The 144,179-nt window shown below is 38.5% G+C and overlaps 1 protein-coding gene across 1 annotated transcript; it reads right to left on the reverse strand.

The window, feature by feature from the left end:
* Positions 1 to 15,346: 15,346 nt before the first annotated feature.
* On the reverse strand, positions 15,347 to 117,861 carry LOC129249234 (prolyl endopeptidase FAP). The gene is made up of 14 exons (XM_054888924.1): positions 117,216 to 117,861; positions 73,833 to 73,928; positions 70,248 to 70,362; positions 66,378 to 66,472; positions 56,703 to 56,830; positions 51,758 to 52,008; positions 51,265 to 51,433; positions 34,853 to 34,966; positions 34,411 to 34,534; positions 29,334 to 29,448; positions 29,076 to 29,190; positions 28,003 to 28,994; positions 24,379 to 24,683; positions 15,347 to 15,460 (listed from the first exon to the last, which is right to left on the reverse strand). The coding sequence occupies exons 1-14, from the start codon at positions 117,243 to 117,245 to the stop codon at positions 15,398 to 15,400; spliced, it is 2,712 nt and encodes a 903-aa protein (XP_054744899.1). The 5' UTR covers positions 117,246 to 117,861; the 3' UTR covers positions 15,347 to 15,397.
* Positions 117,862 to 144,179: the final 26,318 nt, after the last annotated feature.

Below are 144,179 nucleotides of genomic sequence, written 5' to 3' on the forward strand. Positions count from 1 at the left end.
ATTGCAATATTTATAATCGTAATTTATTCAATAATAATTATCAATTATTTTTGTTTAGTAATCGAACTCTCAACATGCTCCACTAAATGTATATATATTTTTATATATTTTTTATATCTACATACTATATAAATCTTCAATAATTTAGTATGGTAGGCGACTTTTTATTCTTCCATTTATTTCACTTCATATTCGTCAATTCGTTTTCAGTTGTATTAAATTCACTAATTAGTCATATTCAGCATTGAAGTAACAAATTATTTTTATATTTACTACGAGTATTCATGTATTTATGTAGGTAACTAATTATCCTTTTCATGGAAGAGAAAAAATTTTTGGATCACAAGGTTTGAGTTTTTCTTTTAGTTTAGTCTAATATAAGAACTAGAACTATTCAATTTCAATTAATTTCAGTTAAAACTTTTCAAATCGAGCTTAGTCGATTCGCTTGTTTTAAAGGTAACAATTTGACAATAACAAAAATTAGAAATAGTCAATAATAACTTTAACTTTATTCTCATTCACATTGACTACTTATTTTATATTGCATTTAAAAACATTTGCTATCCAATTCACTGGCAAATATCCTCAATAAAGCTTTTGCGCAAACAAAACATATTATATTAACTTTACTCGCTTTCACTTGAAAGCTTACACTAAAGCTGCCCATTTTTGTTTTTCCTACATTTCAAATACTTCGCATAAATATTCAGAATTATTTCTAATTGTTAAAAGTTACAAATATGAAATGACAGTGAAGGTAATATAGAAAGTTATATGGCGGCCCAAAGTGCCTAAGTTTTGTGAAAAGCTATTTTTGTTGAAGTGAAAGTGTTTTAAAAATGAATAACTAAGTTCTACACAAGGTTGTCCCCTGTCGCCTCTTCTCTTCGCCATCGTCCTAGACGGCGTGATGAGCCGATTGACTCTGCACAAAACAGGCATCATATGGAGTTTCAGCAGACATCTTGAGGATCTGGATTTCGCTAATGACATCTGCCTCCTCTGACATGCAAGCGAAGGCAGACAGACTAGTCACGCTGGCAGGCATTGTCGAGCTGGAGGTCAACATCGCTAAGACGAAGGCTATGAGAGTCAACCACAATAAAGCAAGACATATAATGATTGACCGATGCCCGGTGGAATTTGTCGAAAGCTTCTGCTATCTCGGCTGCACTATCACGACAGACGACGGAGCAGATGAAGATCTCAACTGCAGGCTAAACAAAGCAAGAGCGGCATTCGGGTGAATGCATACAGTATGAGCGAGTTCACAAATCTCCAGGCCCTCTCAATTGCAAAGATTCAGCTGCCGTGTGAAGACAGTATTTTTGCACGGAAGCGAAACATTGCTGGTCTCTAACACCATCACACAGAGGCGAGAATCTTCCGTCAACAAATGCGGAAAAATCGTCTGTAAATTATTCTGGTCGAACAACAAATGAGGAGCAAATTTGATACATTTAGTTTTATTGAATCATGAAATTGTCTGTGCTTTGGTTCAAGCTTTATTTTTTAAAGAAACACAATTTGTTTTTATCTCTAAACTTTCGCAAGGAAGTGCTAAAACTGCAATTTTTTATTGCATTGCAAATACACAAAAGTATTTTGAGCTACTTAATTTGATGAAATCATAAAGTGAGCTTCAGCTTTCAGTTAAGCTTTTTCTTTGCTGAAGTGTACAAATTTCGTGAAAGCTAAATTAAGCTTTAGTCCAGAGCGATGCGTTTCACACATGCAACGAAGCGAACGCTTGGGGTATTTTGGAATGCCTGTTTTGCCACTGCCCTGCTCTTTGTAAGACTCAACAAATGTGCCTAGGAGCAACATACTCGTAGTTTTCATACTTGAAGAATACTGCTGACAAAAGATCGACTGGCTTGTTTAAACTCGCGAAGACGTGCATTAAGAATTACGTAAAATGATATCTTCACCTCCGGATATACAGTACTGGCAAGACAATGGACCCTAGGGGTCTAAGTGAGATCTTTTTACAGATCAGTCAGACCTACCTATACTAAATTAAGCTTTCAGCTTTAAAGCTAAGAAGCTTAAGCTTAATCAATTGCTCTGAGCTTTCATTGCTTCCCACTTTGTTTTCATGCATGTAAAACTTTCAATTCGATGCTTTTGAAACTTCACCAGTTACTGAATTACCATTGCTTTTTTTGTAATACTTTGGCCTTTAAAGCTTTGTTCTTCGCTTACATTTCGGAGGTATGCATAGTAGGTGCCTACTATACTTACTTTTCGTAAAAGCAACTTTTCGCAGAGGTAGTCCTCAGATGCTTTTATTGCTTCTTGAAATTTTCTCTAAAGCTGTAATGCATTTCATAAGATTCACTGCTTTGTGTAAATGCTTAAAGAATGTTTTCGCTCAGCTGCAGAGCTCTTATTTCAGTGTCTAAATTTGCTAAAATTTTCCATTGCTTATGGAATAGCAACCTATATACTATTGTATATAAACTTTTAGGATATAAAAAGTTCTCAGCGTGAAAGCTAAGAGTTTCTGCTTAGGTGAGGTTAGATTAAAACGGTTGTTCCTGTGGACCACACTCAGAATCCTAGCACATTGTGATGCCGTGTGGGGAACTTGTGCCTATCGCTCCTAAAAGCTTTTTAAATATTTTAGAATATCCCTAATTTATGCATGACTGAGATCTTCCAGTTCATTGTGTACCTAGTAACCATAGTAATCCTACGTCTGCATAGAGCAGGGCAATGACACAATAGGTACGCAGCTTTTATGCTTACTTTGAAAAAATTTATTATGAAAGTTCAGTTAAATATTTAGGCTGAGCTTTCATCGCTGAAAAGTTTATCGAGCTAGCACTATAGCACGTTTAAGCACCTTAGCTGCTGTGAAAGAGGTCTGGCTAGTGTGGTAAATTTTTTCCTGCGGTGAAAAACTCCTTGGTAGAGTATTTTTTATCTAGTGGATTTTCTATTTATGATAGAAGCTCTCAAGGGGCTTTGCCAATGCAGATTAGCTTTACTTTAAAAACTTCAATGGCCAATGACAAAAAGTGAACCGTTACGTGAAATTGAAATAACAGTAGCATTGAAACAAACTCAGTTAACCTCGGTGAGGACTGACTACATCGTCCTGATGCCACTTTCATTCCGTCTAAGAAAGAATGGAATAAAGGATTCTCTATAAACAACTTCGACAATACAGTCTATACAAATGGCAGTAAAATGGATTGTGGTGCTGGAGCTGGTATATATTCTCATAGACTTGGAATTGAGAAATCTGTGCGTCTCCCTAATACCAGCAGTGTCTTCCAGGCGGAAGTACTGGCAATTGGGGAAGCCTGAAGGCTAATAATCGCAGATTTCTCTTTTAAGAGCAATAACGCTATTCTTTCGGATAGCCAAGCTGCAATCCAGGCCCTGGGTTCGTCCCCAACAACCTCTAAAGTGGTGGAACACAGTGGGAATAGCATTATTACCTTGAGTGAAAACCATAAAGTTACCTTAATCTGGGTCCCGGGACAACGGAACATTGAAGGTAAGGAAAAAGTAGATGAACTGGCAAGAGGGGGATCTGCTATGAATAACGCGCTTGCAAAATCAGTATTCACACCATTAGATGTAGTCAAGAATATCATTTCCCTAAATTACCACCGAATAGCGGATTGTAGATGGAAAGACCAGACGAAATGCAAAATTAGCAGAACGTTATGGTCCACCTACAACCTCAAGCAATCATCGACATTGGTAAACATGAAACGACGGGACGCCTGGAGACTAACGGCAGTCATAACTGGCTTTTGGTCTGTCGGAGAACAAGCAGCCACAATACATACTGTCACAGTTGCAAACAACCGGAGAAAAAGGAAACAATCTTCCATTTCCTCTGTGAATGCCCTGCCCTAGGTAAGGACGAATTGTTAACCCTGGGCAAACCGCTGTTCGAGAGTCTCGAACAACTGTCTGGCTTAGATGTCAACAACCTAATAAGGTTCTTAAACCGCATAGACTGGATATAGTCATGCTGTAAATAACCGTTTAACAAGTTGGTAACGAGGTTGTTACAACAAAATGGTGCGCAAGCGCTTGCTGGATTCTGGAATCCAATCTCCACTTGAAATAAAGGTGCTAATTCTCATGCATTACATTACAATTTCTATTCTTTTTTGACAGTTGTTGGAGCAAGTCTAGAGGAATACCTCCTTGGCCAAACTTTCTACTTCACAGTTAGAAACCTAAGTTGTCTGTGAGATGAGCTTTCATTGTTCAAAAAACGTTATATCTTGCTTTAAGCTTCCGGGCAGTGAAAGCCCAAAGCATGCATAGCTTTCATAGTATTAATTTTCATATCGAAAAAAAGGTTTTTCAAACTGCAGCTTCCATAACTTTAACTTTTTTTCAACAAAATCGTTCTTTCTTATTTGAAACTAGACTCTTTAATGCAATATTTTAAATCTCAACCACTTTCTTTGCAAAGCTTTTAAGCTCTTTCTTTTCCGTTTATATTTACAAACATATTTCGGTATACATTTGTATGTAACTACACTAATAATTTTAAAGCAACAATTTTATCTTTGGGTCGAAAAAGTGAATAGAAATTTTTATCTATATGTACAGATTTTTAGGTTTTAGTTTGTTAGTTAAAGTTTGAGTTTAAGGCGTTTTAGTTAAGTTTTCCAATTTACGTACATTGTTTCGTATATTAACAATTAGGTAGGAAAATAAGTTATAACATTTTTTTTTGTCATAGTTACAGAGTAAATTTATAATTTCTTGTGTTTTTTCATTTTCTTACAAACTTCTACGAACTTCTAATCTCTCCGTTGGTACTCGTATAAAAGTATGCGGTGTATGATACAGTAACTACTTTGAACAAATGCTTAATTTACTATATAACTAGTTTTTTTTAAGTTTCTAAGTATGCAGGTATTTTAAACCTTCAGATTTCAAACCTTTTTAGTTCAGATTTTTAGTTTGCTATTTACGAGTTGTAGTCAATTATATGAATTGCATTAATTTTATTGAAGTCCGCGCTTCTACCTCATAACATTTCTTAGTGGCAAGCATTGTGGAGACTTTTTTATATGTGAGATTTAATTTTGTCATTACTCAAAATTTTAAGTTCATCTAAGATTTTTGAAGGTGACTGACATATTTTCTTTTTTTTGTTGCAATTTTCCATTCAGCTTGAGTTAAGTTTATTGCATTTAATTTGGTTTGGTAGGCCAACGCTAATCTTCTTATAAGAAAAATCAGGTGTAATTCGCTATATTCTCAAGTAATGTCATATTGAAAATTAACAAAAGTTCAAGCATTTGGGTTTTTATGCGATTTGGCTCAGGAGTGCTGAAAATACTGAAAACTGTTATTGAAAATTGATTACTGCATCGTCAAAAAATTAATGCAAAACTTTATTACATTTATTACAAAAAAATATCAAATCAAATTGAGACCAATTTTCAATCTTTTTGTTAATGTGAACTCAATTTTTTCATTAATGTGGAATCAATTTTTTTCGCCAGGTACATCGAAATGTACGTGACTATGCACGAAATTACATAGTAGTTTCTAATAATATCCATCTTTCTTAAATTTTAGGTAATTATCAATCCATCCTCGTAATAGCGATTCCGATTTGTTTGTTTTCAAAAACCATCTACTAGGGGCATTAATAAAAGATTTTTCTACATACCTATATATGGAATTGGCCTCGGTAGTCTAACGTAATTGCACTAGCCTGCCATCCCACGGTCCTCGCACTTTTCCAAATTTACCTATTTTCCCCGTGTCTAAAAAAAAATCTCATTTCTCAACCCCAAAAACTCAACCTTACTCTGGCACAATAGTCAATGCATTATTTACATTGTGGCTGCTAAAACAAGCAAAAACAAAGAAAAACACATAGTTACACATTCCATCAGTGGCGCCAGCAATAGGAAGCAGGCAACCGCGGTAATAGCGTAGACAGACCAAATTTAGCGAAATCCTCAACCATATGTGCGATCCTTCTGGCAGAAAAATGTGAGGCACAGATGGCGCTCCAAACAGTAAAAAGGCGTTATTCCTAAGCAACGACAGGTGGGCATTCCTACTATTTAGGACTGGTAGCGGCAGGCTAACCCCTACCCTGTCAGAAATCAAAATAGATTAAAGAAACCAACGCAAGACTGAGTCTGGTCGAGGCCCAATATTCCCGAGAGGAGTGAACAAGGAATAAAAAATATATGGAATTAAGTATACGAACTACAGTCCCGAAATCCCGTTTCCAATCCCGAAATATCCTTGCCTGATCGGTTTGAATGTCTTCAAAAACCTTGACAAACCTAAATTTAAGGTAGCAGTAAATAAAATAAAAATCACAGTCCCGAAACCCCGTTTTCAATCCCGAAATTACTGTGCAAGATTCGTTTGAATACCTTCACGTACCTTGTCAAATCTAAATTATAGGTAGCACTAAAAAAACTGTCTCGAAATCCCGTTTTCAGTCTCAGAACTTTCATGCTTGATCGGTTGCCTTTGCCTTCATTTACTTAGATAAACAAAAATTATGGGTAACAATAAATACTTTTTGTGGGAAGAGTGGGAAGTCCTAGAAGTCTATACATGAAGTGACCACCAATACATCCCCTTCCAGGTCACAATGAGAACTAACCCTGCCCCAACCCCAAAACTAAAGGACACTCACAAATGGAACATAGCCAAACTAAACATTGAAGTTTTCCTGGCTCACACTACATAGTAGTAACACGAACTCCCTTGAAAGCGCCCTGATGCCGTGTATTGCCCAAAGCTACGACGCATCGGCGCCCCGTGTAAGGCTACGCTCAAGAAGACAGCCTGCGTACTGGCGGACACCAGAAATCGCAGAGCTTAGACAAGCCTGTTTCCGCAATAGAAGAAGGTAAACCAGAGTCAGACGAAACAGAGAGACACAGCAGGAAGCCGACGATTTTAGACAATGGCGAAAGACGATGGAACAAGCAATCGCCACTACTAATGCCGCGGAACAGAGATGCCAAACCATGCATCGCTGGGAAAGCCAATGGGACACTGAATCGACTGACAGATGAACGGCGAAGCTGATTCCTACAATAGGTAAATGGGTTCAAAGGAACTTTAGCGAAGGGGGCTATATAAAGACTCAGTTGCTCTTGGGCCACGGATACTTCCGAAAATACCTATACCGCATGGGTAAGGTAAGTGACTACGGATGCATATAATGCGACGTACCGGGCGATGACGCCGAACACATGTTCTTTCATTGCGACAAATGGCTCGTGGAAAGAGATGCCCTGAGGCAGCAGATTGGTGACATTGCGCCGACTAATGTGATTGGTAAGATGCTTGAATGCGAGGATATCTGGAATGAGGTGAAAAGAATGTTTAAGGTGTATTACGGAGAAAAAAAAAAGATAGACCTTGACGCAGTATAAGACGAGCTTATAGCATGAAGCTGGCTACAAACATGGTGAACCCAGACGTGGGCGAACAGAAATGGTCCATTTCATGGGCATCGTTCTGGGCCCTACCAAAGTAATGTGGAAAGTAGTGCTGGTAAGGGAGTCTCCCTAGAAAAGGAGGGGGGGTTGTTGTAGTGGCCACATAACTCGACGATCGCTGTAAGTGCGTAGTTATTTTGAACCCTACCTCACCCAAAAAAACAAAAAACAGAACTAGCTGACATCGTACAAATATCAAAAGAACGAGTTGGCTTTATATTGCATAGGCATTTGAATATGTGTTTAAAGTGCGTGCCTCGTTTTTTTTTCGGGACAGACTATCAAGTATAGCACTTAGACACAATTAAGTCCATTGCACTGAACTCGGATTCTCTTTTTAATTTTCTTTAAATCTACTCGACCTCCGAAGAAATCTGAGTAGATCTTGTAGTGTCAGGGAGCCAAGGTGGTCTATCGCTTCTTAATACATCAGCGCCAAAGATTTCAAGCCTGATTCGAGCGAAGGTGGGCAGACGCACTTAAAGTGGCCCACCGTATCATCCTCTTCTCCATATGCTGGACAGAGTGCACTGCCTGAGATGCCCACCTTTTTCATGTACTTTGCCCATAGAAAGTGGCCCGTCATCAGTCCAATCAGCCTCCTAAAGTTTCCTTTCTTAGTGACAGGAGGAACTGCGACAGCGTTCGGACATGACAAGTAACATCAGTTTTGTCAATCTGCAACCTCTCTCAGGCTGCCAAGCTCGCTTGTGGGTTAGAGTAACCCATTAGCTAACCGTGGCTGTGAAGGCTGCAGAAGGGAGTGGCAAAACGGGCTCCGGGCCAAGGAAGTTGGCCTAAGAGCCTATTCTGGTTAAAGAGTCAGAGATCTCGTTACCTGCCATATTCACGTGTCCCGGGACCATGTTAGCATCAGGCTATTATGACTACCGATATAACTCAGCCTGGATTTACAGGACTCGACTACCCCTGATGTGATTGGGAGGCTGTCTAGGGCCATGAGCGCAGTTTGGCTGTCGCTGCAGACACATTTAGATTTGCCTCTCCATCTGTTTCCACAACAAGGTTCATCGCTTCTTGAACAGCATACACCTCAGCTTGAAACACAGATACATGCACTCCAAGAGCTAATAGCAGTTTTGTTCCGCTTGATTCCACGTAGACCCCAGAGTCGGAACCGTGCTCGGTCCTGGAGCCATCCGTGAAAATGCGAATGTTTGCCGTTGTATTTACCACAGTTGAGCCTCTGGCAGCACCACACTGTATCTCTTGTCAAGCACAACTCTGGATAGCGTGGAGTCAAGGGGCGTGGCGAGGATCATTGGATAGAAGTCCATGCCTACTCTGTTGTCCAATACTTCTGTGTTTCAGCCTGCAGATGACCTTCCCGGCCTCTCCTTGGATGAAAACAGAAAATAGTGGTAGACCAACCAGAGCATCTAGGTAATGCCGGACCCCAAGTAGTCGGAAAAGCTCCTGTGCAACAGGTGGCCACAGCGCGTTGTAGTCTCGATAAGGTCCTCCTGACTCCCACGAGGGGCAAACAGACAACGTCGTCCGCATATACCATGCGTAGACTCCCAAGTCGTTTAAGGTGGTGAGCAGATGATCGATCACCATGCACCAGAGCAATGGAGACAGCACACAGCCTTGGGGGCAACCTCTATTAACCCCGGATGACACCAGCAGATCTTTCTCTGCTCGCACCGAGACGATTCTTTGGGCTAGCATCGAACGAATTCAATTCACTAGCGTGCCGCGTTTGCTCACTGTTTTGTTTCATCAAGACAACGCACCGCGTCAAGTCAATAAAAACAATGCGAAATCTATACGAATTTAACTTCGATTTGATCCCACATCCACTGTATTCGAGAGATTTGGTTCTCAGTGACTACTGGCTGTTCACAGAATAAAAAAAACATGCTCGCCGGTAAGAAATTTCGCTCGAATGAAGGAGGTTATCGCTGAAACTGAGGCCTTTGAAGATTTTGAGGCAAAAGATAAATCATTGTACAAAAGTGGTATTGAAATGTCAGAGCTGAGCTGGAATGGTTGCATTGTTTTTGACGGAAATTACGTTGCTGAATAAAGCTAATTTTGAACAAAAAAACAAATGTGTTTTCTTTGTTAGGTCCGGGACTTTTCAGTCCATGTGTTATATATAATTCTTACAAGCTGTTAATTCTTTGTAGTCTGTAAGAAAAATTGTATTTCTAGCTTTACTAAATGAGTAAATAAATAAAAGTGTGGAAGAAGTAAAACCACATACAAATGAATATCTGTTACCTGCATTTTCCATGTGAATATGGGGGGTACCTATTTTAATGACCATGAGTGTACATATGCTTATTTGCATACAAGACCACGAGTACACACAAGTAGAAAAGGATTCATTTAATGCGAAATTTATTTGCGAATACGCATAATAAAAATGTCAAGCATAAATTTATTAATATTGCGGCTGTTGCCAAGCATAAAATATACAGATGCCTACACAGTGAAAAGTATCAGTGCGAGTGTTAACACTTTACCACACCTACATGAATGCCACATAAAAAAATTCCACGCCATTTCCTTGCACTTCCGCGCGTTTTCAACACCTTCCCTGTGCACTTTTCGCACGCCACTTTGGTATATTTCAAATTGTACGCCGGAAATCATAGCATACATACACATACCTACATACATATACAGGCACTAAAATTTATTAAATCCAAATGTAGGTATGCATCTGCGCGATAAAAGTTTCAGGCGCGCAAAAAACCAAATTAAAAAAAAAAATTGCATGTGCAAGTGTGAGAATTCGCATAATAATTGGCCTTTGTTTGTATATGTACGCAACATTTCCGTTAATGCGCGCCTAAAAGCAAGCTTCCGAAAATTTGTACTTTGTGTCTCACGTTTGGCCTTTTCCGTTTGCTGTTTTATGTGTTCTCATTTGGCTTTTGTTCATTCGCTCAAAAGAAAGTGTACTTCTTTTAATTAACTGTCATCACCGTTTTCAAATGCCGCCCCTTCTTTTCTTTTGTTCCCTTTGTTTGTTGGCTCGCAAAAACACTCACACATTAATCCAATTTTTCACGCTTTTGCATTTATGTTATGAACGCCAGGCGTAGGTGCATCTGGTGGAGGGCTACGCCTGGGCGAAACAGTGAGTGGCTTACATAATTACGGCACTGGGAGGTGGAGAGGAGTGGGCGCGGGTGCGCGTGCAGCTTTCATTAATTATTTTGAATTATTATTACGTTTATTACGCGGCATCAAAGGCTTTACTTTTCAACGTCACATCCATTGGGCGCGAGCGAGTTTAATTGTAATTGTAAATAATCCTCTGACAATGCCAACGAAAAGGTTAAATATATGGAAATTGTATGTGCAAGTCTCTTCTAAATGTGTTAGCAGCATTTAATAACGAAAATCAATTTTAATACGAAAAGGTTTCACTGTCACTGTAACATTGTAGATTCTGGCATATCTACTCGCGTCATGAAAGGTGTGACATTTTGAAGAGGAACGAATTGTTTTTATTAAATTTTCAACATTTTAAGGTTCATCTCGGCATGTGGCTGGTAAAAGGTGCCCTTATTTTTTGCTTTACAGCAGAGGTATGAAACGATTTATGCCGCAAAACACTTAAAAATTCTAAATTTATGGGAAACTACCTCCATACGTCTAGGCGCATTGCAATATTTTGATATATGTTTATTGTTATTTTTAAATTAAAAAAAAATAAAAATTTTTTAATCTTCATTAGTTTTTTATAAAAAGGTAGTTCATGCCACAACAAATACCATATAATTCAAAGTTTCAAACTTTGTACAGAATTTATAAGAACTTGAAAGATTTTCATTAAAAGTTGAAATATTTTAATCATTTTTATTAGGTGCGCAACTAATTTCTCGCTGTTTTTTTGATGAAAACACAATTTTATTCTGAAAAAATGTTTACCAGTGAATCATGGAAGGTATTGCCCATCGCTGGCTACTACTTTTACCTATCTTTCTGGTAGACCTCGTATACCGTCGCGGTAAAACTGTTCATCTTTTGAGGCTATCCACGGATCAAGCTATCTTTTGATGTCTTCATATGAATGGAACTGCTGGTCAGCTAGACCATCTGCCATCGATCGGAACAGGTGATAATCGGACGGCGCAATATCTGGAAAATATGGCGGGTGGGGTAGGATTTCCCATTTCAGTGTTTCCAGGTAGAGTTTGACGCGTTTGGCAACTTGAGGCCGAGTATTTTGACTCATAAGGAACCTAAGTCACCTGTTTCTGAATCATTCCCAAACCATGCAATCGCTTGGAAATGGATTGGCGGGCAACTCCTAATTAAACGCCAAAAAATTGGGACCAAAAAACGCCCCAAACAGTAGGCACCAAGGAAATATAACGCCAAAAAGTAGGCACCAAAATATATTTTCTACAAGTTTGTACCAACAAACAAGCGCCAAAAAGTAGGCAATGTTATTTCTCACTAGAAATTAGCAACCACAAGGAAAAACTCAGGAAAAATAGCCTAAAGTGTATCTAAGATATATATAAGCTATAGCTCTCTCTCTCCTTTTCCTCTACGTGATATCTTTTTTCTCGCTCGCGGAACGAAAATGCCCAAAACGTTTCATGGCCGTGAAATTTTACTCTCCATTCTCGCTCGTCCATCGACGCCTAAGAAGTTTCACTTCAAAAACTCATTCCTCAAACCCAAAAGCTTATCCTTTTCATCCTTACTCCCTCACAATAGTCAGCGCATTATTTGCATTGTAGCTGTTAAAACAAGCAAAAACAAAGCAAAACCCACAGTTACACATTGCAACAGTGGCGTCAGCAAGAGGAAGCGGGTAGCCGCGGAAATAGCGCAGATACACCAAATTTAGTGAAGTCCTCAACCATCGGTGTGATTTTTCTGGTAGAAAAATGTGACACACAGATGGCGCTCCAATCAGTAATAAGGCGTTGATCCGACAACGAAAGATGGACATTACCACTACATCTAACTGGTAGAGGCAGGCTATTCACCTACCCTGCCAGAAATCAAAATATGTATATTAAAGAAACCAACGCAAGACTGAGTCTTGTCGAGAGGAGTGAACAAGGAAAAAAATAGTTGCCAACACACTGGTCGGGCCTTATCAGTGCGGCTACAGACGTGGTAAGTTCGCCATCGACCAGATTTTCACATTACGCCAAATCCTGGAAAAGCCCCATTAAAAGCAAGTCGACACCCATCATCTCTTTGTCGACTATAAAGGATTGCCTGTACGCCACTATGTCTGAGTTCGGTATACCAGCGGCTTTGCAGAATGACGTTGAGCAACACAACCAGCTTCGTCAAGGTGGGAAATAACCTCTCCGAGCCATTCAATACCGTTCGAGGTTTCAGACAAGGCGATCCACTGTCATGCAATCCTTCAACTTCGTGATGGAAAAGCAGGTGAAAAGCAGGTGTTCATCGTAATGCCACTAATTTCTACAAATGTGTCCAGCTCCTTGCGTACGCCGATGACATTGAGATTATTGGCCGCTGTAAGCGAGATGTCACCGCTGCGTTTTCTGCTATCGAAAAGGACTCATCACGAGTGGGTCTGGCGGTGAACGAGGGTAAAACGAAGTATATACTGTCTACAATGCGGAACACACGGCGTGTAGGAACGCACGTCATTGCGGACAACTATATCTTCGAAGTTGTGCCAGAATTTATTTATCTTGGCACCGCCGTTAACAGCAACAACGATATCAGCCTGGAGATCAAATGGAGAATCACTTTTGCTAATAGGTGTTACTATGGACTAAGAAAGCAATTGAGTAGTCGAGCCCTCTCTCGCATGACCAAACTGACACTTTACAAAACGCTCATCATACCCGTGTTGCTTTATGGCGCAGAGGCATGGGTAGTGGGTTGTTCGTGAGAAAAGTTCTTCGTAAGATCTTCGGTCCTGTGCGCGTTGGCGAAGACTACCGTTCAAGAATGAACCACGAGCTGTATGAGCTCTACGCCGACATTGACGTAGTTCAACGCATCGCCATCCAACGCCTGCGTTGGCTAGGGCATGTCGTGCGTATGGATGAAGAAGCTCCAGCAAAGAAAGTGTTCGAGGGCGAAGTCCAAGAGAGCCGACGCAGAGGAAGACCGTAGAGATTAGTTATAAGTACCCAAATAAAAAATTGCATACTTTTTTGCGTAAAATTACAAAAAAAAAAGTTCTCTCACTAACCACAAGCTTTTGCTACAACTCGAAATAAATTTTGTAAAATTGAAAATTCAAATAATGAATTTCTAAAATATCTGAAATATTTAACAATACTAATATTTTGATAATTGCATACTTTTGGGCGTTACTTGCTTGTAAAGCACATAAGCTCCACTAATTAAATTCAAGCGCTAAATGCGACAGTAGAAAAAAGCGCGCTACCTACTTACACACACATAAATTCATGCGAAATTCCAAAACTCAAGCGCTTAATTCTCAACTAATGCCTTTTTATGTATTATTATTGTAGCTAAATTTATATAATATTTGTATGTATGTATGCATACATTGTATAGGTATCTATATACATACATGTATGTATGTATGTACATATGTATGTATGTATGTATATTTTCAATCTTAATATCGCAGCTAATTTTGAGCTTTCCTTTCGTGTAACTTAACTTTTTGAGTCAATTGCATTTGCTGAATTTTAATTTAAATAATTTTGCTTTAATAATTAATTTCTTTTAATAATTAATTTTTTTTTAAATAATTTTTTTTTATTTTCGCTATTTTAAATTTTATATGTTATTACTAAATATTATTTTTAAACCTCAGTTTTTCATTTAAAACTTTTAAATATCTAGTATTCAATATTTTCACTACTACTTTAGAAATGTACTTTTTATGCTATTTGCTCAATTTTTAAAATTTACACAATTCTTAATTCAACACTTAAAATAATTACTAATTATCTTCGAGTTTTTATTAAAAAATATTATTTCTTGCCTTATGCAAATTTTCTAAAATGAAAATTAAGGAAACGCGTTACTGCAATAATAAGCAAAAGAAATTTTTAATTGCCTTACTCAATACGAAGGAGTTTTTAGTAACCGAATTATGTATCTCGCATGCCAGTCACATTCGCGTGAGAATATAAAATAATTAGCCCTTGTGTGTAGCACATTAAAGGGGCGGCAATGAACAAGCGGCTAATTGTTGCTTTTGCATTAGCTCAACACTGGTGGGTAGTGGCAGAAAGTATGCAATCGTTAATTGTGTGCCATTTGCCATTCACACGAAAATGAGATTAGCATTCGCGATACATGATCGGGCGGTTTTCTATTTTCATTATTTCTACCTTTTAAAATGGGCTGCTATTTTATTCTCATTTTTGCTTATATTTCACTTTTGAATTTTAGCTTTCGCTTTCATTTTGTACGCGCTTTATTTGGTCTATTGCATTTGTGGTTTTGGGAATTTGTTTCGAATTCGGTGCTTCGAATCGAATTCGGCGAATTCTTTAGCTTAAGTCAGTGTCACTTGATTACGCTTTGATTTTCGGTTCTCTGCATGGACTTTGTTTGATTTTCTGATTGTACTTTTTTGTTTCAAAACTTTTATTTTTAATTATTTATTTATTTTTATTTTTTCTAACTTTGTTGCGTTCAAAAAATATATAAATTTTTGTCACAGCAAACAGTGTTGATTTTATTTATCTTTTTCGCTTCGGCACGAGTATAGACTACGTTTTGGCGCTCGGGTATTTAGTTGTTGTTGCTTTTGTGTTTAGTTCACAACCATTTAAAATTTGTAATTCTCGGCTTGTTTGTATTATTGCATGTAATTTTGATTTCAAATTTCTATTTATCAGAAAAATAGAAAAAAAATTGTATATTAATAATAAAAGATATTACGAATTTGAGCATAATTTCAGGCGTCACTGCATTCAATTTAAATTAACCAATATTAAAGCATATTCGTAACTTTATTGCTGTTGTATATCACTACCACCACCGTTTCCAAGGCCAGCTTTTGATTCGGGCGGTACCTGCGGTGAAGAGAGTAACAACGGAGATGTTATATAATTTAAATATAACTTAGAATTAATTTAAATGTAAATAAATACAAAAATGTAATTTTTCTTGAAATAGTACAATAAAAAATATTTATTCAAAAGAGCTTGTTTGAGTATAAAGCGCTTTCGTGTGCACAGGCAGCAAAAACATAAAATAAACAAGCATAAATTTAGGCGTACAAAAATTAGTATGACACTGAGAGTATTGCTGGTTAGTGGAACAGATAAAATAAGTTGTGGTCGTGGTTAGTAGACAAGGCAAGCTAAACTAAAAGCTTGTAGATATAAAAAAATGTTCATGATACAGGGTGTTTCAGCATGCCGTTTGTTTAGATGAGCTGCTTTTAAAAAGAGTTATCTTTTAGGCGAAAAACGTGCACGCTGGTGCTCAAAAAAGATTTCGTTAGCCCTACCCTTCTATGCCCTTAAGTCACGCCGCTCATTTGCTGATTCCACGCAGCGCTTCCGAAGAGGGTGTGTCTCAATAGTCCAGGTTATCGAATACTTCGCAATGAGGCGGTTGTTTCACCATTTATGACAAGTAGAAAAGGTGTAGTACCCACCCAAAGTACCCACTTCGCAGTAAAGCGTAGTAAACATTTCGGTCTACCAAAAAACAAAAAAAAAAAAACTGGGGCAAACTACCATCCGCTACATGTGGAGAGGGTGATCTGGTTGCAAGAGCCCCGAAAGTGACACTTTTGTTGTAGTGAATAAGAAGCGTCTTCTCGGGATGATATCCTAATCAAGCAACATGTTTATGGATGTAACTGGAATTGAGACGCACAAGCCAGATGGTCGACCATATCTTGCACCTGTGCAGATGACTTCACGGCCAATAGTGATTTATAAGAATGGATGTTGCTCAGGCCCGACGAGAGGGGGGGGGGGGGGGGGGTACTTTTTCCCCCGGGCCCGGAGTTTTCAGAGGGGCCCGCACTCGAGATTATACGTATTTATATGAATTAGACATCATTGGAAGGGGCCCGCATTTGCAATTTTCCCCCGGGGCCCGGATATGCTCTCTACGGCCCTGATGTTGCTGATTGATCTTAGAGACTTCCTACCTGGTCATCGGCTCCCCCTGACTGTTTTTAAAGGAGAGTTGCACAACTTATTTCTCAGAAGAGATGGAGCTCTATTTCTTCATGTGCTATTTCGAAAACCCTTTAGTGCCAGTACAAATAGACAGAGGACCATTCAATTACCAAACTCGGAGCTGTGTTTATCGGTCATTGGACGTAAAAGTTAGATCTACCATTTATTCCCCATTGCAGAAGCTGTGGTCACTTTTCAGAGAAGAAGACTGTTGAGCACTTTCTCTGTACATACTTGGGTTTGGCAACCAGACCATTAAGGGAATTATTTTCTTCGCCAGCCTGGGGCGATGTGCCAATCAAATCTTATCAATCTTCTCCATTCATCAACAGCCCTGGCTGGCTGAGATATCTGCCTGTTGGAAGTCTCATAATGCTATCAAAATGGCGCTTTAGTTCTACTTGGGGAGTGGTAGAGTGAAGAGCCACCTACCATGTGGCCAGTAGGGACTTTCATTTATACCATCCCACAATTTATTAAACTTTTTCTTCGCTTTCCCATGTTTTTATTTAGTTTTATATTTTTCCTTCGTTGGAAAGGGAGAAGTTACAGCAGCTTCGTTCGTTTACTCTAACAGCCTCCTTGGTACCGTTGATGCCTTAGTGAATAGGTATCCAGAGAAGCTGAAGCTGCTTATGCATATTTGTTGAGTTTAATCTCTCTAGGCTTACTGGGACTAATGAAGATTTCATCTCAAGTAATACTAAAGCCCTGAGGGCTGCTTGCGCTCTCCTTAAACTGGAGGAGGAGATCGCCCATCGACGTGACACCGAAATTTCCAAATTGAAAATATATATCAACTTAAAAGAAAATGCCTTTGCTGAAACACCCTGTATTATTTTTCTACTTCTTGGAAGTTTTTAATTATTTGTTATATAAAGCAAAATTTCAGTTTTAAATAGGAATGTGTATTTATGTTTGTATGTTTATATACCTTCAAAAAAAAAAAACGGAGCTTTTTTAAGGTCACATAGACCCTTATTGAATTCATAGTACGACATTAAACAACATTTAAGCATAGCTTAAGAAAAAACTAAGTTTAAAAAGGTTTATAAAAAAATATTCGAAAAAGTTCTCATAACATTCATTGGAAATAATCGCATGCCAATATTAGGTTTGCTATTCTAAATATTTAACGAAGAATTGGAATTTTGTAAGTCCCATCCGATCTGCAACCGATCTCGCCAATCGCTAGTACAGCCTAAGTTGTAGAGTTGAAAAGAGAGTTGTGCTGGCATTCGTATCTTTAATTGCTTTAATTTTTTTTTTATTTCTTTTGTATATCTTATCAGCTTTTATTTAAAAGTTTTCTTCGTCTGGGTTTCGTGAAAAAATTTTTTGATTTTTCAACCTGCACCATTTTTTCAAAAAAAAAAAAATAAATAAATAAATATATAAAAAAACCGCCTCGTACGAAGATAGCCATTGATGTATAGATTAAGAATTTGTTTGGCTTCTGCTTTCAGATGATTTTTCATCGCTGTATCGTGGCCACCAGGGTCATCAGTTTTTTATGACGTCATTGCATTAATATTAATAACAATTGTAATTTTGAATATTTTTTAATAAAAGTTTGTGTAAGTATAGTTGAATATATGTTAAATAAATTATAATTTGTCCGATCCTCAACTAATTATCCGTACTTATAAAAAAAATTCATGAAAATCACTTAATTTTCACGCGTTCACAGTGGTGTTGCCCCTTAATAAAAAAGTACCGTTTTTGGCAAAAAAAAAATTTTTTTTTGTTTACTAAATTTTATTTTTTTATAATTTTTAATTTTGTTCTGCTCATTATTTTAAATTTAATTTAAATTTTTTAATTCTATTTTAATTTTACTAAATTATAATTTATTCCACATGCTTCTACTTTTACTGCTCCTTAAAAATGCAGTTGATGCTTTCCATTTCAATTCAACCGGGCTATTCGGGTCATGTTCTTCGATTTCGATGTAACTTAAATATGTTGCTCTCTGGTCAAAATAATGAGACACGTATTTTTTTGTTCGCCCGAAAAAAAATTTTTTCAAAAGTTATCGGCAATTTTGTTTTTCGGCTCAAACTCGATTTTTTTTAATTATATAAGAAAAATTTTTTTAATGACTCATAACTTAGTCAACAATAAACCGATTTCAATAATTCTGGGTTCAAAATGATCGTAATTACTTACACGAACGACTTCATGTAATTAGAAACAATTGCAAAAAAGTAGTTGAAAATTTTTTATTTAGCAAAAAAGAAAAAAAATTGAAATTTTTTCGAAATTCAATATTTCAAAAAGTGTATTTTTATTTTTTTTATAACTTTTTCCAAATCAAAAGGACATCTCAAACTTTAATTGAGATGAATGCCTAGGAGCTAAAATGAGTTGTTTTTGAGTAATGAATTTTTGAGTAAAAACCCTTTTTCGCACTTTTTGTTTTTTGCAAAATAAAACATTTTCAACTATTTTTTTGCAATTGTTTCTGCATGAAGTCGTTCGTGTAAGTAATTACGATCATTTTGAACCCAGAATTATTCAAATCGGTTTATTGTTGACTAAGTTATGAGTAATTAAAAAAATTTTTCTTATATAGATTCTTTCCATTTCAATTCAAAACGGCTATTCGGGTCATGTTCTTCGATTTCGATGTAACTTAAATATGTTGCTCTCTGGTCAAAATAATGAGACACGTATTTTTTTGTTCGCCCGAAAAATTTTTTTTTCAAGAGTTATCGGCAATTTCGTTTTTCGGCTCAAACTCGATTTTTTTTAATTATATAAGAAACATTTTTTTTTAAATGCTCATAACTTAGTCAAAAATGACCCGATTTTAATAATTTTGGATTCAAAATGATCGCCATTACTTACACAAGCGATTTCATGTAGAAACAGTTGAAAAAAAGTAGTTAAAATTTTTTTATTTTGCAAAAAACAAAAAGTGCGAAACAGGTTTTTTACTCAAAAATTCATTACTCAAAAGCAACTCATTTTAGCTACTGGGCATTCATCTCAATTAAAGTTTGAGATGTCCTTTTGATTTGGAAAAAGTTATAAAAAAAATAAAAATACACTTTTTGAAATATTGAATTTCGAAAAAATTTCAATTTTTTTTCTTTTTTGCTAAATAAAAAATTTTCAACTACTTTTTTGCAATTGTTTCTACATGAAGTTGCTCGTGTAAGCAATTACGATCATTTTGAACCCAGAATTATTAAAATCGGTTCATTTTTGACTAAGTTATGAGCATTTAAAAAAAATTTTTTCTTATATAATTAAAAAAAATCGAGTTTGAGCCGAAAAACAAAATTGCCGATAACTCTTGAAAATATTTTTTTTCGGGCGAACAAAAAAATACGTGTCTCATTATTTTGACCAGAGAGCAACATATTGAAGTTACATCGAAATCGAAGAACATGACCCGAATAGCCCGGTTGAATTGAAATGGAAAGCATCAGTTATAGAAGTACTTCGTCTGGCCGCGAGGTGCTTAAAAAACGCTTCACTGGTCTCTTGCGATCTCTAATCACCTTCGCTAACACTCTTTTCCGCTTAACAAACTTGCCCTGCTTTCAATATTTATAAGTACAGCTATGCCCTTGAGTGCTAGGTAAATCACCATTACAATCTGATCTACTTAAATCGAGCACAATGTAGATTAGTATGAAGTCCATGGACACAGTACTATCTGAATTATTTTGCGATGAGAAGTGAAATCGCCTATTAAAGAAAAAACAAAAAATAATTGCCAACATTTCGACATTTTTAATCAAAAGTTTTTAAGTAAATTTGGCAAATTATTAAATTACACAAAAATTAGAAAAATTCTAAAAAATTTTTACAGCGCCATTCCGCGGTTTTTAGTTAGAATTCTATGAAAGATTTTCGGTATGCAGTTTTAAAGTTCACAAAGTTTTAGTCCAGGCTTGAAGTCGCTCAAAAAGTTTCTTTGATTTTTTATAACTTTCTTGCTGAGCTCAAGAAAAAAATTATAAAAAATTAGCGGGATTTTGTAGCAACTTGAAATTTGCACTTTTTTATACTAAAATTTAAGAAGCTATAAAATTGCGTACCAAGAATCTTTCTAGAAATTCTAGTAAATTGAAGTGGAACTGGGATGGAAAGCTTGTGGAATTTTTCTACTTTATTTCTAAAATTTGGAAATTTAATTTATATGTTTTTTATTAGGCAATGGGCTATACTTTTATAAAAAAAATAATAAAAAGTTAAAAAAAAATAAAAAAAAAACGAGAATAGTCAAAACTAGTCAAACATTGACGTACTAGGGCGTTCCTTCGCTTCAAAAAATTTGATGTGTTTTGCATTTTCTTAAAGTATGATATAGTATCTTAAAAATATTGTGTGAAAATTTGAAGTGAATCCGACAAATAGTTTTCGAGTTATGCAACAATTAACAAAGGGCGCTCGGGCGCTCCGGAGCAGATAGCAAAATCTTAAATGCGTTTTTTTTCAAAACTATGTTTTTTGAACTGGTGATCACTGTAACTTAAAAAACCACTTGGTAGGTAGGTAGGCAGGTAGGTAAAATGGCAAGAGTGCCACAGGCCACTTCAAGTAGCACTTACGTGCCGTTTTGATACCAAAATGTGGACCTGTGCAAAGAAAAATTATTGGGAAGAGAAAATATTTTACAGCCATCCAGTGGTGTTGATGTAGTGGAGCAGAGAAAAGGGATCTAGGCTGGAGAATTTTTTCAAGTCATCCCCAAAGGGCACGCTAAGGAATCTCAAGCGCCTAGCTGCCAGAGCCGGACATTTGCAGAGAAAGTGTTCAACAGTCTCTTTCTCTGCAGGATCCCCACAGCTTCTGCGATAGGGGTTGTACGGAATTCCAAGCTTCTCCGCATGAGTCCCGATCACCCAGTGGCCAGTAAACACCGCAATGAGTTTGGAAGTTGAATGGCGGGAGATTCCCATCACCTTAAGTGGTCTGTTTATATCGTATTGAGGCCATAGGGTTTTCGAAATAGTACACGATGACACAGACCTCCATCTGTCTTGCGCTTTTCTTAAAAAGAAATTGTGTAGTTTCCCTTTAGCAACGGTCAAAGGGACACCGATGTCTGAGAGGGGAACAGCTGAAACCGGTTCTGTCGACCCCTTCTTGGCAAGCTCGTCGGCAATTTCATTTCCCTCTATATTTCTGTGCCCAGGAACCCAGATAAGGGAGATGTTTCCTGCTCGATCGAGACGTTTGAGTTCCTCCTTACAGGAGTTCACCAGAAGAGAGCTGCAATACGGCGACGACAGTGCCTTGATCGCAACTTGGCTATCGGAAAAAATATTAATGTCTCCCGCCCAACAGCGATCTTGAAGCATTTTGCATGCCTGCAGGATCGCGAAGACCTCTGGTTGAAAAACGCTGCTCGTTTTCGGCTGTTTAAAGGAGACCGAAATGCTGGCTGATTTAGAGAAAACCCCCGCTCCCACTCCAGATTCCATTTTGGATCCGTCAGTGAAAGCAGAGGTATCTATATCCGTGCCAACTCTCCCCTCCTTCCAATCTTGCCTGCTCGGAAAGATAGCCCTAGCAAAACCCTCAAAACACAGTTTGCGGATGGAGAGATCAGTGTGAAGAATAGAGAAGGAAAGGAAGATCTCCTTCAAGATGCTACTATGTCCTACAGGAATTTGTCTCCAGAGGTCAATCTCCTTCAACCTGATAGCGCTCTGAGCAGCAATGGATTTAACCTGCAGATCCACAGGAAGTAAGTGCGAAATAACGTTGAGCGCAGCAGTGGGACATGTTCTACAAGCACCACTGATGCCCACACATGCAGTTCTCTGCACTCTCTCTAGTTTAGTGGTGTTGTAGCCCCTCTGAAGGGCTACGCACCAAACTAGGCACCCATATGTTAAAATTAGAAGAACCACTACGTTTTACATCCAAAGTACGAAACGTGGCTTGAGACCCCATTTTTGCCGAACATAAATTTAGAGGCGCAGAAGGCAATACTGGTCTTCTTAACTCGATTTTCTGTGTGCAGCTTCCAGTGGAGCTTGGGGTCAAGTATTACACCAAGATACCTGACTTCCGATGCGAGTGTAAGACACTGGTAGTTTAGTCTTGGAAGCTTAAAAGGAGGAGGCTTTTATTTCCTGGTGAATAGCATCAACTCCGTTTTGCCAGAGTTGACTCTGAGACCGCAACTGGCGGCCCAACTACTGAGTGTAGCCACTTGGTAGACTTCAATAAAATGTATACTGCTTTTAAAAAACATAAAAACTCGTGCCTGATCGAAGGATTTTTTTTTAATTTCCTGAGGCCCCCTATTGTTAATTTTGAAAAAAAAAGAAGCTTCGATCGGGCACAAAATTATCTATTGTTGTTGAGGTGGTTGAACATTTCTTAGCTGAAATGCTCCTAATTAGTGACCAGCACCGTTTTACTACCACTACCTCGTGAAATGATGAGATGTTTTTTTTTTTTTTTTTTTTTTTTTTGTTGTTTCGATCGGGCACAAAATTATCTATTAATAAAACTAATTTCTCTTGTCCGATTGATTTTAGATGAATCTCCAAGGACTTGTGATGATCACCGCAAGGGGCTTCTGGAGAAACGGGATCCATACAAACAGCGATGACTTTTACAATTATTCACTGCTTTGTTTTTGAAAGTCAAGCCGAAATATGATGTATTCATGCTCTGTTTTTATTTTTGTAAAATAAAGCAATTGACTAGCAGAAAAAAAAATTATTTAATACCACCATTTTTTCGGGCCTCTGACTACCACTAACCCCTTAAGATGATTTTCAACCACACACAAAATAAAACTCGGCGCGTCACTCTCAGACAAATTGTAGCTATCGTAAATTAAATTCATCTATTTTTCACTTATTTCCTTTCCTGCTTTCAATTTTCCCAAAATGCTCCATTAAAGTTTGCAAAACGCTCTGCGCTGGCTTAAAAAATGAAATTATTTAGACCTCACTTGGCAGCTGAAAAACACTTTGAAAACCATATTCTTGCCAAATGTGTACCAACAGCCATATGTGCGGACATTTAAGCGCAGCAAATCACATTTAAGCATACATATATAAGTATGTATAACATAAAAAAAAAACACACGCACACACACATAAATCGATTGACACCAAAAACATCAAGTACGAGACATTTATTAATAAATGAGCGCTGATTTAATTTTGAATACCTTAAATACTGAATTTTCACGAAGCCACTTGCATTTGCTGCGAAAGCATCTAGTGGAATGGAGTTATATATCCGAAATTTTGAACACGCTCGCATTCCCGAAGCTTCAATAAATTTACGCTTATATATTTACATAAAGACTGTGGAAGTCTAAGAAATCCGCGGAATCGGTTTGGTTGCTCAGTTGTTGCTCAAGCTGGGTTTGGTTGGTGTTGGTGGAACGATTGTTGAGGAGAAATAAATGTGAGTAGAGTTTATTTCAAAATAAATAAAAAAAAACATGAAAAAAAAAATTGTAAATAAACAACGTGCACCAATTGATTTTTGTGTATATAAAAATGTGAAAGGCAAGTAGATAAATTTAAAAACAAATACGGACGAAAAGACAAATTGAATGAAAGTAGTAGAGTGTTAAGAAAGAGGGAGAAAGAATATTAATTCAAAGTGTTAGAGAATAAGTATTTGCTCTTTAAGAAAATTCGCAATAAATTTGTGATATGTAAATTTGTGGAAAAGTTGCCAAAACCGAATTTATTTTTGTATGTATAAAAAAACTATTGGCGCATCATAACTAAAGCAAAGTTTGATGGAAAACTACAATATTTTACAACGATCCAAGAAAATTAGCACTTCCGACTTACCAGCTTTTTAAAGCAATCCTCGAAGAAACTCGTCATTGAGCGATAGAGATGCCTTTTAACGCCCGCCAGACTGTGTCCTTCATCAGGGTAAATTTGTTGCTTATAGAGTACACCTTTGTTGGTGAGCGCACGTGCCAACACCATAGATTGTTGCACGTGCACATTGTCATCGGCGGTGCCGTGCACCAATAGGAATTGACGATCGCGCAGATTATCGACATACTTCGAGAGATCCCCTTCCTCGTAGCCTTTGTAGTTATCAGTCACATTCGGGAAGCTCAAGTAGCGTTCAGCATAAGTGGAATCTATCGAAGGGAGAAGAATGAAAAGAAAAATAAAATAATTTTAAGGCATATCTGTAAAACATTGGTAGTTGGAGCTCTTGCTAATTTTGAGCAAAAATATAGGATCTTCAGAGCGCAACGCTCCTATATGAGGCGTGCTCTGCTAGAGCTCTCTGACAAGGTACGTGGATCGGATCTTGACAGAAAATAATTGTGGAAATTCAAAACTAAGTAGAGGATTAATAAAGCATCAGCTGCTTTGTACGGATGGAGGCAGCTCATTGGTAAAAGGTGATGTCTCGCGATAAGAGTACAGGGTTTGATTGAAAAGTAATGAGCCTTATTTTTTTTAAGCAGTTTTATTAAACCTTTTGGCTTATACAACTAATATTCTTCAAAATAGGACCCTTGAGCGTCAATAAACCGCTGGTAGCGATACTTCCACTGCACGAAACATTTTTGAAACTCATCCGCCGGAATCGCGTTCAATTCGGCTGTCACAGTTTTTTGTATCGCCTCGATGGAGTCGAAACGCCTCCCCTTTAGTTTTTTTTTCAGGCGCGGGAACACGAAGAAGTCCGGAGGGACAGGTCTGGGATGTAGGGAGGGTGGGGAAGCACCGGAACCCCCATCTTGGCCAATGCAGAGGTGCGCCGGCGCATTGTCGTGATGAAGGGTCCAATTGTTGACGAGGTCGGGCCGAAACCGAGCGACGCGGTTTTTCAGCCGAAGGAGCACTTCTTTGTAAAATGTCCTCCCGACCTTCCTTGAACGACTTGTGCCACCGTTTTACTTGAGCATTGGACAGAGATTGGTCCCCGTTTCGTTAGCTTTACGTACTCGTTTTGTTTAGCTTTACTCAAAATTTGATCGTGTAACGTTGCTCCAACGATTGCTGCATTTTCGCCAGTGCAAAATCCTAACACACTTTTAAAACAGCTTTCACGCGCGGAGCGATGTTGACTGCACCGCTGTTGCCAGCGAACTGGGACCGGTTTCTAGTGGAAGGGGAAGATCCAACGATCATTTTCCCCCACCAGCCGATTCGGTTGATCGCTTGGCAGACGCTCCGCGCGGGAAGGCTCATTACTTTTCAATCAAACCCTGTAATTTATGGGGTCTAAGTTGAGCTCTCTCCACCCAAAATGTCTCAAGAAAGAAAAGGATGTGGAGCAATTATCTCAAAACACGGCGTAGGAAACCTACGTGCGGATGTCTTCAAATTGGACAGAGAGGTTGGTAGAGATAAAGAAAGCGTTCAAGGAGATACACCAAAGTCTATTCTGATAGCTAGGCGGCTATCGAGGCTTACTCAAGCTGTGCCATATATTAGTAAGCGAATGCCTGACTATTTTTCGGTCAAGTCTGAATACTAACCTATCAATCTTATATGGTTAAGAAGCCAGAAGGACATTCTTCTTCTTCTTGATTGGCGTGATAACCGCTTACGCTATTTTGACCGAGTTTAACAAAGCGTGCCAGTCGTTTCTTTTTCGTGCTAACTGGCGTGAGTGGGACGCGCCAAATGGCACATTTTTGGGTCATCGTCAAGCACCTTGTCGGACCGCAATACAAAAATTGGTGAAAAAACTCAAGCGGTTTGGACAAGTTAGTGTAGTGAAGAACAAAACCCGTGCACGTCGCTCAAGCCGAACAGCCGAAAATATTGCTGTTGTAGCCGAAAGTGTTGAAGAAACCCAGGTTTGTTCATTCCTCGTCGTTCTTTGGAATTTGACATTCCACAAACGTCATTACACCGTATTTTGCATATAGATTTGGGTCTTAAGGCTTATAAAGTCCAGTTAACACAAGAACTCAAGCCGGCCGCTCATCAACAACGTCGTGTCTTTGCTGTTTGGGTCGTTGAAATGTATGAAAATAATCCGGAATTCCATCGAAAAATCATCTTGAGAGATGAGACCCACTTTCACCTCGGTGGCTTCGTCAAAAAGCAAACTTGTCGGATCTAGGGCTCAGAAAATCCGAGAGTTATTGTTGAAAAGTCTCTCTATCCTCAACGTGTGACTGTTTGGTGCGGTGTGTGGTCCGGCGAAGGCATTGGGCCTTACTTTTTCGACAATGAAGCTGGAGCAACAGTTACGGTGATAGCAACAGTTACGGTGCGGAATTGGATGGTATTTATCTAGACAACGTTTATTTTCAACAAGACGGCGCTACGTGCCACACAAGCAACGAAACCATTGATCAAAATAACACCTCTTATTGGAAAACCCTATATAGGTCTTACGATCAGTTAAGCAAGCTTTGGAATAGAATTCTATCATGCGAAGTTGGAAGGTCGATAGCCTCCTGGGGCTAGCAGTGCCAAACTCTCAATGGTGGTGCGTGTTTTAATCGGAAACTCCACATGCCCTAAGACTTAACATAACTTCGAGTGCTTTTGTGGTGACTAGGTGGCATCATCTCGTTACACAATTTTTGCCCAATTCGCCGTTTTAGTAAGACCATGACTCAAATATTTTCTCTCTTATTTTTATTTACTTTATCTTTGACGCCTGATGAGTCCTAAGGCTTGTGTATTAGGTTCCTAGAAAACTTTCTCATTCGTACAAAGCGTCTTTTGCATCTATTTCTATTCGTCCCCTTTTAAATATCTTCCCTATACCCATCTTTCACCCTCTTCCAACTTTGATGGTATTATTGTTTCACAGCTATCTTCATGCTAAATGCTAAGGAAAAGGCAGAGTTTTTGAAAAGGAATCCTTCTCTATGGAAATATATAAAGGAAAATACACGCAACAATGCCAAGCTCATCAATTTGCAACGGGAAACGTGGAGAAGTATTCAGATAATTTTGAGACAATTTAGTGCCTATGACAAACATCGAGTAGTCACAAGTATCTTATGCTCTCTACTCTACTCTGTACATGAACTTTTTATATTACAGTGATCTCTTACACCCTAAGACGCTAAAATAGGACAAATTATATTCACTACTCAATGGCGGAGTTTATCAGATGAAGTAAAGGTGCAGAGAAGTTTCCTTCCTAGATGCCTTTTTAGAACTGGGGTATAATTACCCTTATAATCTGATCTACGAAATCCATTTTGCGGTACAGAATTGTGGATTGAAATCGCTAGACTATTAAGTTGAAGATAAGCTCAAAGTTCTATCGCTAACTCTAAAAGGAGCTTTGGCCTCTTAGTTATCAAGAGTTTCCTTTGACTAGGTTTTCACAGTGTAAATCGAGTTACTTTAAAATAATACACTTAAATGCTCCGAAATCAGGTGGTAATAATACCCTAAAGAGTGTAAATACTCTGATCTCCTCTTTAGTCTGAATTAAACTTCCTTACTTTCCATATTAAAAGGTCTTACCATAAAGTTTCCAATTCGTCACCGGCGATACACTAATGCCGCACTGAAATATCGATTGTGTACCGGCAAGCGCGAGTGCGGCTGTATAACCGCCATAACTCCAACCCCAAACACCCATGCGACGTCCGTCGATGAAATGCAGATTATCACGCAGATATTCACTCACTTCCAACTGATCGGACACCTCAACGGAGCCGAGTCGCTTGTAGATCTCATGTAGCAATTGATAGCCCTGTCCCGATGAACCACGCCCATCGATTTCAATCACAATGTAATCCTTCGTCCCCGACAAATAAGTATTCCAATCGATGTGCCATTTCTCCGTCACCAATTGTGTGCCCGGACCGGAGTACACATGCAAAATCGTGGGATAACGCGTGATCTCATCCTCGCGTAACACTGGCGGCAGGTAGAGACGCACCTGCGCATGGTAACCACCCGATATCATGACTGGGAATGTTTTCACCTGCGGCAGAGCAGTGCGCAACATTTTCTCCTTCAGACGCGTGTTGTTTTGTATTGTCACGAGCAATTCCATTCCTACAGATTTCTCTGGCATGGATTTCTTATCGTTCATTTCGCCATAAACGCGAGCTAGCGCATAAACACTGGATGTGGGTATCACTGGACCCAGGCACTCAATGAGCACATAACGCGCTTCAAGTACCCATGGAAATTTGGCTGTATGGTAGAGACATTCATTGGCGTCGGTATGGTGTTGTGATGCCTTCGGACGTTTGTGTTCCGGTGTGAGCGTTGGTGGTGGCAAAGTTTGACGCTCCTCGGAATCCTCCCAGTCATCATCCCAGGCGGTCACTAATTTTGGTGGCGGTTTCGTATGCACCTCGGCGCCATGGCTGCTACTACGCAATTGCGTTGGGCACGTTAGACAATCGGGCAGCTGGAGCGGTGAGCCGTGACGCGGTGGCAAAGCGGACACGCGATACAGGTGCTGTTGTCCCGGCAGGCGTTCCGGTGTGCCAAGAAAGTAACTATCGAAAGAAGGATGCAGAGTTTGAGTAGCGTAAAAGTGAAGGTGGTAATTGAGCAGTTGAAATTGAGTAGGTACTTACATCCAATTATTCAGTTGGTCCCAATGTAGCAACTCATTCACCTCGTATTGTCCATGTGTTAGTGGTAGCACACGCTTTTTGGCCACGTGCACGTGTACAATGTGCCGGAAGTAGCCTTGTCGATGTAAATAAATCAAATTTTGGTCAATTTCTTTTAGTGAAAATAAATGTGGCGAAAATTGTGAGTGTGTTTTCATGTATGTGTGTGCGTATGAAAAAAAAGCAGCGCTCTTGTGCTGCTACATAGTTTCAACTTACCGGAAGTGCCGTCACGCAATGGCGATATGGCAACATAGGATGTTGCATTCGCTGCAAACAATGGCACCGAAATGGTATCCACCCAACCGCGTCCATCGCCGCTCACGCGATGCGTCTGCACAGTGGTCACGAGCATTGTCAAGCGTGCAAGATTAGTCGATTGGAATGCAGCAAAAATTCAAGTAATAAATAAAAGAAATCGCCAGGATAAGCAACGGTAGTAATATATTGTGATAAATTACACTGAAGATTGAGTGGTTCTAAAATTACTTAATGCACAAACTGGTACAGTAACTGTCCAACGAATTATGGACGATAAGAATTTCTTATGAAATTGGTCATTTGCGGATAAGCTTTAAGACCGAAACTAACAGTTTGTTATGACAAGGATACTAAATGTGAGTTCAACTGCGGAAAAACTTCGGTGCCGTGTGAAAATTTCGCCAGATTCAAATAGCTCGTGGTATACCACATCCTTGCAGGATCAAAGCCACACAACATTGGATGCCGTTTGCCCAGTTCAGTGGGCTTCATTATCATTTTTATTGCTGTTTACGGGGGTGGTAGGGTTTAGCGCTAAAAAAAAACACTTTTTTTTTGAATTTTTTACAGAAATATGGCTTAAGATACTTTAATAAAATCAGTTGCATGTTATTGTACATCTTTTCAATAAGTTTAAAAAAAAAATTAATAATAAAATATTGACAAATAAGCCCATGGCAGAGTTTTTTTGGAGATATGTTTTTCGAGAGGTGCTCTGCGGTGCCAATAGGCATTCGTCGTAGAATCATCTGAAACTAAAAAAGTCGAATTTTTCAGTTAAAGTATGACGTAATGCTCCCATGAATACAATTTTTTTTTTCATTTTTGTAGTTTAGTTTAAAAAAAAAAAATAAAAAAAACTGTGGGGGGGGGGGGAGGTATTTTTGATTTAGAAAACGTGTGCCAAATTTGAAAAGAATCGGTTGAATAGTTTCGGAGTTGTGATTGGCACCGACTTTTAAGAAGTCGTTTCGGGAAAAACGCGTTTGAAAAAATGACTCTGAAAAATTATCTATTCTCCGCATTCGAGGTAGAGTGTCTACAAAGGCTATAACTTTGAGAGTTCTGCTCCGATCCATTTAAAATTTTGACACAACATTTTTGAAATGATTTACTATAAGATGAGTGAAGAAAAAAAATTTCGATTTTGTGACCCTACCCCCCCCTTAACACTCATATTAGAATAAAATTACCTATCGACGTTGCGTTGCTTCAAATCATTTGGTAGCTGGTTTTGTATGACTTCTCGGCTTCTGGTGTGAGTCTTTACTGAGTTATGTCTTTAAACTTTCGCCTCCCGACTTTTGCCTTGATCAGAGTGTTCCTTGGCTTTGTGTAGAGACTCCAAGTTTGAGGAATGTTCGAAAGCATCTAACTATCGACTTTTTCGCTTTCAACTAAAACAGCTTCAGCGGCCGAAGCCGAATAGGTTGGTGTGTGACTACCATTCGTAAGTGCAGAGGTTTGAAATCCCGAACACGAAACGTCTATTGATAGAAACAGTATTCTAATAGCGGTCGACCCACGGCTGGCAATTGCAAACCTTCGAGTATATTTCTGCTTTTGAAAAGCTTCTCATTAAAAAACGGTTAGGTCCCTGCATTTGTGGAACAACGTCAAGACACACGCTTATTTACAGTTAGATAGCCAAAAAATGTGTTGCTTTTCGCTGGAGCAAATGGTCTGAAGAACGCATAGTTGAAGTGAAGCCTTCATACCATAAAACCATCTTTTCGGAGAAAGTTCATTTTCAAACAGAATTGTCGCTTTGGACGGTCGGCAAATCCACACGTCTTGCAGAATCTAATGCATCTAAAACGAGTGACTGAACGGCGTCATTGGACCATTTCATTTTTTTTCGAAAATGAGCAAGAAGGCACCGTTGGAGCCATTAGTGAACGTTCCCTGCATAGAAACTTTGAATTTACCGCCCTCTTGACTGATTGTCCGGTCCGAAACGTAAATTCTCCATTCACATTCCGTCAAAGGAAAAATGGAGGGAGTACAGATTATGCTTACAAAGCCTGGTGAACTTGTTTACGGACTACTCGAAGTTGGTTCGAAAGGTAGGTGTAGGAGAATTATGTAAGGAGCTCCCATCAAACTCAAGTTCAGGGTACTGAACCACTGTATTGTATTCCGAGCAGAGGTACCGGCAATCAAGAAGCAGAAAACTGGCTGCTGAGTTGTGCACTAATTGTCAGGGAAGTCAACATATGATCTGAGAATTTAGCGGCATTAAGAACCCTGCACTCAAAACTGGTTGATAAATGCGTAGCTTTTCTTTCGAATGCGTCCGAGTTCTTTAAAACTCAGCCCATTTGGATACTTGGCAACAGGAGTAACCGGGGCGTTGCGAGAAACTACTAGGCGGATGAACTAACTAGACTGGGTGTTTGTAAGGTGAATTAAAGGATTGGGATCTCCTTGACTATCTGTGGTGTACTTCTGGAAAGGTGGGCTATGTGAGCACTCAGGAAACGCTGGCGAAGTCCACAACTTACTTAATTGCGAGACACTTCTCGCCACGTGTGGACTCGAGGTTCCCAAACGAGCTTCTGATGCTAACAAAGCCTTAGCTCTCTTTAGGTACCCGTTAGACTGGCTCACAAAAATAGTAAGTTTGCAACTGCCCCATAGAGAAAAATGTAAGCCTATGCTTCAATTTGGAGCTCTAGAAATTGATGATGCTGATGGAGAAAAATATATAGTATTCAAAACTATCTTTATCTTTTATCGCACTTTGGAACCAATTAATAAATAAAAGAGTTATGACGATAACTCTATTTTGGCTGTTTTTAGGACTCAACAAGGATGAAAACTTGGATGACCCTAAAATCCTTTCAAAGTAAGCTTTCAAACTAGGGAGAGGATAATTGAAAAAAATTTTTCATCGTATGGGGACCGACTTGGTCCTAACTTATCCAGCGGTCCTAAACGGGCACTACGCGCTAGGTAAGCGTGTTTTAAGGATCGGAATTACATGAAGTTGTTTTTGCGTTAAATGTTTGGAGGATGAATCGGGAACTTTGAAGACGGTTTTGTCGCGAAATGAGAGGGTTGGGGTTCCCTTAAGAACTTGTGGTATGCTCCTGGAAAGATGGACCTCGAATCAACTCAGCGAGCGCTGGGCTAGTGCGCAAACGTGCAAGGTCGCGAGATCCTTCTGGCCACGGGTAGATCGGGGACGCTCGAGGGAATTCCTAAGGCTAACAAAGCCCCAGCTCTCGATTTTGGTGGGTACCCTTACCGGACATTGTCCGTTAGGTGTTCATGCGGTGAGACTTGGGATTGTCTCAAGTCCGTTCTGCAGCAGAAGCTGTCTTGAGCACGAGGTGGAATCATCTCAACACCTTCTTCGCAGCTGTCCTGTTCTCGTCTGGCAAAGATTTAGACATCTGGGCTCTCATTTTTTCGCTACGCCTCCGGATATAGCGGGTCTAAATATCACAAATTTGGTGAAATTCATCAGTAGCTTGTTGCGGCTAATTACGAACGCAAATCAGTCACCATCGTCTCTAATCCCAAGGCTCCTTCTTCCTTCCCTTCTCCTTTCTCCTCTCCCCTGCATGGCATCACAACGGACGAATTTTCAATATTTGTCCAAGTGTGCCCTAAGCTAGGGCAGCCATTTGACCTAACCTAACCTAACCTTGGAGGATGAATTGGAATCATTTCATTCACCTTCTTTTTAGCTATTCTGCTCTCGCGGGGCTAATATTTAGGTATCCTGGCTCTCTCTTCTTTGCTACGCCTACTGATATAACAGGCTCATCAGATGAATTTTATCAGCAGCTTGAGGCGGTTAATACAACCGGGACTAGCCATCTTCTGGTCTATCTATGTTTGTTTCTCACTACCGTAAAATCTCAGTTCCTCCCCCAATCCACTCTGTCATATTCTTTCCCTTCTTTTTCCAGTGCAATGGTATCACAAGGAACAATTTTGACTTCTCATCCAAGTGGGCCTTCTTACCGGGGACCATTTAACCAAACCAATTTGTCATTTTAACATTTTTTTTTAATTCCTAAATTAAAGAGAATATTGTAGACGGCATTTGGTTTACACTGGACGGCGATCCTTTGCGCGTAGTCTTCGCACACCAAATAACCGCACGAAACGGTGCCGTTAATAAGGTTCCTAGAAGTCGAATGGCTTGATGATGTATGATTATCAATCGGAAGTTCATGGGTTCAAAACTCCGAGCACGAAACATCAAAAACATCAGAAACATAACAAAAAAAAAAAAATTCTAAAACGGTCGCCCCTCGGCGAACCTCAAAGTTTGTTTGAAAAAGTTCTTCATACAAAACCAACTGCCATTTGGAGGCGGCATAAAACTGTAGGACTCTCCGTTTGTGGAAAATTATCAAGACGTAGACTAACTACAAACAAGAGGAGAAGCTCGAGCAAATACCCAATTAGATATAGAAGCTGAAATTTCACCACATTAGACTAATTTTTGTGGGACGTCGTTAAAGATGAATGGTACGGCAATTATCTAGAGACAATCCGAGTATTGAAACTTTAAGTCGAAGTTAATTTGTTTAGATAAAATCAATCCAATCATCCAATTCTGTTTTTGATTTTTTTTATATTTTTAACTAAATACCCAAAAAAAAGTATGATTTTAAGTGATTGAAATTTTCATTTTGACCTTAAGCGCAGCTCTCCAGTATCAAATATGATTGATTTACGAAACCGTTTGCAAAAATTATAGCATCTTCCGATAGGGTGATTAATTTTGCGCCACCTTATATAATATTATATATGGACTGTAATGCATAGAAAAGGCAAGACAATAAAGAACTAAGCTAAAAATTTGTTTCGAGTGACTTAAAGAATAGAATAAGCTCAGCTGGGCTAAAAACTATTTGATAACCCTTTACTTGCCTTTTTAGTCTAAATTAAAGTCTGTAATATTTTCTTATCGTTCGCAATTCCTGGTACAGATACTGCACTTATATTTTTGTTCGAACCTTTGCATGTCTGCATGCTTTTAGTGTACACTTCATTCTTTATCGATTATATTTACCTCAACGCACATAAACAATGGACTCTTACAGATGCTGACCACCGAAATGTTTTGTGGACGATTTAACCAAACTACACAGATTTCCGTTTCACTCACCCAGCCGGCGCTGCTGAAGTAGTGATCTCTGATAAAATCAGTCACAGTGTGAGATAAAAGCATGAAAAGAAAGAAATGAAGGAATATTTGTATTAGAAATAAGTGTGCAAGTGTTGGTTGGAGTAAGAGATATGAGGAAATGTCTAAGCAATTTATTTTGATTACTCCATACTTCTGCGCCCATACAAATCTAAGGACGATAAGTTAATGACGCATTTGCACATACTTGCAAGAGCATAAAATCACCCATGCACTTGACTAGATGAATGCGAATAGATAAGTTTGCATGGACATTTTTATTTAAATGTATTTGACTATATTCTATCGTATTTATCTCGAGACTTACTCGTTAAGCAGTATATGCGGCGGTTGTATGTCTCTTATTTGGATATCCTCCGGATTTTTAATGTCGGCCACGCGCAACTTTACTATAGGATTTTGTGTGCCTGGCTTGGGATATCTACAAGAAAATAAAGTAAATATATTTGTTAGAGAATAAAGGCAGAGAGTAATAGGCAGGAAAGCAGGCTAGATCAAAAAAAGGATTGATACCACGAATATCTTTCTTGAATGATACCTATAAACTACTGCCCTGTGCTCTACGGCAACTTTCTCTAAAAAAGTCTCAATTCAGTTTTTTATGCCTGTTAATACTGCATTGCGTCCTTAAACACGCAGAGAATTTGATGAGCAGTTGCAGATTTAAAAGCAAACTGATACGGGTTGGGGCTTGGCGGAAATTGCTGATGAATTGCAACTAAGTTCTCGCTGTATTTTTTTGATGAAAATTAAACTTTACTCTAAAAATATGGTTACAAGTGAATCAGTGAAAGTATTGCCCATCGCTGACTACTACTTTTTCCCATCTTTCTAGTAGATCTCGTATACCGTCGCGGTAAAACTGTTCATCTTTTGAGGCTATCCACGGATCAAGCCCTTTTTTGATGTCTTCATATGAATGGAACTGCTGGTCAGCTAGACCAAGTGCCATCGATCGGAACAGGTGATAATCGGAAGGCACAATATCTGGAAAATATGGCGGGTTGGGTAGGATTTCTCATTTCAGTGTTTCCAGGTGGGTTTTAACGAGTTTGGAAACGTGCGGCCGAGCATTGTCATGCTGTAGAATCACTTTTTCATGCCTCTCCACGTATTGCGGCCGCTTCTCGCCCAGTGCTCGGCTCAATCGCATCAATTGAAGTCAATACCGATCCCCAGTGATTGTTTCGCTTGGTTCTAACAATTCATAATAAGTAACACCAACTTGGTCCCACCAAATACATAGCATAGCCTTTGCAGCGTGAATATTCGGCCGAGGCGACGACCTAGAAGCATGATCGGGTAGTCCTCATGACTTCCTTTTCTTTGGATTGCTGTAATCAATCCATTTTTCCTCACCCGTCACGGCGCGAAGAAGAAACCCCTTCCTTTTTTGCCGTTGGAGCAGTTGTTCACAGGCGGCTCAGCGAAAAAACGACGTTTAACATCCCTTGGTTTTAACTCATAAGGAACCCAAGTCCCCTGTTTCTGAATCATTCCGAAAGCATGCAATCGCTTGGAAATGGATTGGCGGGTAACTCCTAATACTGAGGCAAGCTCTTCTTGCATTTGACACGGATCCTCATTGAGTAGTACCTCCAATTCAGCGTCTTCGAAGGCGTCGAAGGTTTTTGGCCTTCCGTCACGCGGACGGTCGTCAACATTAAAATCACCGTCTTTGAAGCACTGGAACCAATTTCGACACGTTGTTTTACTTAAAGCAGCATCTCCATAAACTTTTTGTAGCTGTCGATGCGCTTCAGTCGCCGTTTTTTTCGAATGCAAGAGGAAAATCCACACTTCCGGCAAATGACGATTATTCGGCACAAAATCAGCCATTTTCACAAGACCAAAAGTATATGACACCAAAACAAAATCACTAATGTGTCGAAGCAGTTTGTTTACCATATGTCTAAGCTTAGTTTATGACGTTAAGGTTATGTTAGAATCGACTAGCACAGACTGCTGGCGGCATCTATTGACAAACAGCGGGAACTTAGTTGCGCACCTAATACAATTTTGATATTTTTTGATACAATATAATGTTATTCCAAAAACTAGTACCACAAATATATCAGCCTTTTTATTAAACCACAATTAAAATGGTGATTTTCCACCACTTGACATTCATCACTCCGATTGAGAGTGTACATGATATGGCCCACTGCTTTACCTCAATATTTCAGACTCATTTCTTTGGCATGAATCCATGAATCCAAGCACCTTCGATAACTGTTCTCATGTCTCTTTCTGCGCGACCATTGAGTTCTGGTGCGGTGCTGACTTTTGATGAACCACTTTTTTTTTACCAAGTACATCTGCCCCATCTTTGTTGACGATCTCTAATCCGTTTTCGGAACGGATGCACTGTACTCGCTTTATGGAGTAGACACCTCGATAATTCGAAAAAATCATCACGAAATAGTGGAATAAATAGAGCGCACCATCGTATGAAGTCTCTTGCATAGAACCGCATAAATCAGTGCGACTAATGTCACCTGGCGAACTCGCAACTACTCAACCGCAGATACGCAAGATCATGACGCGTTCGCAAAGCAGAGAGATAAGAGTAAAAATGCACTAAGATATGCTATGTTGCTGAAGCAGATGAGTCGGATTGCTATGAGAAAGCAGTGTTTAGTACTCATTAGGGCGGGTCGATTTAAAAATCCCTCATTGCTCTGTGAAAATCGTATTCTAGGGATCAAAATAAGAAACTTTGCCGAAGGAACCATACCTCTAAAACGAATTCTGGTGTCCCCCAATTTGGGTCGAACGAAAAATCCCACTTTGACCCATTTAGAGTGCTCCAATCGAGTCCAAATGTATGACCGACCCCCACTAACTTTGGACGGCCGATCCACCCATGCCAGTGGCACACCCCCTGGAACTCCCCTGGGGGGTCCCCCATACAATCATTTCAAAATATCACCATTTTTGGCCTTTACATGAGAAAAGAAACTAAAAAGTTCGACCCAAATTGGCGGACATCAGAATTTATTTTAGAGGTATGGTTCCTTCGGCAAAGTTTCTTATTTTGATCCCGAGAATATGATTTTCACAGAGCAATGGGCGATTTTTTTGCCTCCCCACAAATCGACCCGGCCTATTACTCATAGTACAATGGATAAGGAGTTTAAATAGATGATAACAAACCAAACTTGGTCCCTGGTAAGTTTTCCTACAGGCAGAATACTGATTTCGAATAAATGGGTCTACAAGGTCAAGCGTGGAAAAGAAGGGGAAATTCAACGCTTTAAGGCGCGTTCGCAGCCTTACGCAGAAGTTTCGTACTGATTATTTCGAGACTTTTGGCCCTGTTGCCAATTTTACGCCAATTGTAAGTTGAGCTTGACATGATTTTAATGCAGTTACGAAGCCATAACTGACAAAGTGTGTAAGCTGAAGAAAAGTCTTAATGGTTTAAAGCAGGCATCGAGATGTTGGAATCAGAAATTTTATCAGATGCTGGAAAATCTAAAAGTAAGTTGGTAAGTAAGATGGGTTCTCTACCATTCGTTTTTATAAGGAGTTTCAATAGTGCGAAATTAATATTTACTTGCAATTTATATTGACGATGGCGCAGTCAACCGAAATACTTTGTAAACTGATTGATCATCTCACGAAAGGTTTCGAGAATAAAGTTTTTGAATGGATATTTTATCTGGGCATAAAAGTTGTCAGGAAATCTGGGAACATTTTTTTTTGACAAAAAGCATTTGCAACAAAAGTGTTGGAAAGATTTGGGTTGCTCGACACCCAGCCTGTCACAACTCCAGCAGAAGGTGCAAATTTAAATGCAGAGAGCAATCAGCAAGTGCAGTACCCATATCGAGAAGCAGTAGAATATCTTATGTATTTGTCTAAAGTGACAAGACCTGATTTAGCTTACGCCGGGTCGTTTGCAAATCGTTTTCTGGACACTTATGCCAGCAAACTTACCGATTTGATAATGCGAATTTTCAGGTATCTGCGAGTGACTCTCAATAAAGGTATTTTATACGAAAAAGTTAATAATTTGTCTTTGACTTGCTTCAGTGATTCGTACTTTGCTGGTGATTTGGGGACAAGGCAATCAACTGGAGGTCGGGCAATCATGTTGTGCGGCAAGTCCTATTTCGTGGTCATCAAAAATTCAGAAAATAGTTGCACTCTCAATAACCGAAGCAGAGTACAAGACCGCTTCTGATTTGGTAAAAGAGCTGCGATTATAGCAGAAAATGTCCTCAGTAGCAGAACTTTGTTTGGACAATGGATTTGGTGCAGAATGCACAATCGCTCAAGAACACCAAACATATTGAAGTGAAATTTCGATTCATTAGAGATGTGTTCTTGTTCTTACAAAGGCTTCACGCCCAAGTACGTCAAAAAAATTCACAACTGGTGAATATTTGCACGAATCCCCTAAGAAATCCAGTTTCAATAATTTCAGGTCATTCTTGAAAGTTTGTTAATTGTTTAATGACGTCAATGATGATACAGATTTGCTTAAAAGGGACATAACTGGTGACAAATCATGGGTATTTGGTAATGACGTCGAAACCAAAACCCAATTGTCCCAATGGAAGAGTCCAGGAGAGCCAAGACCAAAAATAGCATGCCCAGTTTGATCAAATGTCAAGGTTTTGCTTACTGCAGTCTTCGATTACCATGCCGTAGTGCATCAGGAGTTCTTACCACAAGGTCGTACGGTAGATTAGAAGTAATACCTTGACTTCATGTGCCGTTTGCTTGGAGCAGTATGAAAAAAACGCGCGGAATTGTGGAAAAAATTTCACGGCTTTTTCATCGTGATAATGCACCTGCTCACTCATCTTTGCTCGTGAGAGATTATTTGGGCAAAAACAACACCATTATGATGCCTCAGTCACAAGATTTGGCCCCCTGCGACTTTCTCCTTTTCCTAAGATTAAAGAGATTCATCAAGGTTGGAGTTTTGTGACGATTGAGAACATAGAAATCGAATCGCTGAGAGAGCTCAAGGACGTACCAAAAAGTGCATCAGAACTGCTTCGAGGATTGGAGAAAGCGTTGCCACAAGTGTATTATATCTGAGGGGGACTACTTTGAAGGAGATGAAATTGATGAATAAATAAATATTTTGTGTGAAAATTCACCTTATTTTTTTAACAAACCTTGCCTGCAATTTTGCCTGCAATTTACTAATCCATGCGTAACTTCAATATTAATAACGTACTTTCTTGCCTACTCCATATACTGTTCCAAACGCTAATCCAACTCTCAATAAAAAATAAATAAAATATTTGAAGCATGTCTTCAAACTTAAAAGAAGACATTTATAATAACTCGAAACATCTTTACTTGTTTCACTTACTAATTTTTTATTTTGAGATTCATTCACTCTACTCTGTCAGTTCGATGCCACTAATTGGCCGCACATTAATTAGTTGCAGATGCGTACTTATTTGTGCAACTTTAATCTGTATAGTAAATTGTTTTCAATGCGTAACTAAGCATGAAATATAATTCGTTTAACTCTGAAATACAGCTACATCCGGTGAGGGGAACTAAAACTTTCATGAATTTCCTTCATACACAAAATATTAATGGTAAAATAGCGAAAACTGGAATAGCAGAAATGCGTAATGAGTGAGGGACACTAATTGCCGCTGGCGTATAGGAAAACATATTAACAACTGAATATGTTTATAATTAACTTTATGAAAACACAAATGCGTATACCTCTGCACCTGCATGTAGTATGTAAGTAGTAGTACGCCGGGGCGGATGAGTGACTTCAAAGTCAGCGCATGTTAGCAACGGAGCAAATGGCTCAGTTGGGGCTGTAAGTGGTTTTCGGTATGAAATAAATGACAATTAAGTAACAGTTAAGTCAGCATTTCTATAAGCGATTGTGAAGTTATGGTTGCTATTCGTTCATACGAAAATGTATATGTCGCTTGTTTACATATCAGATAAACAGGTGCACATTTGTTCGCTAGTTTCTGGTATTTAGAGTCCGCAAATATTTACGAGCAGTATTTTGTATAAAGTTATGTTATATACATAATTATTTATTTGTACAAAGCAGTGCAGATAAATGTTTGTATACTTTTGTAGTATTTCATGTTTTCGACAGCAAAATGCCACCACTTCAAATATTCTATAATTACATACATACGCACACAATCGGGCACACTCAAGGTGTGCTATGCCTCATTTGAAAAATATTATGTGCAAATATGTATGTGTTTGTGAATCCATAATGAGTATTGTGCTACTTAGCAAATACCACAAAATGTGGACAAATTTGCATTTAGCACGTGCCTTTGGCTTCCTGTAATCACTTAAATACACAAATCTATACATGTATGAGTATATGTGTGTGTATATATATATTCATACATATAATAGAGGTAGACATACACTGCATGGCATAACTTTAGGTAGTCGTGTGCTTTTTTAGCTGCACGAGAAATTTTTTCCATAAAAATTTAACTTTTTTATATAAAATTGCGCTCCTTGGTCAGCAATGAATAATTTTTTTTTAATAATAAATGGGAGAAAATTATTCAGCTTCTTTTCGTAAATGCATAAGTTATAATCTTGGCGTTATCAACGTTCATATACTGGGTTGCCCATATTCGACGGATCCATGTGTTTTTTTTTTTAAATCAAAGAAAAACACAATTTTTTTGATGTTGACGATAATCGTTTTTATTTGGTTCAATTAGATTTGTTGACATCACTTTTTGAATATGATACCTCTTAAATGGCCGCCTTGAGCCTGTACGGCGTATTGTGCCCGTTTTGCAGCATTTTCCATAGTTTTAGCTAACATTTCGGCTGGAATAGCGGCTATTTCCACACGGATGTTGTTCTTGAGCTCTTCTATGGTCTTTGGCTTATTAATATAAACCTCTGAGTTTAAATATCCCCACAAGAAGAAGTCAGGTGGCGTTAAATCGAGCGAACGCGGTGGCCAGGCACTTTTCACATCATTTAATTTTTGATACGCACTTTGAGTTTTCACAATTAACTTCTTTTGTTGAATGTAAATTTCAACAATTTGGGAGCACTCGCGTGGCGTGTACTGTTCCATAGTAAAAATCTGCTTGGACTGACGCTTCCAACGCGGTATGTCATTAAGCGATCTGACGTCTCTGTCAAAAGATACAGGGTTGCCAGATGGGTCGGTCGAATCATAACTAGCAAAGCGTCAAAAAACGTATAATTACAAAAATGTGATTTTGGTATTTAAATAAAGAAAAGGGGTTGAAGTAAAATAACATTTTATTAGATAAAAAAAATGTGTGTTTCACAAAAATTCACACAAATTACAATATCTTCTTCTGACGAAAACATTTTAATTTCATATTTTTGGTAGCCACTTCTAGGTAAAGGATGAACTAATAAACAATGAAAAGAAGAAAATAATTCGTAGAATTTGTCTTAAAATTTTGGATTTTTGTTCCCCACGAATGCAATTTTGTCACTTATTGTTTACAGATTTTCCCGTTCTTTTAAAAATGTTGAAGCACAAAATGCTTCTCCTCTTTGGTCCAGACACAACTTTTTCTTGCTTAAAGGTATATGCTTGCCTCTGTGGCACGCTTTCAATAATTTTATGCTTCAAATTTCTAGACAGGTTTCAATCCCTCAATCATCTAAGGAGCCAAAAGACAGTAGCCAAAGTTCTTCATGAATGGCTTTTTGTCTTATTTGTTCCCGTGGTTTGATGGGATAGTAAAGGATTTGCCAATAACAGGTGTTATTGGTGAATGGATTGCGCTATCGAAAGATGACTCACGATTTTTTATGGCCGGAATTTGATGGTATTGATCTGGACGACGTTTATTATTAACAAGACGGCGCTACGTGCCACACAACCAACGAAACCATTGATCTTTTACGGGAAAAGTTTCCGGACCGTGTTATCTTTCGGAAAGGTGATCACAATTGGCCACCGAGATCTTGTGACTTAACATCTTGTGAATTTTTGAAGTGAAACTTCTTAGGCGTCGATGGGCGAGCGAGAATGGAGAGTAAAATTTCAAGGCCATGCAACGTTTTGGGCATTTTCGTTCCGCGAGAGAGAAAAAAGATATCACGTAGAGAAAAAGGAGAGAGAGAGCTATATCTTATATATATCTTCCAAAGCGCACAACTACAGTAGTTGCAAGCCACTCTTGGTTAGATTTGCAAACGGATGTAATATCATATGGAAGTAGGCCTAATTTTTTCGGAATGCTTTTGTTGCTAGCGCTGCTATACAGGTATTTGTTAAATAATTTATGTTTTTTCAAATTTTTTTTTAATAAAATAGGAAATAAAAAATTTGTGATTCCGACAATTTTCAAAAAAAAAAATTTTTATCTCCAAAAATTTTTTTTAAATTTACGGGCCAACACAAATGTTTCGTTCCCTCTGTTCCCGAGAGGAGTAAAGAAGAAAAATAAAAAAACAAAAAAAAAAAATATTTTTTCAGAAAAATTAAGAAACCTTAAAAAGAGCCACAGATGATATTTCACTTTAAAAAACTCTACCAAAACAATGAATAAATGTCCAAATTATGAATTTTATTTCAGTACTTTTCAGTTTACTTCTTATTATACTCAAGCCCACGATTCAATTATTAAATGTTTGCTCACTTGTAAAATTAGAGTTTTGACATTCTCTGACAAAAGGTTACTAAATGCAAGGGTGAAAAAAGTTGAAAAATTAACTCTCTTTTGGTAAAAATGGTAGCCAAAAAAGTACTGTTACTAAAACGGAAACAAATTGGGAGGAGTTTCAAAACTAAATTTAAATTAATATTTGAATGTCAATAAAAAGAAATTCATTATTTCCACGGTAAATGGCTGTAGTGGTCAATATCTCGTAAAGTATCGATCAAACAATTCAAAGTTTATGTTCATTGTCAAAGTGACATTTCACACTAAAAAATTACTTTGCTGTTTTTTGTTTGTTCAATTGAAGAATGAGCAAATTTGGTGCATTTTACAGTCTTTCTTTGATAAAGGTGAAAATGCCATAATCATACAAAGCAGACTCCAATGTATCGAACGGTCTTTAAGCGACGAAGAAGCTGGACTTGGACCACACAGAATCTGTGCTAACCAAGCCAACACTCTTCGCATCATAGTAGAAGAATCAGTTGAGTAGCGCTCCTTGCTTTATATGCTGTTCATGAACTTCAAGAAGACATTCGACATAATCACACGAGACTCAATGTAGCTGGCGTTGAGTAGAAAGAGAGTTCCTGTTAAGATAATCCGCCTCATCAGAGTCCTTTACGAGAAGTCCGAACTGGCAGTGCTACACAACGACAACAGCAGCGACCCATTCACCACTAACGCAGGCGCCAGGCAAGGTAGTCTCCGGTATGCCCTTTCACAGAAGGGGCATCGTATAGAGTTTCACCCGGCATCTCGCGGGTGGCATGCACTGTCGGACTGGAGGTCAACATCGCGAAGATGAAGGGTATGAGAGTGAACCACAATAAAGCACAGTACAGCCTGGCATCTTCTTCATGCTTTGAACCAGCTTTTTTGCCTAACTCGTCGACAAAGAGGGCCAGATTTTGCGAACTTGACGCACGACTTGCTTTAAATCATAGACTGGCCTTCCGGCAAGATGCGTTTTCATAGTACCCCACACATTTTCAATGGGGTGGGCGTCTGGGTACTGGGAAGGCAAGTCCAATACTGTTATGCCATTTTCTTCATTTGTTGTTTTCAATGTGTTTTTCTGAGAGTAGTGGTTTTGACGATGTGGGATGGTATGATATATTCGGCTCCTTCAGTCGTCGTTCGATGGTGTTGATACTCACATCTATTCCCTTTCTAGCAAGAACTGATCGTGCTTGGCGTAGTCACAAAGAAGGGTCCCGCTTCAAAAGTTGGACGATCAGTTTATCCAGCTTTTTTGTCGTCACTCGCTTCCAGCCGCGCTCGGAAAAGTCAACAACATTTTTGTACACTTTGTACTGCTGATTCCACATCACAACAAACATTTTTGTTTTTTTAGTCACTTTTACAGCCGCGGTATAAGATAATTTCGGCCATTTCGAATGCGTGCATAAAAATGCCGTCTCAAAATGCTTCGCGTACTTCTCACTCATTTTTGTTTGGTTGCGTTTACGGGAAAGATTCGAACGGCACTAACCTGAGTTAGCACTGGCGTCGTAGCCCTTGAGTGGGACTATTACGCAGTGAAAGGCAGAACGAAATATATCTTCAAGTTATAAAAAAAAGCCGGTTCCTTTCGTCTGACACAGACTGTATGAAGTCAGTATTGTAGGTCGGCCTTAATTGTGTATGGAATAATTTTAAGAGGGTACCGTCGATACAATTTTCTTGTGTTGGGTCTTTCTAATATACATAACTGAGCTGCAGAGTTACCTTCTTCGACACGCACCCTGCTCACGCTTCTGTGAATACATACAACTTCACTGCGCTCTTGGGGATTGCAGAAATTTGTCTAGCATCAAAAGCCCCTTATGTTTGCTGATGGCTCTCAAAAGTAAAAAAAAAATGTTTGAGTTAAAATTTGGCAATTGAGGAGATAAACTCAATGCAGTTAATGTCAAAATTGCCAACCCATTAAAAGGAGATAGTTGAGTACTGTTAAAATTGAGAAAATGTTCGGACGATAGTGGGTTCTATGTAACCGGAACGACCCAGATTTGTTTAAGACTATCAACTACAACAACAATAACAGTGAAAAAAAAAACGCCAGAATTGTTAACATATGCAAGTATATATTTTAGATATCTTTATGTTTGCTAAATCCTTTGTCCTTAAACTAATGTCATGCGCTGTAAATCTGTATGTATGTAGTACATATGTATAGGTAGGTATGCTTCTGCGCTGGCATTTATTAGATGTGTGAAGGCGGGAAGTGCCAACCAGGTGTTGCATGTAATCGCCGCGGGCTATAGGCAGCAGTAATTATGTAGCTATTTATGTATTTGGCACACTTACATATGGAAGCAGGAATATATATTATGATGCGAGGTGAAGTCCAAAATAAACAAGACTGAGCTAAAATAGGAACGATAGGAGACTTTGTGCTGATAACTTCGAGTTTATGTATAAAAAATAGTCCCCTTTGGCCGCGATACACTATTTTGCGCGATCTAAAAGTTTTTCGAAAGAGTGTTTCAGCTCATTGACCGGAATGTCCTTCGGGATGTCGGTACAAGACTTTTGGATGGCCTCTACGGACGCTAAACGTTTTCCTTTCATGGCCAAATGCAATTCTCCGATTTGGTGGAAGTCACAGGGAGCCATATCAGGCGAATACGGTGAGTGATGGTTAAAATGCGATTTCTAGTCAAAAAATCAGTCACAAGAGTGGATCGATAAATGGTGCATTATCATGCAATAAGCGCCAGCTTCCTCCTTCGCCGTATTCAGGATGAATTCTACGAATGCGATGCAACAAACACTTCAAAACGCCAATATAGAAAATTGCATTGACGGTTTGGCCTGTTGGCACTAACTTCTTGTGGACAATTCTCTTTGAATCGTAAAAGCAAATGAGCATCGACTTGATTTTTGACTTCTCCAAACGCGATTTTTTGGGTGGTGGCTCGTCTGGGGCCTTCCATTCTGTACTTTGACGCTTAGTTTCAGGTTTATGTTGGAAACACCACGTTCCATCACCAGTTACAATTATGTAAACGAAGTTTTCGTCTTTTCTCGCCTCTTTAATGATGTCTTTCGAATGTTTTATTCTGCGAAATGTTTGGTCTTAAGTTAACTTGTGTAGAATGAAACGTGCACAGACCTTTCGTAAGCCCAAATGATCAGTTAAAATGCGATAAGTCGATGTTTTGGAGATATTCAATTCCGCTTCCATGAATTTCAACGATGATTTCGGTTCATTTTTCAAAAATCTACGAAGAATTTCAATGGAGTTCTCGGCGATTACTTAATTTGGGCGGCCCGTACCACCTTGATCAAAAAGTTCCCATTATAACCGCCAGGCAACGCTATAAGTCAACTGAATCGCATAGTGCCATCATTATCAGTGAATTTTATACCAAGAACGAACGAATACCATCCAACAGCCATCGAACTCACCTGATATGCCTCCCTACATTTTTTTCTGTTTGATCGAGTCAAAACCGTTTCACCACTACGGAGAGCGCGCTTTAAAATCTGAAACGAAGTAATGGAAAAATCGAAGGCGGATGTGATGGGTTTACGGAAAATAGAGTTCCAGAAATGATTCGAAAGCTGGATCAAACTCTGGCAGAAGTAGGTTGTAGTTGATGAGGAGTAATTTGAAGGCGATAATATCACTTTTGAGGAAGAAACTTGTATTCTGAATTTTCTGAGCATATTCCTGGAACTTTTTGATCAAGGTGTATGTTCACTGTCATTTATGTCCTCACAACCATCTCTGAAACGTGTAAACCACTCATGAACTGTGGCACGAGATAGACAACCATCGCCATAAACTTTTTTCATCAATTTAAATGTTTCGGTAAACATGTTACCGATTTAAAACAAAATTTATTATTAGCTCTTTGTTCGAAACTCATTTTTGTACCGATGTCACAAACATACTTACACTTTAGACCCAATAATTTCGCTTCCACTGAACCGAATGCCACCAAACTTTCACCGAAAGACAGCTAGGGATGTAACTTCCTGAAAAGATGGTGCCACAAAAAATATTTCTATGACGCCACTCATGTTTATTTTGGACTTCACCTTGTACAATATGTGTGCGTACATATTTGTCTGGATTGCCAACCTAAGGGGCTCCCATATTTTATGGCACACTCGTAATGCTGCTTATAATCTAAAGGAATAGCAGAGCTGTAAAAAAGCCCTACAAATACATTTGAGCTACAGAGTATACGCAAGTGCATGTGTATTAGTGATTATATTTATCGACGCCCATTCATATGTATTATGAGCTTAAGTGTGAGTACACGTACGCGGTCTAATGTGATTGCGTATACAGCTGCGTACACAAAAGTGCGGATAGTCAGTGAGTTGGCATTTAAAGAGCTTTAGTGTTTAGATGGTTTGAGCTTTAGCTAATATGCTTCTGTTTTTGGAGAAATACTGGCCATGTGGGGCTTTTTGAATCATTTAGTGTTTGTGTTTTGTTAAAAGTGGTTACTAAACTATGCCGGATTTTGAGAAATCATCACTAAATGTGATTGTAAATACCGTCTGCTGACGAATTTGATTCTAACAAATTGCATTGTATAGGCTTATAATATTTATGATACGCAATATTTTGAATAAAATGTTTAGTCAGCACCGTAAGCTAAAATGGCTTCACATCTCCGATTCATATTTATGCTAATTTCTGTGCGATTAGTGGAGTTAAACGGTTCCAAATCAGCGGAATTTGCTTTGATAACTGTTTAGCCCTCCATATTTGTTTTCTCTTGAGCTTTTGCTTAACTCCCAAACTTCCCAAACATTTTCAATAAAGTTGGTGTTAGGCGCATGTGAGAGCCACTCTAACATTTCAATCCTATTTTGCTGTTTTCACCGATCTTCACACATCTTCGGCTTCGATATTTGCGATTGATGCCTTTATGTAAAATCCCAGCTTGGCTAGTTCTTCCAAATATCTTCGCAGCTGATGGCAATTATCACAACTCCATTCAAATTGGCGATAAACACAAATAAACCGCCAAATCCTTTTCCTGAGAAGCTGCCTCAACATGAATCCTAACCGGATGCCTAACAATTCATTGAAGTTGTCGATTATCAACAGTACGTCAGTACCGACGTTTGCAACTATTTGCCCAAAAGGAAGATTTATCCGTGAATATTACGTTTGCCCAACTCTGTTCTGAATTTGTCTTATCCCATGCAAGCCTCTTTTCAATGCGTGATAAAGAGAGCAACGGTTTTTTCAATATGCTTCGGAATTTGAGAGCTTTCGCACATAAACGTCTTAGAATCGCATCTTTGGATACATTAACACCACTTTTCCTTAAAACTGTTTCAGCTTGACACAATACGATAAGTTCGGCATTGTCACAAAGAAATCAGTGATCTTCTGATCCTGCCTTCGAGAGTGCTGAGATACTTTCCGACTCCAATGAAGTTTGGTAGTATTTTAAAGGCAGGAATGTTTGAAGATTGCTACCTTCTTTGCCACCCCTTGGAGCATAATAAGTCGCTTCTAAATGAGTGGATAGCAATTTTTTAGACAATTGGGTTGACAGTTGGGCTCTAGAATCTTGCAATAGGAAATCTTGCAATTAGAGATTGTAAGTAGTACAATTTTCATTTGAGTCCATCACAAAGGTCGTCGAAATACTATAGTTCCGGAAACGAGTTCGCTGATAACCTGGCATTTTTTGATTACCCCAAGCAAGGACTCGATCGCAGCACTCATAGAATTGACACAAAAGATTGTTTAGCTCCTCGATCTAGTAATCGGGTCTTTGTAGGGGGCGGGGTGCGGTATCGGGATGCGGAATTGCTAAACTTTTATGACCTGGCTATTATCTTAAAAGAAAATCAAAAGGCTGATTAGATTAAAAGTACTTTTTCCAATAGGGGTGTTTTCACAGATCTCGCGTGACTAAATACATAATTTTTTCAGTTATCATTGTCATTTCATCATAGAAAGACTTACGCCTAAAGAACGTTTACAAAGCACACAATTGTATTACGAAAATTTACGCTCTGTGAAAAGTGTTCATCGCCCGCTCAAGCCAACTTATGGTGCACAGCGATGAGGCCCATTTTTGGCTTAACGGCTACGTCAACAACCAAAATTGCCGTATTTGGGCTGAAGAGCAACCCGAAGCCATTCAAGAACATCCATTTCGATTGAAAACAACCGTTTCGTGCGGCCTATGCGCTGGAGGAATCATCGGCGCCTATTTCTTCAAAGACGAGGCTGGCGCTAATGTAAAAGTGAATGGTGAACACTATTGCGCTATGATAAATGACTTTTTGATGCCGGAAATTGAAGTTCTGAATCTTGTTTCCAACAAGACGGCGCTACTTGCCATACACCCAGACAGCCCGTGAAACAATGGATTTATTGGATCGTCGTTTCGGTGAGCAGTTTATCTTTCATTTCTCAGCTTTGTGGATAAACCAGCCTCAGTTGAGGCATTAATAAAGTTATTCCCGAGATACCGACGGAAGTCCTCCAGCAAGACATTCAAAATCGGTGTTTACGGTTGACCGAATTGCGTATTTGCGGGTAACATTACAAAGGGATTATCTTTAAAAATAAATATCATAAATGGTTATACACAGAAATAATAAAGATAGCCCAACAAATTTGAATTTTTGTTGTTTTTTTGTTAATTTAAAATCTGGTGCCTCTCAATTTCTCACCCTTTACTTAAGCAGCGAAGATCAGGTCTACCGAAGCGAGTATCAAAAAGCTGGCTAAAGTTTGAAATGGTTACTGGGAAAACGTTCGATGTAGATGAAAAGGCACGGAAGCCAGTTGAGCACTTTCTTTGCGGATACTCAGTTTTATTGAGGAAATGGAGGACTACTATGGGAGTATCGCGGTGCGTTTTTTTGTAGGATTTGTCTGATCAAAACTTCCATAATATGCACAATTTTAACAACTCACTAATTTTTTAGCGACGCCAGTAGCCGAATGCGTAAAATTTTTTTCTTAGAGCGGTCGCCTCTCAGCAGGCAATGATAAACTTTTGAACGGATTTCTGCCATGGAAAAGCTTCTCTTCCATTTGAAGGAGAAAGCCTGTGACTTTATCAAGATTTTCTTCAACATAAAAAATGCCTCAACAGAATCGACGAAACCAAAATTGCACGTTATTAGCTGTTAGAGTATCAGCACCATAAACACCATTCACTATTTCAGCGGCCTTGCATGCATTTTCGCCTTTCTCAAAGAAAAACTGCGAAATGATTTTGTAGACTTCCATTGTTTACACCCTGTAACTCGTAACTGAATATATACATATACTCGTATAATTGGCGCGTACACCCTTTTTGGGTGTTTGGCCGAGCTCCTCCTCGTATTTGTGGTGTGCGCCTTGATGTTGTTCCACAAATGGAGGAACCTACAGTTTCAAGCCGATCCCGAACGGCAGTTATTTTTATGAGGAGCTTTTTCATGGCAGAAATACACTCGGAGGTTTGCCATTGCCTGCCGAGAGGCGACCGCTATTAGAAAAATGTTTTTCTTAATTTTGGTTTTCACCGAGATTCGAACCGACGTTCTCTCTGTGAATTCCGAATGGTAGTCGCGCACCAACCCATTCGGCTACGGCGGCCGCCGTTTGAATAGAACAAACAAAAAACAGCAAACCATGTTTTTTTAGTGTGAAATGTCATCTTGACAGTGAACATAAACTTTAAATTGTTTGATCGATACGATCACTATCCTGATAATAGTGAATTTTTTAGTCACTTATTTGGTATTTGGGCGTTGAGGCTTTTCGCTGTCATCTCAATCCAACCTAATCCAATCATCATGGTTTTCATCACTGACTTTCTTTCGACCAGTGCTCTAATAAATTTAATTCTATTTTCCGAGTTTCATATTGATGCTTTCTTTCTTAGAATTATTGGTGTTCATAAGTTCTACAGCTCAAAGAAAATTTGATTTCTCCTTGTTTTCCTTTCACTATGAAACCACTACCTCTTCGAAGTTCTCAATGCATTCAGCTCTTAATTCCAATTCGATTTTCTATGGCTTTTACTTCTCTTTCAACCTGCCCTCTCCCTTCAACGAATTGTGAAATTCAATGCAATCTTGTTACATTTCTACTCACCTTAATGATCTGATTTCCGGATACAGATACGCATTCGGGTTGCCACCACTTGTCGTGCCATACCAAGCGAAATGTTGCTCCTGCACCAGCGAGTCATTGAACGCGCCGTAAAGCATTAAGTGTCCATTCTTCGAGAGCCAAATTGCATTATTCGAGTGCAGGATTTCCTCTACAAAGTCAGCAAAGTTCCGTAGTGGAGAATAGTGGAGATGCCATGCCACATATTTGAAATTCCAATTACGATTTATAAGAGAGTTCATACATTTGGTACATATGCGATTTGAATGCCAAACAGCCAGCCAGCCAGTGGTCAATGGGCAGCAGGTGTGCATAGTGAGAATAGATTGAAAATGAAGAACGAAAACTCGATTTTGGATTTAAATCAATTTAATCGAATGCACAATCAATGAATGAATTGAAATGAGCCAACGAACGAAGGTATTTAGTTGGAAACTCAACTGACCAAACAAAATCATCTTATAAGAGTACTCACCTTCATAGAGCCAATCTGGTATGCCATTATAGACGATGCCGGGCACAGCGTCGCGTGTTATACGGTACACATGATGGGTGGAGCGCGGCCCCTGGCAGTAGTAGATGTCATAGTTGTAGACCAGCACCAGCGCATTTCCGGCAGAGGAGGTTGCATTGTCATTGCCAGCTGCTTGGGTGGATACGAACCGAGCGTAGTGTAGATATGGCCACTCATCGCTATGTGCATCGATTTTCAATTTGATGCTTTCACTAAAGATAGAAAACGAAAGATAGAGAAATGGGGGAAAAAATTGAAATGAGAGAGAGCAAAAAAAAAAAAAACAAAAAGCTGGAGGTATTGTTTGGCAGTCAACAGTTTGTATTTTCGTTATTGTAAGTCTGCATCCATACATGTGTATGTATGTATGTGTATGTGTTGCAATAAATGGATGACAAAAACGAAAGTACGGAAATAGACAAGCAAAGGAAATGACAGTAGCCGGACCGTTGCATTCAGCTGCTGTGCTCCACTTTCCGGGTGAATAGTGGAAGTGAATTGCAATTGAATAAAATTGAAGAGATAAACCTTAGGCTAAATTCACTATTCATGCTGGGTATATTTGGATAAGTACAGTTTGAATAAGGTATATGTGCGGATACATGTCTGTGTGCATATATGCGGGTATGAGTTTTTATAAATAGAACTGGCGCAGTAGTTGACTCTACGAGGGTCGCTTGAATAGTGCTTTAGATGGCACTGGTCAGAGAGATGGCACTACTGGCGCGTATCGAAGTTACGTTTAGTTAGCAGCATCTCTTGGCAGAACATACACCAAATTTCAGCCAGATCGGTACATTTCTTTGTCTTCGGTTCGCGTTTCACCAGTTGTAGTCGCAAAGTTAATGGAAATAGGGCTTCAAGTCGTGTCACATCCCCCCTATTTTTTAGATTTTGCTCGCTTAGATCCCTCGGACTACTATTTGTTCCGTAATTTGAAGAAATGGCTAGCGGAAAAAGGATTTTATTCAAACGACGGGGGGGATTGCAGAAACGCATGACTCTTTTTCAACCTTGAACAAATCCTAAACGTAACCTCTATAAGCGCCAGTAGATCTATCTCTCTGACTGTACACAAATTTTTCAAACTAGCCACTTAGCATTTTATGAAGCGTATTCTTTGTTGCAAATTGAAGTTGCGAAATTTTAGAACTTTGCCATACTTAAGAAATGCAGACCTTCCCATTTCAATGCCACATCTTATTTCTGTTGAGACATTCCAGTTTCCCTTAAACAGGCAACCAAATTATCTTAATTTGTTTACTCTCTCTACACGAACTTAACTGCAGAATCGTTTGGCTCAGCACAGAATTCGTGCTGAAGTAAAATAAATTTAGTTCTAATACACTGACAACAAAAAAACGGGGGCGCTGCCTTATAGACAGACATGTCCAGAGGCCAGGTGTATAGACACATGAATTCTGAATTCTGCTGTGAAGATAAATAAAATGAAGGGATTTTGCAGCTCCTACGCCACTGCCCTGCTCTTTTGAGAAGAAGCTTCACCATTCTAGAGGAAACTTCACCATTATAGGTAGAACATTTTTGAATGAGTTGGAAGACCTCCGCGTTACAGTTTTTGTTCAGAACTCATTGGCTTTATAAGAGATCGAGGAAACCTCTTCTTGTGGCGTGAGACCAGGAGGCCAGGTTTATCGCATAGTGGGAAAACATTGCAACTTAACCTAGTTTAGGTGGCCAAGCCACAGCCTCTCAGGGATAAAAAAAAAGTGTCGTAAAAATTTATAGAAAGTTTTCTAATAAATAAAAAAGAAAAACAGCCATATGTACAAGATATTAAAAAAGGCTATGATTACAATTTCAATATATTCCAAGTTGGACAAATATCATTTCGTGAAAAAGACTTCAGGATTATAGTCCAATTAAGTCCTTTTATTATTGGGATTGAGTCAATGGTTCATATTCCCTTTAATGGAATAATATTTTTGCACCCATTTTCGAATAATAAGCGTGAATTTTTCATATATCAAAATTATTCCAGTTTCATATATACAGGGTGGCGCAAAATTAATCACCCTATCGTAAGATTTATAATTTTTGCAAATATTCTTGTGGTTAAATCGATGGTTATTTATTCACACTTTCCCGACTATTTCCGAATAATAGACGTGAATTTATGCGCATCAAAATTATCCGAGTTTGACATATTCCAAGGTGGTGCAAAATTAATCCCCCTATAGGAAGAGTATAATGTTTGCAAATGGCGTCGCACGTCCGTTATATTTGACACTTGAGAACTAGACAGCTGCAGTATATAAACAGACATGCAATGCAGTGCGTAGCGCACAAAATAAAGATTTCCATCTCACAAATTTATGTTTTTTTATTGGGGAAAAAATTTAGAAAAAAAATTGTGGAATTCTGGAACCCCAATTCTTACATTTGGCGATGAAATCGGCTCCAGGGACCCCTGTCTAGCCAGCTCATCAACGCAACAGTTTCCTCTATGCCGCTGTGACTGGGAAGCCAGGTGAGCATAACATCGAAGAAGACCCATGCAGTCGAGAGAGAAGTCAGGCATTCCCCGACAAATTTCGAACGCACAAAGGATGAGCTCAAAGCTCTAGTTGCCGTTTTGTTGACGGAGTAGATATTTAAATTCCTTTACAGCAAACTGCAGAAGTAAGCAACCAATTCACTGATTCCTTAATTGCGGCTACCTCCGCTTGGAAAACATTATGGGGCCCGGAAGGCTGAATTTGAACTTGATGGGGAGCTCCTCGCAGGATACTCCACCACTAACACATGGCACATGGAAAAAGCGAGGGTTTACTGCTTTGTACAGTGTGACACCATTGATCGGACACTATCAAGTGCCTACTGCAAATAGTGTGAAACCTCGAAGAAGAAACTCGATACCAAAGAATGGTATGCAGAACATAAAAATACTTGCACTGCAAATCATTCTGGTTCTTCTGGGAAAATGGAAGTAGATTCAGTCGTCGAAATGTTCCAACGTTCATTGGAAAAACTTGGAGTCAGGTACAAAAATTACATCGGAGACGGTGACTCCAAAACGTACTCGGGGAATTTTAAATGCGGCACCTTACGGTGATCAAGAAGTTGTGAAAAAAGAATATATTGGGCACGTACACAAACGAATGGGTGCGGAACTCCGAGATGGTGTCAAAAAAAAAATGCTGAAACAGTTGAAAACAAAAAAGGAAAAAAATTACAAAAAAAACTCTTGGTGGAAAAGGCAAACTTACTGGAAAGATGATTGATAAGTTGGCAGTTTATTATGGCTTAGCAATAAGGGGAAATTGTGATTCCGTTCAAAAAATGTATAATGTTATTTCGGCTACATATTATCATTATTGTTTAACTCACGAAAAACCTCACCGCGGTGAGTGCCCGGACGGCCCGGACTCATGGTGCAGCTGGTAGAGAGCTGCAGCTGCCAATGAATTATCCACTTTTGAGCAGATTATGAGCCATTCCCAGAAGATGTGGTGGCCATACTTCCGATTTATACAGATCTCGGCAGTGAGAGTTTATTAGAAAGATGTGTAGGTGGTTTTAACCAAAACAACAACGAGAGCTACAATCAACTGATTTGGAAAATCTCTCCCAAAATTGTTACGGCCTGCTCGAAAACTGTGGAAATCGCTGCATACTTAGCTGCGAGCATATTTAATGAAGGAATGGCATCGCTATTGTATTATATGAAGGCAATGGGAATTAGACTTGGGCCCAATGCGTATTAATATGCCTAAAAAGAAGACGAGCAGCGCGTGAGAGCACCCGAGATGGAAGAATGGCCCGCAGACAAAATCAGCTCGAGTTATTAGAAGCTGCCGAAGCGACGGAGGGTGTATTATATGGTCTTGGAATAGAGAACTCCATGTAACTTACAAAAAAAAAAAAATTGTATCCTATGTTAAGTGCTTTTCAAACTTTAAACGCGTTATTCTCAAAATGGTGTTTTCAAAGTCGGTGACCAACATTACACGAAAGCGGCTCAACCGATTAGTTTCAAATTTTAACACGAGCTTCTTAAATACAATATATTTTTTTTAGTAATTAAGAGAAGATTTTTTCTCACCGATAAATATTGTTTTGAAGTGAAACTTCTTAGGCCTTGATGGACGAGCGAGAATGGAGAGTAAAATTTCAAAGCCATGCAACGTTTTGGGCATTTTTGTTCCGCGAGAGAGAAAAAAGATATAACGTAGAGGAAAAGGAGAGACAGTGAGCTCGATTTTTTTTTGGGGGAATTGCCATTTTGTCAAAAAAATTTATTTTGCTTATTCCTTCGACTAATTACTACATTTAATATTACTTTAACGAAATCTGTTCGGTTTTTTTTAATTTGAGAGGATCCAGTTCAGAGATATAGTTGCCACCGCAAAACGTCTTTTTTGAGAGCAGCTCCCGGAGATCAGCTGTAGCTCCTTTCCAAATAAGCATTTTTATTAATACTTAGTCTTAAAATACAGTTAAAAGATAGCATAATATGTGTACAAATTTTTAGTGCAATAAATTAAAAAGTTTTCTCAAAAAAAATTCTAGAAAATTCGCTTTCTTTCAGCCTTCTAACTGCATATAACCCCTTAAGAGCTAGATTCCAGTGGGGGCAGACCTTTGAACCTTCTCCAGCTTCCTAACTAATATCGTCCTTTCCAGCGAGTTCCATCAAATAAGCACTCCGTGGAGGAATATACATTTTCATATATTTTATTTTAAAGAAACATCTAAGTGCGTCTTTTGAAAGGCCCTTTATTTTTAACTAAGTTCGTAGTGTTGTGTCAGTTATTATTTTGTTCTCGTTTTAGTTTGTTTTTAATAATTGATTGCACATACTTTTTTCATACCCACGTATGCCAGTACAATGAGTAAACTTTCACTACGTAATTTTATTACTAATATTAATATTATCACTCACCTCGTTTGTATATCGAATATTGTGTATTGAGCTAGAAATGAATGCCGGAAGAGTTTCACGACATTCTGCGCCAGTAGGATATAGCGTTTGTCAGCCGAGAGGGTAAATGTATAGGGTGCAAGTGTTTTCTGAAAGTAGAAAGAAAATTCAAAAAATTAACTATATAATTAAGTGCACAGCCATGAATACATCCATATGTTAATTTGTGTACGCGCGAGTTATGGAAACCCCCATAACCTAGCAACCACTCAATCACCAACCAAATCTCCAAGGTTAAACATACCATAAATAGCTACATAAGCCAAAGGTAGAGTTCATAAGGATTATTATTAATTTTAAAGTTTCATTTTAAACATTTTTAATAATAAAAATCAGTTGTAATTCAGTGGTGAAAGAACGAAGTATCTTGTTTTTCTCTATCTTTCGCGAGTTAGAATCATAACTGGCGTAGTCGGTTTAGACCTGGTGGACGTTTTCAAATTCCAGTAAAAGCGCTTCCTGAAGGACTGTAAAGGAATATCACAGGAATAGTGCAAAATACTTCGAGAGAATATCGAAGACACCTTTAAAGTGCCTCCTGAAGGACTGTGAGGGAATATCACAAAAAAAAGTGCAAAAAATTAAACAAACTTCGGGGGAATATCGAATATCGGAGGAATCTTGAGAAGAAATCGGAGAGTTTAAACTCTTTACCACCAGGAACAACATGCTTAGAACCATACTCTTGATTTGGATACCACTAGCATTTCCTCAAGCGATAGACATAACAGAAATAAGCAAACATCAGAAAGCAGTTAGATTCCGATTAGGACCCGCAAGGATAATCACTAAACACAATAACCTCATACATATTGTTAACCTTGATGAATACAGTAAAATTGTTAATAAAACACAGGACATTGTCTCAGTCTTCGAGAACACCCACATATGGTAATTACAAGCTTCATAAAAATATCTAGGTAAAAACTCAATGAACTAGAAAATAAAGTACAGACACTTACACCACATAAACGACATAAACCTGGACTCATCAACGGACTAGGCACAGCCGTGAAATTCATCACAGGGAATATAAACGCCAATGACGCACTTTCCATAAATAGATAAATTCAAGACATTAAAACTGATACAAAACTAACTGTTTTATGTTTTCATTTATATATTCCTATATTTCCGTTTAGGTGCACAGGACCGTGTATTATATTTCTGTTGCTTCAACAAACCAAGTTATGGCAAAAATTAATAGTTTTTCTTTGTAATGCTATTTTTATTTAATTTCTTTTTTATTTCTCACATTTGGTGATTTTCATTTTAATGCGTCTTTAAACGATTTGTAGCTCATAAATTCACTATTTCTCATTCACTTTGTTCGCTATTTTTTATTGGTTGCAGTTTGTGGGAATCTGTTTGCAGGTGGGCAGGTGATGGTTTAGTAAATGGAAATGCATTAGCAGCCGTGGATGCTGAATATTTATTGTTTAATTATGCAACATTTTGTTTGAAAAATTATTCATACATCAGCTGTGAAGTGCAATACAAATATTAAGTTGAATAATAAATTTGTTCTAAGTGGAAATTTAATTGTTTTGGGTTTGCAGTTAATGTGAATTCGGGCCATTAAGCGCGCAAGAGGGCGAAATAGAGAGAGAGAGAGAGTGGTTGAGGATTCAGTGAATTTGATTTTAATGGCTAATTGCGGCAATAAGGGAATTGGTGTACATGCACGCATCCATACCTATGTATTGAATATTTAATATTTATTAAGCTCGGAAATAATTTATAAAATGTATGTATGCATGCACATATTTATTAAAATTAAAAATATTTTCATAAACCGATTAGAGAACGCAGTTTTTTTTTACACAAAGTATTGAAGGTATTTTTTTAATTATTATTTTTTTCATTTTAAGTAAATTCAAAATTTTACAAAACCTCGAATCATTCGATTTCAATCCCGTATTTCTTTTAAATTTCAGTTTCTCATGTGTGATCAAGTAAAAATGCAAAATTTTTATATTATATTTATCACAGGCATCCTCACGGGGCACTATTCGCGGGGTGTACAGGCCGTGAGACTTGGAATTACTTCGAACCCTTTTTGCGTCAGCTGTATGGAGGATGAGGTGGAGTCGTCTCAGCACCTGCTCCGTAGCTGCCCCGCTCTCGCGCGACTAAGATTTAAACATCTTGGTTCTCACTTCTTTTTTGCGCCTTTTGCCATAGGAGGTCTTGATATCAAAAATCTGATGAACTTCATCAGCAGCATAAAGAGGCTAACACAACCGTAAATTAGTCACCGTTCATAGTCCACAAATTCTCAACCGAATTTTTGCTGTCGCTGCAGACACATATATTTAGATCTGCCCTCCATTTGCTTACCATAACAAAGTTTATCGCTTCTTAATAATATACACCTCCGCTGGACTCCCCATCGACTATTGGCTGTTGATAGACCTAAAAAATGCTCGCCGGTAAGAAATTTCGCTCGAATGAAGAGGTTATCGCTGACACTGGGGCTTGTGAGGATTTTCAAGCAAAAGATAGCAGATTAGCAGAAGAAGCAGATTATGGATTGGGTAGAGCACACTTAAATTCGAATCGGCAGGCATGTTTTCATCCGACCATATTTTGCATAGGAACTGATGCATGCACCTTACCAGCTCCTCGCCGCCATGTTTGAATAGCTCAACCGGCAGTCCGTCGGCGCCCGCGGCTTTGTTGTTCTTTAGCCGCGTTATCGCTATTCTCACCTCGTCATGGTCGTGTAGCGGAACGTCAATTCCGTCGTTGACAGTTGGAATATCGGGATCTTCACATTCTCTGTGACATGCGCAGCTATCACTGTTTAATAGGTTGGAGAAAGGTTCCCTCCATAATTCAAGCACGCCCGGGTTGTTAGAAACCAGATCGCCGTCTTTGTTCTTGCAGGAAATCGCCCCGGTCTTAAAACCTTTTGTAAGCCGCCTAAGTTTCTAGTAGAAAATTCGGGCGTTTTTCTGTTGGCCAGCATTCCAAGCCCGTCGCTCTCGCGTATTTCGCCCTCTCGTTTCCTCACTCTGTTAATACGTCTCTCAACCTTTTACAGCTCCCGGTAGCGATTCCGTATGGCTCGCGTGGCACCCGATCGCAGCGTGGCTCTATAGGCGGCATCCTTTCTTCCTGCGGCAGCATGACATTCTTCGTCGTACCAACTGTATTTTCGGGCTCGCCGGAATTCGATTTCTTCTTCGCGGCGGTACGTAGAGAAAGAGATGTTGCTCCATTATTCGGGCGAATCTTCTGGCTGTCTTGCTGCTTGTCATTGCAGCTTTTCGATGTCGAACATTCTTTGCGTAGGTAAAGGCGTGAGTGCAGTTTGCCTGCAACGAGGTAGTGATCCGAAGCGGTACGCAACCATCAATGTAGGTAAATATCTACTGTAAAAAACGATTGGACGCTCTTTTATATTCATCTATAACGGCGGCCGCCGTAGTCGAATGGGTTGGTGTATGACTACTATTCGGAATTTACTAGTTTCGGTGAAACGCCAAATGGAAGAAAAACGTTTTTCTAATAGTGGTCGCACCTCGGCAGGCAATAGAAAACCTACGAGTGTATTTCTGCCATGGAAAAGCTCCTCATAAAAAATATTTGCCGTGCGGAGTCGTTTGTGGAACAACATCAAGACGCACGCCACAAATAGAAGGAGCTCGACCAAATACCCAAAAAGGGTGTACCCTCCAATTATATGTATATGTATACATGTTTTTTTAAATATTATTGAAAACTAATTGTGAATGATGTAGATGAACCGAATTTAACTAGATTTTCGATGAAAAGTGAAGAAATTTTAGTTTTATATTTTGTATGTTTTTTTGTTTATTTCTTATTAACGATTCTTAGACATTGTTTAGAAGAGTTGACCTGTTATCTCTAGTCTATATAAAAGGATACTAATAAGTAATTTTCATTTCATAATTTAACTTGTTTTTGTCGTGAAAAAGCTAGTCCCCAAGAGCCTCTGCGCGGAAATATTTCAAATAATTCGACTTAATGCTTACATAGAAAAGTAGGTGGTCATTGCTGGCAGTCTTTGTAGGGGGAATAACGCAAAGGCCTTCGTGGACTTTGTGCCGTAACTGCAAGACTGTCGGAAGTGCGACTATTCCTCCCCGCGGTGGCCACTGGAAACAGGATACCCCAGCACGGTCATGTCTCTGTTGGGGTCCTGGCTAATATAGTCGGGCGGGAAGAGTAAACTTCCTTGGGTAAGTATAAATCCCCAATCCAAGGTGGAACAGCATACGCCGAGGGATGCTTGGCTAGAGGGGGATCTAGTCGCTAGTATGCGGACTTGGGGCGCCCTGGCGAGGCCCCATTTCAAAAATGCCTTCCTGCGCTACCGGGGCACTGGCGCAGGTGACCGATATACCCCTTTACTCGTGGGAACAAAAATGAACAACAGTAAACAAAAACAAAAAAATGGCGGAAGCGGCCAAAAAGGCTTCAACGAAGAGGCTAGCAAAATACCTCAAAAACCAGAGGCGGTCACACCTCAACAGGAAGAGGCCACCAAGCCTCAAACTAATAAGGAGGAACAGTCCGCAGTTGAAGGCGTGAGAACTGCCGAGACGACTCCAAACACCGATGGCGAAGGGCCGAAAAAGGAACAGCCAAAAAGGCTCAGTGGTGCGGGCAAGAGAAGGCTTGTACACTTCCTAAAAAAAGGGCTAACCAGGGAAGAAGCTTATGCTAAGGCTCTGGAACCCATGTGCAAAAACACAGAAAAACCAACGACGGGGCCGAAACGACTAAGGTCGGTTGAGGACACACCACCCGAAGCAGCAGCAAAAAAGCGGCCTAAAGATGATGGTCCGTCCACATCGAAAGACGCAGCTCTAAAGAGCAAAAAGTGGCAGCCCACTGCCACATACAAAGACATAACAACAGGAGTCAGGTTAGCAGTACTTGCTAGGGACTACCCCAACACGGTACTGACAACCGAGCAAATGGACTCCATCCAACAACTCCTGTTAGAAAAAATACTGGCAGGGAAAAACATGGCCACAAAACCAGCGTTCTTGGGCACTACTTACAAGGCAGGATACCTTGTCCTGCATTGTAAGGAGAGCACTTCGGCGGAATGGGTTAAGGCGGCCATTTCTAATGCGTCGCCGTGGGAGGGTGCAACACTGTGGGCCACAGAGGAATCCAAAATTCCTCACTCTCGGATCGCAGTGGGGTACTTTCCCAACTCAGTCAAAGTCGAGACAGCCAAGATACTGGACTTTGTGCAGGGGCAGAATAAAGGCCTCAATGTTGATTCCTGGCGCCTGCTAAGAAGAGCCGAAAAAGGCTCCAACGTAACGCTAGTCGTAGCGGTAGACCAAAAATCAGCCGCCAGCCTGAAGGAGTACAATGGTAGGGTAAACTACCGCTTCATACAAGTGACCCTCAGGCTGAAATCTGAAAATATAACGACCGAAGAGTTAGTTGACCAAATGGAGGCAGTGGAGTTACAAGAAGAGGACGAAAGTCCTCCCAAAGACTCCGAAAACCAACCGGCGAAATGAGGTGCCTCCAGGCAAATCTTCACCATGCTAAGGCTGCCACCACTGAGCTTAGCAGAAGACTTGCCGGAGGTATCAACATAGGGCTGATCCAAGAGCCCTGGATCTATAGAGGCCGTCCTCAAGGCCTCAATGTCCAAAACACACAGGTAATTTATGACAAAAGCGCTGTCAAACCTAGGGCTGCGATAATCATAGATACCAATATTAAATTCTTGCCATTCACAGAATTCATGGATGGCGACACATCAACAATACTGGTCGAAGCGGAGTCTGGCGGAAGCAAGAGAGAGGTCGTAATCGCCTCAGCTTATTTCCCCGGAGACGCCGACATAGTACCACCAGAAAAAATCAGAGGCCTAGTGGAGTATTGCCAAACCCACAATCTAACCCTCGTAATTGGATGCGACGCCAACTCCCACAATGTGGCATGGGGAAGCACGAATACAAACAACAGAGGTGAGTCACTCCTTGAATTTTTATTACTTAGTAATATAACAATAGTAAACAGGGGTAATAAACCCACTTTTGTAAACGCAATACGACAAGAGGTACTCGACTTAACTCTAATCACTAACAAATCTTTGAATATGATCAGTAACTGGAGAGTCTCGGATGAGGACTCAATGTCTGACCACAAACACATACTCTTTGACCTAAATGGGGTGGTAAAGTTCTCCACACTTTACAGGAGCCCAAAAACAGCAAACTGGAAAAGATACAATGAATGTCTTTCAGCTAAGCTTAATAACAGCGTAAGCAAAATAACATCAACAGAGGAACTAGAAGAGGCAGTAACAGAAATGACTGACTCAATCATGGCCTCATATCAAGACTGTTGTCCACTAAAAATCAAATCCTCCACGAAGAGGGTCCCCTGGTGGAACAACGAACTTGACAAACTTCGGAAAACAACGAGAAAACTATTCAACACTGCAAAGAAAACAAACAAATGGGACGAATATAGGAAATCCCTAACTAACTATAACAAAGAACTAAGGAAATCCAAACGAAACTCTTGGAAAAACTTCTGCGAGGATCTAAAAGATACTCCAGCAACAGCTAGAATCCAAAAATCACTTTCCAAAGGCGACTCAAGTCCCATAGGAACACTAAAAGGTCCAAACGGAACTATTACCAACACATTCGCAGAAACACTAGAGCTTCTTCTAAAGACTCACTTCCCAGATTGTAAAAGTCATGACTCATCAATCGACAATAGTCTAGACATGGTAACTCACCATCAACGGAGATCTACGGTCTCATTTGTCAACAAAATCATAAATTTCGAAAGGGTAGAGTGGGCAATTAACTCCTTTAAACCCTTTAAATCACCAGGGCCGGATGGTATATTCCCAGCACTTTTATCCAAAGGCACTGTGGAACTGATCCGAGTCATGGTGAAAATCTTCAGAGCTAGCCTAATATTGGAATACATTCCAAAGATATGGAGGAAAGTGAAGGTAATATTTATTCCTAAGGGAGGTAACAAACCCCCTGACTCTCCAAAATCTTACAGGCCAATCAGTCTATCATCGTTCATGCTAAAGACAATGGAAAAACTACTCGAATACCATCTAAGAGAAGAAGTAATCTTCAAAAAACCCCTTCATAAGCTGCAATTTGCTTACCAAAAAGGGAAATCCACAGTCACAGCACTGCACACACTCGTTGTTAATATAGAAAAGGCCCTAAATCAAAAAGAAATAGCCCTATGTTCCTTTATGGACATAGAGGGAGCCTTCGACAACGCAAATTACAAATCCATGGAAACAGCACTCGAAAAAAGAGGTGCAAACCCAATATTAACACACTGGATAAGCCAAATGCTTAATCAGAGGATTATTAAAGCCTCGTTAGGCCAAGCTGAACTCAATGTCACAACAGTAAAGGGATGTCCGCAAGGAGGAGTTCTCTCTCCACTGCTATGGTCCCTACTAGTTGATGACTTGGTGCAGCACCTAAACAACAAGGGATTCATAACCATTGGTTATGCAGATGATATATCTGTTATAATAAAAGGCAACCATGAAAGGACACTAACGGACTTAATGCAAAATGCCTTGAATGCAACATGGGAATGGTGTAAAAAGGAGGGGCTGTCGATCAACCCTAACAAAACCACAATAATCCCCTTCACAAGAAAAAGAAAGATAAAGTTTCCTGCATTGAAACTAAATGAAACAGTGATAGAACTAAAGGAAGAGGTCAAATATCTAGGTTTAACCTTAGATAAAAAACTCACTTGGGAACCACATATAAATAACATAACAAAAAAAGCCACGAAATCCTTGTGGACAACCAAACAATTACTAGGGAGATCCTGGGGCCTCAGCCCTAGTATGGCCCTCTGGATATACACCCAAATGGTTAGACCAATCATACTGTATGGGGCACTAGTATGGTGGGGCAAATCTATCCAACAAACAGCGATAACCAAACTGGGAAAAGTACAAAGGCTTGCTTGCCTATGCATCACAGGGGCTATGAAAACTACCCCAACAGCTGGCATGGAAGCACTCCTTAATCTCCCACCACTTCATATAGCAATCCAAGAGGAAGCAGCTACGCAAGCACTCATGCTACACATGAAAGTAAATTTCAAATTGGGCAACCTCACCGGTCACCTAAATATCCTAAACAAAATCAAAAACACCATAAGCATGGCTCAAGTTTCAGACCACATTGACCCAACCCTCTGTTTCACAAAAGGATACTCAGTTACCTTTCCAGAGAGGATAGAGTGGAAAACAAACCCGAAATGGATGAATGATGATTCACAAAAATGGTACACTGATGGATCAAAAACACCTTACGGTGTAGGAGCAGGTGTAGTGGGACCCAGAATCCACAAATCATACACTCTCACCAGGGACACCACTATATTCCAAGCGGAACTATACGCAATAATGGAAGCAGTAAACATCATGCAACGCAGGAACCACAAGAGAGTAAGGATTAAAATACTCTCGGACAGCCAATCAGTCCTAAAAGCTCTAGATAGCTATACATACAACTCTAAAACCCTCTTAGAATGCCACAAGGCACTCAATAATCTGGCATCCAAAAATAATGTTTCATTAATTTGGGTACCGGGACATGAGGGATACGACGGCAACGAAAAGGCAGACGCTCAAGCCAAAAAAGGGGCAGATGAAAACTTCATCGGACCTAGCCCTATGTTCGGATTCAACAAAAACAACCTAAAACAAAAAATAAAATACTGGGCCAAAACTCTATTAAATCAGCATTGGAACAATGTAGAGGGTCTTAGACACTCCAAAAAGTTCCTAAGTTTCAACGCTAAAAGAGCCAACATGGCCCTCACGTTAAACAAAAAGAGCATTCGCACTCTCACAGGCGCCCTCACGGGTCACTTCACCTGCAACAAACACTTACATAAATTAGGCATAACTAACACCAGCACCTGCAGATTCTGCTGCGAAGATGAGGAGTCTATGGAACATCTCATTATCGAATGTCCGGGGTTGACGCATAGAAGGAAAAGGTTTTTAAACAAGTTCATGCTTACAGATGAAGACCTTCAATCACTCCCTCAGAAGGAGCTGGTACAATTCATAAGCATACTTAACAGTCAATAGACAGCATAGGGTGCACAATAGATCAATATGGTCGCAGTGCTAAAGGGCTACTCCTTAACCCTTTACAACCATTAACCATTAACCATTACATAGAAAAGTATAGCTCTGCTAAAAATTGACCTACTAGGAAACGCTCGGGTCCAGATATTTCGAAAATTGTATTTATCTTAACTTAAGTTTAGAATGGCGGCCATTGAGTGATATTTATTTGGGGTTGACAAGGAGACTGGTATGAAGTTTTGGCTGAATCATCGTAGGAATGACAGTGAGAGTTGAAATAATCTTATGCATATACCAAAATGTATGTATGTTTAAATATAAAAACCTTACACTATTTCCAAATACCTACACCTTGTACTACTTAGTACATCCATATCCATTTATATACATACATATCTTAAAATAAATTACATGGCAATACTATTCAACACCCTTTCTTATATGCAAGGCAATACATAGTTGAGATCATTTGAGTGGTTTTTAATAAAAAATGTATATGTTTATGTATATTCTTGCATACTTACATACGTCACATTCGACATGAGTACCCGCTCAGTAAGAGTGGGCGCATTCAATAGCACAATTCGTCCCCAATGATCCTGGTAGAGAAATTCCTCGCCTATGATGGAATTTGTTGACAATGAAAAGGGAGAAAATGAAATATAGTAGTTTAATAACAAAAAATATTAAATATTAAAATAATATTAATTTTTCTATATTAGACACATAGAGTGTAATACTTTATTATATAACAATTATTTTAGTTATCTATTCGCACAATTATAAGAGATCTCTTAAATTCGATGAAGTACTTAGACTACATTCTAATCTCCAATTGGTTACATATACCGATCCATGTATTTATTATTAATAATTTCTTTAATTCCTTGGGGTTCGTTTTCTCCTCATAATCTGCAGAAATATAAATTTACTATAGGTCTAAAATGATTAGATTATTAGGATAAATGGCTGTCCAGCGAGGGGCCCACTTGGACGAAGAATCAAAGTTCATCCATTGTGATGCCATACAGAGGGGAAAAAACCAAAGAGGGGGAAAAGAAAGAATGGGCTTTGGATTGGAGAATGAGGACCAACCTAATAACCTAATAACCTATGTACGGTGGAATGTGGCGTGGCATTCAAAGCACTGTAAGATTTTAAATTTATTTGTCTTCGATCTTGCGTAGTTTTAAGCACCAATACTCTGTAGGGGCTCATGTATGCGTTAATAAAAATAGAAATAGAATAAAAAGGAGGTTTGGACTTCGATGTTATGATCTTCTGTGCCCTCTACTCGCCACAATACCTCATTCCAAGCCAGTGCACTCAACAAACTTAGAATAGATCAGACTTGGACTACCCGTATACCCTCTTCTTCTCGCCGTATCAGGCCGAGTTGTCTACTTCTTTTTCGCGCTATGGCATAACATTCAAAAAGTAAGTATAGTTGCTTTTCCGGGGGTAGGCCTCAAAATGACAGGATTTATTGGACCATATCCAGTGTATGTGCAATCTGCAGTGACCTGTGCGAATGACAGTAAGTAATTTTACCGTTTCCATAAGGAGATTTATGAAATCCTAAAATTTCGTTTTATTATACCCTCCTAATATGGACTTAACTTGGGGTGCCCCACATCTTCGATTCTAAGCTCTTCTCTACAGGTATGTTGTCCCATGGCAAGGAAGGTCTCATGACATATGAGTTTCGTGGTCGCAACCTCTCTAGCCAATACATCCGCTGCCTTGAATGCAGTCTGACTGTAGCAATGTACTCATTCTCGAGGCTTATTCCTAATTTGGTCTGCATACACACGTTGCATTCTGTCCCCAATCCTTTCCTGCTGGTAATTGAATACGTTCTTTACGCTTCTTTTGCAGACAACGATACTTTAAAATCAACATAAGAAAGACAAACCTGAACTGCTCCTCATCAGATTCTTTAAGAGTGGGTGCGTATGATTTTGCAGATGGTGGTTAATTTTTACTACGTGGGATTTATGATCGCCGCAGATGGAAGAAGTGTCTCACTCGCTCAAATTGAAATCAGAATTACCGAAGCCAAAGCGCCTTTCGGCACTCTTGCACCACTCTGGCAAAATAATAACAAAACTTCGCACACCAAACTGCGAATTTTTAATGCATGCGTCAAGTCCGTCCCGTTATGCGGAAGTACTGCGTGGAAGGTCACCGCAATAACCACAAGGCATCTACAGATGTTTATTAATCGCTGCTTATGCCACATAATCTGGATTTTTTGGCGTCGAACTATATCTAACACGGAATTACTGAAGTAGGTTAATCAATCCGTTGTGGCTACTGAAATGAAGGCAAAACGAAATGAATAAATGACGGAAGGAAACGGCAATGGTGCGGTCACACCCTAAAGAAGAGTGATGATAACAGCGCCAAACAGGCACTGCAATGCAAAGCCTTCCAACAAACTGGGCGAAATACAAGCAGATTATGACCCAACTCGCACCTTTAAACGCAGGCGGAAATGATTTCTTTGAATAAGACTTTGAATGAATTTATAGCTCTTGCACAAAACCGTGTTCGTTGGCAAGGACGCCCTATGCTCCAACTAGGTGTTAGAGGTTCTGATAGATTTGTATTTTATCTATCCAATTCCAATAAATTGTGTCAAGATGCGGAATGCCCCGGGACACAGAGTTAGTTTTAAAGCCCGCACAAGGAATACTTCTTTCTAGAGCTTATTCAGAGCTTTCTTAACTGGCGGCTCCATTATAAATGTGGTAGGGTCTGGACGAAAGTCCAAACTACTCTTTGCTCAAGATATTACGCCGACTGGCTGGTAATCGGAGGTATTTGCAGACTGAGATTAAGTTGAGGGCAAAAGGCCTGGCAAGCGTCGATTGCGCTCTAAAAAACTTGCACATATACTTACTTAGGACTTACTTATACTTATACTCCATACGCCCATATGAGAGGAACCTGGGATGTGGGGCTGGTGGAACTGGTATAGCGGTGACATTAGAAGATAAGTCTATAGTATAGGCAGGTTACAAATATGGTGCACCCAGACGTGGGTGAGTAGTATTGGTTTTATAGACGCTCTGGGCACTACCAAAGTAATGCATAAAGTAGTTCCGGGAAGGGAGTCTCCTCAGAAGAGGAGGAGGCATTGTTTTAGTGGCCACACTATTCGACGTAGTTGACGACGGTTGCTGTAAGTTTGAAAGCATTTTGAACCCTATCTCATCCACCAAAACAAAAAAAAAAAGGTAATGAATCACCGGACGAATTTCTGAATTGACATCAGGCACACTGCGATCGGAGATTAGAGTATAACGCATATTACAAGAAAGTTCCTAAAACTCTTGTTAAGGCTCAGAAGGAAAGGTTTTGTGATCCTATGAAAGACAAAAGAAATTCATGTGGACTTCACAGGCATCTTTGGAAGCCGAACATACATCTCTTGTTTGAAAAAGAAGCACAGCCGATAGCATTTTCAAAATTAATGTTGTGGTGAATTGGTTGCAGAGCTTCCTAACGGACTAAGAAGTACGCATGTAAACGCATTTTTGTTCCACTTCGATTGCTTAACTCTGATTTTTTACTGTAGCCGAAATCGACAAGCAATATTGACTTTCTAAGTGACTCCCTTGAAGTGTTTGAGGAAAAGATTTTGCGGAAGATTTTTGGACGTTTGCACGCTAGTATCTCATGGCGAGTATCGCAGACGATGGAACGATGAGCTGTATGAGCTTTACGACGACATAGACTATGTTGGGTGGGTCATGTCGTCCGAATGGATACAAACGCTCCGGCTCTGAAAGTATTTGATGCGGTATCAGCTAGTAGTAGCAGAGGAAGAGGAAGGCCTCCTTTGCGTTGGAAAGATCAGGTGGAGAAGAACTTGGCTTCACTTGATGTATCCAACTGGCACCGGTTAGCACGAGAAAGCAACGACTGGCGCCCTTTATTAAACTTGGGCAAAATCACGTAAGCAATTATCGTGCCGATCAAGAGGAAGAAGAAAAGACTCACATATTGTGAGTCAGATTCACTGCCGAGTAGTCGCACAAGAAATGAGAAAAGTTTCCCTACAAACACTCAAGTGCCACTAGCGACAGGTTCTGCCCTAAATAATAACTATTTCGTACCCTCCACATCTCTACTGATTTCTTAGATTTACTAAGCAAGTGGAGCAAGTATGTGAATAAGCAACGAAAACAAACTAAATTTTTGACCTTTTTCTCTTTGTGCTGACTCAAGTCCAAATTATCCATCTAAAGAGACTCTAATGTCTACTAAATTCCTTCTTCCACTCGAGCCTATCAATCAACTAATCAGGTAACCAAATGTAAAGGCTTTCTCTATTCTACATACATATTTACATATACAAAATACATAAACTTACAGTTCACACTTACCACTAATCCATGTGCCATTCGACCGCTGTGGCATAAATAGTCCATCCACAATGTCTTGCAATTTGATGCGTTGCCCCTTGACTCGCGGCCCCTCATCGGGTGGTGTGAGGAGTACCTTTTTTGATAAATGCAGAAATTTTATATGTTGTTTTCTATAAAGAAAACCAGACAAAGAGAAAGAAAAAAGCACAAAAAACCGGGGGACACACGACCACCACGAGACACAAAAAAATAGGAAAAAATGGGAAAATATATGACATAAAATTTACACAAAATTGGCGGGATGGCACAACAATTGCGAAAAAATATAAATGCATGAGGCGAAGGAAACACACAAACATACATATGTACATTCTTGGGCACATGGAATATGGGAGAAAAAATAATGTACATAAATAGAAAAGGAAGAAAGTGATAATATAAAAGTACAGCAGCCGTGAAGTATGCAACAAATTACAAAAAGGACTATGAAATAAGTTGTAGACTAAATAAAATGCATAGAATATTGCGTTAAGTAAAGGAATATTAAAGACCCATAAATATTTACATAAGTATGTGCATTAGGGTGGGTCAACCTGAGCAAAAATGTGTGGTTGAAGCTTCACTCTGAAACGTGTGAGAGTGGAGTTCATAGCTGAGGTGGCTAAAAGCTTATCAGACCTTTTCGATTAAATTGTTTCTTTTGAAGGATTTGGAATGGCTAATAAGGGGATTGCGGTTACCACAAGTTCGACATATTATAGAGCAGACTTGTGCACTTGGCTGATTTAGAGAAAACCTCTGCTCCGACTAGAGATATTCGGATTCATCAATGACAAATGTAGTCGATTGGCTGTGCAATGACCTCGAGTGAAGGTATGAAGTTGACGCTAGACTTTTTGTTTCAATGCTTCTCAATATTTTCTCATCAAACTGATGTGAGTAATTGGAAAATAACAGTGAAATTATAAAATGTTTTACTAGCTGTAGTGCAGGGCTCTTTGTGAATACTAGTATTTATACCCATGTTCTGTCTGAAGTGTGGTTTAAAGATGCTCTCAAGAGCTCTGTAGGCCAACCAAGTAATAAATTAAACGACGTGAAATCTCAGGTGTACTCTTTCTATTGTAATTTATGTGGTGTGATTTTAAATCAGGACTAACTTTTGCACCCTATGATCATAACTTTATGATACCGGGAATGTTTAATTGAAACGAACCGCGCACGTGGGAACTGGCCTTTTTTTTTCTTATGTTGGTAGGGCTGTAAGACACACATCTGTCACTATTTATGCGTTTTGAAGCGTTTGAGAGATGCTGTACCTCGCAAACGGCTAGAAACAATTCGTGGATTTTGCATGATGATAACGCGCCATCGCACAGCGGCCAAATTGTGCTGGATTATTTGACCAAACACCAAGTAAGTACCATCGTGCAAGCACCGTATTCACCTGTTATGGTCCCGTGCGACTTCTTTTTTGTTTCCCAAGTTGAAGTTACCACTTCGTGGAAGGAGATTTTTGTCGATAGAGGAGATCAAAGAGAATGCGTCGAAGGAGCTGAAGGCCATCCCTTCGGCGGCCTACCAGGGGTGCGTGGAGGGCTGGGTTAAACGTTGGCACTTCTGTGTTGCTTTAGACGGGTCATACTTTGAAGGAAATAAAATAAATTTGCTGAAATTTAACTCTGTTTTATTTTATACATTCCCGGTACTTTCTGATCATAGGGTAAGAGCAGTTGTTCGGAGAACAACGAAATGAAGTCATCGCAATAGCAGTTTAGATTGGCGAGATCATTGCGAAATTTTCTTCAAAGCATGCTGCTTTTTTCGTTTTCGTAACCTTTTTTGAGATATTTAAGGCAACCTGTATACTGCTTGCTTAGATTTGGTAGAGAGAAATCAGCAGCGTGAATGTAAAGTGTGGTTAAGTTTTAAGGGCTGGTGCTGATTTTGAATAATATACAATTTTTTTAGGAAATTATTGTCATTTGTCTTTATTATGATAATATTGGTACAGTTCAATTACGCATGGAACAAAATATCGGCCAAATGGCCGACGCGGCCTCGGCGGCACACCTCCAAAGACCACCAAATGTAAATAGTTCTTTATCTAAAGGGTGGTTAAGTTTTAAGGGCCGGTGTTGATTTTGAATAACGTACAATTTTTTTTGGAAATTATTGTCATTTGTCTTTATTATGATAATATTGGTATAGCTCAATAACGTATAAAATAAAATATTTGCCAAATGGCCGTCTCGGCGGCACACCTCCATCCGATGGTCCAAATTTTCGATCGCGCTGAGGCATAATTGAGGTTCTATGCCGTTAAAGTGCCGAATTATCTCATCCTTTAGCTCTTGAATTGTTGCTGACTTATCGACGTACACCTTTCCTTTCAAATAACCCCAAAGAAAGAAGTCCAACGGTGTCGTTGACCTTTAGGTGCGGTTCACATTCAACATCGGCCCTTGAAATTTAACCACCCTTTATAAAATACAAATATGGCGCCCATCTCGTTTTGTTATTGTAATTTCTTCTTCTTCTTGTATTCTTGCTCGCATCTACACATTTCTCTCACGCAACTGCACCAGTGACTTAACGCCTCTTTGATAAGTGGAATATTGCATTTTATCACGCTGAAGTTTTATCACTGAGGAAGTTTATCTGGGCTTCGGAATGAGCTGGCTTACTTTTTAATTTCGTACTGCTGAATATTTTTGGGTATGGAGAGTCATCTTGCTACCTTGGAGAGGAGACGGCTTACTGTTTTCAGACACAAATGGATTTCATAAGCCTGTTGAAAATTTGAGTGGTTGTGCTAAGCGAAGGAAGTAATAAAATAAATAGCCGTAGCTGACTTAAACACTCTTTGCTAATTTACACATTGCGTATACACTCCCCTTTTTGAGGTGTTGTAGTTCAAGCTAACGCAGCAACTAGTGCTTGCTGATTTTTTATAGTCATCGAAATGTCTCTAAAACCTTCTCAGGTGAACTAAAGAGCTTTAAATACTGAATTCTTCACACAAACAAAAATTCTTTTTCCAGATCTCAAAAATTTAATTCCATTTGCTTTCCTTTCTGTTTTTGGAGGGTAAATAGAATCTTTTGAGTATCTAAAGAATTTTTTTAATAATCTACTTAACACAGCAGGCAGTCAATCAACCGACCCGCTCTAATGCCCATATATACATACAAAGGGGGGGAGTGCATTGTGTTGGAATGTGATGGGGTGGCTATTGGAATGCTTTTGGGCGTTAACTTATGAAAGCAATTTATTTACAGACATAAAGCTTATTAAAAATTAACAACTTAAAACTTAAAAAAAGCAGAATTTTTTTAAGAAAGTATAAAATGAGACTCATGAGGAATTTACGTTATGTTTTTACATACATATAATAGATTTTCGTGGATTTTAATAAACGTGGATACACGACACAGATATTTGTTATACATTTGTACATCCACATAAACAAACATACAAGTATTTTTTACACTTATTTCAAAAATACTTCGGTTACATGCATTTTAAATACAAATCAAAGAAAGTTTTCACATTAATTTACAGTTATCTACTTAAAATATTCATAAATGCCATAGTATTTACCACTGAAGTGACAATTAAGGCCAGCACAATTATTATAACCAACAGCGCAATGAAAATGCCGCGCCAATTCCGCTGATTTGGATTGCTGGAGACCAACTGCAAACAAACAAAGGGAAAAAATGTGGAATTTAATATATATATTTATTTATTTTGTAATATATTGATGATTGTAAGCAAGTAATAAAAGTAACTATAGAGCAGGAATAAAATATGAGCCGATAGACGCAATTGTCTATTAGCGCCAAAAATGAAAGCTGGCGCAACTTTATAACGAGCGGCACCCGCAGAGCGCGAGCGGAATATGTTTCAAAAAGATCGGCAGCTAGAAAAGTTATAAATAAAAAGAAAAAAGGATCCATCAAAAATAAAATTAAGGAAATAGAATTAAGGGCAAAGTGTAACACGGCTCAGTTTTATCAGAAAATTAAAAACCAAACGACAGTATTTCAGCCTAGAATAAAAATTTGCTTATCTGAAAATGGTGATATGTTACAAACTGACCAAGAAATCTTAGAAAGATGGCGACAACATTTTGACAATCTTCTAAATAATAAGCATCAAAAAGACCATTCACCTTGGGGCCTTAGCTACAGCTGAAAACATCATCTCTCCAGCAGAATTCGACAAAATTATCGTGGCCCTTAAAAAGCTTCGAAATGGAAAGGCAAGCGGCGGAGACTCTATAGCGGCTGAACTCCTGAAAGAAGGTTGTGAGGAGTTACATAAGTGCTTCCACCATTTAATAATAGACGTATGGGAAAAAGAATCCATACCATCTGATTGGCTAGGATGCATAATCTTCGTGGTACACAAAAAAGGTGATAAGAGAGTATGCGATAATTATCGTGGTATCTCAATGCTTAACACAGCCTACAAGCACTTTACAAATGTTCTCTATGAACGAATCAACGAATATGCTGAAAGAATAATTGAAGACTACCAATGCGGATTTCGTAGAGGCAAGTCTACAATCGACCAATGTTTTGTTCTCAGCCAAATGTTTGAAAAACGCTATGAATACGGGCTAGATGTTCACTGCCTGTTCATTGACTTCAAACAAGCCTTCGACAGTGTTAAAAGAGATAGGATCCAGCAGATATTGCTTATTCTTGGAATACCTGCCAAACTAATAAGGCTCGTTAGCGCAACGCTCACAAATACACAAGCAAAAGTGATCATTCAAGGAAAGCTCACAGAGTCGTTCCCTATTGAAACAGGTGTAAAACAAGGTGATGCCTTATCAACAGTCATATTCAATTTGATGCTGCACTTTGTCGTAAGGGAAGTCAACAAAGGTGGTACCTTGATAACTAAAACAACCCAAATATGTGCTTATGCAGATGACATCGCTATTCTCTCAAGCAATAGGAATGACTTAAATGAAAATTTCTTAAAAATTAACAAAATTGCGAACGATATTGGCCTTTTTGTAAACGAGGGTAGAACCAAATATCTGTTGAAATCGAGGCGGCCTGCACAAATGCCAAATTTCCATGTGGGAGCCTATACTTTTGAAGCAGTGCAGCATTTTAAGTACCTAGGAGTTATGTTCGCATGTAGCGGTGATTCAACTTCCGCCGTCAGAGATCGCATCAACGCCGCCAACAAAGCGTATTACGCCCACCTTAACTTGTTCAAGTCTCGACTTTTGTCTAAAGCTACAAAGTTAACTACGTACAAGACCCTTATTCGACCATTCCTAACGTATGGTTGTGAGGTATGGACTCTTAAGGTTGATGAATTTTAAGAAAGATCTTTGGCCCAATAAGAATGGGTGATGGTACTTATAGAATCCGATTGAACTCTGAACTGAACGATCTAACTCAAAACGAGACAGCTGTGCGTTTTGTTAAAGCGCAGCGCATAAGATGGCTACGTCATGTGATGCGTATGCCTGAAGAAAGCCTTAACAGGAAAGCTAATGGGCGTGAAGGCCAAAGGCAGACCGAGGAAACGTTGGATAGATGCAGTGGAATACGATTTTAAGAAGCTGGGAATACGTTACTACGAACCAACAGCTCAAGATAGACCGCTTTGGAGGAGCATTTTGAAGGAAGCTTTGACGCACCCCCCGTTGTAACGCTATGAAAGAAGAAGAAGAAGATGCAATTGTATCGGAATCCATTCCACTCTTTTACATACCCTTTTATAGTAGTAAATAAAATAATAATAATTAGCGCACGCACTTCTGTTAGGTATCTGTTCAAGCTCCTCCTCCTATTTGTGGCGTGCGTCTTGATTTTGTTCCACGAATGGAGGGACTTACAATTTTAAGGGTTTACATACTTCCAGAATTTTCAAAAAAATCGATTTTTTTTCTTATAGTATCTTAAGAATATACTGTGAAATTTTCATGCGGAAATTCAAAATATTATAGCTTCTACAGCCTATTAACTAGATAGGGAGCGGTTCACGCGCTCCTGTGCTTCAAACTTTAAACTCGTTTTTCTCGAAACTTCTTTTGTTCGGCACGGGCTGCATGATAACTCTTAAAGTTTATAATATTTTTTGATATTTTAATATTTTGTTTTCAAATATTCGGAAGTGTTTTCTCTAAAGATTTGATTTTTGATATTTTTATTAAAAAAATTATTAAATACAATTAAATTGCGACATTTATGACGTAAAACGCTTACTTCTTTTTAAAATGCCAAATTTTTCGAAATTCAAAAATCCGGCTCGACAGACTATAACTGCAACTTTATTTTACAAGAATTTTTTACTTTTTACAGATCCATCAATTTTGAAAGAGCAACCTTTTTTTTATTTTAGCGCATTTTTGGCGCTACTGCACGTATGTATGTCATACCTTAAGTCGACTCCGAACGGCAGATATTTTTTATGAGAAGTTTTTTCATGGCAGAAATACACTCGGAGGCTTGACATTGCCTCCTTAGGGGCGCCCACTATCAGACAAAAGTTCTTCTATCATTTTTCTGCTTCATGCATTGGATTTTATATATCATGAATTTCGGCTTAAGATTGTTGTAATAAAATATTTTCTCCTTTTTTAGGTATTTTAAATATCAAATGTCTTTTTTTCATTTCCAATATAATCGAGTTTCCTTTACATATTGTTATACGACCACAGAAGCCTTGTGGCCCAACATAACACTTCTTGGTCGAACGTGAGTTTTAAACTCGAAGCTAATACTTTTATTGGTTTGACATCTTGATCGTGCGTTCGGGGGTTAATTACGCTAACTTAGTATGGCCGAAACCACCATAAAAAATCAGTGCTCTTACAGCAAAATAATCTGCAAGAATTAGATTTTGAAAAAAATACCACCTTCCGCTCCATAATGCAATCTGGAGTACCCCGATGCTCTACAGCGTTGGTTCAGGTGATTTTCCCTCCATTTTTCCCTGTCTATAATTTGCGTGATATAAAGGGTGGTTAAGTTTCAAGGGCCGGTGTTGATTTTGAATAAAATACAATTTTTTTAAGGAATCATCGTCATTTCTCCTACTTGTGATAATGTTGATATAGCTCAATTACGTATAAAATAAAATATCGGCCAAATAGCCGCCGCGGCCTCGGCGGCACACCTCCATCCAATGGTCCAAATTTTCGATGACGCTGAGGCATAATTGAGGTTCTATGCCGTTATTGTGCCGAATTATCTCATCCTTTAGCTCTTGAATTGTTGCTGACTTATCGACGTACACCTTTTCTTTCAAATAACCCCAAAGAATGAAGTCTAACGGTGTCGTTGACGTTTAGGTGTGGTTCACATTCAACACCTTGAAATTTAACCACCCTTTATATACCAAACGTAGTTTCTTTCTGGAATCGAAATCAGAATAAAATGATATGTGTTGCCCATAAGAAAGCTAAGCCATTTTAAAGTGCACGAGCCTTCCTGTGTTTCATGCTCCCATGAAGATCTCTTTCAGACAGAGAGTAGCAACGCTGACGCCTGACGACTTGCATGGTCTAGAGGTAAAAATATTTAAATGAAGTTCAGTGCCTCCTAAGGCGAAATCTTCAAATCAACATTAAAAATGACTAAGATTTGATGTCGTTAAAACTATAAAAGGGAAATCCGCATATGGGCTATGGAAGTTAACAGAAAAATACTTCTAGCTCTGTTTCGAATATTTCGTATCAAGGATAAATATCAAGCGACAGAGGCATGGTGTATATTGAGAATGATAATAAACAATTAAAAAAGTAAAAAGTTTTTACATTTTTCTTCCCCATACAACTACGTAAATTCCATAACCAATGGCCAGCAAATGAATAAATCTTCTCTTCTTAATTGGCGCTATAACCGCTTACGCGATTTTGGCCGAGTTTAACAAAGCGCGCCAGTCGTTTCTTTCTCGTGCTAACCGGCGCCAATTGGACACACCAAGTGAAGCCAAGTCCTTCTCCACCTGATCTTTCCAACGCAGAGGAGGCCTTCCTCTTCCTCTACTACCACCAGCTGGTACCGCATCGAATACTTTCAAAGCCGGAGCGTTTGTATCCATTCGGACGACATGACCCAGCCAACGTAGCCGCTGGATCTTTATTCGCTGTGCTATGTCTATGTCGTCGTAAAGCTCATACAGCTCATCGTTCCATCGTCTGCGATATTCGCCGTTGCCAACGTGCAAAGGTCCAAAAATCTTGCGCAGAATCTTTCTCTCAAACACTCCAAGCGTCGCTTCATCGGATGTTGTCATCGTCCAAGCTTCTGCGCCATACGTCAGGACGGGCATGATGAGAGTCTTGTAGAGTGTTAGTTTTGTTCGACGAGAGAGGACTTTACTGCTCAGTTGCCTACTTAGTCCAAAGTAGCACTTGTTGGCAAGAGAGATTCTACGTTGGATTTCAAGGCTGACATTGTTATCGGTGTTAATGCTGGTTCCTAAATAGACGAAGTCTTTTACAACCTCGAAATTATAACTGTCTACAGTGACGTGGGTGCCGATACGCGAGTGCGCCGACTGTTTGTTTGAAGACAGGAGGTACTTCGTTTTGTCCTCGTTCACCACCAAACCCATTCGCTTTGCCTCTTTATCCAGTTTGGAGAAGGCAGAACTAACAGCGCGGTTGTTAAGGCCGATGATGTCAATATCATCGGCATACGCCAACAATTGTACGCTCTTATAAAAAATTGTGCCTGAGCGATTAAGTTCTGCGGCTCGTACGATGCTCTCCAACATCAGGTTAAAGAAGTCACACGACAGCGAGTCACCCTGTCTGAAACCTCGTTTGGTATCAAACGGCTCGGAGAGGTCCTTCCCAATTCTGACGGCGCTGCTGGTGTTGAGCAACGTCATCCTACATAGCCGTATTAGTTTTGCGGGGATACCAAATTCAGACATCGCGGCATACAGGTAACTCCTTTCCGTACTGTCGAATGCAGCTTTGAAGTCGACGAAAAGATGGTGTGTGTCGATTCTTCTTTCATGGGTCTTTTCCAAGATTTGGCGTATTGTGAATATTTGGTCGATGGTAGACTTTCCAGGTCTGAAGCCACACTGATAAGGTCCAATCAGTTGGTTGACGGTGGGCTTCAGCCTTTCACACAATACGCTCGCTAGAACCTTATAGGCGATATTTAGAAGACTAATCCCGCGGTAATTGGCACAAATTGCAGGATCGCCCTTCTTATGGATTGGGCAGAGCACACTTAAATTCCAATCGGCAGGCATGCTTTCATCCGACCATATTTTGCATAGGAGCTGATGCATGCACCTTACCAGCTCCTCGCCGCCATGTTTGAATAGCTCAGCCGGCAGTCCGTCGGCGCCCGCGGCTTTGTTGTTCTTTAGCCGCGTTATCGCTATTCTCACCTCGTCATGATCGGGTAGCGGAACGACAATTCCGTCGTCAACGATTGGGGTATCGGGATCTTCACTTTCTCGGTGACATGCGCAGCTGTCACTGTTTAATAGGTTCGAGAAGTGTTCCCTCCATAATCTAAGATTGCTCTGTACGTCAGTCACCAGTTCGCCGTCTTTGTTCTTACAGGAAAACGCCCCGGTCTTGAAACCTTCTGTAAGCCGCCGAACTTTCTGGTAGAATTTTCGGGCGTTGTTCCTGTTGGCCAGCATCTCAAGCTCTTCGCACTCACGTATTTCGGCCTCTCGTTTCTTCTTTCGGATAATACGTCTCTCTTCCTTTTTCAGCTCTCTGTAGCGATCCCACATGGCTCGCGTTGCGCCCGATCGCAGCGTGGCTCTATAGGCGGCATCCTTTCTTTCTGCGGCAGCATGACATTCCTCGTCGTACCAATTGTTTTTTCGGGCTCGCCGGAATCCGATTTCTTCTTCGGCGGCGGTACGTAGGGAACGAGAAATGTTGCTCCATTGCTCGCGCATGCCGGGTTGTTGGGCAGTGCTCTCCGAGAGCAGGAGTGAGAGTCGAGTGGCGAATCTTCTGGCTGTCTGTTGTGATTGCAGCTTTTCGATGTCGAACATTCTTTGCGTAGGTAGATGTACGTTTTTTGCTGCACAGAGGCGGGTGCGCAGTTTGGCTGCAACAAGGTAATGATCCGAGTCGATGTTGGGTCCTCGGATCGTACGTACATCTAATACACTAGAAGCGTGTCTTCCATCTATCACAACATGATCGATCTGGTTTCGCGTTTTTCGATCAGGAGACAGCCAGGTGGCTTGGTGAATCTTCTTATGCTGGAATCTGGTGCTGCAGACTACCATGTTTCGGGCCCCGGCGAAGTCGATCAGCCTCTGTCCGTTACCGGATGTTTCGTTGTGCAGGCTGAATTTTCCGACTGTGGGACCAAAAATTCCCTCCTTGCCCACCCTGGCGTTGAAGTCGCCAAGCACGATTTTTATGTCGTGGCGGGGGCAGCGCTCATAGGAACGTTCCAGGCGCTCATAGAAGGAATCTTTGGTCGCATCGTCCTTCTCTTCCGTCGGGGCGTGGGCGCAAATTAGCGATATGTTGAAGAAACGGGCTTTGATGCGGATTGTTGCGAGACGCTCGTCCACCGGAGTGAACGACAGTACTTGGCGACGAAGTCTCTCTCCCACAACAAATCCGACACCGAATTTGCGCTCCTTTACATGGCAGCTGTAGTAGACGTCGCAAGGTCCCATGGTTTTCTTTCCTTGCCCCGTCCATCGCATCTCTTGGATGGCAGTGATGTCAGCCTTTACTCTCACGAGGACATCAACCAGCCGGGCAGAGGCACCTTCCCCATTAAGGGACCGGACATTCCAGGTGCATGCCCTCAAATCATAATCCTTAGTTCGTTTGCAGGGGTCGTCATCAGTATAGGGAGGTCTCATCCGAGGCTTTTTAAAACTTTTCATTGGGGGCGATTTTTAAGTGGCGGGTCCCAAACCCAACGCACAACCAGCTATCCTGGAATGTTTCGCCTTCTCACGTTAGCTCACTCCCGAACGGATGTTCGGAAGCTACCCAGAGGATACGTGGGCTAATCCCGGCCGTTGTGAGCTGCTTGAACCATATGCAGAAGAATCGTCCTGGCCATTCCCAAGTGAATGGCGATCAGTAACTTTCCCCACTTGCGTGGACTTCTACACATGGAACCATCCTCCGATGAAATGAATAAATAACGAGTTTAAAAAGGCAGAAGGTTTAAAAATATATAATATTTAAATAAATAGTGACGGCCATTCACTACATCTTTTGTTGTTTGTCTAAATTGCCAAATTGATGATAATGGCGTTTCTGAAAGGGCACCAATAACAAAATTATACTTACACGCACATAAAACTTCCACTCAGCTAAGCTTTCGTTTTATTGGAAAATATTTTTTTTCTGCCGCTTTTTTTTAACTTTTATTTTTGTTTTCCGAGCACCACTAGCGGCGAGTGCAGCAAGATGTTGTGCCACTTGGCTATTGTGTAATTTTTCATGCGTGCACGAGCTCCCTTAGAACCGCATATATTTAGTTTTCGCTCTCGCTACCTTTTTCGAGGTTTTTCATTTTCTACTCTAATCTCGCTTTCGTCTGCCATTTTTTTTTGTGCTTTGCATGCTTTTTATGGACTCATATATTTTGTGTTTGGGTCTTTGTGCGTTCATTTATTTGCTTTTCTTTGGCATCATTTGTGGCCATTATTTTGGCCACCATTATGCCAATATTATAACGCCTGCCTTCCGAAAACGTATCGTATACGAAAGGGCGTTGCTGGTAACAGTCAACAAATGTGTTACAAGTGAAAAATGGGGAGCTTGTGTGCAATTGGCTTTGTTGGCCGACAAGCGTGTGCGCCTCAAATCACACTATATTTGTGAAGCTTTCTTTGCTTTTGTTATTACGAGTATTTTATATTTTTTTTACAATTTGTTTTTGTAAGAAAACAATTTATTATATTTAGAAAACAATTTACAGAAAAGTCTTTTATCATTGAAGAGGAAAATATTTACTTAATTTATCATAATTTATTATTTTATATTTAGAATTTTCATTAACGAAAAAAGTAGTTTATTCAAGAAATAATGAATTACAGGGTGGGCCATATAGCGTTTGCTTTTTGAACCACCTATTTTTTTGAGAGTGGTAACACAAATGACATGTCAAATGTGTTCATAATTTACTTAAAGGTTTGACATTTACGAAATGGGACGCTATATGCTTGAACAAAATTGGGAAATATTGAAAACCTATTTCCAAAGTGGTGAGTCTTCTTCTTCTTTTCTGATGAAGCTCATTTTTCATTTCATTCGGTGGCTACGTCAATAGGCAAATTTGTCGGATTTGGGGCTCAGAAAATCCACACGTTACTGTAGAAAAGCAAATGCATCCACAACGAGTCACTGTTTGGTGCGGTTTTGGGTCTGGAGGTATCATCGGGCCATTTTTTTTCGAAAATGAGCGAGGAGCCGCGGTTGCAGTAAATGGCGAGCATTACCGTGACATGCTCAACGAGTTGTTTCCAAAAATTGAAGAGGATGACATGGACGACATTTGGTTTCAACAGGACGGTGCAACTTGTCACACTGCCAAAGTTACACTCGAATTCCGATATCAATTGGCCGCCTCGGAGCTGTGATTTAAGCCCATTGGACTATTTTTTGTGGGGAGTCGTTAAGGACAAATGCTATGCGAACCATCCAGAGACGATTAATGCTTTAAAACACGAAATCGAAGTTGCCATTCATGAAATTGGAGCCCAAACAATCGAAAATGTGCTTAAAAAATGGGTTGATCGAATGGCCTACTGTAAAGCCAGTCGTGGCAGTCATTTGAACGATATTATTTTTTATTCATAAATGACAATGTTCAATCTTCAAAATAAAAAAAAAAAAGTTTGAAAAAATATTGATTAGTTTTTGTTTATAGCCCATTCAAAAAGCAAATTTTACATGGCCCACCCTGTACTTTGCGGACTTAAATGGCTTTATATTATATTTGATGCTAAAATATTTTAAGTACCTGGTCGTGGGAAGCCTAGCAGTACGATTGAATATTCTAAGCAAGTGTTTGATTGATGGCGTTCTTGGTACTAAAGGGTTATCAGATTGAAAATACTTTTTTCAGTAGGATTATTTTGACAGATTACGCGTAACTTATTTCAAACAAAATACTTCATTTTTTTCAGTATTCATTCGTATCAGTATTTATGCATATTTCATTGACATTTCATCATGAAAAAACTTACGCCTCAACAACGTTTATAAATCGTGCATTTGTATTACGAAAATCTGTGAAAAGTGTTCATCGCGCAATCAAGCCAACTTATGGTGTACAGCGATGAGGCCCATTTTTGGCTTAATGGCTACGACAATAATCAAAATTGCCGTATTCGGGCTGAAGAACAATTCGAAACCATTGAAGAATAGCCATTACATCCATTGAAAACAACCGTTTTGTGCATCCTATGGGCTCGAAGAATCATAGACCGATATTTCTTCAAAGACAAGACTGGTGCCAATGTACCAGTGAATGGCGAATGCTATCGCGCAATGATAAACGAATTTTTGATTCCGAAACTTGAAGCTCGAAATCTCCACAGCATCACAACATTTGGATCCAGCAAGACGACGCTACTCGCCATACAGCCCGTGAAACAATGGATTACTGCAGCGTTGTTTCTGTGAGCAATTTATCTCTCGTCCCCGACCAGGTGATTGGTCACCAGGATCGTGTGATATCACACCTTTGACTTTTATTTGGTGAGGTACATACATAAAGTCTAAAAATTTTGTGGATAAACCAGCTGCGATTGAGGCATTTTGTTTTTTTTTGTTTTTTTGGTGGGTGAGGTAGGGTTCAAAATGCCTTCGCACTTACAGCGATCGTCGTCTACTGCGTCGTGTGGTGTGACCACTAAAACGATCCCTCCTCTCCTTCTGCGGAGACACCCTTCCCGGAACTGCTTTCTATGTTACTTCAGGAGGGCCCAGAACGGCATCCATAAAGGACCAATTCTATTCAACCACGTCTGGGTCCACCATATTTGTAGCCAGCTTTCATGCTATAAGCTCGTCTTCTTGTATCTCTATCTGTGCGGCTTCACTTTGTTGCACTGTGTCGAGGTCAATCTTTTTTTTTCGTAGTACGTTCTCAATATATTTCTTTACCGCGTTCCAGCTGTCCTCGCCTTTGAACATTTTGCTGATTATGCTCAGGGCAATCTACTCCCTCAGGGCATTTTTTTCCGCGAGCCATCTGTCACAACTAAAAAACGTGTGTTCAACGTCATCGCTCTGTGCTTCGCAGTATATGTACTGGGAATCGGTTACCTTGCCCATACGGTATAGGTAACTCCGGAAATATCCGTGGCCCGAGAGGAACTGAGTTAAGAAGTATAGCGTTTTTCAATAGGTGCGCTTCAACTTTTTTCCGATAGGGAGGGCGAACGACGCAATATTTTTTATTTTTCGCTTGTCATTTGTAAACTTCATTAGTGTACATTTCATCATGGAACGCTACGCACTTGAGCAACGATAGCAAATCGTGCAAATTTTTTATGAAAATAATCGTGCAAATTTTTTATGAAAATTTATAAATTTTCCAAAAAATCATCTTCAGTGATGAAGCTCACTTTTGGCTCAATGGCTTTGTCAACAAGCAAAATATGCGTTACTGGGCAGAAAGCAATCCACACGTGATTCATGAGGCACCGTTGTATCCCGAAAAAATTACTGTTTGGTGCGGTTTACATTCCGGCGGCGTAATTGGCCCATATTTTTTCGTTGACGAGAACGATCGCCACGTTACTGTGAATGGAAATCGATACCGCGACATGATAAACGATTATTTTTGGCCGCAATTGAATGGTATGGACTTAGAAGACATGTGGTTTCAACAGGACGGGGCCACAAGCCACACAGCACACGCTACAATTGATTTGTTGAAGAGTAAGTTCGCGCTCGTGTGATTTGACGCCTCTAGACTATTTTCTTTGGGGTTATGTGAAGTCATTGGTCTACAGCAACAAGCCGGCGACGATTTGTGAGCGCAGAGCCAATATTGAACGCGAAATTTCTGGAATTTCGGCCGATTTATGCAAAAGAGTGGTCGAAAATTGGGTTCAACGATTGGACTTCGTAAAACGTGCACGCGGTGGTCATGCAAAAGAAATCGAATTTCACACTAAAATGTATATGTTCAAACTCGATAATAAAAAAAAAAATTAGTTAAAAAAGTCAAACCGTTTGTGTTTTATTCAAAAAACAGTTGAAGCGCTCTTACTGAAAAACGCTTTAGTTCACTTCTCCTTTGGACCCATTTGTCAATTGATGGATTTACTTTCGCCATCCATCTGCCACTCGGTTCAGTGTCCCATCGGCTTTGCCACTGCAGCATGGTTTGGCGTCTCCGTTCTAGGAAGCTAGTGATGACGTGTTTCTTCTTGGAGTCCCTCGCATCCATTTGTTCCCGGACCATGAGGTCGATGGATATCTGACCGCTGATCACGAAATTTGCAGCGCCTGAGACAGTGCGGTAGGCTGAGGAAACTCTGAGCGCCGCTGTTCGTTGCACAGCCTCCAGTGCTTTGCGCTTGGCTTTGCAGTTTAGCACAATTCCCCATACTTCGCTGCCGTACAGAAGAATTAAGCTTGTGGCCGCCATAAATAGCTCTATTTTGCTCTGTGTTGGCCCATCGATGTTTGCCATTAATCTACTTAGCATACCCGTGACCTTTGCTGCTTTGGTAGCCGCATGCCGCATCTGGGTCCTTACTTTCTGGGCCTGCAGTAAAGTTGAATAACTAAGTATTTTACTACTTTTTGGGTCACTAAGGACGTGTCGCATGCATTTGCATGCTGATCTCGAGTGGCATGTGATCGCGTTCTATAAGGATGACTTCGGTTTTATGTTTGGCGAGTTCCAGGCCGTGGTCCTGAAGCCATATTTGCGTCCTTATCATGACTTGGTTCAGCTTCCTTCTAGCCTCCTCAGTGGCTGGTATGATCGCCACTATAACGTCCGCGTATCCCACTAAAAATGTATTTTCTGGCATTTCTATGCTCAATACCTCATGGTAGCTCAGATTCCAGAGATCGGGGTCGAGAATAGATTCTTGAGGCATTGGTAGCCAACATTACTAAAGTTATTCACGAGATACCGACCGAAGTCCTGCACTGAGTCATTCAAAATTGGTGTTTACGGATGGCTGAATTACGGCGCATTTGCGGTCAATATTTGAGAGGGATTATCTTTGAAAAATAACTGTCATAAATGGTTCTACACAAAAATTATAAAGATTGTTCAATCAATTTGAATGTGGCCAAAAGAAATTCGCAAAGTCATTTATCTGAACCTCCCAACAGTCGTTCATGGTTCAACTGGGTTTCTTATTGGGTATTTTAGCAGCTATTAAATCATCCTAATCCACTAATGAAACTGGCTAGACACTGATCTATAATATTACCTCCATTAAATGCAAACTTTGTAGTATTTTCAAAATTTTCTATTTTCTGAACTAAAACAAATTTTTGTTGTATTTGAAATTTAATACTTTTCGGGTGTTTAAAGTAGACCTACAGTCGGTAATATCATAAATTTTAAAAAATAATAAATTCAATTTAAGTAGTCAGGTGTCCAAAGCCAGCCAGGTTATTGCTTTTGAAATTACAACACCTTAAAGGTGTTCCGGTGCATTTGAAAAAGGTAAATATTTTTAGTTCTCTTTGCTTGCAGCTTTAGCCAGAGTTCAAATTCAGTGCGCAACTGCTACAACCCCTCCAATGCATATTCTTAATTTAATGGAATATTTTATGAGCACAATGTGTGTTCATTCAAGTTGTGGCATCCCAAAGGAGTGTCTACAGTATTGTGCAAAATCTGAGTAACTTTCTTATTGTATTGAAATGGAGTTTTTTTCACTTTCAGCCACATAACAGGCAGGCGGAATGGATGTACATAGATATAGACTTTTGTATGCTAAAACGATCCAATTCATAATAAAAAAAGATTTATCATAACTGAAAGTTCAACCGTCTCTTTAGAAATTTACCAGTTGATATATTGAGTTTTGCGAAAATCGAGAAATTGCAACGAAAATGGTGAAAATATTTTCACAGCTTTTCGGTAGTTTGGTTCTGAAAATTAGCTAAATTGGGTATCAACTACAACTACGTTTCACATAACTGTAATTTTCAATAATTAAAAAAAGATATCTTTGTTGTTTGAGGATTTAGTAAAGTTCGGAAAAGTTATTGTCACCCCGCCTACTTTTGAGAAAATATTTATATCTGTGAAACTCTTAATCAGAATCTACTAAATCTATCACTCGTACCGAAAGCATTTAAATTTTCCTTTTGGAAAAACAATTGGGTCTTTGAGGTAAACACATTTGAATCTAAGGCCCAAAGCTTTAGCTGTAGCAGTGGTTCTATGGAACTTTACTTGGCCGAATCGTTTTCCAAGCTCTGTTATGCGAGTATTGTCATACATCAAGAAATACATAATGATTCTTCCAATTTAAAATCCAAAAATTCCTGAAATAACAGCAAGTAAATACTTAAATCGATACCGACCTGGGTGTCAAGTACAAAATGTACTCAACAAAGTATCGAGTTTGTGCTCCATTTTGTATCAAATAATATCAAATAACCTTTTTATTTAAATTAATTTTTTTTCTACTTTGAACAATTGATTTGGGACTTCACTTAATTAGAAAATCGTCTCTGTAAAAATGTCAACCAGGGTTAAAATTTCTACAGATTTTATAGGATAGTCCATTAGTATTTCTTTTTATTCTATGATATTTTATTTTGAAAGAAACAGCTCTTATCTGCTGCAAGTCTTGACAGAAAGTCAATATCAAATCTCCGCGGAATGAAATTAATCGCTTTATGCTTGAACAAAGTTGCAAAATATTACCAAAGCCACTGTTGGGTAATACCCAAACGGTGCGTTTATTGAAAACTCTAAATATTTAATCTATGTCTAATTTATCTATCTATCATATCTGGCTAATGTTAACAAGCAAAATGGTCGTATCTGGGGATTGAAAAACCTTGCAGTGGTGGCTTCATTGACCCGTTTCTCTTTGAAAATGCTGCTGAAAACATCATTTCGGACAGCGGTGAGTGCTCTAGAGGCATGGCAAAATGATTTTCTGTAGCTGTGGATGTAAGACTTGAAAACTTGTAAGAAAACAGACTTGAGAAATCTTTGGTTTCACCAAGATGATGCGCCATGTCACACAGCTCATGCTATAATCAGTATTTTGCGTGCGAAATTCGGTAATCGGGTTAAGCTGCCATTGAAGTCGCGGTTGGAGTTGCGCTTGGACTCCGTTAGACTTGTTTTTTGTGAGGTGTGGTGAAGGAGCAATATTACGCGAACAATCCATTAACAATCCCAACCTTTAAAGTGTGCATCAAGTAATCCAGCTAAAACCCATTTCCAAAGCTTTAAAAACTGAGCTAAACTGATGGGCTACTGCGAAGCTAGCCAAGGGAATCACATGAACGAAATAGCATTCCATATCTAATGGGAATATTTGATTTTTTTAAGTCTTTTTTATTTTTAAAAAGAAACCACTAAATAGAGTGGTCCATTTGGAGTAGATTTATTAAGTTAATCTTGAAATGTGTCAATGCATACTTTTTTAAGTGGGTCAAGTCGAATTTTTGCAACAAATGTTCTGTGGTAGAATTTGACATTGCATTTTCTCAACCTTTTGTAGAGTAGCATTCTAGGTCCTTCACTCTTTTATTATTTACTAATGACATTGACTCCGGCTTTTCATCTTCTAAATTTCATTTATTTGCAGACGATCTTAAGAACTTAAGATATAAAGTATACGATTTAATAAGACATTTTTGAGACTCTCAAGCGCATCAGTCTGTGCTTGATAAATTTAAGTCTTGAAGTACTCGAAATCAACTGTTCTTGCATATTGAATAGTGCCTTTAAATTGTACCTTTACTAGAAAGCACAATCCAGTACTTTCGTGGTATTTCATCTTGGATTCAAGGCTCAAACAAGTCACTGAAGTTAAATAGTTAGGTCTTTCTTTTTACACAAAATTAAATTCCTCGTCGCTTAACATTTTTCGGTAATCTAAACGTATTTATTTCAAGGAATAAAAAAAAAGAGCTTGTCTGTAAAGTCGGTTTACTGACGATAGTTTAACGTGACAACGTCATAAGAAAATATTGATGCAATGGTTGAAATTTTCAAAACAAAATTTTAATTTTATTTGTTTGATAGATATTTTGTATGGATATAGAGGAGGGGGTAAATGGAATTGCAATGGAATAGGTCGAGTTACATTTACACAAACGTGAAAAATGACGAAACATTTATCAAATTCATGAAAGATATCTTCAATTTCGATTGTGCATCAGACGTTAATAAGTCAACAACACTAAGAGGCACCATCATCGATTTGACTTTCTCAAGACACATTACACTTGAAACACTCCCTTTCATTTCCTATTTTTCCTATCATCGTTTATTCTCAACAGAGAAATGATTCATTACCATGCACACAGGAAGAAGGCATATGCAAATACAAGTATGTGAATTTATATACAAATGCGCATATACATACATATATATGCTCACTCAAGTAGGACAGGGCCAGATGTCGAACGTTGCCGAACGCGGGGGCGATTGTGCTCTTTGTCGTTCGTTCCGCGCTCTCGCTTGCAGTTCAAGCACATTAGCTTACATTTGCTTGCGTACGGAATAGTTTCGTATATTTGATATGTCCATATGACTTGTATGCATCTTTACATGTAGATTTGTTCTTTTTGAAAATTGCGCGAAATTGTATATGTATATGCATGTTTATATACATATATTAGTATACAACATATCTTATAAGGTATATGGTAAATATTACCATATATTTTTTCCTTCATATATAATAAAAAAATTAATAATAATAAAATTAAAACAACAGGTATTATTAACAAACTTGGTTTTATTTTAAATTCTTCAAGTAAATCAAATTAATAATAATCAATAAGAAGGCATATGCAAATACAAATACGTGAATTTATATATGTACATATGCGCATATACATACATATATACGCTCACTTAAGTAGGAGAGAGCAAGATGTCGAACGTTTCCGTTCGTTTGCTTTGTTTGCTTTGTCGTTCGTTCCGCGCTTTCGCTTGCAGTTCATTCAAGGTAACGACAATGAGCAAGGTAACGACAAATGAGCAAGGTAACGGCAAATGAACAAGGTAACGACACATGCAGCCGGCTAAATCGAATTATAAGACGTTATCACGTCAAAAGGGGGTAAGGGATAAAAATCGATTTTTTTTTTTGCATGTTATTATAGTAAAACATTTCAAAAATACCGTGTTAAAATTTTAAGTCAATCCGAGCAAAACTTTTTAAGTTATAGAGCATAAAGCCGGGCCGCCTCAAACATCTGCCGAGACGCAGCAGTTGCGCGCGTAGTCCGTTACAAACGTATACCTGCGTGCGGACTCAGGTATACTTTTGTATCTGTCTATTGCTCCAAAAATATTTCTAGTACATTCTTTTGTATTCAATAACAGCTGCTGATGCTTCAAACTATGTATTATACCTATATAACAACTGTAAATCTCAAAGGGAGCAGAGAGAAGCATCAGTTTGTCGTGCGACGCTGACTTGAACGGTTGCGACGCTGTTACTTTTCTTTAGTATTGTAGATTTTTGTAAATAGTTTTATTAAAATGCCGAGATTATCTAAAGTAACTAGAAGAGATCAATGTAAAGGAATTCGTTTAGACAGACCAAAAAAACGACCGAATCCGAATAAAAAACAGGAGGGTGACTTAGACACTAGCGGTGCGTCGGCGAAAAAAATCAAAGTTAACACAATTAATAGCGTACCGGAAGCTTATATGGAGGATTGCTCCGAAAAAACTCTCTGGCAGTACAAGTATCGTTCAACTGGCAGCTCTGGTAGCTGCATGCACCTTTAATGAAAGCACAGGTGCTTTGCTGCAGTTTATGTATGACATGGGGATTAGCATTGGGCCAAGCGCTCACGAATATGCGAGAAGAGTGGACCAAACTCGCATCGAAAGATCTGACCAAAAATGCCACTAACAGACTAAGGAGGGCAGGATAGCTCGTAGACTTGCTAAAAAAGATGCTGAAGACAATGACAAAGCTAGTGGAAACATACTCTATGGTGCTGGAATCGACGACTCCGTGTAAGTAGAGAGAAAAAAGTATTTTCTTGACGTTTTCATAACTAAAAATTTTAAACGCGGTTTTCTCGAACCTTTTTTTTTAAAGTGCGTAGTCATTGGTATTTGAAAACTACTCAACCGATCTTTTTGAAATTTTGCACACATATTTTACATATAAAAAACCTCCCCCCCAACGTTTTTTTTCGCCATTTTTTTTTTTTATATTAAGGTGGTTTTACACCTACAAAATGGCGGCATTTTTTCGTCAAAAATCACTTTTTACTTCAAACGACTACCAAATGTCTGAAAATGAAAATAAATCGTCAAAATAAACGTTGGGGGGAAGTTTTTTGATTTCAGATGATTCTACGCTGATATGAAATGCTGACTACTGCAAAATGTATTTTTGAAAAGACGTCTACGTAAATGTGCTCTCATTCGCTCATTTTGCAATATTTTTACATGAAAATTTTATCAAATATTCTTGAAATGTTACTTTATAATATGCAACAACTTTTAATAAACTGACTTGAACCATTTCGCTACAATAAATTCATGAAAAAAGTGTTTTTTTTAGCGTTTAAGAAGTTACTTGAGTGAAACCCCACACATTTATTGTGTGTTGCCATGAAGCAGTGACCCGTGGTGATACCAACTAACTGTACTAATGGAAGGCCGGTCTAGATTTATGTGCGACCAGTTGTAGTTCTGTGCCTATTCCTTCTAGGCCAAACTTGTCCAGTTTTTTCTCAAGTGGGCTTCATTATTCAACTATGGCTTCGCTTTCATCTACATGATTCATTTGCATTTGGCTTAATCCACTTAATCTAGAGCTTGCATGAAGATGAAGGTACACATTGGACAGAATTGACGTAGTTAAGATAAGTTCCACCCCTACCCAGCTCATACGCGTTGCAATTTCCAGGAATGTTTCTATGATCAGAACCCAGACAATGTTCGTGGAGCACCGCTTAGCTAAGCACGACATTCAGTTGCTACTTTGGCGAAAATATTACTGCGCTGTAGAGATTTCAGCCAATAAAATTTTAAGGTATGTCCAATTCAATCACATTAGTTAGTGTGGCAGCGAAGCATGAACATGGCAAACATTTAATTTCATTTTTAATATTTACTTTTTCGGCAATAAAATCAATTTATTTATTATTTACCTCAGGTTTATTTATTTTCAATAAACAATTGCCCCACAGCCACTACACTGAAAATCCAACTGCATAGATGCCATCGCACGCTGAACACTTTTCAGACACTTGAGTGCCCTCACTTGTTGTTGCTCTCTTGTTTACACATAACTAAGCCGCGTTCAATTGTTATCGTTATCGGCAAAAGCCATCAGAAAACATCAATTTCGCCAAAACGTGGCACACAGAATTCCATTAACAAATAATGTTAGCCCGCCTAACTCGGCCAGCAAGGACTAAAGCCAAATTTGTTTCATATTGTTTTCAGAAACCAGAGACTGAGAGGTTTAATGGAATCGCCTCCAGCAAATTTGTATTCTGCGTATTTGCTGGTAATTTATTTTGTGGCTTAATTGTTTCACTTAAACCATTTATGTAACGACAACCGACACCAAGGACACACAAGCACCGATAAGATTACTAACAGCCTCACAATACCAACAATTCAGCGCACTAAGAATCTTCAAATAAGGCAAAGTCGCACACTTGCCACGTTGACGGTGCCATTTGCTGTTGCCGCTGCTGCTCAAGTCAACACTTGCAGCTGCGAGTATTCCTTTGTTTCACTTACACTTTGCTTGCTTGTGGATGCGGAGGATTTCTTAGATTTGCTTTAGATTTGTTAGTTGTTGGTGATTGTTGCAGTTGTGGATTGTAAATTGTGGGCGGACGAGAAGGGACAACTTGTGCAAGGATCAGTTAAGCTGACAAAGCTAACAAACGCGATAGGAAAAGTAAATGAAAAGTAAAGGATAGTGTTGACATAATACTTTTGTGGTTGTGGCAGCCAACAGAAACCGAAAAGCAATCAACTTGACTGTTGGTGAGAAAAAGTGAACGCACAACGTGGAATTTGTGTAATAAACTTGGCAGTGACCCAAAAGTGCGCTTGGTGATGCTGCATGCTGCGTGTGTGTGTGTGTGGCGCAATCATACTTCAAAAAGTAATGCGAATAAACCAAACTATTCAAGTGATAATATCATTGGGCTAGCAGATTGTAATCAAGTCATTTCGGTGGAAATAAAATTAAATGCTTTCAAGAGTGGCGAGGTGAAAGAAAACATTTGCTCGAACAATGAAAAGAGGTAAGAATTATAGTTAGAGCGTGATTGATAAGAAACCGAAATGAATAAAGTGAAAGGAACTTAAATTTAGTAAATAGAACTTTAGACTTCAAACAAATAAATTTCTTTTATCAAATATTCTGGGGAAGTTGTTATTGATCTTAAGCTTGAATCCACTTTAATGTCAAGTGATCCAAGTATATATAAGGTTGGCCAAAAAGTCTTGCGGTATTTCCGCAAGCTTGTCTTTGCAAGCGCGTAGTTCTAGTTATATTCGTCGCATCGGTTCACGCTAGAGCTTTTTGGAAAGCCCTTTTCACGTGCTAACACGTGTTTGTTTAATTGTTGTTTGCTTTTAGTCGCTCGTGAGTTATAGCGTCGCAAACATGGAGCAAAATAAAGAGAAAATACGGCATATTTTACAGTACTACTACGATAAAGGCAAAAATGCATCTCATGCTGCCAATAAAATTTGTGCAGTTTATGGACCCGATACAGTTTCCATTTCCACCGCACAACGATGGTTTCAACCTTTTCGTTCTGGTGCAGAGGTGATCGAAGATGCGCCACGGTCCGGAAGGCCTGTCGTCGAAAATTGCGATAAAATCGCTGAATTGATCGAAAGAGACCGGCATAGTAGCATCCGTAGCATCGGCCAAGAGCTGGGCATGAGTCATCAAACCGTTATAAACCATTTGAAGAAGCTTGGATTTAAAAAGAAGCTCGATGTATGGGTGCCACACGACTTGACGCAAAAAACATTTTTGCCCGTATGGATGCATGCGAATCGCTTCCGAATCGCAACAAAATCGACCCGTTTTTGAAGCGGATGGTGACTGGCGATGAAAAGTGGGTCACTTACGACACCGTGAAGCGCCAACGGTCGTGGTCGAAAAGCGGTGAAGCTGCCCAGACGGTGGCCAAGCCTGGATTGACGGCTAGGAAGGTTCTTCTGTGTGTTTGGTGGGATTGGCAGGGAATCATCCACTATGAGCTGCTCCCCTATGGCCAAACGCTCAATTCGGACCTGTACTGCCAACAACTGGACCGCTTGAATGCAGCACTCATGCAGAAGAGGCCATCTTTGATTAACAAAGGCCGAATTGTCTTACATCAGGACAATGCCAGGCCATACACATCTTTGGTGACGCGCCAGAAGCTCCGGGAGCTCGGATGAGAGGTTCTTTTGCATCCGCCGTATAGTCCGTATCTCGCACCTAGTGATTACCACCAATTTCTGTCCATGGCGAACAAGCTTGGTAGTCGGAAGTTGTCCACAAGAGAGTCCTGTGAAAATTGGCTCTCCGAGTTTTTTGACGATAGGGAAGCGAGCTTCTATATGAAGCATTATGAAGTTGGCATCTCGTTGGGAACTCGCCATCGAACAAAACGGCGCATATTTGACTTAAATCGCATTATTATAACCAATTTTATGAACAATTGAAAATTCAATAAAAATACCGCAAGACTTTTTTGACAACCTTATATTTTGGACATTGTTTTTACTCTACTAAAAACTGGTTTGTATGCTTGAATATTACAAAAAGTAAAATGGAAAAATATAAGAAAAAAATTTTATATATTAATTTTCAGATTAATTCAATGTAGAAAATTATATTGTAGTAAAAGAAGCATAAACATTTTTTGAAGTCAAATATTTTTGGTCCTTTTTAACTATTTATATATATTTCTTTTTTTCTTTTGATAAAACATATTTTATAAAAATAATTATGTAAGTAAAAATTCTGTTATTTTGTTTAAATTTTTGACCAACAAAATATAGTTTTCACCCCCTTATAAAGGGTTTTCCAATAACAGGTGCTATTTTGAATAGGATTGCGCTATCGACAGATGATTAACAATTTTTTATGGCCGGAATTGTGGTATGGAATGGTATTGATCTGGACAACGTTTATTTTCAACAAGACGGCGCTACATGCCACACAAGCAACGAAACCATTGATCTTTTGCGGGAAAAGTTTCCGGACCGTGTTATCTCTCGAAGAGGTGATCGCAATTGGCCACCGAGGTCTTGTGATTTAACACCTTATGACTTTTTTCTTTGAAGCCACGTGAAAGAGAAGGTCTACGCCAATAGCCCAGGGTCGATTCAAGACCTCAAAGATGGAATTCGGGAGACTATCGGGGACATAGGGCAGCTCCTTTGCAATTCGGTTATGGAAAATTTCATGTAAAGGATATTTTCCTGTAAGCGTAGTCGTGGTGGTCATTTGCTTGATGTTATTTTCCATTATTAACGGCATACCTTTCTCTTTATAATGAAACAAACATCCGATCATTTATATTAAAAAAAAGCATTTTGTTTTTAACATCAAAATTACACCTCTTACTGGAAAAACCTTTATTTTGTGACGTACTCAATGTTGAAAATTATGGTACATGGAGAATTTCTTTTAAATTTTAACATATTTTTGTTTAATTGTTTTTTTTTTTGCTATAAAATATTTTTTTTTTAAGTAATTGGGTAAGAAACAAAAATTCAAATTATTTATTAAAATTCTGGAAAAAACTATTTTTTTTGAATACCTCAGATTTTTTCTTAATTTTGAGATTTATTCAATGTTTGTTTTTCTTCTGAGCTTTTGCGATAAAATATATTTTATAAAATAATTATGTAAGAAAAATATAAAATTTTTGTTAAAATTAAAAAATTTGAATTGAGTTTCCAAAAAAAAAATGTTTTTTCATCCACTCAGATTTTTTTTTTAATTTTGGGGTTTGAGATTTACTTTATATTTATGATTATTTATTTGGTTTTGTTTTGTTGATTTTTTGCAATAAAATATATTTTATGAAATTAATTATGTAAAAAAAAAATCTATTTCTTTTTTTTGCAAAAATTATAAGAAACAACTTTTTTTCATCTTCTCAATTTTTTTCTTAATTTTGAGATTTAGTCAACGTTGAAAATTATGGTATAGAACTTTTGAAGTGAAACGTTTCTGGTTCTATTAAACTTCTTTGCATAATTTTTTTTTTTAATTTTTTGCGATTAAATATGTTTTCAAAAAATAGATGTAAGACAAAAATTATATTCTTGTACTATAATTTTTTTGAAAAAAAAAAAAAAAAATTTTTTTGTCTCGTCAAGTCAACTATCGCTTCATACGTCTAATAAGAATTCGGTTCGGCTCTCAATGGGGCAGTTCACAATTAAGTGCAAAAAAACATGGTGAAAAAACCTCATCGGCTACGGTGGTACATTCGTTTGTTTAGAGGACTAGGGACGTTATGGCCCACCATCCTTCTTACGTTAATAGATCATCCAAAGTCATGCCCTCCATTTCAGTTCAAGAAATACAGAAATTAAGGCTCTGTAGTTGTTTTCAGCAGTATTTTTTGGATTTATGTGCCTTCAAAACTTCACCTTTTGCAGGTGCTTTAACCTCTCAAAAATTATGGCTTTTAATCCCGAATGCGTTGAAAATGCGACGTACAAAGAAAAGGTATTTCGGTAAAATTTGGCTTACCCTTCAAATTGACCTCATTGAAGGGGGCGCAAAATTAATCACCCTGCCGGAAAATATATAATTTTCGTAAATGGCGACATACGTCAATCATCTTTGACATTTGTGAACTAGACAGTTGCAGTATACAAACAGAAAAGCAATGGAGCGCATAAAGGTCTAAATAAAAATTTCCATCACTCAAAATATTTTTTTTGTTTTACTTAGTAAAAATTTTATTGAAAAACACAAATGGATGATTAATTTTACGCCACTTTTGTATCAAAACTGGAAAACGATAAGGATCGGTTGATCATTTGTCTTCAGTTCGTGAGTCAATTGGACCATGTAAGAGAATAGTTAATTGGAGGCCTTCGGGCAAAATTCTAAAGACAATACAGCACCCACTTTGGCAATAGCTCTGCTTTATTTACTGAGCCTTTTGGATCTTGCAAGCGAATAGTTTGAGTTCTTGTGGGGAAATTCTTAGGACAACACTTTCGAAATAGGTTTGCTATATTTATAATTGTGCAGTCTGTTCAAATGGAAAAGCTTTCGGTGTAAATAAATCTTATGCAAAAAGGTATACGTTTTTGGATCACTCTGTAAAAAATAACTATAACAAACCTTGCGAGGCTGAATGAAAATTGTATATCTGTAACCTTAGAATATCCTGAATGTATCTTTTGTGAGCTTAACTTAAACCTTTTGTTTTAAAAATTTTTATTTCAAAAAAAACAAAAAAAAAATTCACACATAAGTCTTTTGCCATTCGCTGAATAATTTCTGTGAATCATAGCATAAAATTCATAACGTGAAATGAAAAATCACTTCAATATTTTATTTTTTGCCAACGACTCACTCAAGCAGTGATTTTTTCATTTTGAAACGTTATTATTTTTTAAATGCAATGTTTTTTTCTTTCAACTACTGTGTGTACCCACTCATGCATATTTGGTATATCAAAAATCCACACGCAATTCATAACGCATTCTCAAATGTCAATTCGACGATACGACAAAAGAATATTAAAAAAGCGTAAATGAACAGAGACCCTTTTCCATTTGGGAATTCATTTTAAAAAACACTTTATAGCCATTCTCTGTAGGCACACATGCAAACATATATGCGCTGAGCAGGAAAAAATGTGAACGTGAAACATTTAGAAGAATTGAAGGTCAACAGCGGAAATACTCGTAAATGATGCAGCTTATGAAAATGCGAATACGATTGGTTGCCAAAGTGATGACAGCTCAAGTGCGAACTGTCATTGCATTTTAAATTGATGCTTTGAAGCGTAACGCACTTGACACGGGTTCATAGGAATTGCACACACACACACATACACGCGCGCGAATGTGTGCATGTATGTAGCGACGAACAATATTAGAAGAATTTAAATGAAGGGCCGCATGTGTGGGCGCCTCTGTATGAGTATCCATGTGTGAGAGTAAAAATGTGCATACATAAGTACATATGAATACCCGGACACACCCTGTGGAAAAACCTTAACAAGTGGAACTGATTTCCGATTAACAATAGCTTTTCTTCTGTTATATGCTTTTAAATGGTGGCTACTAGTTTGAAAACAAAAAAAAAAAAAATTGGTGAATGGATTTAGCCCTATTCGTCCCACACAGTGACTCTGAGTCCCTATTGAAAATAGGGAAATTTATTTTTAAGTTGATTCTATATGAAAGAAAGGATTTGTGAGAAATTAACTCGTGCATTTTGCACCATGATAGCGCACAGTGCCTTCATTATTTGTGAATTTTTGATCAGGAACGAAACGAATGTCATCCAACAACCATCGAATTCACTTGATATGGCTCCCTGTGATTTGTTCCTTTTTTATTGAGTCAAAAAACTACTACGGAGAATGCGTTTTCATAGCCGAAATGAAGTAAAGGAAAAATCAAAGACGACTTTGATGGCTATACCGAAAATAGAATTTCGGAAAATTTTCGAGAGCGAGATCAAACATTGGAATAAATGCATTGCAGTTGGAGGGCGAAATATTACCTTTAAGGAATAAATTTTCTGAATGTATTCAGGTAACTGTTTGGACAAGGTGGTTTAGCATCTTCTGCAATCTAATATATATTATTTTTTAGGTAAAGAAAATCTCATAAAGTAAAGGTTTTTTTTTTATTTTTTTTATGGGCGTTGTGGTAGCGCGCTTCTCTCAAGTGGGCTTCTGAAACTACAGGGTGCGCCATCGTTTATGTCGGTTTGAAAACACCGACTTTGAAAAACACATAACTTAAAAAAAAAATTGATTTGTATAAGTGAGTTATTTTTATTTAGTTTTGTTACTTACAATTTATGAAAACTATTTTTTGAAAACAATATCAATCAAGTGACCACCATTATTAGCAATCACAAACTGCGATCTTTTTTCTGCGTTTGTCATCACCTTGTCAATCATTTCGGGTTTCATAGCGTCGATTTCGGCACGAGTGTTTGCCTTAAGCTGGTCAGTAGTCTGCGGCTTGTTGGCGTAAACCTTTCCGACCCGCCAAAAAGAAGTCCGGGGGGGGGGTTAATTCAGGTGATCTGGGGGGCCAGTCGATGTCGCCTCTTTTTGACACTAGACGTCCCGGAAATTTTCCTTGCAGAAATTCAATTGTTGCATTCGCAATGTGGCATGGCGCACCGTCTTGTTGAAACCAGTAACCGTCTAAACCTTTCTCACGCATTCGCGGGCAGACGTAATTAGCCAATATCCATCGATATCCGTTTCCATCAACCGATTCGTTTTCTCGGTAAAAATATGGCCCTATGATGGTTTTGGCACAAATGCCGACCCAAACAGTTACTTTCCGGTCATGCAATGGCGTTTCATGGATCTCGTGCGGATTTTCAGTTCCCCAAATTCGGCAATTTTGTTTATTCACGCTGCCGGAGAGGTTCAAATGTGCCTCGTCAGTCATTAAAATTTGTTTCCAAAAATTGGGTTCAGTGTCAATCATTCGAGCGAATGTTTGGCCGTATCCCAAGCGGCGTGAATGGTCTTCTTTGTGTCAATTGCAGTTTATACGAAAACAAATTTAAATCATCCATTTAAAATGTGCCACATTGTGCTTTCACTGACGCCAAAATGCTGAGCGCGACGGCGATACGACACTTTTGGCTCCTAGGTAACGCTGCTGTGTCGCACTCTTTCCAGACGTCTCATCGTCTTTTATAATCTCGGCCACTAAGTTGCATGCTGCATCCACTTTTCTTACGAGCGCAGCATTTGATGCACGAATGTTTCCGGCAGAAGAGGATCTCCAAAGGTTCTATGCAGTTTTTCTTTTGCAGAACGTAAGCGCGAGCATGTGAAGAATATGTGGTGAACGTCCTTTCGTTTCCGTCGCAGTAGGGATTGTCGCCGTGGTTAAACCTATATAAATATGCTTTGAAGCATCCATTCCCACTTAAAAACTGGGCCAGGTAAAAGACCACTGCTCCATGTGGCCTCGTTAACCAAAACTTTAGGTTGGGAATGCATTTGTGCGTCCAACGTCCTTTTGTAGAGTTATCTCATCTTGTCTGTCACTCATCGAAGCAATTCTCTCGTAACGCCGCACGACTAGACGAGGTTATAGGCCTCTGTGCTCTCGCTATTTGGGCAGTTTCCGCTGCTAATATGTCCAGCGGGTACATGGCAGATATTACTAAGGCTACATCGCTGGACACCGTTTTAAATGCGCTACATACATGTCGTGCGCAAAACTAGTAGGTGGACGGTAGACCTCCAATTTTGATACATGATGCATTTTATTTACCCAAATTGGTGCACCATAAAAAATTTGGCTTCTCACGACATTTACCATAAGCTCGTTTTGGGCCTCGTACGTTTAACATCAGCCTCGACAGATGTTTTTTCGTTGGCGTACTTGAAATTCAGCTTTTTATCTACCATTATTCCCAAGTACTTGAAAGCGGAAGCGGTCGATATGTTGATGCCTCCCTTCTGGGTTCTTTCGGCTGGATATAGGGACTGGTTTGGTTGTTGTAGCAGCATAAACATTCCCCATACTTACATATGGGGAATGCTGCTGGAGTGACAGTCCTTGGCCGGATATAAATCCGGGCCGTTTCGGTAACGTAGAACCGACTGCCGTGGAAACGAGGACTGCTTTAGTCTTTTGTTACGTTAGTTCAAGATTATTTTGTGCTAGCCAAGATTGCACGCTTAGGACCGCATAGATCGCGTTGTTGCGGATATCGTCTAAATTTTTAACTGATACCACAAGAGCAATGTAGTCGGCAAAGCCAATTACCTTAGTTCCCACTAGAATCCTGACCCGGAAAACACCGTCGTCCATAATATTCCATAAATGAACCGAGTCGTGTGGAACGCCACTTCTTATTTTAACTCTTTTTTCATCTCTTTGATCTACTGTAGGAAGGGTAGGTACACAGGAAAGGTAGATATGGCAATACATCAATCCTCTACCGTATTACATATCTTTGTTTTCGTAAGTGATACTTGGATCACCCTATAAACAGTAATTCAGGATCTTCTAAGCAACATTCTGCAATTACTCCTTCTAAAACAGTTATAGATATACAAGGAATTTATCAGGAAGTATAATAGCTCTTTACCTAACTACGAGGCCCGAGGAGTTTCATTCTCCTATCGTGGAAGCGAGGCAGCCACTAGCAACTAGTCCAGCAAAACGCTTCTGATTGTAAGCCGCAAGAACTTCTCTTCAGCTTTGTTTGTTATAGTTACTTTTTACAAGGCGATTCAAAATAGTGTGTACTAGAACTCCAGGTGCCCGATTATGGCGCATTGCGAGTAGCTCGAAACTCTTTCGTTGTTCAACTGCTCAAATATTTGTTTGAGATTTTTGAGCTTAAGGACAATTTGAGTAACTAATCATAAATTGCTAATTTTATTTCTCAGCATTTCTTTAGTTTTGCGACGATATTAGCACTGCGTGTAAATAATTTATAAAACTCAAAGAAAAATGTGCTGACGAAAAAGTCAAAATAATCAAAGGCGTTGCTGGAATTATTCGGAAAAAACTGGATATACTTGAGCCTATAGTCAAAAATTTTCGCGTAATGAATATCGAACAGCTGTGCGAGCAAAAACTCTCCATCTTTCAATATGACAAAAAATTATAGCTAGTCCTGATCGTCTATAATAAAAAGCAGTTATTTTTGACTTAGCTTCCCTGGCTATGTATATCGATAGCCATACAGTCCTTTTGAAAAACACATTTTTATTAGGGGAACAGAAAAGTAATGACGCTTGACTGTGCTTGTCAATGCTCCTTTACTTGTTCAGTTGTGAAAACTCAAACATTTAATTTTCTTGAGTGAAATGCCTAGCCAAATACCAGAAGAGATTCATATCCACCATTTCCAGCTTTTGGAGTTTCACAAGCGTAGGAATGCCACAGTTACTACCAAAAACATTTGCGATATTTACCCAAAAGCCTTAGATGTTCGTATATGCCAAAAGTGGTTTTCTAAGTCCAGATCCGTAATTTGGGAATTTTCCGCGCTGACATCGATCAGACCGATCATAACGACTGTAAATAATGATGTATTAATGGCGGAACTGGAAGCAAATCCATGCCAGGCAATCGAGGACCTGTTAAATACTTTTAACTATCCCTGGTCGCCTATCCAATAATATTTATAACAAATTGGTAAAACAAATAGAGCAGGTGTTTGGACACTGCATAATCTGTCTGAAAAAAAAAATACCAGTCTAACGGTTAGACGCGATAGAAGTGAAACCTTCCGTAAAACAAACTGAGAGAGAATAAGACGAAAGCAGCATTAGGAGCGGGATAATTATAGGTTCATTATAATATTGCTATAAAGTTCATATTTTATTTTCTTCATTTTATTTTATTCATCCTCAATGTTTTCAATTTCAACAAATGATACGAGTGGCTTATGATAGATAAAATATGATACAAATGCTTTGGTTTCGATGTTGTCAACATATCTTTGAAATACCGCGTCAATGGTTGTTTTTGATCGTGTTGTCGATTCAGTGCGATTGTTACACATTTTTAAATTGAATGTTGTATTGAGAACGTCAATTAAAGGAACCGCTGTGTCCAATGCAAAATTTACGTTAAAATCGCCACTTAAAATCATTGGAACTTTATTGTAATCTTTTCTAAGTATCCGCGATACTTCTGGTGTATACTTTATTAAATTTTCGTGAATGAATTCCGTGATGCTATTTATTGATTTTTTTTTCTGTCGATACTCACGACACTTTTCTGTATTATTTTTCGGCATAATTGCGGTAAATATTTAAAAATGAAAATATTTACGAATATAAAAATACACACGCGGTTGCTATTCTGAGCGTCCCCAGCAAAACCTGCGTGACCGAAACTCTAACACAATTACATTTTTTTGAATGTTACAAACACATATGCACGCAGGTTTTGCTGGGGCGTGACCGAAACTCTAACACAATTACACATATGAACTCGTATTTGTTTGAAAATCGACTTTTTTTTTTGGTTCTCCGTCACCTTTGGAAAATGTGTAAACAGTAAGCAAACTTTATTCAAATATTTTCCCTCATTTTTGCATCAGTAAAATAAAACAAACGCCGTAGCCGAATGGGTTGGTGCGTGACTACTATTCAGAATTCACAGAGAGAACGTCAGTTCGAATCTCGGTGAAAACACCAAAATTAAGGAAAACTATTTTTCTAATAGCGCTCACCCCTCAGCAGGCAATGGCAAAACACCCAGTGTATTTCTGCCATGAAAAAAAGCTCCTCATAAACATATAAAATAAAATAAAATAACTGTATAAAACAATTTTTTTTCTTGTGATTCGAACCAAGGATTTTGGATCGGAAGCTCACATTGCTAGCCGCTCGGCTATCGCGCCATGCTGTCGGCGCTGGCCTAAAAGTTATTTAGTTCGTCGCTACGTTTATATGTAATATTCGTAGCCAAGAGTGTCGCTTTTTTCGTTTCACTTTTTCTCAAATCACTCCCAACGATTATAAAGAAGTTTTCACTTCAAAAACTGAGCCCGCCGATCCACGACATGTAACTTATTGCTTCAATAGTACAAAACAGAACCGTTTTTTGATTGCTTGAATATTGAAAAATGGGTCCTGTATGATAATTCGAAACGCAAAAGGTAAAGGAAAATAACGAAGCAAAAAGGCATAGATAACGACATTAAGTGCAAGAAATACGGGTGGATCGGTCACACGTTAAGAAAGGATGCAAACAACATTGCTCATATAGCTTTGGGATGGAGTCCGATCGGTACTAGGAGCAGATGGTACTAGAAGCTGGATGGCATACCCTACTTGCTGTTCAGAATTCATACTAAGCAGTTAGGTACCATTACATTTTCCTACGGGGTATATGTATTCATACCACATATTTACATAGAAATGTTTAGGTGCGTTTACAGTTCTATTGTATTTTCGAGTGCATGTCACGGAACTGAAGCATATGCAATTTTCTGTGCTGCACGTGAAATATCATTTTCCTTGTCGAATATGAAACTATTCGTAAAAATAGTTAGTGCGTATTATATAAAATATGAAAGTATATTTAGAAGTATACATATTTGGCTACAGATTTCTGTGTAGTAGGAGAGAAACTTTTTGCAATTTAGTTATTCTCGCAATTTGATATTCGTTCATATGAAAAATGTGATTGTTATTAACAAACGAGATGTGGCTATTACATAACGAGTCCTTCACCTCCAATATGCAAACCTTCTTTACCAACACAACTTTAAAGGAGAGAGTCTTGGTGACAATGGGGACACTGTCGTCATAGTACCAAAGGAAATGCTCTGAATCCATGAAGGCGCACAAGAGATCTTTTTATTATTTCTTAATAGTAGTAATAATAATAATAATAAAATCGCAGGGCATCCTCTTTTGGATGATGACGAGTCTAACAACTCCGCGAGACTCTAGTTACCGGTGAAGACACGAAAAATACCGCCAACGGCCTAACATGCCGGCCAGATGTAAAATGCATGTTTGAAGGAAATTGTTAACCGGAAAGGAAAACTAAGAACCAATAACCGCAAGGAAATATTTCGCAAGAAATATGAAGAAGAGTGATAACACTGCGGCCCTAGCTAACCATCTAGAAGGACTAACCTTCCTCTTGATGTGCAAAATGGTGCTAAGTGATGGAAACCAAGCCTCGGCTGAGCGTCGTTATGGTCGAGAACGACGCGGAAATACACAAGTCGATCAAGATACTAACCGGAATACTCACCAAAGACCAGCAATCAGCACTTCGGCAGACCAAACAGCAATCAGTAAAGCTGAAAACCCCGCCAACGCATGATATGATATGATCATTTGGGCTTACGAAAGGTTTCATTCCGCACAAGTTAACTGAGTACCAAAAATTGCTCAGAATACAACATTCGAAAGGCCTCATTAAAGAGGCGAGAAAAGGCGATAACTTCCTTTACAACTTTGCAACTGGTGATGAAACGTGGTTTGTCTAACATGAACCTGAAATTAAGCGTCAAAACCCGAATGGAAGGCAACAGACGAGGCACCACCCAAAAAATCGCGTTTAGAGAAGTCAAAAATCACATCGAGGCTCATTTGTTTTTACGATGCCAACGGAATTGTCAGCAAGGAGGTCGTGCCAATGGGCCAAACCGTCAATGCAAGTTTCTATCTTGGCGTTTTGAAGCGTTTGTTGCATCGCATTTGTCGAATTCGCCCTGAATACCGCGAAGGAAGAAGTCTTGTACTGATATCCTGAAGGAGATTCCGGTGAATGACCTGAAGTACCCTTTCAAAAAGCTTTTAGATCGCGGTGCATCGAGGCCAGAGGGGACTATTTTGAGTAAATAATCTCAAAGTTATCAGAACAAAGCTCCTGTCGTTTTAATTTAGATCAGTCTTGCCGATTTTGGACTTCATTTTGTACTACCTAAACTACTAAAACTGGCTATAGAGAAGAGTTTCCCCGACTATTTGAAGAAATATATCCCCAAGAACTCGCGGATAAAAAAACATATAATAATTACAAGTAACAGACTAACCAGTATAGGCATCCAAAATATTAAGGAACAAGTAACAATAGAAATAAATGCAATATTTCAACAAAATATTAAACAAATGTCAGTCAAACTCATCAGACAACTCTAATACTTCAATTTTACTAAAACAAACACTTAAAAAAAATAACTGCCAAATAGATGGAAACAAAAATACAGCCACTAACCTCAACGATCGATAATATAGAATATCAACTCTTCCAAAAAGTAAAAACTACTTTTCAAACAAATAAAATGCAATGGGAAAGAACTGAGCCGACAGAGAACTTTTTCCCCAAACTAATATTATTTAAAAATTGCTGCATTTCACTTAAATAATTTAAAAAACTTAGTTCTATTTTCCGCACCCTGTATGCATGAATTTCTTATCAACTGTTCTAATAGGCAAACTCACTATTCGCTCAACAAAATCTTAGAATTCTTGAATTAACTTCAATAGAATTGCGCGTAAATTAATGAGCTTCGGGTAAATAACTCTTCACTTTTACGCCACGCCGCCTATAGAAATTCACAAAACGCATTGATGTGGAAAATAAGAATGCGAAATAATGAAGAAAATGTAGCAGCAGCTGAGAAAACGATTCAAATAACTGTATAAAGGTATTACTTACATATAAGAATAGCAGTAGAGGTAGTGCCTTATAAAGTTTACTACCTTTACACCAACACCAACACCAGCAACCACACATACACTTAATTTTATTAAATTATAACTAATGAATGAGCATTGGAAAGTTGATCCTTTCAACTTGACTCATCTCTGCCATGCCGATAGTGATGCGCTGGTTGTGCCTCGTGTTGCCAGTTAAATGAATAGAAAATAATAGAGGAAGTGCAAGTGCAGGCGCAGATATTGTGCAAAGTTTTCTACAATGGAAATTTCTCAATGGGTGAGATTTGTTGAATGGGCGAATGTATGCGCTTCGTTGCCTGCACAGTGAAGGTGTTTAATTTGGGAATTTTCCTATTTAGAAAGTAACAGTAAAGTTAGTTTAGAGAAATGTTGAAAGGAAATGAAAATGAATTTCAGTTGTTGCTTGCGAGTTTTAATTAAGTTTTTACGAAATTTTACTGCTTTAAAATTCTTAAGAACATTTTTAATATTTTTTTTTCGTATATTTCAAAGACCTGGCTTGCAAAATAAACCAAAATTCTAAACTATTTTCTGCATAAGTAAATGCAAATATCCTTCATTAAGGTCTTTTTCACGCTTTTTCTGCAATTCCGCTCCATTCAACTTGGGCGTCTGCCCTTTGTGTTTATCCTTTTTCATTCGCTGTGTCCCATCTTTGCTTTTCCACCTAATTAGGCTTCAATTCAAGCACGAAATGTCACAATACTCTGACAAATTAATTGAGACTGCAGTTAATTGAATTTTTATGCTCAAATCGCGTGTAACTGTATTCACAATATTTATACGAAGTTTGCCTTTCATGATTACTTCTGTCAACTTTCTTCACGCCGCTGTGCATGACATTGCTGCTATTTTCTTTAATCTGTATAATATTGAAAACCATACTTTCCTCACGATTGACTTTGACTATTAGTTTCTTGTCTGGAGAAAACTCTTATTTTTTGCATCAATGAGTCTTAAGCGTAGAAAAATATGTTACACATCATTGGTTTATATTATTAATATTACTTCGCTTAAGAAAATGTTTTGTTGGTTGAAAAATATTGTCTTTTGTACGTTTAGGAATTGAATGTTAGGTTGTTAGGTTTTGTGAGATGAAGTTAAGAATAGTCTTTGAAGAAGCCACTTCAGTGCTGATTATAAAATTAATATTGCCTTGTTGTTAAAGAAAAAATGCGAGTATTGATTATTCTCGGGAGTTGCAAATGGTGAAAAATGGTGTTATTATTACATTATTAATTAATTTAATTCTAAACTCGAGGTTCTCATAAAATATTGGGTAGTCGAAAAAGTCTTTTCGTATTTCTAATCAAACTTCAACTCATTTTTTTATATTTATAATGAACTTTATTAAAAAAAATATGTACCATTTTGGTCGAGCACCTTTTGCCATTTTTCTTCTAGAGACATTATTCCATCAGTGTAAAACTTTTGTGGTTTCTCGGCGAAAAACTGCGACAAGTAATTTTCACAGACTTCCCTTGAAGCCAACTTTACTCCATTAAGGCAGTTCTGCATTGACCGAAACAAACGGTAGTCCGATGGTGCAAGGTCGGGGCTATATGGTAGATGCATCAAAACTTCCCAGCCAAACTCTCCCACCAGTTTTTGCCGAGTCATCGAAGATGTGTGTGGCCTAGCGTTGTCCTGATGGAATACGACGCCCTTTCTGCTGATTAGTTCTGGCCGTTTTTTTTCGATTGCTTGCTTCAATCTCATCAGTTGTTGACAGTAAAGTGTAGAATCAATCGTTCGAGCAGGCTGGAGCAGCTCATAGTGGATGATTCCTTTCCAATCCCACCAAACACACAGCATAACCTTTCGAGGTGTCAATCCTGGCTTTCCGGCCATTTGTTGAGCTTCACCACCCTTGCACCATGATCTTTTTCGCACATTATTGTCGTATTTGATACACTTTTCGTCTCCTGTTACCATTCGCTTCAGAAATGGTTGGATTTCATTTGGTTTCAGCAAAGAAACTTCCAGATGTTAATTCGGTCCATTAAATTTTTCACAGACAATTTATGTGGTACTCAAACATCGAGCTTCTTTTTGTAACCAGCGTTTTTTAAATGGTTTAAAACCATTTGATGATGAATGGTTAGTGCCTTGGCGATGTCATGGCAGCTTATGTGACGGTCCTGGTCAATCTTTTTCATAATTTCATCGACTTTTTCAACGATAGGTCGACCGGAGGTGGAGGTGCATCTTTCACATCGAAATTTCCAGAACGGAAGCGAGCGAACCATTGTTGAGCTACACGAACTGATACAGCATCGTCTCCGTAAACTTCACAAATTTCATTGGTGGCTTGCGTGGCATCTTCCCTTTTTTATACAAAAATTTCAAAATATAGCGAATTTCTTCATTATTTTCACTCATTTTTGAACAGGTATAACTTTTTTTCAACTTCTCCGAATTTAAGGAGAAAAAGTGCCTCAAATGCTGTTTCATCAGTCTCGTTTTGTAGACAAAAGTGTTGTAAGGTAGCGAATGAGGCTGTTGCTACCTTAACTGACACTTCTGCCAAAGGTTCTGATGTATCGTCTTCATATTCGTCGTTGCTCTTTTCATTCGTATCTGTCGCAGATAAGATTTCGCCATCGGTTACTGAACCTGAGACAGCAACATCTTCATCCACTTGAACATAGCCAGAAAAACTCACACCGCTGATGTCAACTACTGGTACCTGGTACCAGTGATGGTTCTTCATCATCCATAATTATTTGCGAACTTTCATGAGCTTCTTTTACGAAACCCGATGCCTTGTTAATCTCTAAAATAGCTGTCAGAACCGTGATATTTGTAGTTAGCTGCTTGTTAAGAGATTCCAAAACCATCTCAACAATTTCTTTGCGATACATCATATTATATTTAAATTATGGATGATCCCTTGGTCCAATGGTTGCAATTTGGAAGTTGTATTTGGCGGAAAGAAGTAGAATTCTACGTTGGATAATGAAGGAGAACTGTTGTGGACAGCGCAACTGTCTAAAAATAGTAAAATGTTTCTCTTTTGTCGTTTCATGTTTCTGTTAACTGTTAAAAGCCAATTGTTGAAAGTTCTGCTGTCATCCAAGCTTTTTTGTTAGCACAGTAATCAGTAGGAAACAATTTCACTCCTTTAAAACATCGCGGTTTCATTGCTTTTCTTATTACTAAGGGCTTAAGCTTTTCCGATCCATTCATATTTACTGCAGTAGAGAGGTTCTCTTTACTATGTTTTCCCCCATGCCACTTTTCATCTTTAAAAGTAAGCGTTTTGTCCGGTAAGCATTTGAAAAAAAAACCAGTTTCATTAGTATTGAAAATGTCTCGGGCATCATAGTTTTCAATCAGTGCTTCAATTTACCATGCCAATCTGAGCAAACATCGTCATTAACAGTTCCACTTTCTCCACAAATTTGCTTAAACACGAAGCCATTCCTCTTTTTGAAATTTGAAGTTCACTCTTCACTCGCCTCAAAGTTTTGTATGTTTACAGTAAACGCGAACTCATTTGCTTTTTCCTTTAACAAAGTTCCACTAATAGATACTTTTTGTCCTCTACTCTGTCTAAGCCAAATGACCAGGATTTCTTCCAAACGAGGATATTCGCCTTTAGTTGTTCTTTTCCGTGCTCCAGCAGTTTGAGCAGCAGTAACTTTCGCCTTGTTCTTTATTACGGTTGAGAGAGAGTGCTGAGAGGAATGTTAAATTCTTTTACAACAATGATTTTCTTCTCACTTTCTTAAAACATTTATACTTTTTAGGACTCATATTTAATACACCTTTTTAATCTGCATACCAACGAAGCGATTCGTGCGGAAGAGTGCGTCAAAATGTGCCTATGTTTTATGCGTAACACGCAACCACGCACAGTAAATGTATTTTCAGGGGAGTCCCAAAATTCAAAGTTCTTACACCAAGAAACTTTGCAAATTTTAATCGTCGAGTGTTTGACCATATTAGTTCGAATTAACGCGTCGTAGCAATGATTTTTTCATTCGAGTTACCGAGTGCATAAAAATGTATAGACATAATTCGAAATAAGAAAAGATCTTGTAGGGGACTCGTGATAACTTTGAGTTTATGAGAGGTTCGAAATATCGCAGGTTTGAATTAACGAGAGTCGATTATACTAATAATAAGGTTTCGACTCTTAACCTAAATTATAGTACCTACAGCTCCTTGAAGAAGGTTAAGGTTGTTATGAAGGTTAAGGTGAATATGCATCACAGGCTTCGGTGGTCAATTCTTCTGAGATGTGACGAACTGAGGATATGCAACAGCGACCGATCCAATGGATTTGGGTGATGCTTCAGCCTTTGGTAGTAGTTTTGTTGGATTACTGCTATTTCGGCTGCCACTAATGGGGCATTTAGGTCTCGATGGATAGTTTCATATGTCCAGATTGGCTTGACGATTGTATTGTAGAGAAGAACTCTGTGATCACGGCTAAGCCCGGAAGGGGAATTGATTAGCCAATGAAGATATTTCGTTGGCCTGATATCTGGTCAAAACATTGTGCGCTTCTCTAAAACTCAGCGGCTGAGATGGTTTGAACACCTAATCAGGACGGACGGCAGCAGAAGTATTTAAAACACCTTCAACTCTCTCATTATAAACAGTAAAAAGCGTGAAAGGCCGCGAAGAAGATGGGCAGACGATGTTGATATAGATTTACGCCTTATATGTTAAGTGCTAGGAGACGCGACGCAATGAACCAAGTCGTATGGAGCGCGCTTGTGAAGGAAGCACCGGCTCACCCCGAGCTGTACTTGCTGTGATGATGACTCTGGGAACTTTTTGATCAAAGTGGTAACTTCTTTAGAATGAGTGACTGTGAAGTTTAGATATACACTGTCGCTTCTATTTAGCGTAAAAGTCACATGCTTACACTTTTGCTCATTCACTTTGAAGCGCCAGTTTGCCAACCACTTTGCAATGTGTTTTAGATGACAGTTAAGTTCACCCGGCGGTTTTATTGGACGGTCTCGACGGATGTAAATATTTGCCGTTTTGTTGGAAGGTCAGCTGTGTATATTACATATAAAAGCATACGCAGTGCAATGCCTTGTGGTACGCCGGCTTTAATATCGTCTTAATCAGTTAGGCACTTTTTAGATCTTACCATAAACACCTGATTTGTAAGACAAGGTTCTAATATTTTGTGTGAGCTTTGTGGCAGTGCACGTTGGATTTTGTAGACAAGTCACTCGTGCCATACTCTGTCGAACGCTTGAGCTACATCAAGAAATATGGCTGAGCAATATTCCCGTCGTTCAAAAGCATTCCTTATTTCGGAGCTGATTGATTGACTTGCTCAATTGTGTCGTGTTTCTCACGAAAACCAAAAAATTTTAAGTTAATTTAGGTTTGATGAAGCGGGTTAGCTTAGAGCAGTTGATTTTTATAAAGGTCACTTGGATGATACCAAGACCATTTATCATGGGGCTGATATGTTGACAAAAAAAATGAAGGCTCTTTCAAAAGTGACGGCACCTTTTTTTGTGTAATCTTAGACATTTGTCAAGTAGACAAATGTATAATTTTGTACGACAGACTTAAAAAAAAAATTGCGCGTTAAAAATGATTGAAACTTATTATTAAAATGGCCGGTGACCAATAATAAGATATCGCAAAATTCGTGAATCTTTTGGTGGAAAGGAGTCCTAATGAGTCGAGAATTCAAAGGTTGGTGAAAAAATGTCAAGGAGCTGGTTTCTTCTGGGTTAGATAAATGACTGGCAGACCAAAAACGCGACGTTCTGTTGAGAATATTGCTGCTGTAGCGCAAGTTTTTGCTGAACAACTTTCAATATCGATATATCGACGTTCTCACTTCTCTCTATGGCATTCATAAATCGACTGTTTGGCGGATTTTACCTAAAGACTTCCTCTAATTTTCACTTTTAATTGTTAAAAGTCGTATTTTGAATAAGTTCACTGCTCAAAGTGCAATCAGGTTAAAGGAGGTTGGCCTGTGGAAGCAATCTCTCAAGGGACATGGTAGCTTTTTTGGACAGTTAACAACGTATTTCTCCTTCGGGCAAATCTCTCGATCCGCAAACTGAAGTTTGAGCGTTGTGCCAGAGTAATCATTCCAAGTATGCAGGATTGAAACAAGGAGAAAATCTGCATGGAAGCTGCTACCTCTGTCTCACTGACGGCTGCAATATGGAATCAGGAGTCGGAGCAGGGGTTTTCACTAAATCAGCCCCTCTCTCCTTAAAATTACCGAATACTGGTAATGTGTCCCAGACGGCTGCTAATGTTTGGGACCTGGCAGGCATGCAAAATGTTTAGGGAACGCGGGAGCGAGGGAGATACTCACATTTTCTCCGATAGTCAAGCCGCGATCAAAACTCTGACCATGCTCTGATGCGGCAGATCCAAACCAGTCAAATCCTGTATGGAGAAGATTAAATCTCTTGGGTGTGCAGGTAACATTTCTCTAATATGGATTCCAGAGCATACGAACGTAGAGAAAAATGAAATTGTTGATGAGCTTGCTAGGAAGGGGTCGACTGAATTGGTCTCAGAGACCTCCTACTCGGTCATTGGCATCTTCCTGACTCTTGTTAAAGGGGAATTGCATAACTTATTTTTCGAGAAAGCGCAGAAAAGATGGAGCTCTATTTCATCATGCGCTGTTTCGAAAACTCTTTTTCCCCCATACAAAGGCGGAGGAGTCAGAAAGTTCTGGAGACTCCCAGCCATTCAATATCTAAAGTCGTTGCTGAGTGTACCGGTCATTGGACGATCGGCACATACGCAGAAAAGATAAGTTTACCATTTAATCTCATTGCAGAAGCTTTCTCTTCAAATATTCGTGTTTGGCAGCTAGACTATTAAAATCACTGGGTGCTCCTTCTTCAACAACCTGTGACAGTCGCTAACCTAAATCCCATCAATCTTCTTTATTACATCAACACCTAACCTCTGGTTAGCTGTTGATATCTGCTTGTTGGAGGTCTCATAGTGAAATCAAAGCGGCGTTTTAGTGCTAATTCGGCAGTGCGAGACTGCTACTTCAACTATTTCACTTACCTGCCTACCTAGGGAAACCCGAAATAACATATCCAAATTTTTACATATTTAATTTTAAAATAACATCGAATAAACAGGCGAATCTTTTGGAAGAAATGTAAGAACTAGTGTTTCCACTAGCTCAAGAAGGGAAGGCAAGGAAAGCCAAATTAATGGCCACTCGAAACAATTTTGCCAAGTTTAAAATCAAGCGTCAAAAAGTACACGCTATACATTACCACCAAAATGTTTTTGTTTGATGCCATGCAACAACTGTTGCTAAAAAATAATATTCTCACGAATGTTGATAATCGAAAACTAAACTATCACCGAATTATTTTATTGAATAATTCTGCTTCTTACAGAGATTTTCTTTTCACAAAGTTCGTACCTTTTCACTCGTAGCAAACAAAGTTTGTGAGAGTTGAACTGAATTCCAGTGAATGCAATTTATTTCTTTTTTGTGACGCTGCTGTAGTAGCAGCAAATCGACAGCTATGTGTCTTCAAAACTTTCTTCGCGCATTGAAAAGTTTTCTTTGTTGATTTCGTTAAAGAGCTGTAAAATTGTTAGCCAAAAGTAGGCTATAAAATGTCAGGCGAGCGTAGAAAAAACTGAAGCAACATATCAGCAATCGATTTGAAAAAGTTTGCAGCATATTTGTGGGCGTAACAGCTGGAAAAGTGTGAAAGAAGTTTAGTGGGTCTTTTGAATTGAATATTAGAACGTTCTAAAGTCACTTAAGTGATCGTAAGTTGAAAATAGCTAGTGAATTTGGAAAGTTATCTATTGCTTTAAAACAATTTTGTTGAATAATGTTTTTGCAAATCGTATTTGGGCACATTTGCTGGGGATGCGAAGGCAACGAGTGAGTCATGAAAATGATGAAATACAATTAAAAATATTTTGTGTACAAAAAGTGACTTATTTAAATAACACTAGTAAAGAAAATAAATGAACTTGAAAAAAAAAAATTCCAAGGAAATTTTAGCTCAGTAAACACGAACACTGTCGAAAATGTCTCTCCTATTCGATTATTCTTCATTAATACCTTTGCCGATTATGTCGATTGGTAATGTTAAGAATAATATTAAATAATAAATATAAGACCACAAATAAATTACTCCGAAATCATTTTGAAGTCCATTTTTTTTAAAAAAAGAACGTACATCATTTGTGAGTTTAGCGACCCACAATTATTTTACTTAGAGACTATTTTTATTGTTATTTTTCTAGCAGGCGCGTTCGATTCACCCGATACTTTAAAATTAGTGTAATTGCCCGGAAAATTGGAAATTTTGCTGGAAAACTGAGAAACATGAATTTGGAACTACGGCTACCGATGCGAAAGTTGAACAAAAAAATATGATAATAAAATAAATACATCACATTGTCACTAGTAACCGAAAGTTGTTGAATTGCATAACATTTTTGGGTAGAGTTGCCGCCTCTCATGAATATTCAAACGAATGAAATAAATAATATAATTAATAGAACGTTTACTAATGTCTCTATTAAACGAAAACTGCTTAAAAAATAAAAAAATAAATAATTGGCACGTACACTTCTGTTAGGTGTTTGGCCTAGCTCCTCCTCCTGTTTGTGGTGTGCGTCTTGATGTTGTTCCACAAATGGAGGGACCTACAGTTTCGAACCGACTCCGAACGGCAGATATTTTTATGAGGAGCTTTTTCATGGATGAAATACACTCGGAGGTTTGCCATTGCCTGCCGAGGGGCGACCACTATTAGAGAAATGTTTTTATTAATTTTGCTTTCACCGAGATTCGAACCAACGATCTCTCTGTGAATTCCGAATGGTAATTACGCACCAACCCATTCGGCTACGGCGGCGGAAAACTACTTAAGAGACTTTAATATAGAAAAAATATAGAAAAATGTATTTATAGGGTTGCCATCTATTATAGATAATTAAAGGAATTAAATATATAAGATAATTAAAACATCTTATTTAATTATTTCCATATTTAATTTTGTTGTTGCTTGATTATTAAATTATTACAGACAAAGCACAAAGGATTAATTGAAAATGCCAAAAGGATAAAGTTTAAAATTAGCAAAATTAGAAAAACGAAGTCTACTTTTAGGAAATTTAAAATAAATTAATTTTAATTTTAACAAATTTAATCTGATTTCTAACGAAAGATGAGTAGAAGTAATTTATTATTGAAAAAAATTTGAGTTGGGTTGCCACCTTCTTTTTAAAAATGTCTAAATATTATATAGTGAGTATCAAAATTTATAAAAGAAGATTCGTTATAGAAGAAATTTCAAGTCAGAAATTTTTTTCGAGTATGGTTGCCAACTATGTAAAAAATAAATTAGATACCTGAGAAATTTTAATAACTAATATCAAACAAAAAATTCGTAGAATCTTTTTATTATTGAAAAAAATGTGACTAGGGTTGCCCCTTTTTTGTTAAAACTGCCTGAATATTATATTGTGAGTATTCAAATTTATAAAAGAAGATTACTTTTAAGGATAATTTAAGCCACAAAAGTTTTTTTTTTAAGTTAAAGTTTAAGTTAAAATTTAAATCAGACAAGTGTTTTGAATATGGTTGCCACCCATGTAAAAATGAATTAGGTTTGTAAGACATTTTAATGCCTTATATCAAACGAAAAATGTATGGAAGCACTTTAGTATTGAAAAAATATTAAGAAGGGTTGCCACTTTTTATTAAAAATGTGTTCAATATTATATTTGGTGCAATAAAATTTAGAAAAAAATAGTAAGTAATATTAAAAGTAAACTTTTTGAGAAAATTTGAACGAGAAAAGTTTTTGAGTAGGTTGAAACCTATGCAAAAATAAATTAATTTTTATATAAATAAATTTAATATAATATATGACATCCAACGAAAGATGAGTACAAGTTATTTATTATTGAACAAAATTTGACTAGGGTTTCCACTTTTTTATTAAAAATGTCTGAGTATTATATTGTACATATAAAAATTTATAAAAGAAGATTAGTTTTAGAAGAAAATTTAAGTCCGACATTTTTTTCGAGTATGTATAAATTAGATTCGTAAGACATTTTATTGACTAATATCAAACAAAAAATATGTAGAGCTACTTTATTATTAATACAAATTCAAAAATTCCTCAATAATGGGATGGACCAGGGAAGCCGATGCGCCTACTAAAGTGACTTACTATTCTATACATAGTTGAATTTTATATACGAGATCGTTGTTGTTTTATTTAGATTCTTTTTTTTCTTATCGTTTTCACCTGGTTACCCTAATTCGAGACATATGCAGGACATTTAAGCAATTTTTTTCGCAAAACTGTATGGGCAGTGAACCGGGGGTATCACTCCAAATTATGCTTCTATACCTCTATAAGTTACTGTACACAATTCGTTAAAATCTACAAATTTTCATAAAACTGAAAAAATAAATTTACCTCATCGTCGTAATTATCGCCTTCTGCCATGTCTGCAACGCTGCTTTTTACTGCTCAGAAACGACTTTCGAGAATCTTAAATAAAAGTTTTCTATGTCAAAAGCCACTGTCTTCCTTAGAGCCACTTAATCTTGCTGTTCTATGCTTGGCTTGGACTGACTCTTTACAGTTGTCGATTTTGCTCTGGTCATTGCATAGGCATTACAGCGCTTTGTAATGAATACTTGTATTAAATTTCTCAATTCCTTTTTCAGTTCTTTGTATTTGTAAGCGGGTGGTAGTAGTCTTTCGCAGGTCCTGTGTACTGGCTTCGTATTCTTGACTTTGTTTTATGGGCTTCAGTGTGCCGCAATTATTGCCTTAAATTGGCTTTCTACGAATTTTTATGCAGTGAACTTAGCCACGTTTTTGCTTCAGTTGATTCGCTTTGTTGGTGTGTGTGTGTGTAAGCTTGCTGCTGCTGCTGTAATTCTTTAGTTCTCATTAATTCTGGGAATCTGCGCTTCAGTTGCTGACTGCAATTTTTCCCATTTTGCCGCGCTTTAATTTAGTTAACTTCGATAGGATATTTTTCTTTGTCGTAATTTCATGTAATCGCAATGTTGTGGTAATTACACTTATAAATATAATTCTTAGTAATGTCCGCTTTCAGCATCATAAATATATATTTTTTGCTATTGCTTTGTTTTTTGAGTTCTCTGAATTTTCCTTTTCCAATTTTGTTAGGTCAATTTTTTTAAAGCTTTTGCAGTTTTTCCATGTAATTTATTTAAATGACGCATACATTCAGGTGCTTTAAGTTTTAGTGCTTGAAATGTTGCATATTTTTAAGCGCTGTCATTATAAATTGTTTTACGGTTAATGTTGCGCACGCTGCAGAAGAAGAAATATAAGTTCTTGTTAGTTCTTTCGAGAATTTTTCCAAATGTGTGTATGTATGTGTGTGTTAATTTTATTTGTTTTTGTGAATTTTTTGCTTTGTTCATGCTGCTCTTGTAGTCCAATTTTTTCATACGTTTGTGCGCATCCAATTATTGCACACACATATGTATGTATGTGACGTGTGTGCGTGTGTGGATAATGTGAGCTGTGCGGTGGTAATTAGTGCGTGCGTGTAAATTTTCTTGTGTAGCGATTTACATAAATGATTGTTGAATTTATTGTTGCTTGCGGACATGCTGTTAAGTTGTGTTGTTTTTGTTTTTGCTTTACATACATGCTTACACTTTGTATTTAGGAGTGCAGATGGGAGTGTGACTTGCATGCGGCAATACAAATTATTAGAGGGTTTTTTGTTTTTTATTTTTGTTTTTTTAATATATGTACAATATATAAAACGATTTAAATAAATGTATTTGCGCTCACACGCTCAGTAGGAAATATAGTTACAAACATTTAGATGAAGAAAAACAGAGAAGATCAAGGTGAGAAAAATTTCGTTGCGATGGCGTCGGGTGAGCATACCCAAGCCCCCAAAGGGCGCAAACAATGAAAGTAAAATGTTTTTATTTGGTATTCAAATTAAATTTTAATATTTGCGACCAGGGTTGTTGCGAAAAATTAGAAAAAAATCATAAAGTATTAATCTGTGTTAAGTAAAATATTTGGGCACCTGAAACAAAATTTCGGCGGCAATTTTTTCCAAAAATATTTTAACCCATTCTGGTCTCTCACAATGGGTCTTTTTGATCCTTTATTTGATAAGTACTCAAGGAGTTAGGGGTAAACAGAATTTTCAAAAAATAGCTTTTTCATTTTCCTAAAGTATAATATCTTAAAAGTATTGTGTGAAAATTTGTAGTAAATCCAACAAATAGTTTTCGAGTTAATCAAGAATTAACAAAGGGCACTCGGGCACTGTAAATGCTTTTTTCGCAAAACTATGTTTTTTTTTGAACTGGTGATCACTGTAACTTAAAAATCGTTTGGTAGACTTCACTAAAAATTCAAACATAGAAAAGTCGTGCCTGATTGAAGGAGTTTTTTTTTCAAAAATTTCCTGAGGCCGCCATATTGTTAATTTTGATCAGGCGCAAGATTATCTATTAATAAAACTAATTTCTCTTTATATACAGTTAGAATTTTCAAAAAATCGATTTTGTTTTTATTTTATTTTCTTAATGTACAAAACCTCACAACATGCGAACTAAGCAGACAGACATGGCCGAACTGGAACAGCGGTCGATCGAAGATCTTGCTACGATTCAACAGAGAATCTATAAGAAAAATGATAGGTGTTTTAACTGGTCATTGCTTAATAGGCAGCCACGCTAGAAGGTTAGGACTCCCTTACTTCGATGTCTTAATACAGAAGAAGAGGAAACAGTCAGACACCTTTTATGTGAGTGTGAAAGCCTAGCTATGAGAAGGCTGCGCACTCTCGATACAGCATTTTTAACCGATGTAGCGGACATAGCCCATCTAAAACTAACGAAGCTCTGCTCGTTTATTAAAGCAACCGGATGGTTTGAAAAGGAACACGTAGAGTAAGGATAAGCTCCAGTGGTATCACAATGGACCTGCTGAAGGTCTAAGTGTGTCTTGCGACAACCACCCTACCTACCTACCTGCCTAATGTACAAATATTTAAGAATACACACAGAAAATTTAATATCGTTCTGGTGAATATTTTCGAAGTTACACGCAAGTTTGAAAAGGCGTTTCAGAGAATTTTTACCCTATATAAAGTGCTTTTCAAACTTTAAACGCGTTTTTCTCAAAACCGTGTTTTCGAAGTCGGTGGACACGTTTTCTCAAAAACGGCTAAAACGGATCGTTTTTTTGAAATTTTAACACAACCTTCTCAGATATATTGCCCAGGTATTAATGGAAGAATAAGAATTCTGATAATTTTTTTTATTTTTTTTAGGCAATTTTTCCCGAAAATTTTTGTAGAACATTCGATTTTTTTTTGCTATGGCCACCAATTTATCAAAAATTAACATTTTGACTATTCCTTCTATTAATACCTAGCTTTATCTATCCACAAAAAGTATCTTATTGGTTGTCCGATTTGAGATAATCCAAACCGGAGATATTTTGCCCACCGCCGAATGCTTTTTTTGGAGGACGCTTGGGAGATCATCTGCAGGAGCCGTGCACTTCAATATTTTCACTAATTTACGTGCTATAATTAACTTCAAAGTAGACATTATTTGAATAATTACAAATTTTGTTTGTTTAATAAAATCGTTCTTTGTTAGAAATTCTCAAAAAAACGTGATTTTTCAGCCTTACAAGTGTATCTAACCCCTCACGATGAATCTCCAAGGACTTGTGATGATCACCGCAAAAGACTTCTGGAGAAACGGGCTCCTCTTTAAAAAGGCCTTAGAGTGTTAAACATTTCTACGAATATATTTCCTATACAATTCAATTATGGGTATTCTCTCCCAAAGACTTCATTAGATTAATAAAATCTCAAAAAAAATTTAATCTACCTTAGCCCAATTTCTTAAATCCCTCGCAATATCTTCAAAAAATAGCCCAGGGTCCTGGCTTATTCACTTGTTTGCCATTAAAATTTCTTGAAATGGAATATAAGTATTTACTTTTTTTTTAAAAAGTACTACGAATTGATTATTTAAAAAGCCAGTTTAAGATATAATTTACGAAGATATAACTAACGTATCCGTAGAGGAGGCAATAAATTTTGCACCATTTTCTTTCTTTTTATTAAATAAACTTTTTTACTGTAATTTTTGAATATTTAAGCAAACGAATCTAACTTAATTCCAATTAAAGTATCATATTTGAAAAGCAAGATACAAAAGTTTTTGATTTTTTCTGAAAAATTTTGCGTTTCAGCAGCATTTTCTCTACGAACAAAAAAGAAAGAGCACACAAATGAAGAGTGCTCCTCATTCTTTACTACCACTCGTCAAGGTCAAAGATTACAGGAATTGTCAAGATGCAAAAGAAGGCATAAAGTAAATGAAGAATATTATCTGAAATTTGTCAAAAAAGGCCATGCTTGGCTTAAATTTAGAAGAGCAAAAATAATGTTTGATGCGTTTTTTTTTTTTTTGAAAAATCTGCCTATAAATCGAAACCTTTTTTGAGCTCAATATACCCACATAACCCTTATGAACCTTCAAGTTTATTCAACGTGGTGTTTTTTTTCATATGAGAGAATTTGCAAAAGATTTAAGGGGGGAGCCTGCTTTAGAGGCTTCAGAAAATCGATTTTTTTTTTTTGCATAAATGTCTTCCCAAACTATCCAAGAATATGTCCTCGAAATTTCAGAAGCAAATTCAAAATAGTTTCGGAGTTACAGAGGAAATTGTGAGCAAGCGTCGAGCAGGTATACGAGCGGCCGGATCGCTCGAGGTGCGATTTCTCGGTTTTTTATTTTTGCGATTTTTCCCAATTGGCGGGAAAGATAGGGAAAAAGTTAAACGTGCTATCGAAATGAGATAACATTGATTGTATTCGGAATTAAATTCTCTTCTAGTTGAACCTAAAAAACCTTAAGAAAGTTATGACTAACCCACTTTTTAAACAATCTAAAGTGAATTTGTTTTTCCAAAGCAATGAATTTTTTTTTTAATTTGCAAAAAATTGTTGAATTTCTCACTCTTTGTTTAATTTTCTTGGTTTAACTAGAAGCTATACTATACCAAAATAAAAACTTTTTGGGTTTTTGGTTTCAGATGAAAATTGCGACCTGCATCTTTCCCGCCGCATGACACATGCACACTCGAGGCGCCTCGGCAAAATGCTTGTACCAGGCATAATATGACATATATTTTAATGAAGAAATTTGGGAAGACTGTTGAAGTATATAAAAATAAAACCTGAAAGTTTCGTTTCAATCGGATATTTCTTTCCTTCCCAAAAAAATACACGAAAAAATCGATCTTTTGAAGCCACTAAAGCAGGCTCCCCATTTAATTGGGCTTAAAAATGCTCACTCTTTGTATATATTTATGACAAGCAGTGTTCAAATTTATGGAAATAATTTTTTTTTTGCAGAAATTATACATCCTTTACCGGACCCAAAAAGAAAAAAAAAAATATTAAAAATTTTAAATTAAAAATTGTTTTCTCGCGAACGTATCAGTTGAACTCAGTATTAGGTCCGAGTTACGAAAAATTTTCCCTTCTTAGCACTTCTCTCCGTGTAAATCTCACCAGTTGCTTGTATGAAAAAAGGGAAGTAATGCAAACTGGTAACAATTCTAAACTCACTAGAACCAAACTAGTTCGGTACTAGTGAAAATCCCTACAGGGCTACTTTCGGTATCTCACACACATACATTTATGTTTTAAATGCCGTGCCACGTGGGGCTTCCCAAACAAGCAATTTGTTCTAATAAGTATTTTGTGTGAAATTTTCAGTTTCGCACTGAATTCCTTGTTGTTGTTATTTTTTCGCTTAATTACTGCGCTAATTATAAGCGACTTAACTGCGTGCACGTGCACGTATATGTATGTGTTGTTATATAATACTTATCTGCACTCATGTGTGTGTACAGAAAAGAAGCTTGGTTTTTGTTTGTTGGCATTTATTTTTTTCGCACTGTTTGCTTTTATTTACATTTTTACACAATTTTACACAACACTCTGGCCAGATGTGGCCGTAAGGATGAGTTTGTGACTGTAAAAGAGATTTTTTGGGTAGAAAGAATAAATGGCGAAATTTGGCGAATACTGACGTTAGTATATTTAATGTATGCGTCTGTGTGTATTGAACATATCCCTCCTCTATCTCTAAAACACTCCATGGAAATCTTCTATCTTTCAAACAGTGCTGGAAATTTTCTTCTGTTTATTTAGCGAGAAGCCGAAGTTTTTTTCATAACTCCTTCAAAGCAAAAGTTTCCCTTTCGATAGCAGATGGAATTAGCCTGGAGGTGGATTATCCAACTTTGTCAAGCTGTACATGGCTAAAAACCTCTGGTTAGAAAACTCGCAGGCTCATTACGAATCATATGGGTTGTGAACCTTGACTTGTTTTCCACATAAAACTCCACAAAAAACCCAATTTTCAATGGGCTATAGAAAATCATGTCGTAGATATCCAGCTTTGAGGTTCTTGTGATATAGGATCCATAGATGGTGGTCAATGTAGTAGCTAATAGACGAATAGGCAATATCAATAATCAATATCAAGCTACCAACATATTTCCTAAAATCCGATTGGGTTTTCGAGCTTTTCTTTCGCATAATTAAATACAAATGGAATGCGCAGATGCACACAATTGAAAATGATTTCCTTTGCTTTGATTTTCGATTTGGTCTTTTGAGCTTTTCCGGCTCTTGGTGTAGTTGCGCTCTGATAGTGGATAGAAAGGAATTTCGTTTCAGAATCATAACAAAAAAGCCACAATTTTTCCAATTCTTTCTTTAAACATAAAAGGCTTAGGACCGCTTTTGTCCAAATTAACACTTTCATGCCGGAACAAATAAACAAAATAATTCGCACGAAATCTTCCGTAGTATATTCGAAAGAAAACACTTTCTGCTAAGCAGCTAACGGTCGCTGACATGTGAGCGACTCAAGCTTACTCGTGCGAGCATTAAGGAAATGGGAGCTGCTTGTTTGTGCTGATGTGGCATGTGCCAAGAGGCCTACATTTTTTTGGAAACTCATCACCTAATTGCTGATACCAAAATGTAATTATGGGTAACATTTGCATTGCTCGATATATTAGCCTAGGAATATGAGCCTACAAAATGAGACAACAACCACTCACCCCAGCTAAAACTAAAAAATTACGACAAATCGATAATCGATCCGAAGGCAAGGGACTGTAATTCGTTTTCTTTGATTGCCTTGCTTTGACTTACTTCGAACTCCTTCCACCAAGCTTAACTATAACTAAGGAGCATTATGTGTTTATGGTGCCGATACGTACAATTTTGGTTTGGTTTGATGTTACAGAAAATGACGATAATGTCAAAAATGTTCGATAAAACCACAGAAAGAATTGACGCTGACTGACATGTTAATAGTCGTAGCATCGCTCAGGAGCTACTGATTAACCATTAAACAGTTTTAAATCATTTGCGCAAAAAAACGCACGCAAAAATAATAGATTTCTTCGTGGAGAGCATTTTGAGGCGAATAGCTGATGGAATAGAATTTTCAGAAAGAGTTGAAAATACTTCGAAAACCAGCCTACAGGAAGGGTTTTGAAAACTTGAAGTAAGTTTGGAATATTTGTATACGATTGCCTGAATTTGAGTAGTAATAATAGTGAGAGAAGACTAGAGCGTTCCAGCATGGATGGAATTCTACTTCAGACTTAAAGGGGAAAGCGGAAAGTATGAATGAGCAAAACTGGCAGAGATGCGGTGAAACGCGGTGTTATAACACTTTTTACTCCTCTCCCAACTTCTCTGACTCGTTGATGAATCTGCGGCGCTTTTTGAGGAATAGAGATTGTATGCAGTCCATTCATTGTCAATAGGTACAACTGACTCAAAAATGCACATCCTGAGCAAAAGCTGTTGAAAGTGATCTTAATTGCCATTCTCTTTCCCACAGGGCCCCCTGTACGTTGTCTTTAATGCTTATAGCAGCCATATGTTAACTTCATAGATTATGAAATTTATAAAGAATTCCGCTACTGGTCTGTTCAGCTTTTTAGATACTTTTTATTCATATCTGAATACTGCACATCGGCACTCGTGTTCTTTGCACATGTAGTTGCGAAACCAACTGGTTTGTTGCAACAAATTTTTCTTGCAAAACCTGAATCAATCCACAGTTTGCCAGTTCAACTGTTAGTTCATTATATTGAATACCGCAGTGTTGAAGTTTGTTGTGTGCAGTGTTGCCGGTAAAATTTGAAGGAGGTACGAACTTTTACAAAAATACTGCGGCAACCATAACCGAATGGGTTGGTGCGTGGATTCGAATTTCCGTGCATGAAACTCCAAAATGAAGAAAAAGTTGTTTGTAATAGCGATCGCCCCTCGGCAGGCAATGGCAATGAAAAATGGCAATGGCATGAAAAAACTCCTCATAAAAAACCCTTTTGCCGTTCGGAGTCGGCTTAAAACTGTAGATCCTTAGATTTGTGGAACAACATCAAGACGCACGCCACAAAGAGGAGGAAGAGCTCGGCCAAACAGCTAACAGAAGTGTACCAATAATTTATTTTACGAACATTTGCCAGTGGCTTTAGGCCAGCCTGACTGCTACTCCAGACAATGGTCTGTTATCTGGTATTGGCTACATAGAGATTACTTTTAAGGGAGTATAATAAGTCTGAATGGAACAGAGAACCATTTTCGTTTCATTGAACACGAATTAGTAGTGAATAACTGATGTGCTTTTGTTGTTTCATAAGTAATTTATTTCAATTTTTGGTTTTTGTGAATGCGAGAAGGTGATTAGTGAGTGAATTTTCTTAGCTTTCAGCCGCTTTGTTTATATTTGTTTTGAAATTTGTGTTTGTTGATTTGGTTTTTTTTTTATATTTGGAAATAACTTGCTTAATAGTTTGCTTATAATCAAAGTATATTTCGTTATTTTTTATTAATGTAGGAAGTAACAGACTATGAATAAGTTCGTGCGGTTTTACAACAGATGGCGTAACTTGATTATTATTCCATCGATCCACATTTCCAAACATTCATTGGAGAGCTACTGTCGTAAGGCACAAACGTCAGTATAAGTTTTTTATTTGAAGCGTAAACAACAATATTTTTACCACACTTGAAAATGTCGAATTTCGTGCCAAATAATGTGTTTTTGCGGGGAATTCTTCTTCATTTTTTAATATGAAGAAAAAAGCAACCGAAAGTCATCGTATCTTGGTGGAAGTTTATGGTGAGCATGCTCTAGCTGAGCGAACGTGCCAGAAGTGGTTTGCACGCTTTAAAAGTGGTGATTTTGGCTTGAAAGACGAAGAACGCGAGGGTGCGCCGCCAAAGTTCATGGATACCGAATTGGAGGAATTGCTCGATCAAGATCCGGCTCAAACGCAAGAAGAGGTTGCAAAAACGTTGGGAGTTGATCAATCAACCATTTCCAAACGTTTAAAAGCCATGGGAATGATCCGAAAGGTAGGCCATTGGGTGCCGTATGAATTGAAGCCAAGAGACGTTGAACGCCGTTTTATGGCATGCGAACAACTGCTTCAACGGCACAAAAGAAAGGGTTTTTTGCATCGAATTGTGACTGGCGATGAAAAGTGGGTCCATTACGACAATCCAAAACGTCGGGCAACGTATGGATACCCTGGCCATGCTTCAACATCGACGTCGGCGCAGAATATTCATGGCCTGAAGGTTATGCTGTGTATCTGGTGGGACCAGATGGGTGTTGTGTATTATGAGCTACTGAAACCGAATGAAACGATTACGGGGGATGTCTACCGACGACAATTGATGCGTTTGAGCCGAGCACTGCGAGAAAAACGGCCGCAATACGCCGATAGACACGACAAAGTTATTTTGCAACATGACAATGCTCGGCCACATGTTGCACAAGTGGTCAAAACATACTTAGAAACGCTCAAATGGGATGTCCTACCCCACCCGCCGTATAGTCCAGACCTTGCGCCATCCGATTACTATCTCTTCCGATCGATGCAACATGGCCTGGCTGACCAGCACTTCCGTAATTACGATGAAGTCAAAAAATGGATAGATTCGTGGATTGCGGCAAAACCGACCGAATTTTTCACAAAGGGAATCCGTGAATTGCCAGGAAGATGGGAAAAAGTAGTAGCAAGCGATGGACAAACCGCACGAACTTATTCATAGTCCTATTATATAAATTTTATCTTTACTGAGGCCAAAAGGAATTTTAAATATGTAGTACCACCCGTAATCCCCATAATATAATATAAAGCAAAGTATATCCAAATACATTCTCCAACATTTTTTTCTCACTTTGAGTTCAAATTCTCAAGGTCACATAACATGAGCCACTTTTAAAACTAAAGCCATTTCGGCTTACTGCTAATCCGCTTTATAGCGGCACATCAGCCAGTCTCACCAGTCCCATGTTAACGCACAACATAACATTTAACAGCACTAACAGTTGCTGCTCTCCACACTGTTAGTGCTATTGTGCCCCTATGACTTTCTGGAAAGCAACAAATTTACTACGCATGCAATTCTTCAAAGTTTGGTATGATGAAAAATATATGCGCAGCATGGACATGAATGCCTACCAGTCGGTGTGGCGCTTCTAAGTATGCAACGAAAAATTGCGCTCATTGCAATTTGCCGCTGTTGTCACTTCTGCGACTGTTGAAAGCGCCAGTTAAGCGCTGAAGTGGATGAAATGCATTGTGTTGAAACTGATATTCCAATGACTGCCAGTTTGAAAGTGCAATTTATCATTTCATATGAACATTTCAACGGGTAATTTTCTGCTTGAGAAGTTTTGAGCGCTGCGAACGTAAATTTCTAGCTGGCGCATAGGCGAATATTGCAAAATGCAAGGCAATTGCTGGCTTTGCGAAAGCGTAGGCAGTTAAGAAAATTCGGAAGCAATTTAAATTATTGCTTATTTAGCCCAATTTATGCAGAAATCTCAAAGATAATGTGATTTGAAAGCTAGCCGATGATCCGCCCTTTATAACAGGTGGCGCTAAAGTAATCCTCCTATCAGAAAATGCTACAAATTTTGCGATTGGCCCCTAATGTCAGTTCTGTTTTGACATTTGTGTAGTAAACACATGCGAAATACACGTTAATAAACAATGTTACGCTACACTGCTCCAAAACGCGGAATATTGCTGACTATTTATTTGACCAATAATCGGTCGGTGACTTTGGTACAACGTGAATTTCGTCGCAGATTTCCTCGCCGTCCAACGCCTACTGGTGAAATACTGCGACGTTTAGCCGCTCGCCTCGAAGAGACTGGCACAACACGAGATGCTGCCAGGCGTGGCAGACCCCGGAGTAGCCGTTCTGTAGAGAATATTGCTGCTGTAGCCGAGGATGTCATGGAAGCGCCGTCGACATCGACCAGACGACTTACCACGCAAATGGGTATCAGTCGACGGTCTTTACAGCGAATTTTGGTACAAGATTTGAAGATGTTTCCGTACAAAGTCCAGACGGTGCATCAGCTGTTAGCTGCTGCCCGCCAATCGCGTCTAACATACGCTCAAGCCATCCTTAATCACCACCAAGAGGAAGATGATTTTTCATCAAAAATAATCATGAGTGATGAGGCCCATTTCCATCTTAGCGGGTATGTAAATAAGCAAAATTTACGCTTCTGGGGCACTGAAAATCCGCGTGTAACCCACGAAGAGCCATTACACCCGCTCAAAGTCACTGTATGGTGTGCTGTTTTCGCTGGAGGAGTCATCGGACCTTTTTTCTTCGAAGACGTCGCGGGTCAAACGGTTACTGTGAATGGTGAGCGCTCCAGAGCAATGATCAATGAGTTCTTTTGGCCGCAACTTGATGAATTGGGATTGGAAAACATGTGGTTCCAACAGGACGGTGTAACACACACTGCACGTGCCACAACCGATGTGCTGAAGGATGCATTTCCCGGGCGCCTAATCTCCCGTTTTGGCGATTTGCATTGGCCATAAAGATCGCCTGATTTGACCACTCCAGACTTCTTTTTGTGGGGCTTTTTGAAGTCGAGGGTTTATGTCAACAAGCCTCAGACTCTTGCAGCTCTTAAAGACAATATCCGTCAAGAATGTGAGGACCTATCGCCGGAAGTTTTCTCCAAAGTGATGGAAAATGCCATAAAAAGAGCTCAAATGGCAATCAACTGTGGCGGCGGCCATTTACATGACATCATATTCTCGACTTGATGTAAAAAAAAATTAAAAGACCAAATAAAAATAATCCACAAGAAGAATCAAAGTTTTTCAGCTTTTTTAAATTACAGCCAAAAAACATCGCAAGGTTACTTTCGTGCCACATTGTATGTATGAGTACCAATTGCTAGCACTTGTGTTATTATTAAATATCCTACAATTTAATAGCTAACCAATTGCTTGCCACGCTACGCTGATTAATTTCGCACAGGTGCTCGACTGCTGTTATTGTTATTATTGCATTATTATTAACACAACTATGCGCTTAATCTCTTTGCCTATAATTAAATTTGCACTTCCTGCAAATAACTTTTCCAACGCCTACGGGCAAAGGTTTAAAATCAATAAGCGCTAACTTGCGTGTAGCCGGAAGCTTGTTAACTCATACTCTCTCTCGCACTCACCCATGAATGCTGTTTGTCCTTCACCCATCTGTGTATTTAGGGTGGCACGTGGCGTCTGCTTCCCCAACCCGTTGGTGACACGAAAACACGAAAACTGCCGCTTGAACTTCGCGCAGCGCTTTGCAGTGACCCGCACGTCTTGGGCAGTGAAGCATGAAAAGCGCCTTTATTGTGCGCGTATAAGTACAAAAACACAAAAACAAACAAAAATTGAAAAAAATATAAAAAACAACACAGATGAACTGCTTCCCTCAAATTCACTCGCATGCAAAATGCGATAAAAGTGAAAAAAAAAAATATTTAAATCTTTCAGCACAAAATTTTTCTCTCCTCATTCGCAATGAAAAATGGTAAAAATTTCTCGAATTTTTTTCTGTTCTTCTTCATCTCTGAGCATTAATATTCAGCCATTGTTTATTCTCATTGCTGCTCTGGGGAGATTATGTAATGCGTTGTCCGTTCCGGTGCGTTACATTTTGTGCTATATAGCATACTTTACGGCGTTGCTGTGATGTGGCGTTGCTCTGTGGCAAGTTTTGTTTGTTTTCATATTTTTATGCTCACACTCATACACTTAATTTATTCTTTTGTGTGCATGCATGTGTGTTTGGGTCTTCATGGGCACCACTTTAATTCCAATAATAAATAAAATATCGCATGAGGCCGGTGTAAGCCACCTACTCTTCAATGCATAAATATAAACAAACAAACATACTTATAGCATACGAGGGGTAACTTTAAAGCTTCGCGGGCAACATGCATATATGCTAAACATATGTTGCTGAAGCCAAGTGTATGTACTGAAGGCAGTCTTAGTTACTGTCCCAAAAATGGGAGACCTACATAAGTGAGTGGCGAAACCATAGGGAAATTATGTTGCTATCTATTCCGTCGAAAGTTTTTACAAGAGTACTCCTGGACCGCATAAACAAGAAGCTCGACACCGCAATGCGCAGACAAAACGCGGGGTTCCGACCATACCATGCTTGTGCCGACCAAATCAACACGTCAGAATAATTGTTGAGCAGTCGGGAGAATGTAGAGCGATGTTACACCTCGTTTTCGTCGACTGCATCTAGGTCGCTCAATATTGTCGAGGCATTGCGCCGAAAATCATCCAGCTTACTAAAGCCTAGTACGATAGCTTCAAATGCAGAGTTCAACATAATGTCTATCGGAAGTCTATTGTCCACCTTTGATTCTATATCTAGTGTTCAGCAAATTTGCCTAAATCCTTTTGTATAGGTGTGAGATGAGACCTGCTCGCAAATAAACTGTAAGTTTTTGTCCACAAATGTTTAAGACGTTTATTGCGGATTTGGTTGTCCAGAATAATCACCAACAGAGAGCTTTGGGCGAATTGCAAGCAGTAGCGATACTTTCCGAAAGGATCCCACAGAAATATGCAGGGAAGCACTCGATTGGACCCCGGACAGCAGTAGAGAAAAAAGGACGCCTAGGTTTACATGGAAGAGAACTGTGGAAAACGAACTTATGGCTGCAGGAAAATCTTTCAAAGAAAATGTCAAAGTCCTCGCGAAGTATCGGGGCCGTTGGAAGCGTATTGTAAAGGCCCTATGTCTCGCCAGGGAGGACTGGAATAAAGAGGTACTGAAGGAAAGATGTTCTTCCATTGGCAGAAAATAACCGTCAAGCATGCGCCGATAAGAGAAACCGTCCCTAAAAAGTGCTTGCCCTCAAAAAAATATGATTCAATTATTCCACTGCTTGACAATGCACACCAAACCGTCACTTTGTGGCTGTGAAGTGGCTTTTGATATTTACATAGTGGCATCTGCAAATCTTCTTCAGCCTATTTTAGTGCTATCTGCGATGAAGAGAAACTCCCTGATGATTGATTACAAGGCATCCTGTTGGTACTGCCAAAGAAAGGTGACCTGTCGCTCTGCAAAAATTTTAGGGGAATAATGTTGTTGTCAATAGCGTCAAGGATCCTGCTCAGTGCACTGTTAAATCGCATCCAAATCACCATGGACAACACTTTGGAGAGAGCAGGCTTCAGAAGCAACCGATCCTGCGTCGACCAAATAAGCACTCTGCGTATCATTGTGCAACAAGCACAAGAATGACAAAAAACTCTCCAACTAACCTTTGAAGGCTATAGCACAGCTTTTGATAGCGTAACAACGAAATTGGTTACTCTCAATCGCGCTCACTATAAAAACTTTAGATGCAGAATTTTGCATAATGGCAACTTGATCAACATTCATCGGGAGACCCTCACCACCTTCTTAAGCACCCGACCCCCGATTGCCGTTATCGGAGTCCAACCACCACCAATCGCAGGCGAAGAGCTCAAACTTCCCCGAGAGTCCCGCGTTACCTTCTCACAATTACCTTCTGGATATTGCAGCAGGTTAAACTCCCAACCTATCCAGAATCGACCCTGACATACTAAACATATGTCCGGCATGTGAAGGCACCCCGCACGACACTAACCACCTTTTCGCATGCTCCATCAAACCCACTCATCTAACATCCCTCTCCTTCTGGACCCAACCTGTCGAAACAGCAAGTTTCCTGGGCGTACCGTTAGATGAGCTAAACGAGGACGAGCGATGATTTACACTACACTGACAGAGCAGAGTTAACTGCTACAACAACAGCAACAACAACAACGCGTTCGCACAACTTCATTCCATATGGTCATCGAGTGTCTTCAGCTTGGACACAAAAATTCGAATGTTTAAGTCAAATGTTTCGTCGGTGCTCATATACGGCTCAGAAATCTGGCTTTCAAACATCTGGATTGTGAAAAATATTCAAATCTGCGTAAACAGCTGTTGCGCAGGGTATTAAAGATATGGTGGTCCAAAACCATAAGCAATGACGAGCTGTACGAGAGGTGTAGAACTCAATCGATAGTTGACTTGATTAAGCTAAGAAAGTAGTGGTTGATTGGCCCTATGTTTCGCAAAGACGCAAGTGAAATTTGGCGCCAAGCCTTGGACTGGACCTCACAAGGTGCTCGCGGTTCAAAAAGAAGTCGCAGAGTCGGGAAAGACGGGGAGCGAAATTAAGCTATTGGCTAAGAACAGAACCACATGGAGATGTTTTATTGAGGCCCTATGCTCCAATGGGAGAAACAGGAACTGATGATGATGTGTTCTTTATTTGACCAGTAATGGCAATTTTTCTTATTTAAACTCCCATTTATATGAAACTGGGCCTCATCGCTCCAAAATATAGTGTTTACTGTACGGCATCGCTCCACTATTACCTTGCAATTACGCAAATTGTTATCGTTAGGCTTAAGAGCTTGACCGTTTTGTATTTTGTAGGAATGAAGTCTAAAATCCTTCCTCAATATTTCATGCACAAAATCCTGCGCACAGACTGAAGCGGATTATCGTGCAAAATTTTCATTTGTTCTCGATATCCTGTTGGACCGTGCGCATGAGCTGTTGTTACCCGGATCCTTCGCACCCATGAACGAATCACATCTTTGCTTGGGGCATCTCATAAATGTCGAATAGTGTAGCGTGAACAAATCCAGTCACACACATAAGTCATGAGCCTTGAAATACGCTTCGATTGTGAACTCACGTTATTCACCCGCGGGCCCCCTACCGGCTCATAGGCTCAAGGGTTAGGCAGAAAATTTAAACGTAAAACGTAATTCTGCTACAGAAGACCCTGTATGTATTATATACTATATGGCATATTTAGTTTGATTTCGACAGCTACAAAGATAAGATCCCATGAAAAACCTGCTCATAAAAAACTATCCGCCATTCGGAAGCGGCATACTGTTTCCATTTGGGGAAAAGCATCAAGACGCACTCTAGAAATAGAAGAAGGAGCTCGATGAAACACTCAGTAAAGGCCGAGGGCATCAATTATATATACTTACATATCTACGAATATAAAGGGCAGCAGTGTTTTGGTGCGCTCGGCGATTTTTCGCTATCGAAAAAAATATATCAAAAAATGTGAACTTTTTGGCCAAAAAAACAACATAATCTTGTCTCAACCCCGTACTCTCCGAATTTGGGCCCTTGCAACTATTTATTATTCCCAAAGCAGAAAATACGTATGAAAACATAGAGATTTGGGACAATTGTGAAGATAAAATACGCACCGTTGCAAGAGCTCAAGCCATACCAACGTTAATTTTGATCAGATATGAGTTGGATATTGCATAGAGCGTTGGTAAGTATAAATATTACATATAATTGAAGTGGATTACTTTGATGAGAGATGAATAAATTTAATATTTTTCGAGAAAAATAAAATGTCATCTTACGTTTTGCACACACCTCGTATACATACAAGCATGCATGCCAAGATTGACGATATGCATAGCAAGTGACCTGGAGATATGTATGTAAGTGTGGAAGTGAAGCGTATTACTGTTTGTAAATTCATTAAAATGATTGCCATTCAAATAATGGCTTGGATGGCATTTCAATAAAATTGAATATTTTCTTGAATAAACAAAAGTAAAAGGCCGCTTGTAGTATAATGGAACCTTAAGGCAGAGATCTTGAGAGGGGTATTAACTACAAATTGTGATATAGTAGCTAGATAGATATTTTTTATTTTATTTAAATGAACAAACGGAAACGAATTTAAAAGTAGGAGGCAGGAACAAGCAGAAGTTTTTGCCATCCTGAAAGTAGCCGAATGGATAATCGGGAGGTGATGGAACGGGAAACAGATTGGAGTTTTCAGTGCCAGTCAGGCTGCACTGATAGCCCTGGAGAACGCGAAGCAAACCTCAAAGATTGTACAAGAATGTATGAAGAAGCTTAATTCTGTCGCAAGACAAAACAGGTTTGTACTTATATGGGTTCCGGGACACTTCGGTGCTCAAGCAAACGAAATCGCCGATTAATTGGCCAACCCTGGATCAGCGGTGCCCCCACAGGTGCCAGAGCTAATAATCGGAATCGTTCCGCAGGAATCATGAATTGGATCAGCGATTATGCAGGCAATCTACATAAAGAGCGATGGTCCCGTCTAGAACGCTGCAGAACTGCAAAGTGTTTTGTGACCAGTCCGAACAGAAAACTTCCTACTAAAACTTAGAAGGAAAGACATTCGGTTGATGGTCCGCATTATCATAGGACACAACCTATGGGGTCAGCATATGCCCACCATTGGATTCATTGAGGACCCAGTGTGCTTGTCATGCTTGGAGGAGACGGATAGCACTGAGCACTTTTTCTGTGAGTGTCCTGTCTTTGCTAGAGCACGGCTACGAGTTTTGGGTTCTGATGTCGTGAGAATGAGTAATATTCGTTCTCTAAAACTGGACGATATTTTCAGATTTGAAAAAGAATCTGGAAAATTCTCACAGGACTAACTAACTCTATCTCTGTCTATATTCTTTCCTATCTCTTTCTCTTATACTTTTCTTCTTCCCTCCTTGAGTATCTACGCTTTTTCCAGAGCTTTAAATACAATGGGCTTTTTAGCCTGAGTGTTTTAGGAGCCACCAAATCTACTGGTGCTCCTTGGCTCGACCTTTTCAAATTTCAATTTCAAATTTCAAGGTGCAGGAAAAATTTAAAAATATATTTTATTTCTTTTATTTTATTTGTATTGTATATGAAAAATAACAATAAGTTATTATTTTACAATAAAACGGACATTAGTTGTCAGAGTTTACGTGTAGGTGTACACCCCCCACAGCGATATCATTTGAAGATCTTGGCCGATTTTTACTTTTTTTTTGTTCATAACTTTATGTATATAACATATAACTTTATAAAAGTGTAGCTCATTTTCTAAAAAAAACCATATATAAGTAAGGACAAATTTAAAATTTTATATTATACAAAAATTAGAAATATGCAAATCCACAAAATTGTTTTTTACATGCCGAAAATACTCAACACCGTCAAGGAAAAAAATATTAAAAATCAGCAGGATTTTCTAGCAACTTGAAACTTGCACTTTGTTATACGAAAATTTAATAAGCTATAAACTGCATACCAGAAATATTTCTAGAAACTCTAACTAAAAATGCGGAATTGGGATGAAAAATGGAATTTTTCATTAATTTCGCGAAGAGTCAGAGCAAAGGGTGCATTGGACTCGAAATTCGTTTTAATAATCTGAGATAGTCGTAGAAGCTTCTTAAAGCTCGGCCTTTTAAGCTTCTTCGTTTCGTCTAGCGTTAGCAAGTGGTGAATAGATGAAGCAACTGCCAACAGAGCGCTGGAACAGAACTGCCAAAAATTACATTTATCTGGAAGCACTTAATGAGTACTCGTATTAGTAAGGCCGCGTTCATACGCTGAAACATTTGTCGCTTCAACTCGTTACGTGTGATGCTCGTTCTTTGTCAAAACCATTTGTGCTTTCGCACTTCTCAATGTTGTTGCTTCCTGCAGATTAAAAGCTAACAATTCCAAGCAAATAAAGTCTCCCTGTATGAATGCGGCTTGAAGAAACTCTTTACGAAGCCAGTTGCCAGCACTGAAAATAGTGAGTTACATCAGTTTTATGAGGTATAAGCATACACGCCAACGGCGAATCTTACTCGATAACTTTGTTGTTGCTTTCAAAAGCAAATTTTTGGTAAAATGAGCAGAGCTCAGAAATAGCGTGCAAAGAAATGACGAATCGAAAGCGCCTTTAATATCATTATACTGTGAGGCAAATAACTGTCATAGACGTAATGATAAGGTGCTTATTAAAAAAATTAGGCCTAACGCGGTACTTAAGAGAGTAAATTCGACGAAAGAACTCGGATTTATAGAAAAAACTCTTGAATTTTGCATCATTATAACGAATTTCGATTCGCGAGTTTTTTTTCCTAAAAGGTCGCAATAGTATCTCAAAGTACAACGCCTTCCATTTTAGGCCCATTTTCTTATGAAAAAAAGTATTTATTTGCCTCTGAGATATTCCCTGTTGAATTGTTGAAATGTTGAGCAGTGTTTACTTATTACAAACGAAGTTACTAATAATATTTTTTGTTTTTACATTTTTAAGCCGGAATATTTAAAGGAACCCATAGTGTTGGAAAAGATGCAGTGGTATAACAATGGAACTGCGACAAGTTTAAGTGTGCGTCTACGGCATCCCCCTCCCTGCCTACCTACCTAAGCCGGAATATCCGGAAATTCTGATTGGTTTGTTCTGAGTTCTGAGCTCAGATTTCGATTTAGTATATCGAAAACCTGCAGAAATTATTCTGTGTTATTTCTTACTTTAATCCATTAACGCCCAAAATGATACTAAACATTTAATTTGCGTTTATTGTCTTTTATTGCTTCATACTGAGTTTAAAAGATTTTTTCAACAAAAAAAAGAAGAGAATAAAAAAAAAATGGATAACAAATTTTTCAACAAAACAAAGAAAATAAAAACAAACAAATGGGTAACAAATTATTGCTTAACAAAGGAATTGCAGTGTTTTTCTCAAAATCGACAAATTTTATTTCAATATTCGCTGCTGTATCCAAAAAGCTTTTAGATATAACAGAAATTTTAAACTATCATGGAAAATAACTATTAATAATAACAAAAACTCAAGACCAAGCGGTTAAACGTTAGAGCGCCCGCTGGGCGATAATGGGTTAAAACACCCATTAACTCTATTGGTTTTCTCATCTGCATAATAAAGATAAATTTGCTAGTTCTGAAGTAGTCCAGTCAAAAGAAGATTTAAACAAGTAATTTTCATTCAAAACTTTTTATTGTAAAATTAATAATAAAAAAGTTATAAACAAAATTACGCGAAAAATTAAGGGACGAGTTGTTTTCAAGCGTAATAACTTTTTTTTATTTATTTTATGGAAAATATATATTAGAGCTTTTTTATAGAGCATTCTTTTGTGAACATTTTTGTGTATGAGTTTTTTCCGCTATCTTTATTTAGTCTTATGATTTCGAGCTATTAAGCGGATCAAGCAATACATTAGCGAAGCGCTTAAGCGTACAAGAATATCATTCGTTCTAATTTTGTGCGAGATTATTCATTATACCACTTTTGATATAGCCCTGTTGCGTATATATATATATATATATATATAGGTATATATATTATATAAATTTACCTACCTACCTACCTACTATATACATATATATGTATATCTTTTTACTGGACTAAAGCTACTGGAGGAAAGTAAAATTCATAAATTTGTTCAACTATTTGCAAGCTGGTATTGCAAAAGAAAAACAGCTGTTCTTTATTTAATATACGTCCCCTCTAAATATAAAATATCTGGCTGAGGGTTTAACAAACATTTAAGATAGCAATAATTGGTTATTTGACGTGGTAATCCAATTTTAATTGAAAAAATTATCCTCAGTGAAAATGCTAAGAATTGCTTGACGAATTGCTGCACCTCAGCCAGTCGTACTCCGCGAAGGAGGCTTTCCGGCGTAACTTTTTCAACAAAAATTCTTATCACGGCGTTGGTGTGCAGAAAAACTTCCATTCTGCTGCAGATTTATTGCCTAAAGTGACACTGAAAAAACCGCAGGCAAATACCGAAAAATTGCCATGAAAACCATTGATCAGCGATGGCGCTGAATGGAGCGCCTGCTGAATATTGAAACAGCTAAAGTCATTAAAAAAACACATTGGCAAACATTTGCAACAATCAACGCGTAAATGCGCATGCCGTTGCAGTAGCCGCAGTTAAATATGAATGCAGGGCTGAAAGTCTTTACATGCGAGCGAGCATCAATGCAGCGGCGAACTTTCGCTAAAATTTGAGTTGCTGTTATTGGTGTATTTGTAATTGTCCTCATGTGCGTACATTTCTGTTTTGCCTCACACAAATATCAGTCAAAGTCAGGCGATTCGAATGCAGTCCAGACCGCCCAGCAATTAGGCCGTTATGTGGCCAACATTCGGCGGTTTTTTTGTGGCCAATGAATTGTTGCTGGGCAATATGGATTGGAAATTGTCAATACGGAAAGTGAGCAAATATGTATATAAAGGCGGGTAGGGCGTGCGTTGTAGGGTTAGCTGAACGGCAGGAGAGAAGAGGATGCGAGGGTGAGCTGGAATTTTCAATTGGAAGATAGCAATCGATATAGACTGTCCATCTGGAATGTTAGGTATGTTGAAGAAAATCGGAATTTTGGATTCCGTATACGTCTAAGTCTTCTACTAATGTGACAAGGGAGCCTCAAAGCGTGTTTTTTTTATTTTCACTAAGAATCATCTTAGCGAATTTGAATGTGAATGACTGGCGCGCTTTGTTAAACTCCGCCAAAATCGCGTAAGCGGTTATCGCGTCAATTTAGAAGAAAAAGAATGTTTGATTTATCCGGGCATATGAATTTTTGAGGAGTGCGAAACTTACAAGACCGACGACTGGTTTGATTGGAAATGCAGAAATTTTGTGGCAATTTGCATGAGGGCTGTTCTAGTGGCTTCTTCTAGATGCAGTTGGTTCAATGAGTTAAAGAGAGACAAATTCTCAAATTCATTAGAAACCTGCAGTTATGGGCTCGCGGTGAAACACAATAACTAATCAGAGTTCGCAGATCACTGTGTCTATACGAAAATGTTCACGATTTAATTTCATTTTTGGACCGAGATGAATCTTTTAAGTTACTGTAAACAACACAAATAGCGCTGGTATTTCAAAAAGTTAGTTCTGAGTACGTAAAAGCCAAAAAATGTCAAACTTTGCGATACAGCTGTCAGTTGCCAGATTGCAATACCAGGGTTGCCAAATCCCAAAATATTATATAAAAGGCACCCCTCGAATGTCGTTGATCGAATTTCCCAGCAAAAGGAGTAGTTTAAAAGAGTAGCAGAGCAGTATCTTCCGTATTTGACATCTAATGGCAAACTGATACCTGAGATCTGCTTTGGCAGAAAATATGTCATTACTCTTCTTACAAAGGAGCGATTCACATTTTCATGTGAAGCTCGGTAAAAACTTTTTACATTAACCATTCCATGTCTGAAAATGATGTTGCAGCGGGATGACAATTGGACAGTATCTTGAGATGCGTTATTGATCCAGGTATGATGAAAACGATCTTTCAATCGGACAAATTTGCAATATTTAAAGGGGGAGATTGGATAATTAGCGAACGGTGGAAGGAATTAAAACCTGGGTGTGTAGTGAAAGGTGAGCTGCTCTAAATGTCTTAGAAACTGCTCGCAATTCTTCAAGAATTGTTTAAGAATATTAGGTGAGGCTAAACTCTTTTGCAAGGTGGAATCAACTTAAACAAGGACACTGTGGACACGAACTGACTGAAAAATTAGCAAACTGCGATTCCTTGGAGTGTCGAGTGCATTAAGACTCGCATCAATAATTCTCATGAGAACCGTTGGTGCAGAAGTGATATCTGAAAGACAATCAAGTGTTTCCTAAGAAGGTTCGACAGGGTGGCAGGGGAATTCCACCTCAAATGGAGGAGAAGTGAGCTACGATCCTGATATCTTAGTTATTATCGACGAGCCACTGTGTACGTCTTGTTTGAAGGATGAGGATAGTATGGAGCATTTTCTCTGCCACTGTGCGGATTTCTCCAGATTTAGATGGTACATTTGTGAGCCGCATACTGTGGGCAAAAAGTAAGGTGAATTTGGTTGTCAAATTAAAAATCTTTATTTATTCTTGTAAATCAATTTCATCCCCTTCAAAATAATCCCCTCTCGATGAAATACACTTATGCCAAGGATTTTTCCAATCCCCGAAACATGCCAAATAGTCCATTTCCGGTATAGCCATCAGCACCTTCTTCGATTCAGTTGTTATCTCCTCAATCGACTCGAAACGCGTTCCCCGGAGTGGTCTCTTGAGTTTTGGGAATAGCGAGAAGTCACACGGAGCCAAATCAGGCGAATACGGTGGTTGCGGAACGATATGCGTGGAATTTTTGGCGAAATGGTCACGAAGAACGAGTGCAGTGTGAAACGGTGCATTATCCTGATGCAAAAACCAAGAGTTGTTGGCCCATAATGCTTCACGTAAACGACGCATAAGGCTTAAATAATATTCCTTATTAACAGTTTGGCCAGGTGGAGGGAATTCATAGTGCACCACACCACGAAAATCGAAAAAAACTGTCATCATGACCTTTATTTTTGAACGACTTTGACGTGCTCTTTTCGGTCTGGCCTCGCCTTTAGCACGATATTCGCTTGATCGGTCGGTTGTTTCAGGGTTGTAAGCATAAATCCAAGTCTCATCTCCCGTAATGATGAATTTGAGCTTGTCCAGATAGTCTGAAAGTATTGTTTCACACACATCGACGCGACGACCTTTTTCCAAGAAATTGAGAGTTTTCGGTACCAAAAGAGATTTGACTTTTCGTAGGCCCAAATGGTCTTTCAAAATGGTTTTCACAGATCCTTCTGATATTCCGATCATATCAGTGAGGTCTTTAACAGTCAACCGGCGATTTTTGAGCTCTAACTCCTTCACTTTATTGACGTGTTGGTCATCTGTTGACGTCGATGGTCGTCCGGAGCGCTCCAAGTCATCAACACGTTCTCGACCCTCTTTGAAGTCTTTGTACCACTTATAAACATTTTTCTGCGACATGGTCGACATGGTAAATATATTACTGATAATGACATTCACATGAAAGTTGGCCCAGATGTTATTAACAGTGCTGCCAACTCATGAAAAAAATAACTAGAGCGAAATTTTAATCCCGCGAAGTTTGACAAATAAATTCATCTTACTTTTTGCCCACTTTTAAGAATGGACGAACTAAATACGCTTTCCCTCAACAAACTGTGAAGATTCATAGGCAAATTTGGGAAGTTTGCTGAAGAGTACCCAAATACCCAACTCTCGAATCTCTCTCTTTCCGTTAAATTCTATATCTTGAGAACTTGAGAAGTGCAATAGACAATATTGACTGAGTGCTTGGGAAAAACTTAAGGCCATTCACAATTCCATTTCATTACATTATTTGATACTCTATGATTAAACTAAAAGAGACACCCTGTACAGTAAAAATTCCTATTTATAGTTGAATTAAATTCGTTATTTTAATAATGTATATTCTGTATATTTTGAAGTATAATAAAAATAATAAACTTGGTGTGAATGGAAAGTCGCCTGAAGCCTTTTCGAATATTTTTATTAAAAATAAAAATGTAAAGGCAAATATTTTGCTTTGCCTGAAATCACCATCAAATAAAACCCTTTTCCTAAAAAACTGCCTGCTCCTTACAAATATACCATATAATACAATACATATATATAATATAAATATTTACAAACTGATCGTTTAAGTGAATTTTTTCAAACATGTCCCGTTCGCTTTTTTTAATTGTTCAACTAAACGTAAGTATTCGCGATTGCTGTCCTATCAGAATTGTTAATCCAAAAAATTCTAGAGATGATTTTGAAATTAGTTAAATTAATTTCTATGTAGAATTCCTTTATGTAAAAGTTTTGACGCGGTTTTGTTAGAGTGAACGTGAAAGTATACATTTTTTTGGATGTTAATAATCAGCCTTATTCTGCCCCAAAACATTAGTCAACTTAAGGCTTCGGTCGCCATGTGTGAGAAATGCCACTGGGCGCTTTTAATTTTCGACTACGTCAACTGTTTCACTTTGCCAGCCTTCCACTTTTGTTACCCTTTAGGAGAATGCTCTTATTTTTACGGCAGAGTTGGTAAATATCCCCAAAAAAAATTTAACTTTTTCCTGCAGCATACAATGCATACCGCTAGGTGCATAACACAAGTTATTGCAGAGGTTTTGAAAAGTTTAAGCGCTAAGTAACTCGACAAATTTTTGCAGCAAAATGGGGTTCTTGCTAAACAAAGTTCTTGCTAAGCGCGCCAACGCATACACTTGCGCAAAAATAAGCGTAAAGTTTCGCTTGTACGTATTTTAAGTTAAGCCACAAGTTGTAGTAGACGCCGCAAGGTAGGCTACGAATGTGTGCACACAGCAGACGTGCAATGAAAAATATAAAAAATTACAAAGTGGGGTAAAAATAAAAAATCGTGATACGAAAAATTTATGTTGTGTGAATGTTTTTTTCCGAGTGGTGGAACTGCGTAAGCACTTTTTTGGGAAGGGTGAGAGATTTTTTAAATAAAGCGCAAATTTTTAAGCTTGAAAATGCTCGAGGAACATAAGAGAATGCGTACTGAAAGAGAATGCCAGTGCTGCCTAGCACACTTTAGGGCTTTTCTAGGGGCAAGTGGAAAATAGATGAAGCAACTGGTATAAATAAACATATATTGTTAGCATTGGAAAAGAGTACAATCAGAGAACTACCATATTCGGTTGACATGTTTCCGACTGACTTTTTTCACTTTCTAAAATTCAAGTTACAACTTCAAGGCATCAGCTTTTACGCAATAAAAGACATAAAAGAGACTTCACTGTGAGAATTGAATTTGATTTCGCAAAATGTTTGTGAAAAATGCTGATTGACATTTTATTTTATTATAATACAAGATTATAACTAACGTCTAGAGTATTGGCTGCCAGGACCTACGACTCGGCCTTTAGGTGAGATATATTAGCGTAAATCAGTACAAATAAAAGAAATTACACTGCACAACAGCATTTCTGATGATTGGGTTATGATACATGTTTTTAGTCCAATTTTTAATGACAATTTCAAATCTGTAACTGAAATTCCTGTATCAGCTCTATATGACTCTATATGACATATTTGACTTTTTGTAATAAAACACTATAGATTTAAAGATTATTTTATTTTATTGCCTTCTTAAGTTTAAAAAAATTTTCTTTTAAATGATTTCCTTGCTGAAGCTGAAGGCATAGAACTGTTGTTAATGCTCCAATAATAGTCGGCCATCATGTGTGTGTTCCAGTAACCTTGATAGCGTTCCTCCATCGTACGAAGGTCCTGGTGGAATCGCTTGCCCTGTTCTTCGCTGAGATCCCCAAGATTGGCTGGAAAATAGTCCAGATGGTTGTGAAGAAAGTGTAACTTAATGCTCATATTACATCCAACCCTTTGGAAGTGACCCATTAGTTGTTCGACGTGTTGAGAATAGTCAGAACTTTTCTTATTTCCTAAGAAATTTTGAACAAGCCAAACAAACTCATTCCATGCCATTTTCTCAATCACTGTCATAGTGTCTAAGAAATCTGAGTCTTTTATTAACGACCTTATCTGTAGCCCGTCAAAAATACCCGCTTTTATCTTTTCTGCACTCAATTTTCGAAACTTTTTAGACAGAAAAAGAAAACAATTTCCATTTTTGTCAAGAGCTTTAACAAATTGTTTTATAAGCCCCAGTTTTATATGTAACGGAGGTAAAATTATACGATCCCTTGATACTAAAGGTGGGTTTTGCCTCGATTTTTTCGGTTAATGCTAGTTATTTTTACCATACAAAAATAACAGTCGTCGTGGTGGTTCACAGGTTCAATCCAGATCATAGCAGTTTCGTATCTAAATTTATTCCTTTTCTTATTCGTCCCCAAACGTTGAAACTCAACGCACGTTTTGCATACCTTTTGTGGAATCCAAGGCTTATTTTTCATTTCTATTGGGTGGCCGAAGTAATTTTTGTACGCCTCATTTACGAACGATGTCACATTCAAACGGTTTTCTTGAAACATATACCCTCCGCAAATAAAAAAAAACTATTCCGGTCAATTATACAAACTCGTCTTGACGATGCCATAACAAATAATATTAAGAAAACTTAATACTTGTTTAAATATTCGTCAATTAACACTGAAATATAATGATTTTTTTGTGATAGCTATAACTCGTAAACAAGAGCTGTTACAAAAAAATGAGGGTATATTTAGAATCAGCGTTGTCAAATTAGTAAACATCAAGTATCAAAAGTCATTCATCAGACAAAAAGTGCGATTTTGTTTTTTTGTGTTATC

The sequence above is a fragment of the Anastrepha obliqua genome, chromosome 5 (assembly GCF_027943255.1).
Source record: "Anastrepha obliqua isolate idAnaObli1 chromosome 5, idAnaObli1_1.0, whole genome shotgun sequence".
Classification (NCBI taxonomy): domain Eukaryota; kingdom Metazoa; phylum Arthropoda; class Insecta; order Diptera; family Tephritidae; genus Anastrepha; species Anastrepha obliqua.

Coding starts and splice junctions, on each gene's coding strand:
- LOC129249234 (XM_054888924.1), bottom strand. CDS start 117,245: ATGGCAGAAGGCGATAATTACGACGATGAG. Junction 51,434..51,757: donor ACCAGATTGGCTCTATGAAG/GTGAGTACTCTT, acceptor CTGACTTTGTAG/AGGAAATCCTGCACTCGAAT. Junction 24,684..28,002: donor GACGAATTGGAAACTTTATG/GTAAGACCTTTT, acceptor TCCCTTCGATAG/ATTCCACTTATGCTGAACGC.